The sequence below is a fragment of the Aythya fuligula genome, chromosome 2 (assembly GCF_009819795.1).
Source record: "Aythya fuligula isolate bAytFul2 chromosome 2, bAytFul2.pri, whole genome shotgun sequence".
NCBI lineage: Eukaryota > Metazoa > Chordata > Aves > Anseriformes > Anatidae > Aythya > Aythya fuligula.
Genome location: NC_045560.1, coordinates 25,542,449 through 25,686,627, shown reverse-complemented (window position 1 = coordinate 25,686,627; position 144,179 = coordinate 25,542,449). Strand labels below are relative to the sequence as shown.

At 40.0% G+C, this 144,179-nt stretch overlaps 4 protein-coding genes across 5 annotated transcripts; 2 read left to right on the top strand and 2 right to left on the bottom strand.

Annotated features, from left to right (window-relative positions):
* Positions 1 to 31,945: 31,945 nt before the first annotated feature.
* On the top strand, positions 31,946 to 37,925 carry BET1 (Bet1 golgi vesicular membrane trafficking protein). The gene is made up of 4 exons (XM_032183191.1): positions 31,946 to 32,095; positions 34,849 to 34,964; positions 35,923 to 35,979; positions 36,538 to 37,925. Exons 1-4 carry the CDS (start codon positions 32,077 to 32,079, stop codon positions 36,691 to 36,693), a joined length of 348 nt encoding a protein of 115 aa, XP_032039082.1. The 5' UTR covers positions 31,946 to 32,076; the 3' UTR covers positions 36,694 to 37,925.
* Positions 37,926 to 39,645: 1,720 nt separating this feature from the next.
* On the bottom strand, positions 39,646 to 126,145 carry LOC116486880 (probable acyl-CoA dehydrogenase 6). Its single transcript, XM_032183406.1, has 9 exons — positions 126,014 to 126,145; positions 110,111 to 110,231; positions 73,030 to 73,159; positions 64,830 to 64,936; positions 59,647 to 59,814; positions 54,389 to 54,562; positions 47,838 to 47,999; positions 47,542 to 47,692; positions 39,646 to 40,525 (listed from the first exon to the last, which is right to left on the bottom strand). The coding sequence occupies exons 1-9, from the start codon at positions 126,143 to 126,145 to the stop codon at positions 40,435 to 40,437; spliced, it is 1,236 nt and encodes a 411-aa protein (XP_032039297.1). The 3' UTR covers positions 39,646 to 40,434.
* A 254-nt stretch (positions 126,146 to 126,399) lies between these two features.
* On the bottom strand, positions 126,400 to 129,238 carry LOC116486268 (guanine nucleotide-binding protein G(I)/G(S)/G(O) subunit gamma-11). Of its 2 annotated transcripts, XM_032182357.1 has the most exons (3): positions 129,123 to 129,238; positions 128,857 to 128,960; positions 126,400 to 126,628 (listed from the first exon to the last, which is right to left on the bottom strand). In XM_032182357.1, the coding sequence occupies exons 2-3, from the start codon at positions 128,950 to 128,952 to the stop codon at positions 126,503 to 126,505; spliced, it is 222 nt and encodes a 73-aa protein (XP_032038248.1). In that variant the 5' UTR covers positions 128,953 to 128,960; positions 129,123 to 129,238; the 3' UTR covers positions 126,400 to 126,502. The 2 variants fall into 2 exon arrangements, with proteins under 2 accessions (XP_032038248.1, XP_032038247.1); XM_032182356.1 differs by lacking the exon at positions 129,123 to 129,238 and having other exon boundaries at positions 128,857 to 129,063.
* A 3,239-nt stretch (positions 129,239 to 132,477) lies between these two features.
* Positions 132,478 to 137,626, top strand: TFPI2 (tissue factor pathway inhibitor 2). The gene is made up of 5 exons (XM_032181887.1): positions 132,478 to 132,559; positions 132,652 to 132,831; positions 133,249 to 133,428; positions 134,661 to 134,834; positions 136,592 to 137,626. Exons 1-5 carry the CDS (start codon positions 132,478 to 132,480, stop codon positions 136,693 to 136,695), a joined length of 720 nt encoding a protein of 239 aa, XP_032037778.1. The 3' UTR covers positions 136,696 to 137,626.
* The last annotated feature ends 6,553 nt before the right edge of the window (positions 137,627 to 144,179 follow it).

Sequence of the window (144,179 nt, the reverse complement as noted above, 5' to 3'; positions counted from 1 at the left end):
TGGGAGCCCTAAGTTCATCATATCTCTAGGACAGTTTTTCTTTTTAAAAATTTGAATCTTCATGCACTTTTATACATAAATAATTTGTTTTTAAGAATACTACAGAAACAGACAGTTTTGTGCAAGACTATTGTCAAATTTCTCTCTAATCTGCTCTAGAGAACAGCAACAACAAATCAGTGGGCTCAAGGAGATGGAAAAAGTAACATTTCTCCTTGCTAAGGAAGCCAAATATTTTGTATGGGTGACATAAAGGTCTTTCCTAAGGATAAAAAAGTCTTCACAAGACAATCTGAGAATTCTACAAGGTATTTTATAAAGGCTTTTTACCTACTTTTTCGAACCTTTGCATGGTTGGCCTTTTTCTTTAATTAATCTCAGAATTTTTCATCCGTGTTTATTTAGTGTACTAAAGTTTATTTAGTGACAAAAGATAAATAAAAGATAGACAATGAGTCATCACGCAGAGGCAAAGATAAGTGATGACCACCTGTTCAAATTGCACTATGAACATTCAATAATGAGAGACTGCTGAATGATAGCATACTACATAAAAAAATAAAAAAATAAAAAAAAAATCAACAGTTTGTTTGGTCCTTACATTAAGGTAGCAAGTATGAGCTGTAAAATCAGTACCCCTCTGTGTTCAGTAAGTAGTAAAGACTACTGTCTCTGTCCTAGTGTTTTGTATTAGTGAGACTCAGATCTGCAAGGGCTTGCATGACCCCAGGTGTGTTATGGGAAAGGACACTTGCTAAGAAGACCTTTCAATAATAGGTATTGGCTATCAGTAAAGCCCTAGGTATTACCTGTAATTTTATTACCCATAACACATATAAATTACCTGTAATAGGTATTGTAAGTACGTGTAACACTGCACTGGACATGCATGAGACATGCATTCTCATCAGTAATTTACCATTAAAAAGTCAATGTGATGATCTGGACAAGGCTCTGGTAAGGCCACACCTCAAATGATGCACTCAGGTTTTGTCCCCTCATTACAAGAAGGACATCGAGGCCCTGGAATATGTCCAGAGAAGGGCTACGAAGCTGGTGAAGGGCCTGGAGCACAAGTCCTTTGAGGAGCAGCTGAGGGAACTGGGGTTGTTTAGTCTGGATTCTTCCACTGGGAGAATTCTTCCAGTCTTCTGTATTCTTCCAGTGTAGAGAACTGTAGAGTTGGGGACTAAGATGTATATTTACAACTGAACTTTGAAGAAACTGCAAAGGCTGCTACACTGCAAAACCTACACACACACACACAGAACAGAGCACTGTGTTAATGAATAATGGCTATCAAACTAAAAGGTAAATACTGATTCTCACAATCTCACCCCAAATGCTATTTTAGCTTGTTCTGAGCAGAGGCCTCTCAGCCAAAAAGGAGACAAACAGGAAGGCGACTGGGAAATATAAAATTAACTGCCCAGAAGCAGGCACTAGAGACCAGCTGCTCTTTATTATTCAAGGAAATTCAGGTTTGTTGTAGTAAGAAGTAAAGATACTGACCTGCCAGACTCCACTACTGAACTACTGAAGCTAGCTCTGGAGAAATGAGGGAATGAGATGCAGACAGCTATAGAGCTTCAGTCACAGCCAGAGTACAAAGGGGCATTCAGCTTTAAATCAGATATCAGAAAAAAATAAAGCAAGGAGGTACAACTTCAGAATGGAAAGACTTCCTAGAAAGCTGTAAGAGGAGATCCGGTTTGTCATTAACAGCTTTACTACAAAATTGTTAAAGTTGAGCTGCCTACAAGAGACACTTCACACATTCAAGTGATGCAGTCAGTGTGAAGAGTAATGTGTTATGTCACTATTTCTCACCTCTTGTGCTCCATCATAAAGATAGCAGTTTGATGGAGAAATTGCAGCATTTTCAGCATAAGATTTAATTATTTAAAAGGTGCAAGAAATTATTATTTTTTTTCTATAATAAACAGTGAACAGGTGGAGCAGCATTCAGGAAAACACAGATCTGCTATTGCTGGCAAATTGCCCTTTTAGAGTTCTTATATAGCATCAACTCTAGAATATGAGGCTATTTTCAAGTCACCCAGGATACAAATCCAAACCACAGGCAATCAAGAAAACACTAGTGATAAGCTATTTAAAAATTCACATCAGAAGATTAAACCAACAGGAAAGGAAACACAAGGGAAAAGACTAGTCAACACATTAGCAAGAGGAAAATTGCAAAGACCATCAATGAATATGGGCTTATATTTGAGAGAAGCGTGCTATTCAAGGTGGAATACATTAGACTTTTTTTTTCCTCTAGAGGAATAGAAGAATAATAAGAAGGAGACTAACATCAGGGCTCGCAGAGATGCAAAGAAATGGAAGAGAAAACAGACTGTACTTCCCAAGGCAACTCCAATTATCAGAACTGTTTATGAGGAGAGGAATTAGATCTCCAAGATGGAAAGTATACTTGTCTTGGACAGCAATATAATCAGTATTGACAGTGATGAATGAATACAAATGATGTGCTGTGGGAATTACCAAAGAGAAATCAAACTACTTTTAATACGACACAATAGAAACCAAGAGGCATTTGTCACTGCAGTCAAACAAGTTTACCTCCAGACTGCTAAGGTCCTTCATGAGTTTAAACTCCTTGATTAAACTTCAAAGTTAACCACGTAAAACTTTTGCCTTCAAAGTAGAGTTTATAGAACTAAAGGTGTGCTTCTCTCCAGCAACCGGAGAGTGAATAGGTGGTGATCTGAAGAGACATAACATATGCTTCACTGTTTACTTTGTCTTACAATTCAAACCTTTGCAGTAAACCTGCACACAGTTTCCCTACCCAGCAAGCACTGATACATGTAATTTAAATTCTTAAAATATGTTCTGCTTTTGATTACAGCATACTTTAAACTCACTGTTATTGATAACCCAGCAACTGTATTCTTCGAAGATGAGGAGCTGGGTTCTGACAGTCAATCTGACAGTTAAGTATGGCACATCTTTCTCTTAGCTTATCCCCAAAAAGTCTTTTGAAACAAATTTTTAAACATGTGGCATCTGCACATCCTCTAATTTTTTTGACATAAAGTAACCAGAATGGCATTGTCTTCCCATCCTTCCTTAATCCTTACAAGGGTTTTCTTCTTCAAGCAACAATATTTATCGCCATGGTAATCAAAACTATTATTTCTTCTACAATCCATATACATTCTTATGCTGCACTCGTATCAGTATTTAAGTACTGTGGCACTTATGTCCTTAAATCAGCCTGTATCAAATATTTGCCTTTTCATTATCTCTTCAAAGGGACAAGCATTCATTTTTCTTTTTTCTTCTCAGTTAATTATTCATGTTTTCTTATTTTGATAGAGAAGGGAATGAAAAGCCTGCAGTGGTCCCAAGATGTCTGGGAACAACATTCAATATTAAATCAGATCAATTCTGTTAGACGTTTTTCCAGAAGATATGCTAGTATAGTGAGGAGTTAATCCTGATTAAGTTCTACAGGTGAGGTTATACATAAAATTGTAGTGTTCTGCCATTATCTTACAATATAACAAACTATCAAAGTGACATAACAAGATTGCTGAACATATTTAACCCATCATATATCTCACCATGTTATATTCCAAGTTTTCTTCACTGTCTCAACAAATGCTGAATGCAATGAATATTTAAAACCAGTAAAAACTGTCCTCCTAAAGAAAAAGTAGGTGCAATAGAAGTCCTTAGCAGAAGAAGATAATGACAATGGAGTCATAAAAATACAGTTTAACACGCAGTACAGTAAAATAAAGCTGAATTAATAATCAAAGCATGTCAAAGCTCATAATGCCATGCTTGATGTACCGCAGAATATGGTTAGCCCTTTTGGCTGCCAGGGCACTCATATTCAACTTGTCAACCAAAACCCCCAGATCACTTTCCATGGGTGTCCTCCATATTCTTCTAGGACTTCTCATCAGACTGATACAAGCAGATCAGCTATTTTAATGACTTATTAATTAGAGCTTAAACATGGACTTGAGGACAGGTCTACCTGTTCTTGGTGACACTGAGGCTGTGAATCATCTGTTTGCACGTGAATGACCTGAATAGCCAAAAGACATCAGGAAAAAGAGTGCAGAGTGCAACCTCCTCACTTGAGTGGAAAGCTCAACTACTCCCATTTCACAGTGGAAGCCAGAAGAATTGTGTTGCAACATGGCTGCTATGCCTGACTCTCCTGACTATAAATTGAGTTTAAACCAACTGGTTCAGTGTTCAAGCACTATATCTAAAGTTAAGCAGACAAATACAACTGCTATTTTCAGAGCTCAAGTAGCCTGATAATAGATCATACTGTTTGTTCAATCCCACATGCCTTTCCCTTCTCTATAATTGTGTGCAGTTAGCATGATTTATTGAAAGGAGCTCTTCAGCTCTGTCTGAGCTCTCATACCCTGTAAACTAACTTTCTGAGAGGCACCCAAACCACTCTGGCTACCTTTCGTGATAAAAAAAAAAAAAAAAACAAACAAAATACAGGGTGGAAATTATGTTCTTAGCAGTTCAAGCAGCAGGAAAGAAAAAATACAAAACAAAACAACAACAAAAACAACCAACCAACTGAAAAAAAAAAAAAAAAAAGAATGGATCTAGCAGCTCAGATATGTGTTAAAAACAGAATAGACAAGGAAGTACTTTTGGTGTAAGAAAGCATGAATTTACAACTCTGCACATTATAGAATGATGTTACACCTATAGAATAAATTATTAAAGATTCTACAACTTGATAAAATAATATCTTCCAGACATCTAAGCTGAATATACTGATATCCAGAAAATTCCCTCCTGAACATTTGTCAGTGAATAAACTGCAATTTACTTTGTTATATTGTATAAGTGTCTCTTTGCATAAACTTCCATTTAAAATGACTGAGAATGTCATTCTAGCAATTTACTACTCATTCCTCTTATGTATATTGCTATTTAACAGCTAATCATTTTTTAAGTTCATTTCACCTTTAACTTATCAGTCTAATCCTAATATATTACAGTAGCAATGCTGCAGTCATTACTGCAAAGTATATTTTAATAAGAAAACCTGTTCACTGAACATTCATTGTGAAAGGTAATTAGGCTACTTCTTGGATCAGTGGACACAAGACTGCATGATGATATACTTCACCACATTTTTAAAATGATTTATACTATTAAGCATGCTTTGCACTTCTGAGCTCTTGAACAGTTTTCAGAGTTTTGTGGAAACGTGAAAAAAATGTATGTTCTTTATCCCTCGTGGTGGAGGACTTTAAATGTTCTGTGCCAGATAATGCTCAGAGGGGAAAGTTCTGCCACTGTTTTCTTTTCCATACCTGGTTAATGTAGTCATAATGTATTATGACTTCTTTTACAGTACAAACATTATGAAGAGGTTAAAAATTCCTTTGTTCATTCCAAGCTCACTCCATGTACCATATCCTGATCCAGTTAATGTAACTGCTTAAAATTCAGCATATATTTAAGAATGATTGCTACGTTCGGATGAGTTTTACTATTACCTCTATACTTCTGTATCGTAATTCCCACATTTGTAATTTTTTTTTTTCTTTTTGGTGAATCTTTTCTCAGATGCAAGGCTGAAGAAATTTTCTTATGATGGCATAAAAGCCTTTAAAGAAAATATGAGAAAAAGGATTCAGTCACAATTATTTTGGTTCCTAAGATACAAGTACAACAACAATGACAACAACAACAAAAGTATGTTGTCTGTTTTAAAGATTGTTTGGGCATCTTCTCTTTACAGAAGTAGCATTAAAAAAATATATATTTCCAAATATTAACTTCAGCTCAGCCATACATGGCACAATATAATCATGAATCTATCTTATTATTTCAGCAGCAAATTATGCTTCCATAGCTAATGTTAAAAGCATAAATTCTCAAAGTCATAATTCTTTATTATTCTGCTTTTATTTAGAATTGATGTCTATAAATAGAACTTATTGCTCTAGTTCCTTACAATTATTGGAGCTCCTCCCAGATACCTGCAAATAGTCAGCTATAGCTTTGGCTTGCTCTCAGTCTTACATAAAAATACAATGATTAGTATTTTTAAACTTAAGTGAGATTCTGATGTTGAAAAACATGAATATAGAGCATAGTTAATGCATGTCCAAGCACAGCAGTTTTCAAATGAATGAATGTTCTTTGCTTCTAGTAGAAATTAACGGGTTTACAAGTTGCTATTTCTATTAATGCTATTAGTTACAGCAGAGTAGCACAATACATTCTGAAGTCAAAAAGAAAAAAGAATATGTTAGAGTTGACATAAGGTCATGAGTGACTATTGAGGCCAAAGAAAGCTAGGATTATAGTGTCTCTTTGGAGAAGATTCTTTATACTTGAGCACCTCATGATTCTATACTCTTGGACTCTGGAGTTATAAAAAGTTGGGTTTTTAGTCACCTATTAACAAATTAAAAATCCCCTGTCCTACCACAAAGCCCAGTGGGAAAGAGTAAGTCATTTGTTACTCCAAAGACAATTCAGTTCAAGAATCATTACTGACTAATCTTATCCATTTACTAAAAGAAGTTTTCTAAGCACATCATGGAAGGGAGGTGGCCTTTTAAAAAAGAAACTGTCATGGGTTGTGTTCTCATCACAACAGAAATTAGTATCAGCTGATAGTTTTTGTTGCTGGCTATATCCTATGTTTCCCATGAGATTTTGGAAAAGTTAAAGACATTGGTGATGCTTCCATCCCTCTGTATATGAGAGGAGAGGAGGAGGGTAGCCTAGAATGATCAAATCCACAGCAACGGTAGTAGACACAGTAATTGGTAATGGTAGAACTCAGCTTATGCTGAAGAGTGGAAAGAAAAGTGATAAATTGGACGTTTCTAGAAAGTATTGCTTGGAAACTAACACTTACAGCACAAATGTGGAAATGACAACACCTACATGTTCTGCGGAGGTGCTTATTACCATGCATGCCTCCCGAAGACTTTTAAAATAATATTAAGGATTTCAATTAAAATAAACATCTGAATGCAGTAGAGAAAGACAGGCAGGAAGAAACAGTGAATTGGTAGTCAAAACAGGAAAACCAGCAACCAGACCAGAATATTAGCTGTATGGAGGGAAAGAAAAATTTCTCCATTTTAACTTGTGTTCGGTTCTTGCTGCCAGGTTAGGGGGTCATGCAGTACTATGGAGAGATGGGGAACAAAGCAACAGATGTAATGCTTGTTTTAAACCAGGTTCTTCCAGACCTACCTTAAAACACAGGACTCAGAATAGCCCTCTGTATTGATTTTGATTCTTTGGCTGAAGGCTTATGTAGCCTCTGGAGAAACACAGAGATTGCATTAAACATAATTAAATGAAACATAGCAGAGAAAGTACTGCAGGAAGGTCCTGATCCAGAACTATGATAAACTAATTAAACTAATTAAGGTTGGAAACAATATTCATAATCTGATTATTACATTTTAAACTTGAAAGGGAAGACTGCATCATGGTGAAGGGAATGTAGCACCAATATTAGATGCAATAAGGTTCAAGGAAAACCCACCATATAGTCACATTACATCCAAACTTACCACCTGAGAGGCCATGGTATGTACTGAATTGTCTTTGTTAACTCCATATGTGACATACATATTTTCAATAAAAACACATGGTAATATTTGACACAGTAGGCCAAGATCCAAGGGTTAGCTTTTGCAGGCAGCCTGAACACATTTAGATTAGGTATGTGGAAGAAATTCTTTACTGTGAGGGTGTTGAGGCAGTGGAACAGGTTCCCCAGAGAAGCTGTGGATGCCCCATCCCTGGAAGTGTTCAAGGCCAGGCTGGATGGGGCTTTGGGCAGCGTGGTGTAGTGGGAGGTGTCCCTGCCCATGGTAGGAGGCTTGGAACTGGGTGATCCTTAAGGTCCCTTCCAATGCAAACCATTCTGTGGTTCAATGATTTGCAACCATGTTTTTTTGTTTTTTTTTTTTCCAGTGTTGGAGGGGTGCTATTGTTTGGGGGTGGAGCATTTAATTCCCTGTGAGACCCGTCTGGTGGGTTCCACTCTTCGTCTGGCTGATTAGACTGACATAGGGTCTTAATTAACCACAAATTCATATTTTGCAAGTATACCCCAGAAGTTAGTCTGAAAACATGGATTTTCTAAGCAAAGTAAGAGACAATCTAATTCATTTTGCATGACCTGGTTCAAGGCTGAATTAAGTCCAGCTATTTATTCGTTTCGAGTCACAATCTCCTGTGTCAGTTACAATAAGAAATTGCTTTCTCTTACTCAGACTGACAATAGCAGGCAAAACTCTTCCAACACCTAAGTGCCTGTAAGATCAGAGAAAGCCAGGATGATGGTGAGATGCTGACTGTCTTGCTGGAGAACAAAAAGCAAAACTTCCATTCCAAGCTGTGCCCCAGCTGGTAAAAATAAAAAATAAAAAAATGAGTAGTGGGTAATCACTGAGCACAACCTTGCATCACATCTAACAAAAACTGGAGTCTTGCTCAGGTTTCACCACAGCAAATTGGCATTTAATAAGAATTAGATAACAAATAGCTATTGTAGCAGCTAGTATTCTAATTTTCATTGCAGAAAAATTTTTTCTATGTCATTTGCCTAGTCTAAAAGAGTTCTGAGATTAAACAGATGATTTGAACTTAAAGCATCCTCTGCCAGCTACTGGAAAAGTCAAAACTTTACTAGATAAAGACTAGACTAACACAGCTTGTGGTGCTATTAACAGAAAGGAAAAATCAGACACCACCTTCAATTTTCACTAGGAAGTAAATTGTTCTGTTCAGTTAAACTTTAAATAAATGCTGATGAAACAAGTCACACTTTCCAAAGGTCTAAGTGGGAGGTTTTGCTTGCAGTCAACGTTATCAGTATCAGATTTTCAATTAAAAAAAAAAAAAAGAAAAAAAGGAGTACTCAATTTCATTTTTCTGGAGGAGAAAAGACAATTAAAAATATTGGAAAACAAGCATAACTCTTCCTTGTTTATTTCATCAAGTAGCACAAGTTTAGATGTTGAGGAAACCAAATAATCTAAATCAGGTATAGGCAAATTGCTAAATTCAATTGTGTTCAAGTTACAGTTTTGAGTAGCAGATGTACCCCTGGCCAAAATCAGCAGCTGTACAGGCACAATATTATAATCAGACAAATTCATACACATTATCTGCTCCTAACAGGCAAGAGTAGGCCCAGCCACGCAGAAATGCACAGGACTGATTTACTTGAAACATGGATGGGTGAAAGTCATTCTTCCAGCAGGGCAAAGTCAATAGCAAGAGGTACATGGAGTAGTTTACATCATATTTTAGTCCCTTTCACCAGTTGTTAGTTGTTTGTCTGGCATGTTTCAATTCAACCCAAACCCAGGCAAATAAAGTAGGAGTCTAATATTCAAGCCACTATTTCACTATTATTATAACAAACTTATTTTAAGGCAGTATTTGGAAATTTTTCTTGAACTATAAAACTGAGTTTTTTGAAAGGTGTTGGTGTAATATATCAAAACTTTTTTGTTTTGTTTTGTTTTTGTTTTCCATCAAAACAGTGGCAACAGCAGCTACTTTTAAGGTTATCTCTGCATACATAAAACCCTTTTTTTTCCCCTATGTTGTAAGCAATGTCTACTTTTTATTGCACTGCTTACTGGTAGAAGTCAGGAAAATGAAATACCCAAATCAAGCACAGGAATACTATGACACACACACACACAAAAAAAAAAAAGAAAAAAAAAAGCACAACACAAACAAAAAAAACCACACACACAAGGAAAGCACTAATCTTCAGTATTTTAGTAGTATTAATATGATGCATTAAAGCCAAGTATTTGAAAGAGAGAGAGGGATTTCAGTTTTCCATTACTCTGTCTCAGGTACCCATCAATTTGCAAGCAAGTAATTCAGACTGCAAAACCAAGGTTTCCAGTGTGCCTGGGTCACACTGGATGCAAAGTGGGCTGTTGAGCAGCAGGCAACAGCTTCCCTGGCTCCTTATTCTTCCTCCATATGTTTAAGTATATGGAAGAAATGTTCACATTCCAGCTGTGCACTGATTTTAGGCTTGCTCTAATGATTTAGGATTTGATCTTCAATTGTTATAAACAAATGCTTTCCAGTGGAAGGTGACTTTCACCTGACAGCAATGAAACATTAACATAAAAGTTTTAAAAAATATATCATTACAATTTTTTGTGCTATTAACTTCATTTTAGGCAGAATAGATTTCACTGGCAATACAGACAACACCCAGGAAACATGTTTAAAATAAATCACGCTAAAAATCAAGTACAGTGTCTAAAATAAAGGTAAGTTCAACTCACATATTTTTCTCCATTAAATCCATGTTATTCCATCTTCCTAGTTTCTTAGTTTTACAACCAAGACATTCTTGGCATTGCAGAAAGGCCAGCATTTTTGTACTCCCTAGTGTTGCACAGAATCTGGCTGGGTACAGCAGAAGCAATATAGTTCAAAATTACACACTCATGCTTCCTAAGATTGAATTGTTTGATACCTCTGTGGGAGCATAAGCATTCATTTCTCTGAATTTATTGTAAGCCATCAGAAGTAGTATCTCAAGCACAAAAAACACCTTTCACATAGAATTAGTCCTTACACAAATAACTGCTACTAAGATCATATGGTAGTTTTATTATCATTGCAAATGGACAAAAATTGCATTTCAGAAATCCCAGTGTTTTAGAATCATTTAGCAAATCAGGCAAAAGAAGGATCTGTCCCATGGAAGGCAGTTATCTTCAAGTTATTTTGCTTCAGAGCAAAAAGGAGCCCTTTCAGAGTGCTTCTCTTGTCCCCCATACAATGCTGATGCTATGAAACACCTGTGCAGATAAAACATTGTGACAGAACCAGGTGAGTGGACCTTGGTTACCTTTCTCTTCAAATGGCTGCTGGAAGGAAATAGTTCCTGTAGTGGGAGCAGCCTTCCCCTACATGAAGAAGCATGTCTTGAAATACTCTAAGGGAGTAGAGAGCCAGCCTCCAAGATTTCGTTGTACTAATTAGTTTGTCTTCACTTTCACCTTTCTTCAAACAATCCAGTGGGAAGAAGAAGCCAGAGCAATTTCATACAGCTAAGGCCATTTTTTATACTTCATTGCTTTGCAACACATCTTGATGCACTGGCAACAAGCCACAGTCAGCATTCAAGTTACAGAGAATTTCTCTGCGAGAATGAAGAATCCCTTTTACACAGACTCATTTCCTTTAGTTCAGCTTCTACAGAAACACTGAGGTAAGTGTGGAAACATTAATACTCCAGTATCAATTCTACCTAAAAGATCTCACATACATGCTTTCTGATAATGTCTTCCTAGTGATTATGCTGAACCACAGGAAGCACTGTGATAACACAGTGATATGTGACCAGAAGACACGCTTGATTCAGAGTTTTCTCATGAAGTTTACAAGACTAATGGCCTGCATTTTATTTTCTGCAAGAGATATGCTGTGTGGACTACTAGTTTTCAGAGAAACTGAATTCATTTGTATTATAATGCTAGAACTCTTCAAGCAAAATGTATGTTGAAGCTTTCATTACCCAGAAAAAACAAGCTCCAGTAGGCTGGTGAAGGGTATTTAATAAAGTATGCCTGGGAGGGTAATGCAGTTCTGAGTGCAGACAAGTGGTCCTTACAGACAGACCAAACTCCTCAGTGCTTTGTAGAACCTGTTCCTGTGATTCTGCCTTCTCCATTTTTGCCAATGCCTAATAAAATTGGAAATTAACCTCTTTTAAAAAGCTACTACAGAAAGTATTAAAAATGGAAGCTTCATTATCTGATTCATAAAATGCTATTGAAAAATCTAGTCTTTAAAGAATAGGCAAATTCAACCAAGTGCGCAAAAGCTGCAGAGGGGCACACAGCACCCAAAGAAATGAGCTGAATTAACTTTCTCCCATGAGCTGAAAGAAGGTGGAGAAAAAGGCCCTAGGCAGAGATTACACAAATGTCTTCCTACACAAGAAACACTTAGGCATACAAGATGCATGATATGTATTATGTCAAACAAATTTCAACATTTGAAAAAGATGCTCTTTTAAAATGGCCTCTACTAGCCTAACTTACCTTCCTAACTTCCATATAAGGCAGTCTGTAGATTTAGACAGAAATGTTGTAATGTACAATTACAGAACCATTATAGTAAGACTTTCTTGGGTGGTGAATACGTACAGTTAAATATTTCAGTGAGGAAACTGAGGACTTTTTATACACAGAGATCTGCAGCATAAGTCCTCTTATTTCTGTGTGACTGCACTGATCTTCCCAATTGCCCAACCACTTTTCATCCCTAGATTGACTTACTAAGCTTGGAGTTTTTCAAACCTTTTTGAAGATTCAAGTTGTGTGATTACCGAGATCTTCTCCTCATGTCCCATACTTCGCAACCACAGTATAACATATTCATATCTATTTAATGGTTACTGAAAAAGTAGTTTGACTATGGAGTGGTGTTTGGTGACTCAAAGTAAACATTAATGTCTATACAGTTTTGATGGCCTTGACTTGCCAAGATTCTGAGCAGCCATTTTTTTAAAGCTATATTTGCAGTGCTTTGAAGGGGGGCGGGCAGGGGGAGGGGAGGATGGAATCAGCCCAGGTGTTAACTCTAAAAAGACAATAACAACTTTGTCAACAAAGAATCTCAAGAATATTTTAACATGACGTTACTGGATTTTCTTCAATTGACAGTAAAGTTGAAGACTTTCAGGGGTCTGAAAAAGAGACTTGGAGACTTGTTTCAAAAGCTCATTAAAACAGACAACCACAAAGGACTGTTTCCCAGAGACTTTCAAATTGCTTATCTGGAAGGTATGGAGGAAACTATTAACCTCAGTAGCTTTTTTACACTGCTGGCCATAGTGTGATTTTGAACTCTGGAAATAATCAGGTTTAATTGCATTTCAGAAATATGTTTTGACATCTGAGCTGCTTCATTGGTTCAAATTTTCTTTATTTCACAGCTGCTAGAATCAACTTGAGAGTAATCTCTGGGAAAGTACAGTTCATATGAAATAGCTGTGTTGAAAACACAATCAACCCAATGCTTCTGATCAAGGATTGCATGTATTAAAAAATAGTAAGAAGAAATGGAAAAAAAAATCCTTCATCTAAATTGTGAGCAATGCATCTTTAGAAAGCTAGACGATCCAGATGACTTGCAACTATCCATGCTTCAGAACTGAAGGGGAAGTGTAGGAAAAAAACATGTCACATGACAACCCATGATGACAAGCAAAGAAGTCACTTTCCCAAGCTGGGAGTTATGTCCGTTGGAGGTAATAAGGAGTAGACAAGAACAGATGAAGCTCTAGCTCTAACATGGACCTATTGGAACACCTGAATTAGGATTTATTGCTTGTTTCTTGATCTGTCCAATTTATATTCAGAAAGACACTATCGTTTGTGCCTGAAAAACATGCCTTCAGACAGCAGAGCAGTGCTGTTATTTCCCCACTGCTTTGAGCTGGTAGGGCATCTGAAAGAAGTTCTTCTGCCTGTTACTGAGCAGTCATTTCTGGCCCAGCACAAGTTTTCAGTAAGATGTACTGTTATGCAAGTTGGTTAAAAGATAATAGCTAGTATGAAAAAACGACACCTTTAACTTAGATCCATTTGTCTGCTTTGTTCATCGCACAGTCAACATGAAAGTATATATTAGCACTAAAAAAAACAACAAGCTGATAGCAGTCATGACTGCTTTGAAACAGCAAGAGGGCAGAAACAGTAATGATAGTTTAAGTCATAAAGCTATGCTGAGAAGGCCATTTCATTTAAATAAAGGCAGACTGGACAAATTTAGAGAAGTAAATGGATCTTTAACAGAGATGCAGAAGTACTAGAGAGACTGGACACCAATTTTAAACAAGATTAGACTGGAAATAATGCATGACGAACAGTATCAAAACCACATGAAAATATCTTACAGACAAGAGGATTCTCCGTTGCTTACAGATATTAAATGCAAATGGGTTCACTTTCTCAGAGATGGGATCAAGTTCAAAAAAAAGTCATAAACTTAACACATATATTGCTGAAGCATGTTCCAGAAACAACACCAGCCCAGGTCACCAGACCAGTCCCTGGCAGGGAAGCTATGGGAGAGCTTTGCTTGTGAGCACATTAGTGCTCACCCTGAAAGGGTTGTGCATCCTACAATTACATATAGCTTTCAGAACCTCACAGTGAAAAATCCTCTTTTCCCTCAAAGATAAAGATGTTCCTCTTCAGATTGTTTCTAGTGCAAGGAAAACATTCCTTTATACTGAGCAGGCTGTATATGCATCAGTATACCACTGAAATTTGATAACTAAAGATATTATTTATCTGATTCTGGCTGAACTGAATTGTAAATTACAAAGATAACCATCTTAATAGTAAAAGTCTTCATGGTGAGACTTTTCCATTTCCACAGAACCCAAAATATTATGAAAATTAACACCTTGCAGTAGGAAGTCTTATATTATAATTTTCAGTTCACTACTTGCAAGAAGAAATTACAACAGAAGAAACAAAGTCTTTTGCATTTACAATTAAGAGAAATACTAGTAAAGACTGACTGTGGAGACTCAAAAAATTGCCTTAATATGAGCACAGTAGGTTCATATATACCATTATTCCGTAAAATAAGCCATTCCAGTTATCGACTCTGCATGACCATACTGTCCAACACTGATACACATATCATCTTTGTAAGTACAAAAATATGTTGAGGATGCTAAAACACAGTTAATTCTCAGCAAAATAGGCAAGTCAGCTGATCTAAACACATTCTGCCTTCAAGGAGTATGATCTGAGCATTAGCATCTGTATATCACAACTTGATTTAAAAATAACATCTTTGTTGTTACTTCTATAGTAAAAAGACACATGGTCCTTCATACATGGAACATACTCTGACATGCTTAGAGACCTTTAAAAAATCCCAATTTATTTCTAATTTTAAGTTATTATTTTTCTAATGGAAAATGTACCCATCAAAGCTGATATATTTTGCAGAAAAAAATTGATTCCAGTAACATACATTGAATAAAAGTTTTTGAGATCAGATACATGAACTTTGACATTTCCAAAACCAAAAATCAAGCTCTTTTCCAAACAGTCATTTGATTATAAGTAATGTTATAATTACAGCTAATGTCTATGTCAAAACAAGCTAGAAAGGTCAAGTGTTACAACACGTACATAACAGTTGTTTGAGCCCAACGCATTCTTTTCCTCTGTTTCCTGTCTCTCTATTCTGAAAAGCCTGAAGCAACTCTGCTCCCCAAATGAAAAAGGCAGTCATAAAATCGTTCCTCTTCATGATCAAGTCTTCTCTGCTTTCTTGAACATTGCTATGGGAATATTTACCCTATACAGATCTGTATTCAAGGACTTCTTATGAACATGTCAGTCAGTGGTTCTTCTCCTCTAGAACACCCCTTCCTCAAACCTGGATTCCAGTCAACGTAAGATTTGCCACACATGTTGGGCTTCCGCTAGCTTTGTTACCTTTGACTTGGTTCCTTTTGCATAACAAAATTACCTGTTCATTATAATTGCTCCCTGCTTGAACAAGAGAGTGGAAGCTCTTGGTACTGAGTCAGAATCTATGCATTTGCTATCTCACAGCTGACTGTCAGGGTTAGCACAGAGGAGAAGTTGAAGATGAGGAGAAAGGTCAAAGAAAAATCACACTCTGCCAGGAACAGCAAACCAGTGTTGTAAGACCATGCTTATTGCTGTATCTCAGCTGGTGACAGAGGAAATCACTTTCCTCTTGAGTACTCCAGAATAATTCATCAGCTTCTTGCTTTGCTAATGGGTTTATCGATATTACATAAAGCTGAGTCAGTCTTGGTCCCACTGCTGATCTTGAGGATGAGTCATGCTTTTAAAAAAAATAAATAAATCAACAACAGAATTTTCTCTTACTAACTTTCCTCAACACATGAAGACATTAACAACCCCCCTATTGTGCCCCAAACCACAGGGGATTCACAAGTAGTGTTGATCAGAGCAAAGAAAATTTGTTCTCTTTAACTTGCTTGCTGAAGAGATGTCTGACCACAGGACACCTCTGCATACTTGAAATTTAATGCTGTGTATATTTCTAGGATATCTTATTTTTTGTTAATATTTACTCAAGAACATTAAAGGAAGTCTCTGAGCTAAGTAGTTAAAAACAAAACAAAATAAAACAAAACAAAACAAACAAACAACATTTAGTAAGACTTTAGGAAAAAACAGGTACCAGAATACTCCAAGTTAAGCCATATTAGCAAACTCTCAATTGAACTACTTCACCTTTACTATTTTTGCTGAGATCTTTTGTTTAAATCAAATAATGCTCAAGAAATTTGGAAAAACATTTGTTTTGAGAGTTTCCCAAATTTCTTTCCTTAATATGGACAATTCACTTTATTTGATAAATAATTGGACTTAGTATTTCTGGGTTGGATTCTATTTTTCCCTATGACATTTTAAATGGGTCTGAACAAGAAATTCAAGCATTACGTACCTTCATTTACCGTAACCATAGAACAAATACTAGATAATGCCAGTACTGTTCCACTAACACACTACTCAGACATGCAATAAACCTTCAGCATGTTATAAAGTCATAAACCAAACCCTCACTTCAGGGAAAAATATAACTTTGTGAATACTAAAAATGTGGGTACAGATTTCGTATCTTTGGTTACAGTGGTCTCTAAAGCCAAAACTGAGAGGAAATTGTAGTCAACTGAATATAGTCCAAAATACATTATAAAATTTGGCAATAACTCATTGGACCCATATTGTTTTCTGCTAGTATTAATGGAAGCTGTACATCCAGGAAGAAAAAAAATAAAAATAAAAATCTGTATTTGGTTTCCTCCTCAGCCCTGAAAATCCCCATCTAAAAACAGCTGTATCAGTGCTAGACACTAAGAAAAAACTCTGCAGACTAATCACTTAACTTTGCATACATCTGTGTTGCAAAAGGAACACAATCACAGTATAGTCATCAGATAATCACAGCATAGCTACCTATGATACATCACCATTCAGAGCTGTTGAGGAAACCCAACTAGAAGTTTGGCAATATAGCAAACTCCGTACTTCCAGCATTACACAAAGTGACATATTACCAGTGCTTCTTCAAGCCTTACAATTTTCCCCTGCAGAAATCCTATTCCAAGCTAACAAGAGAACATGTGGCTCTTTACATCTATTTAATTTATTTGCTGCTGCTCATAACGACTTGCTAATAGCCTCCATCTTGGAAGTGATTAGCACAATGATCAGGAAGTAAATAAACTCAGTAATAATAAACATGGGTTATAATACTCAAAGGAAAAGCACTGGCTACTTTATAGGTTCATAAAACACATACTCACCCACCCCACTCCAAGCTCCCAACAGCTAGAATATAGAATCATAGAATAGCCGGAGTTGGAATGGTCCTGTAAGGATCATCCAGTACAACTCCTGGCACCACATAGGTCTACCCAAAAATTCAGACCACGTGACTAAGTGCACAGTCCAAATGCTTCTTAAACTCTGACAGGCTTGGTGCAGTGACTGCTTCCCTGGGGAGCCTGTTCTAGTGTGTGACCACCCTCTCAGTGAAGAACCTCTTCCTGATGTCTAGCCTAAACCTCCCCTGCCTCAGCTTGACACCATTCCCGCAGGTCCTATCACTGGTGATTAAGGAGAATAGGTCAGTGCCTGCATCTCTACTCCTCCTCGTGAGGAAGCTGTAGACTGCAATGAAGTCTCCCCTCAGCCTCCTCTGTTCCAGGCTATAGTTTAATGGCTCTTCACTTGAATTACATGAAAGTATGTTTTTGTCCTTTAAGGATAAAAATCAGTTCCTTTTTCCAGATAGTGTTTCTACAGCAGTTAAATCTACAGGAGGATGTTTCTATACTAGTATCATCCATTTAGATGCAGTCATCTGACAGAAGACAAAAGTACTGCCTAAACAGTTTTCCGATACCTTTTATTCTGTGTCTGAAACTTAAAGACACTTGATCTGAAAGTGAATATATACCATATATCCATATGGTAGCCTAGTCAGCAGATATTTTTAATGTATAGCTACTGCAAATAGCCACGAGGAATGATTTTTTGTAGCTATTTTTCTTTCTTGTCCTTCATAAATATTATAGCTTCAGAGCTTGTCTTACCCAGAAATATAACCATTTATCATAGGAAAAAAATGTCAGAGTCAGACTTGACTTAAAATTCATCAACTGCCAACAAGTTTTTGACAAAATCATAATATAAAAGCTGTCAAATTTGAAACAAATTATTTGGTTAGAAGGAAGTGGGAAGAACTACAAAATGGGTGGATTTGGCCAAATTTGTGAAATATTACTGTCCTACAGTGTATGACAGAAATATGTGTTTTTGCTGAGTATAATACTTCTGATTTTGTAAGAAGATATCTTTTCCTTGATCTTTACTGGGAAAATATTTTAATTAAAACTTTGAGATTTGATAGTATACCTAGTAATTCTATATAGCTAGCTTTCTTGGTATCATTATACATACAATGCAGAGCATATATTTTAACAAAACCTGAGCTCTCAAGCCTTTAGACATCCAAGACAGAAAACCCAATCTTTGGTCATAAACATCTGTCTAGGTGTCAGGATAGAAAGTTATTGGTACATACCCCAAATTGTAATGAGGTCTATATATGAGGGTTTTCTATCTTATTTTATTTTTCATACCCAATTGGAAACCTCATGACAAGATAGATATTTGCAAATAACTGGGACACTGCAGTTTACTGACTGTCAGCTGAGCCATGGCTACTGGTTAGGAGTACACCTAAAGGAATGATGCTGGAGAAAGTAACCCTGCCCTTACTCACCCTAACTTTGTCCCAACTCTGCTATTTTGGTAAGCTATTAGCTATACCAACAGACTTCCCTTTCTCTGGTTTGGGTGTATGAGACAGCAGCTAAAGAAGACATTCTTAGAGTTGCAGTTTGGGATTTGAAGACTTAATGCTGCCTAAAGTCCTCTTTCTGAGATACACTTTTTTTTAAAAAAAAAAAAAAATCCTGAAATTCTGCTAATCAATTATTAAGTTTTCCAGCTGCAAAATAGAGATATCAATGTCATTTGTTTGACTTCCTCACTGTGTATGAGAATGTGAAGGACTGCAAGATGATTCAGACACAGTGCAACAGGGCCTCTGCAAGCACTTAGAGGAACTGATTCACCCCATAGCAGCTCCAACCTTACAAGTGTCTGAAGATTTGGACACTCACTTAATGTGTGATAAATAAGCAATCCTGTGTGTCTCCAGACAAATGAATTGCCCTTGAATTGGAAGACTGACACTAAGAAGCATAATGCAGTGGTTCTGGTCTCTACAGGAGAGAGACTTGCAACTTGGACCTTTACGCAGAAACAAGCGACAAGCTACGTGTTTTGAATCTATTGGAGAGACACTGAATGGACATTTAAAAGCCAGACAAAGGAAATGAACACAGAAAACCAATATAGCTGACTTTAATAATGCATCTGTTCATATCTCTGATATGTACAATATATTAAATGTTCACAAACAAAATCTTTGCTTTTTGAGCAAGTAGCAGTAAAAAAGTCTGTGTTCAGCAAATACAGAAAGATTAGCTTTTACTTTTGCCTGTCTAAGCTACTTCTTCCATCTAGGTTTCTACTTGCTTAGGTTTCTACTTGCTTGTCTGTAGGTTTGCAGCACTTTGTAGTTCTACCCCTTCTTAACTGTCTACTTTGGATTTGTCTCCATAGGCAAATGTACATTCTTCAAGGTGCTCATCTTCATAAACATAATTATTATTGCCTTGCTCTTATGCAATACTGCTCTCAAAAAGATTTTTTATAGTTTTTGTTAATTCTCCCAATTTATAAAACCAGAGCAGAATATGAACAACAGAACCTAATCACGTATGGAGCTGCCAGTTTAATTTTTCTACTCTCTTTAAATTGAATTGGAGAACTAAATTACATCCATTAGTTTGTGAGTGACCCAACAATATCAGAAATACTTTCAAATTGCTGGACATACAGCCATGTGTATGCCAGCTTACATATTGCTGAATGTGTAGGGCACAGGTACATATAACCAGTCTTATTATGAAATGTGCTGTGCACAGGAATTACTCCCAGAGCCTTGTTGTTGCACTCCCATTGATGATGATGGGTCCAGCACTGCTATGTTGAACTTCTATATGTCAGACTGTAGTGCTTAGCTAATAATTCCTAATTGTGGGTGATGGTAAAAGGGAATACAGCATTACACTTGTGCAAATTCAAAGACCTGCATACACGTAGCTCACTGTGAATGTATTCCTTACCAAGTGTGATTAAATGCTCAGTGCCAACACAGCTGCAGGATACTTTAGTTCATCCCTTGATCCTTGGTGTGGGGATATGCATCAGAGCTGCCAGTTTCTTTAACAGGAGACACATGAAAAAAATTGATTGTTAGTTTTCAGCATGTTTTTCATTAACACCTCCACTGACTACATAGATATTTGTAGTTAGCAAATGGGAATTGAACAATTGTTTACGTGAGGTATAAAAAGGCACATCCCTATGAGGATACTGTATCTGTTGTATAAAAAGTCCAGATTTGTCAACTGAAAGAAAAGGTGCTCTAATTTTGTGCTATATGACAAATGAACAGCGTTACACTCTGATTTGCTCTAATAACATGCCTGTATTCAGTGATAAACACAGCAGATATAGTTTAATAAACCCATACATTAGAATTGCCTATATTTGTTAGCACTTTATGTTAAGTATTATTCATTTACTCACTGCAAAGAAATCTGTCTTAAAACCAGTGTTGTTTCATGATGTTATAAGAATTTGCTGCTGAATACATTTTCAGTTTACAGATTTGTCTGGTGTAATAGTTGTGTGCAAGCTTGTTATTTGTCACCATATTGATTTATTAATATATACTCAGTACTAAGAAAGTTGCTTGGTATCTCAGATTAAACTTTTTTGTAAGACAGGGAAAGCATCCAGCAGAAACCAGGTGATAAGTGGAATGTTTGAACTGAAGCAGTGAATGCTGTCAGCAAACTGTCGTGTTTGATAAAGAGGCTAGATGGGAAATATAATTTGAAAACTCATAAAAAAGCTATAACTGCTTATGAAACTGTCCCCAACAGATTTCTCCCAGTGACACAAATGAAACACAATAGGAGGCAAATATTAAACTTAAGACATAACTGGACCATTCCAGTGTGTTCAGGAAAATACTAATCTCAACCCAGACTCTCAGGTAAATCCTCTATGTATAGCAGTGTAATAATTACTGTATATTTCACAGCTCCAAAGTAGTCAAAATTGTCTTGTAGGCTTCTCAAAAATGATTAGCCTGCTTTAGGATCTTTTCAAGAAACAGTAAGAGACATGAGGTGATTGATACACAGTCTTCATCCTTGGGGATACTGTAAGGCTGCTTTGAGGTGTTGTTGGAGCTTTCTCTTCTCCAGGCCGAACAACTCCAACTCCCTCAGCTTCTCATAGGAGAGGTGCTCCAGCCATCTGATCATCCTTATAACCCTTGTTTATACTCACTCCAACAATTCATTAGAATGACAAAGAGCTGAATGCTCTGTCCCCAGAGCTGAATGCAGTACTCCAGGTGGGGTCTTATGAGAGTGGAGTGGAGAGGGGAGAATCACCTTCCTCAGCCTGCTGGTCACAATTCTTTTGATGCTGCCCAGGATATGGTTGGCTTTCTGGGCTGCAAGTGCATACTGCTGGCTCATGTTGAGCTTCTCATCAACCAACACAGCCAACAAGTCACAAGGAAAAAAAAAAAAGCCAACTTTCCTCATACCTATACACCATGCAGTGTGTTAGCACTTTGCACCAGGCTCCTGTGCAGGCTACCTGTGCATGGCATATGGAGACTGTGAGGATATGGGACTTTGTAGGCACCATCTGAAACAGTACCTTGAGTTAAGACTAGCCCTGGATACGGAAAACAGCTGTCTCAGTAGCTTTTATTGATTGTTATTATTGAGGTATGCTTTGGCAGATCTTCAGGTATAAATACTCACCAATATTCTAGCACAACTGATTTCTTGGTTCCTCACTCTGTTTTCTTCTGTGTTTTTTTTTTTTTTTTTTTTTTTTTTTTTTTTTTTTTTTAATTGAGAGATGAGGCAACAAGATGAAGATTAAAGAAAAGAATATCTCCATGCTTATCACAGTATGTGTACCCCTGTTGCAGACCATAACTATTCTGCTTCGCACAGCTGTTAGAAGTCAAGATTCAAATCACAGAGTAGGGCATATCAAACCACATCACCTACACAAGCCTTAATCTACAAGGTAACTATGAAGATGATTTCTTCTGTGACACTATCAGTCTTACATTTTACTTTTTCAGAAAGTTGTCTGCATTTCAGTCGCACGGATTAGCCTTTATGTCTTTCAAATGGAAGATTTTAAATCAATTGTTAATAAAGAATTTTGATAATTACAGAAAATTTAAAACTAAAAGTAAATTTGGGCAATTGGTGTACTATCTTAGTTTATCTGAGAACTTTCAAGGCTGAAGATAAAGGATACCTCAACATGACCTACCTTTTTAACAGTGCACTAGCAAATTAATGAAAATACAAAGAATGAAGTCATAAAATAAACATATTCGTACAAATAATAATAATAGCTTAACTGGCATTGGCCTTACATTTTTGGGGAAGCTACTGTAATTGTCAACTTCTAGAATCACAATGGTTTGCTATTTTATCTCGACATAAAACAATTACAAAAATAAACAAACAACCGCCCCTCCCCCAATATATTTGAATCAATTGATTTAAAAGAATCAGTAGTACCCTCAGGAAAGCAGTTAGGACAGTATCTGTTTTTTAAGGAAGAAAATGATGGCTATTAGAATTGAGGAAGGTGTATATTTTAGTTATATAGGCGTATATTTCAGTCAGGCATTGGAACGGGTTGCCCAGGGAGGTTGTAGAGTCACCCTCCCCGGGGGTGTTCAAGGAAAGGTTGAATGTGGTGCTTGGGGACATGGTTTAGTGGGTGACATTGGTGGTAGGGGGATGGTTGGACCAGGTGATCTTGAAGGTCTTTTCCAACATTAATGATTCCATGATTTTAACCTATACTAATATATATGCACAAGCCAAAACTTAACACCTGAGTCCATTTCATATTAGATAGCTTTCTGGGCTTTCTGATCCTCTCTCAGCTTTTCATTCTGATTTCAGAATCGAGATTCTGCCTTGTTTAAGGTAAATATTGGCACTTGGCTAATATCTCTTGGCTAATTGGCTAATATCTCTTGGGTCAGGAATTCCACACGAGTTGTATAAACACAGATAAAATAAAGACTAAGGATCAGCATTTGCAGATTCTACTGAATTAAGCCTACTGAAGACATTGATCAATAATCTCCCACATGACAATATGTGAGACACCATTAATCAATGACTAAAGCAAAGTCAGAGCAGGAGCTCATGATGAGTCTTCAATATAATGGGCAAAATACCAAATATATTAGCAAATAATAGGGACTTGCGAAAGCATGAGATTTCTGTTTCTTTTTGTCAGGCTGCCAGCATTAAAATAATTCAAACTGAATGGTTTCAATGATACATCTATCTTTTTTTCCAAGCCCTTTTAAGAGCCACCTACCAATCCAGGGTACAAAATGCCAATCTTTATTTTAAGTCTATTTCCACTTTTAGTAGAGCTTTTCCAGGTGGTCAGCATATATTTAAATCATGGTTCTTTTTACACGAAAGGAAACAATCTAAGAAGGAAAAGTGACTTTTGCAAATGAGAGGGGCTAGCTGGATAGATGACCTCCACCTATTGTGTTACTTCTGAAAATGTTAGCTATGGCTCCTTTCCTCCCTCTGGTGGAACTTAGAGCTGATTCTCCAAGTGATGCTCTTCCCTTCAGGTGGAATCCAATGACGCTTCCTAACACCACTGAGTCTATTCCATCATTTCTTATACTTCTCATCTTGCAAACTGTGGCTCAGGTTAATTTGCATAAACCAATTCCATTTTCAGGACACATTTATAAAGTCATTTACATAGCTGACAACTGCATTACAGTGAAAGATTCATAGCGTGGCTTCTGGTCCCTTGCTAATTGAGGTTAGAAAGGCATTACTGATGTAAAAATAATAATGATATCCTGCAACTCAGTACAAACCTACTAATAATTCAGCTCTGGGAAGAAAACAGTCTTTTCATATTCCCTTCTTAAATGTCATTTACAATCCTCATTTGTATTCCATGAAATAAAACTGTATCCACTGGTGTGCTACAGTCTCCCAGTAAGTTTCAATTGTTTTGTTGACTGTTCACAGTACATGTAAACTTTTTTTTTTTTTTTTTTTTTTAATCTAGGTTTGTATTCTCCAGATTTCTATGAAAACTAAGTTCTTAAAAGACAGAAGATGAACTGTTATGCCATGTTTAGAAACTTGGCTAGAACTTAATGTTATCAAAGTTTGCATGATACTCCTGAAAACCTGTGCAGTTTTATATAAAACAGTTCATTGAAGAATCTTGAAGTTAGGCTGTACCAAACCATATAACAAACATCTTCCTGTTTTTCAGGTTTCCCTTGTCTCATAAAGATAATGACTCAGATCTGACAGTGGTAGATCCAGTCTGTCAAGTGCATGAGTATGTTGAACCTGAACACACACAGCACATGCCAGACACCTTAGACTTCTACCAGATCACCTGCACACCTACAGTATGTCCCGTGCCTCTGCAGTTGGAGCTTTGGCACAGGAAGAGCCGATCTGCAGGTGCCAAGCACATCCCAGGCACTAGCGCCAGGTGCTTCAGATCTGCCTTGATTGCTGTCTGTTCTTGCTGTCCTTTCCAGACTTTTTTCTGTCATTAACTTCTTATGAACTAGAATGTCTAGAAAAACACTGAAGCAATATGCAGTCATTCACACTGGTCATGAGTTGTCCAGACACAGGGAATTTCATTTCCTGAAACAGAATTGTGTCCAGAATCATCCTTGCCCTTACTGTTGTCAGTGATGATCCATGAAGGAGGAATATGGTCTGAAGTTTATATCACTGACTGGTCCACATTATAGACAGTGGTCTCCACTTTTCAGCAGGGAGCTATCAGAGGAACTCTTGAAATTAGATCCGTGACTGTGTATCCTGTTAAGAAATGGCCATGCTCTCTGAAGCATTAGGAGAATACCTCATTTATATGGAGGAGGATAATCCTGAGTACACCTGGCCATAGGCGTACTGACCTGTATTCTATGGTGTCCTTTCCTGGAAGACCACTACTCAATAGCACTTACCCCACCAAGCCTGTAATATTTCCACGTAATGCTGGCTTTGTGCATGCACCTGCATGCCTTATCAGAAGAAACACCTTAGGGAAAAAAGTACTCCCTGTCTTACCTGGGACTCTGCTCATGCCACCGATGCAGAGCCAGAAAGCCTGCCAGCAAGCCCGCTACTTCAAGTCATTTTTCTATAAAGCTAGTAGACATACAGGTGTATATACTCACCCAAGCACCTGAATCTGCTTCATCACTACGGATCTGGACAGAGATGCCTGGAAGACCCAGCACATGTAGAGGACCCCTCTTTCCCCACCTTCCTGGCTTGCAGAGAAAGCCTGCTCCCTGTCAGTGCTTAGAAATGACAGAATATGCATGTAACCACAGAAGCTGAGAGGTCTAATGCACATGATGCTCTTAGTGATGCAGCAAGTTGAGTTATGGAACTGGCATGAGGCAGTAAAAGAGAGAGGCAGAGGTTGTTGGATATATCCTTGGTTTGACCATTTAAAGAACCCGCAGTGTAAATGCATACAAAGTACTCCAGGCTGCAGCGTCCTAATCGAGAAAGCCTCTGGAGAACCCCAAAATGAAAGTGTACATACAACTTCTGAGATTACATACTATTATTTTATGCAGACATTTCCTGAGTTTCCATAACCAAACGCAGGATATTCTGATCTTCTTAGAATATCTTCCTCCAGGGAATGTCACCCATCCCGAAACATATTTTGCCATGAGAGGACATTAAGGTAGTCAAACTAAGCAGTAAAAAACAATAACAACATTTGTCTATACTGGAATATACTATTTAAATTCTGGCGTGAAATTATGTCTTTGACAGATGCTAAAACAGAGTGCTCTAGGGAAATATAATAAATGTCAGCAGAGGATCATGAAGACATAACATGATTACTAAAGCATAGCCTTTAAATATATACGTAATGCATCACTTTAATGACAACCTTATTGAACAACAGCTCTTATTTTTAATAAATGAGATTAGCCTAATAATCTTATTCAAAGAAACTGTTCCTTGTAAAAGAAGATTCATGAACATGAAATTCAGACATGCAAAGTGCCTACATTTCATTTTATACTGGTGGGGTATATGGACACTTAGTGTTCCTGTAATAAACTAACTTTAACTTTGAGTTAAAACATCTTAACTTTGAGTTTCCAAGTAAAGTATAATTAATTTGAATTATCATATAGCATATGAAGTCAACTCAAGAGCATCATTCTGGGGAGAGTTAACTTGTGTATCATGTTCCATCTTTCCCAAACCATTCTGGGGAAAGTTACTCTGTAGAAACCATCAACCTTAGCCTTTCCCCTCATTTGGGACATTTAATTCTAACTTGTATGTGACTTTTTTTTTTTTTCTTGTATAAGTGAACTAATGATTTTTCTTATCATTTTCAAGCAAATAAGATTTCTTCTGTTGGTGAATGTGCTGTGGGAGCTGAAATCTTTCTTCACGGTGTACCATAAAATATAGTCTAAGTTTGCTTTCAACTATATTTACAAGAAGCCATGAAAAGAACCTATAGCTTTTAATTCTGAAATATAATGATCCATTCTACCCTGTAATTAATGTTCCTTCCTGCACTGCAGTCTTTGATCCCATGCCATAAAAATTGAAGATTTTTTTTTTTTTTTGCTGACTTCATTAAGAGCTAGATCATGCCCTCAAATTTTCTATAAATTAGAAGAGCTTTTTCTTAGAAGTGGATAGATGCTTCTTTATGGATTACTATGTTAGACTTTCTTCCCAGTTGCTACACTGTATCTGAAAAATAATTGAAATATAGAAATAATTCAGCATATGTTCTTGTGGCATTAGATAATGCTATGCAGAAATACACAAGGAAACCCTGAAAGAGCCACCACAGTACAGGAAGCCACACAGTCCCGTTAGCACCATGCTCCAGTACATGTAAGCAGCCCTGCTATTGTGATCCATGCAACAATCTAAGAAAATGACCATTAAGAATGGGATTTGAATGGCTAATTTCTTTGTGACAGTCTTTCTGGAAAACAAGGGATTTACAAGAGCTTTTGCAGATTTATGTTCAGGCATTAATTCCTCTAATTAGTCACCAAACAAATTGTTTTGTGCATGATTTTTTGACCTATGGGGAAACTAAAGAGAATTGAGGGAGTACACAATGTTTTTATTTTTTTCAACTATCTCTCTAGTGGCCAAACACAAAGCAAGCACAAAGCTAGCTCAGAATCCATGAATCTTGATTCACATTCTTATTTTTGCCTTTCTGGACAAGGAAACAACTATGATGCCTACCTCATATTTCTTCAGAAGTGTGCTGTAGGAAAATGCCCTGTCTAGATACAGGTCTGCAAAATAGCTCTCCCCTCCCCAAAATTTATTGTGCTTAAACTCTCTGTTTTTATTGAATTCTCTATTTTGACTGGTGAAAGCCTTTCCCACATGTCTGAAAGGTCAAAACAAACAGAACTCTAATCATCAAATTACTGTTTAATTGCATCTTATGAAGCATTGGTACTGTATGCTCCAGTCATCCCATACATTTGTTTTACTGAAATGAAAAATTACTTTGACTTCCACTTTTTATTTTAAATGTATTAGTCCTCCTCTTTAGACATTACAGTTATTAATGTTCAGACTACTGCAATGGCTCTGAATTCTTATCACTCATTCAGCTGATATTATTACCCAGTCAAAGCTGACATCAGAAATGGTACCTTAATATGAAAGAAAAAAATCATGACTAGAATTATTCATAGATTACACAGCATATGCTACTTGGAAGACAAAGAATCAGTGGAGTTGTTATTTTAATAAAAATTTATAGCCCGATCCAAAGTCAATATAAAAATTCTCTATGACCTCAGTAAATTTTGATTCTTGCCCTCACTAATGAAATTCAGGAGGGAGACCAGCAGTTGGGTCCATGCCTTCCTTCTCTGTTCTGATGCAATTGAACAGCACTGACAAGAAATCTATAAAAATGCAGCAGAGATATGTGGGTGTGTTCCCTGCTGAATCAAAGAAGAGATCGAGCAGCTTATGCTACTAAGAATTAACTAAAGGAAAGAATAAACAGAATCACAGTATTTAGCAACAATTAAGTAAATGATCATATTTAAATGTTATTGTCCATGAGCAAAGATAAAGCTCAATACTTCCCAAACATAACATATATCAAAATGAGGAGAAAGAAGCCCTCACTGTTAGTCAAAAAAAAAAAAAAAAAAAAAAAGGTCGTAAAGAAGAAAAAGTCTACATTTTCTTCCTTTAAATATTTTCCTCAATCACAGATATTTTCTGCTGATGCTGCCCAGGAAGATGGATATTACTTCTCCTTCCCTCAGCTGGTGCTTTGCTGCTGAGCTGTGCCTGGCCAGCCTGAGGCTTCCCTGAGGATAACTATGAGTGGAAAAAATGAGACAATACCGAAATCATGAACAAAAAAATAATGTGATACACATTACAGCCACAAATATATATAAATACACATTGTAGATTTTGTTCTAAGCATGTTTAGAGAGTTGTAAAGTCTTATCATGAGTTTAGATGGCTTGTCAACATGTAATGATAAATATGTATATATAGACAGAAAGTACCATAAGATAGAAGTTCTTTAAAGGTACAAATTCTTAATAGTCTTTTGAACCTTTGTATGGAAAGGCCCAGGCATGGATGACTTCAGTTCCGTATGTTCAAGAAGCTCCCCTGATTCCCAGCAATGCAGTTTCATCGAAGACAACAGGAGTTCCCCAAGGCTAAATCTTGTCCTTTTAATATCTTGTAAAAGCAATAAAAGGCTATTTTGGCAGACACTTGGTAAAGGTTGTCATGTAAAGATCCTAGAACACAGTTTGAAAACACAATGAGAAAAGATGACTCCAGAGCTTAACCCAGAAAGAAGTTGCTGCCTTTGATGGAAGCTCATTAAGACCAGAAACAGACATCGTTTTCTTTGACAGCATTTAATAAAGTTTTGAATCATTGTGATGGGTGAAACTGAGAGGTTTGTCTGTATATGCAGTGATTTTCTCATGTACTCATCATTAAAGAACTTCAATAACAATTGAACGTACTATTCTACTTGTGATTTACATGAATAATTCCTTGCTTGACATTCTAGGCAGCAACAGCAACAGTTCTGATCAGCCTCCTGCAAACATTTAAGGTCTTAAGAAAGGTGTGGCTTCACCCGGCATCTTCTTTTTTCATGCTGGCAGTATTTGGAGAATACAACCAGGAAGAATACAGCTGATGATATCCCAAGTTCAATGTTGGTTTTACGGGAGGAGACATCTGACTGATTGAACAAAGTTTGTTTTAACAGAGGCATTTTGAGGGCTCTCAATTCCTAAACTCAGTTAGAATAAATCAGGATATTACGTGAAAAAGGATACTGATGAAAGATGCTCTTTACTGCTTTCTGAAGACACCAAATCCTAATTATTTTTATATCTAGTTTTGTTTATACATGGTTAATACAATAGTTTTATTCAGAAATGTCTCATCACCTATTACTTAATTGCACAACGGATCAAGCTCTAACTAGCAGATTTTTAAAAAATAATTGCAGCTTACAACTTAAGAAAACAGTGATTGAAATATTTGATACTAACATAATATAGTGCAATATCAGCTTTTCAACTCTCTAATGATGACTGTGACTTGTTAGGTTGATTTCACAGCCTGTAACTGTTGAAAGTAGTGTTAATCATGATGACTGTGCAAACCTGTTTATCAAACATGTAAGAACACTGACATTTTGGTTACTTATTTAATAATTCAATGATAACATTGTCATTATTATTATCATGTTAATAAGATTCCCAGCCTTTCTTCTGTGTATTGGAAGTTTGACTATACAAGATCTTTCAGATCGCTTCCTTCTTTTTTTTTTTTTTTTTTTTTTTTTTTTTTTTTTTTTTAATTGCTTTTGTGATAGAGTCATGGAGTAATCTACTAATAAATCATATGGGCTATTTGCTATGTAAATATGTGCATCTGGTTTAATGAGAGAGAGTAAAGAGAACCAACAAATGGGAGCACTAAGAAAAGGTTCCAGTTGATAGGACATGTGGGACACCCCACGCAGTTTGGGGTAACCCTCTGGTTCTGAATGATTACTGCAAACAATGTCACCATAACCATAAATCAATGATTGTGTTTGAAGAGGATATTGTTCTTAGGAGAGCCCTGGTTCAAATTTGTAGCATTAATGAAGAAACTCTTATCAGAATTTGCTCACTTTCCATAAATTTTACAACATCTCAATTTTGCTGTTTTAAACATTTAATTTTCCAAGAGATCTCTTTGTCCTGGCAAAGTTAGGAAATGAGCCCATTTGTGAACTTTAGGTGGTTTTATCATGAATAGCATCTTTAGTGACAGTACTTTTCCCTTTCTTCAGACAACTGATGTATTTGCATGAGCTGATGTAAACCGAGTCTCAAGTCATCAGTGACAGCAGTTTGCAAACTCCAGTAAGAACTGCTGAACTCCAGACAAAAATCAATAGATACTTGCTTCATGCTGTGGAACATGAAGGACAGATTTGCAGTTTGTTACTTCTCCTTTGCCTTTTCTTCAACTTTATACAAGCAACTAATGCCTTAGTTGAAGTTTTTGATAAACTATTTAGATTAACAAGTATTAACACTCATTTTACTCTTTACAGTGCTGTTTGAGATGTGGGCATCCAAATGTGCCTAAAGAGCAAATAAATGAACAACAGCTTCTCAACAATTATTTTTAAGTTGGGCTGATACAAGACTAACATCTTAATTCACATTGACAAGTGGTGAGAAAAGAAACAGTGTAATTAGCTCTGTTTCTGTGCTCTGCAAAAGGATGCATGGGCTGTCTTACAGCAATTACAAAGGCATCAGCAGAAAGGCATAGGGCTTTCATATGGCACATGTTATTTTATCCTTCCTTCTGCAGCTCTGCTCGCCTACAGACCCCTGTTACATTGCAATCTCATTGAGGCAGGAGCTTTGGGCTGAGTTTAGACAGCTTGTACAATGCAAGCAGGTCTTGGTCTGATACTGGGCTTCCCAAGTCCTAGGAGAACACAAACAGCATAAATAAATGTGTAAGCCGATGGTGTGGTAGCCTGTTGTAATTGGCACTGTAATTCAGTAATAACAGGATCTGCAGTTTCCCAGGTTGAGCTGCTGGGTGGCTGTACACTGCAGCAGCATGCCTGCGTGGTAAACAAAATTAACAAATAAATAAAACTCCGCTCAGCACTGAATTCTATTTTTGTGACTGTTTCACAAGGCCACCAGTACGTTATCATTTTATTGAAGATCACGACAGCGTTGTAGCAGGCAAAGGCCCCACACGTGTTTGTTTTTTGCTTCGAGTCCCAACGCCTGCTATTCGCAGGTGAATACATCCACAGCAGGCTACGTGCTTGCACGTTCGTTTTTTCCCTTCAACACCAAAGCATGTTTTGACAGCTGAGGCCCCGAGCACGTTCACGGCAGGCTGCATTTAACACGTTTCACTCTCTTAATACCGTGAGGGAGCCCGGGCTCTGCGGGCTGTGCCTCAGCGGCGCGGCGCGGACTCCATTTCCCAGCGGTCCCCGCAGCGCCCAGCGGGCCGCGCGGCGCCGGCCGCTGTCGTGGCGCTGCCCGGGTGAATGAGGCGGGCGGCGGCCACGGAGCCGCGACCCGGCTGCTCCTCGTCCTCCTCCTCCTCATCTTCATCTTCCTCATCCTCCCCCGGCAGCTCCAGGCGCAGCCATGAGGCGCGCGGGGCTGGGTAAGAGCGGCCGTTCCGGGCGGGGGGGGCGGCGGCCGAGCCCCCCGCGGGCCGCGATACCCCCCGACACGTCGCGACATACCGCGATATGGCACGGCACGCCGCTCGCCCCGGTCTGTCGCGGGGGGCACGGCTCGGGGGATGGGGCAGCGGGCCCGGTGGCGGTGTCTGGGGTGTTGTTGGGCCGGGTTTATTGCTCCTAACGCAGTTCTTTTACTTAATTTTAGTACTTCTCTGTGTTTTTTTTCCTATGTTTGGGTCAAAAAAAAACAAACAACCGAAAAAATGAGGTGAATTTACCCCAAAACCCAGCCAGGTGGGAAGGCGGGGGTCTGTTGGTGGGAGCTCAGGCCTCGTTGACCGGCCGGCAGCTGTGCCGGTGGCTGGAGGAGGCCTCGTTGGGCTCCTTGAGGGCCCTGCAGGTGCTGGGCCCGCAGTGTGAAGCTGAGGCCTGGCCCTAGGAAGCTGTGCCCCCAGTGGATATTTAGGGGCTGATACATGGCATATGGCTAAAGGAGGTGTGTCTATAATGGTACTCTAGATCTGCTTTCTGTTTCCTGTTTGCGTTGTGTGATAGTATTTTTTTTACGTAAAGCAAGTGTTAGATACGCTTCTTAACAGGTCAGGAGAGTGTTTGGGTGTTTATCACAAAAAGGTGGGTGTTTGCTAACACTCGGGCCTTCAGATCTTGCTGTGGTTAGACTAACAGCTCACTCCCAGGCGTGAACTGGGGCTGAAGGCCATCCAGCTTGCGAGGGTGTTTCTGAAAGAGGGAAGCGATGAAAGGTTTTGGAAAGAGCTTGGGGGAAAGAACACACCTTCTTGTAGCAGGTCTCTGGCAATCAGTGCCTTAAGGGACATCCCAAAAGTATTTCTTCAAAAATCTGTTGTAAGGTCAAGCAGAAGACTAAAATGTCTGTGCAGTGAGATTTGCTGCTTTGCCCTAACACTTCAGCTGTCAGTCTGCAATTACCTTTTATTTTTGTTAACGAGCTGGAAGTAGAAGTTGGGTACAAGTACTTCTGCCTTTGTCTCCAGCTACCTGCTACTTCTTTTTCAGCCTGAGAGCCTGAGATTATACTACAGTGCATGAACTATCAATGTGTGGTACTGCAGGACAGCCCATAGGGCTGCCATGTTGAAGTTTCTGTCTTTCCTTTAAGCAGTAATCGCCAGCCCTCTACGCAGTGTTTTGTATTCCGTATACAGAAGTAGTTGTTACTATTTGAATGCTTTGGACAAGTTGTTCACATCTGCTTATGTTGCCATCTATATCAGAACCATACAATTACAGTATTTTGGCCTGAAGCTACGTGGTATGTTAACTTACAGATGTATTCAGAATTGCTTACCACTTGGAAGTATTGTAGTTAGATGCAGTTGTAAAACAAAACAGTGGGAACAATCCTGGCCTTATTAATCTTATTATTAATTTTTCATTTTTAATTTATGTAATTTTAGCCAAATTCCTGTAATTGGCATCAGTACTTAGGGGGCAAAAGCCCTCAGCTCTTACTGTGATTGATGACGTGTAAACACATGTTTCACCCAGTCTTACTGTACATTTATCATTAGCCTAACTTACAGAATAAAACTTAAAAAACTCTTTACAAGTGCGAACTAAAAAAAATCTAATTACTTAGGAGCAGCTTTATGGCTTGATATAAAATTATATCTATTATCAATAATTCTTTCTTTTACAAATTTTAATATCATGTACGCAAAGCACGCAGTGAAACCAATTGAGACATAGCTTTATCTGTGAATGTCGTTGATGTGTCTCTTCTCTCCCATTTTTCTCTAAAAGAAAATCAATGTCCAAGTACAAAAAGTCCTTAAGGTGCATCGAAGAGGAATTAGCCATGGGTTTTCAGACACTTACTGTGGCTTTGTGTGTAAATACCAGTTAGTTATAACTGGACTGCTAGTGGAATTAATCTAGTAGGATCTTTATGATAAAGCTTTTAGTAGTTCTTTTTTGTTTGCCTGTCTGTTCTGTGGTTTCAGTTCTTAGATTTGGGCTGATTTTTGTCTGGCCTGGATGCAGCCTTTTTGCTGCTGTCCAGCTGCTGCCTGTCACAGACCTTCCGGAGAGGCTGGAGGAAGGGAGTATGTGGATCTCAGTTCCATTCTGCTCTGCTTTCTCTGCAGAGTCCGTTGTCTGGATAACAGTCCTGAAGCTCCAGAAAGCAAAGGCAGGAGTGAGAGAACTGTAGACTGCTGGCAGAAATGGCAGTGTGCTCCTCTGCTTAGAAGCTTGGCCTTTGGTCTAAGGTCTTGTTTGTAGAGAAACACGTGTAAGGTTCAGAGTATGCTCTGTCCTTCAGTGGCAGGTGTGATCAAATGTTATTTGTCTTTGTTATTCTTTGTTAGGGAATGATCTCAACTTTCTAATTGTGAATTAGGCTTACTGCTATATGTAGTGACCTCAATACTGCTTTTCACATCTCCATGTAATACCTAGATTGATTTCCATAAAAGCCATCTGAAAACATTTTCTCAGGAAAAAAATGATGGTACTAAAGTGCAGCAGTTCCCCAGGCTTCCCTAGTTTGATTTGCATATTGGAAAGATGACTTCTGTGCTTGAAAAAAGTTGAATCTATTTCTCAGGAGCATGCAGCGCCTCTTCCTAATTGCTTCATTTTGATTAAGGAAATGCATTATTAAATGCCAAGAGTGCTTTTTCACATGTGAAGAGCACTTGCTGCAGTGGTGTTTTCTGTCTGTAACTCCTGACGGTTGTGTTTGTAGGTGATGGAGCACCGTCGGGTAATTACGGCTATACCAACAGTGGATACAGCGTGTACGAAGAAGAAAATGAAAGGTTAACGGAAAGTCTGCGTAATAAAGTCAGTGCCATTAAATCAGTAAGTATTTAATTACAGTGATATTGTCACGCTGAATTAAATTAGGTGGACTGGTGACTTGATTATAGGTGGCAGTGAAAAGTGGCAGTAAGAAATCATGGGATTGAAGTTGTGCCACAAAAACACGTGGGTTTTGGCAAATCCAAGGCATTAGGGCCTGGGGAGGGTTTACTCCTGTTTCCCTGGGGAGCTGCTGCGAACTGCAGTTCTGCTGGCTGGCCCCCATCTTTGCTACAGCAACAGTTGTGCTGCAGTTCTGTCTGTGCCTGGTCCTGTACCTCCCTGATTCTGACCCTGACCTGCAGACTTCCTGGCTTGACCTTAGGCCTGCGTCACTGTTGGAAACTTGCTGGGTGATCACCAGACTTTGCTGACCCTGGTTACACTCTGTAGACAGACTGACTTGTTGCCTCCTTGTGCTGCTGTGCCATCGTTGCTTCATGGCACAAATGGAAAAGGAATAGACATTTCCATGGAATAAAACTGCAATTACAGTATAGCAGCTTATCAAAAGAGATGCATCAGCAAGTTACAGGTGTCAACTCCAGAAACACTGTTGAAGAGAGTGCTCTTGGTCCTCTGTGCCAAGAGTTGTAACAGTTGTTCCAGGATGTGGATAATTGCTACTCACTTGACTGGATCTTGAGTTCTTGCAATTCCATACAGTAGTTCTGATAAGGAATTCCCTGGTAAAGGAGAAAAGGGGAGGAGATACACTGAGTACTTCCTGTGACTCTCTAAACACAAGTAGTCAAATGATAAATATTTACTTTCCTGAGGATTGTTGACAGATTGCTGTACTTGTTATTTTTATAACTTGTTTGTTTTTCAAAAACACTGTGTATTTCTTTCACATTTTACCTGGGAAAACATTAGTGATGTCACCTATTTTAGAGTAGCTTCTCTAATTTATGTATAACTCATTGCTCATGTTTAACCCCCCCTTTTTTTTTAATAGCTTTCTATTGAAATTGGAACAGAAGTTAAAAACCAAAACAAAATGTTATCAGAAATGGTAAGTGTTTAGTTACTAACTTTCTTTAAAAATGGGGTGGGATTGAGAAGTTAGTAACATAGAATGTTCTTTTGTGTGATATGAACATTTGTATGAAAATGTTGACAGCTTATTGCTGGCTGTAAAAACATGACCAATTCAGCAGCGATATTGTTGTTCATACAGTTGCACGAGTGCATTATTTCCAAAGAACATCCAAGGTTTTCATTCTTCAGATACAGCTATTTGTTTTGAATCAGCAAACGTGCAGCATTATCAAAAAGGTAGTTCTGTGTTTAATTGTGTTTTAGAAAAAGGAAGCAAAAAATAAGTTAGAAATGCTTTGTTTTTTCCACATGTAAAACCAATCTTTAACAAAAATATATGTATCTCTGGATAAATTAACCAGCAGAAGTTTTTTTTCCTGGTTAATTTTCAGAAAATGCCTATGAAATTCAGTTTTGAAAGATTTGAGAGAAGAAAAAAATTATATATATACTTAAGCTTTGTGGTCAATCTGCTTTCTCAGAGTAACAATTTTTTTTTTCTTTCCTCTCTTTTTTTGTTGTTTAAATGTAGGATAATGATTTTGACTCTACAGGTGGGCTGCTGGGTGCAACTATGGGCAGACTGAGAACACTCTCCAGAGGGAGCCAGACAAAACTCTTATGCTACATGATGCTCTTTTCATTATTTGTTTTCTTTGTAATATACTGGATTATTAAACTGAGGTGATGCATGTTATCTTCAGTTTAAATTGTGTAATTTCAACCATAAAAGTCTTAATTGATGAAGACATTGATCTGAAGTGGCACACTCTGTTGATAAAACACAATGAAATTGTTGTAAACTGCATTAATACTTAATGCAATGTTATATATATGTTTTCTTAATGTATCAGAATTTCTCTCACTATCCCCTGTTTTTGGGGAATTATTTGTGAACACGCAGAAACTGCTAGCATTCTGTGTTGCTTTTTTAAGAAAGAAATTTTTAGAATTGATTTAAAAACAAAAAAATCAAAGAACCCCCCCAAACAAGGACTGTTCAGAAGTGAAGTATTTGCAGAATTACTATGCTTTCTTACATTTTGTTTTTAATTCTGGACCATGCTCTAAATTAGAGCTCCAGTTTCAGGCGTATAGTAATTTTTAGGTTTCAAAAGCATGAATGATACTTGGATCTCTCTGAATTGTTTTCATCTGTGTTTTTTTTTTTTTTTTTAAAGGTTGGCCTGAGATAACAGAAATAATAGTGATACACTACTCAAATTATTTTTGCAATGCCCAGATGGATAGGTCTAATAGTCTACATGTTTAAGTAGCTTAAACTTTTCATTTTGCAGAGAACTTACTTAAAACTGGATTTTTCATTTAAATGTGACCAATAATGCTTACACATCTGTTCTTTTAAGCAGATATGGACACAGTACAAGTGCTTCCTTTTATATTTAAAGTATCCAAAATGTAACGATTCCATTGAATCACTAGAACTCTTACCATTAGTTTCTTTTCAGTCAGTGATGAGTCCCAAATCTACCCTGCATGATGACTGAAATATGAGGTTGAGTATTTTTAATTTTGTATTGAAGTATATTATGATGCACCTGTTGGAGGTGCTGTCATATTATTTGTTTTTTTTTTGCTTTTAACACTTAGCTTTAGTTCACCACGTGGTTTCTAATAGTTGAAGCTATTACACTGCTGACTTCAAAGTTCAAAAAAATTTGTTTTCTAGATATTAAAACTGTATCTAATTTTTTTGAATGACTTTTATAGAAATACTGTATAACGTTGCCATTAATAACTTAATTATGTTCTAACAAATAAAATGTCCTGGAATATTCTCATTACTGTTGTTTGTATACATACTTTTCTGCTATAGAATACCAGTGTTTTTTGGAGATGGTGCTGCATTTAAGGGGCCAGACCTGTGTATTGTGTGCCATTAAAATAATGTGTATGCTATGTTTTTTTATGTTAATTTTCATATTGAACAGAAGTATTACATCTAAATTACACATAAAGAATCATATTTATATAAAAGTAACTAAAATGAAACTGTTCCTAGCCTATTTAATCTTTGACTGTTAAAAGGTCTACAAAACTGCTAAGAGCAATGAAATATTGATGCCCTTACAATGCATCTTTATATGAGAATTGCTAGGCTTGCTAAACAAATATAGTATTCCCCAAGACAGTCAATAGGATACAGTATGCCATCAAAGCCTGAAGCACTTGTATAGTTCTAATGAAAGAGTGGAGTGTAAGGTATCTAATGAGTAATAACTATTGACATAACCGTTTGACAACTGCATGCCTGTGATAGTTGGTCATCTTTTGGAAATACATTTAAGCATTGTCTCACATCAGCTTTTTTTCCTTCGTTTCTTTCTAGACTTTATTTTTCTTACTAATCAATCTGTCTTACCAATAAATTTAGTTTTTATCTACCTAGTATACAGTAGAAAATAGGTGGATGCAAGTAGTTACACAGCTGATAGATGTCCTGTGTTTGTTCTGAAGTCTATGCTATGATTTCCCTTGACAGAGCACACTGGTTTAAAACAAAACAAAAAAACTCTTATCTGTCTTTCAGTTCATGTATAAAACCAACAGGATTTTTGTTTTAAAAGTCAAACCAGATAAAAATGAAATTCATATAAAATGGAATCTCTTCCTCCTTTCCTTCCTCCCTTATTTCTTTCTTCAGTGGTGGGGTGGGGCTGAAGGAGGAATAGGAAAAATTGTAAACCTATGTCTTCCTTTCTTTGTTTATTCATTTAAAGACTCTGACACTTACATTGTTACATTATTTTACTTTGGGAGCAAGTTCATCTTGTAGTGTTCTTCCCTTCTCTTCCAGATAAGGTCAGTTTTCAGTTAAATCCGAACTGAAATCCTGCTTTGAGAGTACTTCATGAAGAGAAGAGGAATGGCAGTTGGGAACCAATGGCAGCCTTAGAATTTTCCTCTGGAGTTGCATTTTCTGGTACAAGAGTATTACGCTGAAAGTCTTTGGAATTAACAATAGTTGACAAAATTTCAGGATGCTATGGCACAGTCATATAGAATGAAATATACAGTGTATACAATAGAAAAATAGTAGTGTTGACTATGCTTGTTGTAGTTACTAATGTTTGAATGAGAATACTGCAATTATATTTACTGTTTTTGAGACTCTTTATATGAATTCTTACATAATACACATTGTTTCTCAATTTAATGGAACTTGGATTTTACCTAGCAGCTATATGGATTATTTCCAGGTAGAAGGAAATACAACACAATCTTCTGACTATCTATCTATTAATCTTACAGCGCCTTGGAGATTCCCTAGAAAATGCTTAAGCACGCCCACTTGGTTACAAGGACAATTCCACTGAAGCATTTTTTTTTTTTTCCTTAGTGAGACATGATGTCTCTTCTAACTTAAATGGGTGTTTTAGGAGAATTACTGATGTTTTTGAAGGTATGGCTGATAAGCAATCAAATGTAAAGAATGAGTTCTAAAGATCACATGAAGAACTGATGCTCATCATCGTAGATGTGTATTTCAGTGAGATTTTTGTGTAACAAATCACACAAATTTTGAAAATAGTTATTTTAATAGTGTTATATTCATTACACTTCAGATTATGGCATATAAATTTTACAATCTTATTTAAATAAGTACACATTTTTCACATTGTGTTTATTTTTAATATTTTTTCATTCATAACTGCACACAAAACAGGTCTCAGAAGTTTCTGATACAATTAAACAGTTGTTTGTAGAATTCTAAAACTAAAAATCAACCCCTACTCCCACCACTAAATGTGTATGCCAGGGAGTAGTACAAGTCAGTGTGAAGGTAATGAAGACAAATTTTGTGCCAACGTTGCATCAGGAGGCTTGTGATTTCTGACTTGCTCTTGCTGAAGGAACTCATTTTGATATTTATGTGCTAAAACTTAAATATATGGAAGGCAGTAGTAATTGAGAACAAAATCATTGTTCCAGTACTTGAATATGATTAGGAATAATTTTTGACTTAATTGATCTTTAAAGCAAAGTTACCGTGTAATTAGATTATGCTACTCCTGAAATTATAGCTGTATCCATATGGAGGTTATGTTTTTTAATTGGTGGCTTAGATGCTCAAATGTAGCTATACCTCGATTAAAGAAGACAAGATCCTATTATTCTGAGAAGATTTCTGGGCGCTTAGTGTGGATCACGAGAGGCTTCAAAGCTGCAATTCACTAAAACCAGAAAAAAATCTTACAGTAGGCTGCATGCTTTCAGATGTTATTCATCAGCATAAATGTTATATTGGAGAACAGGTATCGTGATATTGATACATAGAAGTATTTTGCTGGAAAAAGTACTGTTCTTTTTTTTTTTATTATTTATTTCACCCTTGAAAAGCGTTGCCTTCAGTATGCAGTAAAATCCATGCTCTTTCTTTAATTTTTTGAGGTAGAGTGAAGACGTGTTACTTTTTTGGAAGAGTTTCCATGAATTTGCATATAATAGAAAGCATGGTTTCATCAGTACCACCTCCTATTGACATTAATCTCAAGTCCCTGTAGAAATATAAAGAAAAAGATTAAAACATTTGCATCCTATACTGATGGAACAGGTGCAGAATTGTACATGCCCAGGTATTCCTCTGCATTTATTACAAAGTTGTTTTTATTACGTCAAAACCCCTTGTTTATAGAAGTACATACATGGTGTGGACAAATGTGTGTCAGCACCATAAATCCCTTCTGTGCATAAGGATGTTGCCAGTTCAAAATCCGTGCAGAAGGTGCCATCACTTTGGACTGGCATGTAAACCAGCACAGGCTCTTCCCAGTTAGGTACATACTACGTAGTTCTGCCAGTTGTTTGCAGAACACCTCATCCACTGCCTCCTCCTGGTAAGCTGGTCTGTGATACATCCTGCAACATCCCTGCTGGTCCTTTGCCAAACCTTCAACTGAATTTTAGTATGGGAGGGTTTTTCTTTTTGCAGGGAAAGCGAAACACATTGCAGAACTTAACTTTGCTCAACTCTGAGGTAAAAGAAGCATCCCTAAGGTATTGTAGAATTGTATGAAGATGGTACCTTTTTATACAGAAGGTTCTGCACCAAAAGAAACCACTCTGGTCTCCCTAATGGCTATGTGAGAGCCAGCACGCCTTTAGTTTAAAATCTTTGTTAGTATGATGCTTCTCTGTTTAAAAAATGAATAGCTGCTCTAAGCTTATTTACTTTTGATTTGATATTTCTAACTGGACTCATTTAAAAACCACCATTTACATTGCCAAGTCATCCCTGACAGTATTGCTTAAGCTCCCTTGGCTAGCCAGAATGCAAATTACTGCACTTCAAGCAATTGTCTTCACAAATTTCTGTTCCTCTTTAGGGAGAAGAAAACAAAGCATAACAAACAAAATTTTGTTAAACTACCTCTACTTATTAGTTCAATATCCTGAAAATTCCCCACCTTCCTATGGGTTTTGGTAAAGACAACAGAGCTGGAAAAACAGCAGGTTAGTTGTTCTTTGTGCTGTGGTGCTATCTGGTTTTTCAAGCTGTAGAAAGCCTCTGCCAGTGCTTTGCATCTTCACGGCATTGTTGCAACAGTAAGCAAGTAATCCTCAAACCTCTGTGATGCAGATAAAAATCCTCCATTTGCAGCAGGTATCTTGGACACATGTGGCTTGCTTATATGAAGTTATAAACAGGCAGTGGCAAGATCTGGCTTTGGTGTTGTGCAACAGATATTTCTTATTATCAGATAGTTATTATATAAACGTACTTTAAAAAGGAACCTTTCACATAATTGTGTGTGTGTGTTTATGTCTGTCTTTACGAAATTGCTAGTAATTACACTTTTGTCTCTGTGGGTGAGATGAGGAATATTTCCTCCAGAACCTCTTCCCCCATGGAGACAGGACAGAAGGTTTTACCTAGTTTAAGAGGACTGAGATGACAAAAGATTCAAATTATGTTAATCTAGCAGCCCTCTTCTGGGAAAAAAGACACATTCTCAGTGTAAGAAAACAAAACCAGAGCACTAATTATTCTGCCAGGAACCCGATGAGGAAGCTGGGGAAGGTGACTTGGTAAAGTAAGCTTGTATGTAAGCTATTTATTGTAAGTAAATGTTTTGATTGCTAATATTATATGAGTAATACACTATTAATACAGCATATAAATATTTCAATATATATAAATATTAGAACTGCATTGTTTCAGGCAGCCTTCCCCTCTAATGCTTTTGTTCTGGAACTGCTGCACTGCTTTCTGAGTCCTCTGCTGCCCTGTCATTACCCCCATGGCAGAACTGCATGCCCTGAACTACCTCCAACTCTGCAGAGGTGAGCACTGACCTCACCTCTTATCAAGGGTGATAGGGAACTAGCTCAAAACATACTCAGCAGTTACAAAAGGTGTAATTTTGAGGTATGCTGTTGAATGCTGTTTTCCTTGGAGAGCAGGAGTGGAGGGTCAGAAAGCCCAAAGCAGTTTGCCTGAGGAAAAGATAGCCATTGCATTCCGTGCCCCTCAATGTATCCCCTCAAAACAAACAAAAAAACAACACTCCCAGTAAGGAGATTCCTCTCAGTCAAGATATCTCCCACACCTGAGACATCAGCCATGGGAAAAAAATAATAATTACCTCAATGCTAACTAAAAAAACCTGTACCTAAGAGGGAGGGTGAGGAGCCCTTCCCACACACCAGCCTCAGTCCATGTTACCAGTAATTTCTAGTTAGGTAGCAAAGGGGACAAAAAGGGCTGTCCACATTGTCAAATGAAGTTTCCTGTCTCCGTAGTTACCTAACACAGAACCTCCTTCAGGAATGCATCCGTAAGGGAACCCTCTGACTTACAGCCTGAACGCGTGGCTGAGTTGTGTGTCTCAGTCCAATCTCAGTAGCAAAAGTCTTACAATAGTTGTTCAGTTTTAACTTCCCTCTTTTGGCTAGTGTTTATTCTGCAGACACAGATTCAGCTGTGGTTTTGCACTAGCCAAGCTGTGCCCATCACCTTGTTTATAAACCTTTTGGTGCCAGTAATCTTGGAATTCAGGGCTGGTTTTCAGGATACTAAAACGAAGTAGAGACAAGTACCGATCTCAGTGACCACAAATACTGCTTCTAAGGTAGTAATATGCTACGCAGGTGCTATGATCACAGCTAACACCACACACTAAGTCTGTCTCTAGCCCCAAGCCAGTAAAGCTGTAGAGTGTTTTGTAGTTGTGCATCCTACCACCATTTGCTGCCTACAACCAAGAAGCTCTGCCTGCCCAGGAAGCCACTCCGAGTTACATTCTCCTCTCAAAAGCCATATGACAGTAGGATCTAAAAAGCCCTTTCTGTTTGCAAACACCCTGAGAGGAAGCTGTTGCACTATCTTCAGTGCAGATGTCTTCACAGAATTTTAAAGCTCTGCAAAAATGAAATCTTCTTTTCTTCCCCTTTTCTGGTGGGCATCTTGGAGTTGCTGGTGCTGTTTTGACATGGGGAAGAAAGTGAGCACCTGTGGGAACGGGGGTTTTGGTTACTCCAGTTCTGTTTTTCACTATCAGCCTGACTTCATGGCAGCAGGTCTTCGGGGATGCTGCTCCCTGCTTTCTTGGCAAGGAGACCATTGGTACTGCACTTTGCTAAATCCTTGCCAAATCATTCTCCACATCTATGTGCTTCAAAGCATCACTGCTCCCAGGAAGGCTATTTGAATGCTGCCTCCTTTCAGCACAAATTCCACTTGATTACAGAAGGTTAACACTTCCCCCCCCCCCAATCACTGTGTTACAATCGTGTTACTAGCAAGACTTTTCTCCTCAAAATTTACTGATATATCTTCATATGTAATATTGTGTGATCTCTTCCATCTCCAGAGACAGCTAGATCTCTTACAAGACTGCTGCAGAAAAAGGCTGAAACTATTTGTTTTCACAGATCATTGAGAAAGTCATTAAGTCTTGTCCCAACAGTTAGCTACTAATTCCAAAGCAGATTTCTGTCAGTAGACCTTGATGGTTTTTTTTTGTGTTTTTTTTTTTGGTGCAACCATAAATTGTGATAATGACACAGACTGATTAAAAAACCCAGTGGTCTAAACTCATTCTAGTTTAGACATGCTTTATAAAGAATGAAAGACTATACAAAATGAAACCAATTAAGATATTTCAATTGTTTTTTTAAACACCTGAGGAATATAAAAAATGATTTATAAGGAAATACATTCCTTATTCAAAAGATACTCCACTTAAAAACTACAACAGAAGTTTGATTTTCAACTATTCTTAATTACAAATAAAACTTCATATTGCAGTGCTTAGGTGGCAGTTGGGGAAAAAAAAATCAGTTTTCTTCTGCAGCTATGTGTACTACATCTATTTCACATGAACAGTCAATCGAGATTTTTTTATTATTACTTTCTTCAGTCTTTCACGATGCACCAAGGAAAGAAAGCACAGTATTTTCCCCATCACCCCCCCCCCCCCCCCCCCCCGCAAGAGTAAAGCCTGTAAGCACTGGCAGCAGATAGACACAGTGTTTAGTACTTTAAAAAGATCTTAAATGGAACAAACAAACAACCCCCCCACACACACTTTTTTTTAAGATCTCCAGTCACCACACTCCTCCTATCTCAATAGAAGTGTATAAAATTATTATTCAAATATATAGATTACTGGCTGAAATTTAAAAAAAAAAAAAAAAAAAGTCATGTTATGAAGCCTGAAAAAAATGCAATATACTTGTTTCTGGAAGTTTTTCTCCCACTGGTCTCTCACTACCTGGGGCTTTCATATAGATGGTAGGTTTGTTCAATAACCGATTTTTCCCAAGTCATGATGTCTTTGAGGCATTTGATGTAGGGAAGGGAAAAACAAGTGCAGGTCTAGTCTGGTTCTCTCCTGCAGAACCAAGCTAGTAGGCTGAAGTGTGGAAAGTCCACTCTTACTGGTGTATATGTTTCTGTTAAACTCTTTGATATTTCAGCTCAAAACTTTTTTCAAACCCATTCTCTTCAGAATCCCTACAACTAAAAATAAAACATATAAGTATATAAAATCAGTCCAGTATAGGTACCTACATGAAGAAACAGTTATCTTCAACGACACATTCTAGAGAGCATTATACGTTAGAAAAAGTTGTTCTACAAGGTTTAAAAGGCTAATGATTAAAATGGACAGATGTGAATAAATCACAGAATCACAAAATCAGAAAAAATCATAAGAATAAAGTTTTTTGGCAGACAGTGTTGAGCTGGGTCTGTTTAGTATCTCCCCACTAACACCAGTAACTGAAAGTCGAAGACTTAATGCACTAACCATGCATTACGCCGTGTACTCTGAATAGAAACAGCCTGACGTGTCACAGACTAACATTTCCTTGGAATCTGGGTAAGTATTATGCTGCAAAAATCTTTGTACATTGTGACTGGATATCATGCTGTGCAGTTATTATAAGTCCAGCATGCTACTCTACAAACACCAGAGTGACGTGAATGGTTACTCAGACTGCCGTACAAAAAAAAAGAACAGCTTTAGGAAAGTCGCTGCTTTGCTTACTGTTCCAGATTAACAGGATTCTAAATCGAACCTGTAATTGTTTATTTAGGTAATACTCTACTTCTCCCTTCCTGGTGCTTATGGTTACTCAATGAGGGAATTTTACTGATTCACAGAAAAATTTAGACTATATATATCGCACCACTTTTAGCCTTATTTAAAACTGTTTGTTTTAGAGGCAGAAAGATATGTTTCTTCAGACAGCAGACACAGTTGATACCAATAGGAAATACTCTGGAGTTCTTCTCAGGGAAAATGTGACTGTACTGATGTGCTTAGAAACTGTTCTGGAATTCACGCAGAAAAACCCTGTCCACAATTAGCAATAATATACATGTACATACATGTACATGGCCTAATGTCTACACATTTCTACATTGATAGCAAATGCTTCAAGACAAGTATTCGTTTTATCCAAAGTGCCTACTGCAATAGCTTTCAGCACCTCCATCACTGAGGACCATTAACTGCTAATAAACAGGTGGTGAAAAAGGTAACTAAGAAAAAACATCCTATTGACAGCTGGCTTAAAACCACCACCACACAGCAGTCCTTACTTTTTGGGTATCCACAAGTCAGAAAAGGTTAACAATCTCTCTGATTTACCACAATGGCAATCTTGCTCATAAAATGCCATGAGACAGAGAGCTGAGTTACTCCATTTGCTGGAAGGAAAAGTGTCTGTGTTACCTATAGTGTTACACCCTATAAACTATATTATATGGGTTGGGCACCAAGGCCTGACTTGGGCGTTTGATGTACATCTCCCCCACCCCTATCCCACTGACCAGTAAAGGACAGGAGTCAAACATCAGAAGGTATCTCTCTCTCTTCCTCTGCTGTACTGGATAGAGAAGTACAGAAGAGACCTGCCATGAAATCACTGATAGGTTTACATTCCACTCTTTAACACTCTGTTTCTACTTTTTTTTGGGGGAGAAACTCTCATTACTCCAAACAAATCAACCTATTATAAAGAAATAAGTTTTTTTTCAATGTCTTCTGTTCTCACTTTACCCAGATACATTTACTAAAGCTTTGAACTAACTGAACCACTACTTTTTCCAACCATTAATTAGGTATTGTATTATGAGGGCTGAAATGAAATCTGCTGTTAGGAGAAAATACAAGTTCCATCTTGATCTTCCAACACATTATAAGACATGAGGCCAGCACAGCTGCCAGGAAAACTGTTTGCTTAGAAGGAATTTCACTGTAGAAGTAGATACACTGCAAAATTTCAAGGCCCTGGCATGGGGCTTATTGAATTTGCAAAAAAGGCTGTTTTAATGATCTAAAAACTTGCAGGAAGCAGCTACTTCTCTCAGATGTTTCACAAGGTACCTAGTATGACTAATCGCATGGAGACTGCTATCAGAGACTGCTGCAGGTCCGTGGGCAGGACCAGTGCCTCTGTCTGCAGTGAAGTAGGAGCTCACCACAGGAGCCCAGTGTTGAACTCCAATTTCAGACACGTTTGGGGTGGAAATATGGGAAAAAAAAAGATGAAGCTTGATTTTCAATGGTCCCTCAGAGTCAGGAGAAAAGCTACTGCTTTGTTTTAGTTCTGATCCTGTAATCAAGATTATAAGCAGAAAGCAAAGGAAAAAAATCACTTGTTGGTAGACCTCACCTCTTTTCATTGTCATACTGCCTAGCACATTTCCGAAGACCATCAGGAAAAATACAGAGTTTGCTTTCTTTACCTGAAATTCAGGCTAACCTGTGGGTAGTTCAAACCCCATAGTTGTAGTTTGGCCCACTGTTGGCAAAGGAAGAGCCAGCCTACTTCCCGACACCAGTCACCCCACGTCAGTGGGACAGGGGAGACCATTTCATGGCATGGTCAAGGACTGCAGTGCGAGCTCTAACCTAAATCAGTGACAGGCTGTTCAGTGGGATGGTATCTTTCACATCAGCCAGGAGCTGGTGGCCTTTCCAGCGTGTGATCTTTCAGCAGGGCATTTAAGAGGGAAAATTGCAGTAAACAAACCTCCTACGTTCACCACTCACTTGCTTACCTGTAAAACCTGCTCACCAGCACCTCACTGGTGAATCCCATTCCTCCCCAAAACTGCAGACAGCTGTCAGTCACTTCACGGGCCAGACGACCTGCCTTTAGCTTAGCCATGGAAGCAAACTTGGTCACATCATTGCCTTCCACATAGAGAGCTAAAAAAAATGATGAAAAAAAGCACGGTTACACACAGACACTTACTGACCACAGCCTGGCAACCACCTCCCCATATTCCCTCAGCCTGACAATGCTCTTTGCATTAAAAAAAACACATCTGGGAGGGCAGATGTGGGCACTCACCAACAGTGCGGTACAGCAGCGAGCGCAGCAGCTCCAGCTCAGTGGCCAGCTCCGCCAGGCGGAAATGCACGACTTGGTTGTGCAGCACGGACTGGTCAAACACCTTTCGCTGGCGAGTGTACTCAATGGTTTCTTGTATGATAGTTTCCAGCGGTGTCAGGACTTCACGAAGCAAAGCACAGAACAAGACATAGCTTTACCCAGATCTCTTTTTTTTCCTTCTTATTGAAAACATTTTTTTCCCAATACAAACAATACGTTTTTACAAACAATACATTAGGTTTCCTAAAGTAAATTATTCCATATGCTCACAGTTTGAAGTGCAGAATTTCAACTCCTAAAAAAGTCTGGCATTCCCTTGTACCTTTGAAAACAAATCCCTTATCCTCATTCCACCTGAGTCCCAAATTGCCAAACTCAGAGGATAATGAAGGGGAGTGGGAGGAATGCAGCAAAGTCACCGAGAGCAGTACACAATAACAAGCATGTGACCCTTACCCTTAATACACCATTTGGGGCTCTATCACAAGCTTGTGGAACTGCTGGTTTCCAAGCTACCTGTGTCCTGAACAGCAGAAATAATCCCAAAATAAAATCTTAAGGCAGGCAGTGTGCACACTGAGCAATGCTGTAGAAATGCAAATTCAAGGAAGCTTTCAGGGAAGAAGGCAGAAATGTATTCAGAGATCAAGGGAAGTGAGCAGACTGATTACATTCCATGATCCAATCCCAATAAAGAAAGGAAGGAGAAAATATGAAGCTTCACAGCCACTCCTGAACTGTGCTTCTAATGGAAACACAATCAAAATAAGACACAGCTGGAAAACAGGTGAGAGAGATGGGAGAGACTGCTTTGAATTAAGTGAACTACTTTGCTGCATTTTTTCTTTTCTGAGCAACCTCAGAGCAACCCTGTTTCAAACAAGAAAAAGAAGAGTATTTTCTTGCCAAGACACATGCAAAATCCTCACAGGAGCCTGGTGTGCTTCCATTCTTCTTTTTTGCATCGATATTGAGACCACCTCTACTTAAATTTCATCCCTATACTGCTCTCATATATCCTCATATACATCCATATACTGTTCTCATATGCAGACTTTGCTTCCCACCATGATCATGTACTAGCTCTTCCACAGAGCACTGCTGTTTGCATCCTGTCCCCACCATATCCTGTAAGGTTTGGCTTTTCTCATTCCCTTAATACTTCCCCCCCCTTCTCAAACAACTATCCACATTGCCTATTTTGAAAAACAAACTAACAAACAAAAAAACATATATAGTAAAGTCTTGTTTTCTTCTGTGTAAATTCTGTGCTGCCACTCTAATGTTTGTTTTCTGGACAGGAAAATAAATTGCTCTCTCCAGCTACATTTCTTTTACAAAAGGAACATCCCTGTTTTCCCAAAAGACCATGTAACACAATGCTGTAAGATGTATGATGCTAACAGCTTTTTGGCTTGTACACCTATGGTCTCCAGCTTGGAGAGATGCTACAGAAAAAAGAAGAAGTGCCTAGGCACCTCTTGCTCCGTACCCCAAACTGGGAAGCATGGAGCTGAGTCTGTGCTGCTGGGAGGGAAACCAAACAGTATGTGCCAGTGCTAGGACAGCAGAAGAGAGGTGGGAGGGATAATGGCATGGGATTAGGCTTGAATAGGTCTGTCAGGGCAAGGTGCTCCAGCATGGCCCATTTGGTTGCCAATATCCAGATGGGAAATGGTAGGACTTGGTGGGAAGGAGCAGAACGGCACTTGTGTCAGCCCTGGCTGCAAAAGGGCTGAAGATCACTATGGGGTTTTGGTCCGTCTTTGCTCAGGCTGTCACCATGCATCAGGTCTAGGAGCAGGGAGCACAGGAGGTTTGTTCTCACCGTGCTTACTTCCCTGCTTCCCTGCCTCCTTCCTGCCCCACGTCTCAGCTACCCCATCCTCCCTTGTTTCCTTGGCTGTCATCACTGCCCTTCTGCTTATTCCAGGAACACAAAAATAGAGAGGAGATTTTCTCAGGACAGGTATTTAGAGCTAGAAGCATAGCTCTGAAATGACAAAGCTCGACTGTGAAGCAAACAGCAATGAAACACAGCATGTCTGAATACCACGACTGCCAGCAGCCCTTTACAACAACAGCACACAACACCTTGCCAGTTGTATGATAAATGTAGGGAAATGACATTATCACCAGTGAAATTCATTTTCTCTCTAAACTTTCATCTTTTTACTGTACTGGTGTGTTTGTTTCCTCATTTGTTATACAATGTTCTTCCCATCCTCAGGCAAACTTGGCCTCAGACTGTCTGACTGACAGCACACGCAGGAAATGTCACTGGGGGCAGGATAGGGACCATGCCGTCTACCAGATAGCAGAGCATTGTGAAAGCACTTGCAGTTTTCAGATGCAGAACAATCTTTTCTTCATACTTCCATCCAACTTATGTTTTCCCACTTGAAACTTCTGCTCACTGTAAACACACTTTGCCTTGCTATTTCTCCACCCAACACAAAAGGAAACTAAAACATTTTTCTGAAGCGGTCACTGATCCCTCTCTACTGAGATGTACAGCAAGCTCTGAGCTAAACAATCTGTCTTACAGACGTGGGTTGCCCATGCTAAAGGATCTGTCATCCTGCCGTGACTCAATGGTGCTCATAAAACTGAGGCTACAGGAACAGATAGAAGTCATTAGAGAAGTGCCATTCTGCTCTCTCACACACATGCTGAACTCCCTCTTGGCCTCCAAGTGAAGCAATTCACAGGAAAACTGTTTGCTTTTTGCCATAGTAACATTCCCTTCCTGTGGTCGGGGTAACAGGTCCTCAAAGTGATGGTGTTTGCTGAGTGTCACAACATGGGAAAGGTTTGTGGCAGCTCTTCCCCTTTAATGAAGCAGGAAAGGCAATGACTTCTACCAACAGCTTTGGTAACATGCCACTTGGAAGAAAAGAGCACACCTGTGACCAAATTTTGCAAAGTAAAATTCTTGAAAAACATAGGCTTGCTAAAAATAAAAAGCCTTCCAGGTAATTCATTTTCCATCTGTCCTTTCACTGAAAAACATATTTTAAAAGGAAATAAGAAAGAAAAAAAAAAAAAAGAGAGAGGAGAGAGAGAGAGAGAGAGAGAGGGAGAAAGAAAGAAAGAAAGAAAGAAAGAAAGAAAGAAAGAAAGAAAGAAAGAAAGAAAGAAAGAAAGAAAGAAAGAAAGAAAGAAAGAAAGAAAGAAAGAAAGAAAGAAAGAGAGAAAGAAAGAAAGAAAGAGAAGGAAGAAAACTCCCCACACACGTTCTAATACTTGGTCACAATGAAGATAACCAGTAAACAAAGAGAAGGCTGAACCATATTATATTTCATACTAAAAAAAAATATAAAAAGAAAAAACGAAAAAAAAAAAAACATCACTGCCCAAAAAGAATTGCAGTGGCAGTGAACTGCCTCTGTCAAGTTTTAGGAAGCAGTTGAAGCAAGCAAGCTAAGAGCAGTCCTTGAAGTGTTCAGAAAAAAACAAACATGATTTTCAGTGTCACATGAATGGTCATGAATTGGGAAGGCACAGGAATGTCCTTCTGAGGGCCAGAAACAAGGACTAGGATGAACATATGCAGACCTAATCATGAAACTACTGAAAGCAAAACTATTTGTAGGACTGGAAGCGAGCAGTGCCTGTAACATTGTGGTGTAACAAACCACATCCATCAGGCAAACAGCTCTCTGCTGAACATCAGTTACTCTGACAAACTCTCTCATTTACTACAACTGGTAACTTGTGAACTTTGTAATGTGACACAAGACCTAAGCCTTGTTCCTGCTTCCAGTGCTCTTCATACATCTTACATCAGATTGTCAGTGGCTAAAAGCAAAAATGACCCAGAGGGCACAGCATGGTTCCTTTCTAGCGAAGACGCTGTAGGACAGAGCTGCATCTCCCTTGGTGGCAGCAGGGGCCAAAGATGTCCTTCCCAGATTGCTCATTGTCTTTCTGGCAACAAGGCAAATTGAAACCTGGTGTCCCGCTTCCTGAACGAGTGCATGGGCTGCCAGGGTGTTGTGCAAAGCTGGAGAGCACCAAGCCGCCAGTGGTTTTGAATACAAGTGATCTCACCTGCTGGGCTTTGTGTTTTGATGCTGTCACCACGCATCACTCTCACCCAGGGCATGACTAACACGACTCTGCTGCCTGGGGAATGTCACTGCAACCTGGCGTTTATGGTCGTTTTGTTTAACAGAGACTCAAAACTGAGCATAAGAATGCTTAATTGAGCCCTTACGGTCTGCGTAAACTTTGGTTAAGTTTCAGAAATGCCTTTTTGCTTTGAGGAGGAGGGGACTCTCACTCGTTTGCTGCAGCAGGGCTCGTGGTGACCAGCCACGCATATGAGGAGAGGTGAAATACAGCTCTGCCCTGAAGGTAATTAGCATGAGGCACAGTAGATTTACATAAATTAAAACAAATCCCGCAAAGATTTCAGTGGGGCAAATTCTTCTGTTCTGTTCATAAGCTCTCCTAAGGTGACACGGTAACTGTTTGATAGCACCGTCAGTAATTAGCAAAAGACTTCTTTTTATGTTGATGAAGCTCATAGAAAAATGAGATGGTAAAATATATCTGCAGGAAAACAGCCTCCTGCCAAACTGCTTGATTTTCTGACTCCTTTAGATTAATCCCAAGCTTTGGAACATACATGTTTGTGATAAGCAAAGAAATCTGAGGTCAGGTACTTGAGGGACTTCTAATGGTGGGCACCAGAAATACAGGGGAGTCACCTTTGAGGTATAAACACAGCTCTACACCAAGGCTACTGCTGTACTATCTACCCTCAAGGATAGAAAACTGCTTTAAATTATTCTCTTCGCTGGATCTGTCACATTTCTGCCTAGGCAGGAATATTCTTTTCCTCAGGATTTTCAAAACTTGTTTGTTCGAGACCATGAACAAAGTGATCAAGCTTTGAAATCACCCTGCTTTCACCAGGAGGCATGGTGCGGGGACCTCCAGAGACCCCTTCAGACTGGCATCATGTGGCTCTCCATGACTGCCACCTGAACATGCACTGTGCCTGCAGTGTACGCCAGCATCCATGGCTTGAATAGTGATGGCTTTGTGCAAGCAGCTCTCCAGCACAGGCTCCAGGCCTCCAGCATAGTGCTGCCGGCAGACCTGAGGCCACCCGGCCTGTGGAGGCCATCGCGGGGAGGCACCAGAGAGCTGCTCTGTGCACCTGCAATGGCAGCTCGCAGGCAATTACACCCAAACTGCCTGGTGCTTGGGGCCTTTGTGTAGATGAGGAGGCCAGGCACAGGCTCATGGGACTTCTCAGCTTTTAAAAACAAGGAGAGTAGAGAGGACAACTGCTCTCAAAACCTGGAGCCCCTGGTTACAGCACTGTCCTTGCTATGGCAATTCCCAGTTCGTGCTTTTAGTATTAGGCTTAGAGACTTCATGTGGAATGATCTGAACTCATTTCATCTCCATCCCATGAATGTTGTGAACTCTGTGCAAAAGCAGGAGCAGTACAGGGCATCTGATCCTTGCCAGAGTCTGCAGCGTCATCCTGTGCAAGCCTGGCCTCCCACTCTTTGCTACAACAGCCCTCACGTTTACCATTTATCTCAGACTGAACTAAAAACACTGGCTCAAACCAAAGGTGTTTTAAGCATTTGAACTCCAAAATATTTGCTGTGGGATCAAACCATAACAGGGAGTGATTTTTTAAAAAATTTGGTCACTGAATCAGAAAATCACTTTGTACAGTTCCCGATTCTCCAGCCACGCAAAGAGAGTTAACAGACAGTGTACGAACAGAAGTACATGTATGAGGAGACTATTTACACAAACCAGAAATTTAAAGAGGACCAATCTTCAATCTTCTTATAGTGAACCACATTACATCTAAGTTAAAGAATCAAATGGTATGGTGCAAGGGGAAGGTTGGAAGGCTGAAGATGGACAGTCCAGACTTGGATCTGGTTATCTGGAATATCCAGAATCTGTCTATCTCAAACATGTGGACTTGGGTATGGCCTGAGTTGAGAGTAAAACAAACTCTATAGCAGCAGATCTTCAGGGAAAGGAATTTGGTGTTGTATCATGTACGTCCAATGTGTATTGAGATAAAACAGATCTGTAAAAACAAAGCTATTAAATCCTGTATTTACACAGCCACTAAATTACTTTTCTAAAATCTAAGATAAAGATAAACATCACAGGTTACTGCACTACAGGAAAAGTCACCATTCTTCTATTTCATGACAGTATTTTTATACCCTTTTACTACATCTGTAGCCAGCATAACATGATGCTGTTTTTTCTTATCAGCAGAACAGACTGAGAAAAAGAAGAAAATCAAAAACAGCCTCTGTGATACCTCACAAAATATTTTCTTTCTGTTTCAAGCTTTCCTACTAAAAGGGAAGGTTGTCTGTATCCAGGCTATGAGAGATTTCAAAAACAGATTGTAAGAGGTCACAATTTACAGTGAAAGGAAAGTGCTATTAGTCATGCAGTAAGGGTGACCCCTGTGTTCCTGCCAGGCCCCAGCAGCACGAACGATGACTTACCAGTGGCTACTCCCCACAGTCGCTCTTCTTGGAATTGCAACATCTGGTATGTAAAACCCATTCCTTCCTCACCGATGAGGTTTTTGCAAGGGACTCTTACGTCTTCAAAAAAGATCTGAGCTGTGTCCGATGACCTCATGCCCAGTTTGTCTATCTTTTTAGCAATGTGAATACCTAAAGAAAAACATTATATTAATCTGGAATTTAAGAATAAAGTTGGTACATCCCATTTTTAAGATTTTTCTCTGCTTTATTTGACTAGAAAATCAGAAATTGCAATTCTAAAGGTCTTAATTTTCATTATGTTCCTAAATAATAATTGTTAACTAGTAGTAATAATCTTACTTCATGTACATCTGGAAACCACATATTTATTTGCTTATGTTTGGTTTTTAGTGCACTATAATAAAGTGTTGGAATTCAATTTAGCAGTATTTGCTGAGTGTCTGCACTACAGTGAAACAGTAAAGAAATGTTTAATAATGGCAGAAAACAGAATTTTATGTTAAGCTGCAACTAGAGAATTTCTACTCATGGAAATTCTCTTTCTTCCACATTTATCCTTCCCTTTCTATCCCATTCTGATCTCTCCTGGTACCTGTAGAAGAAACATTTTATAATCAAATCATATCACTCTCTCCTAGCAATAAAAAGGTTACACTCAAATTTACAAATACAAGTATCCAACAATTCTGTATCAACTCAAAATTTTGTTAAAGCTATGTATTTTATGATGGCCTATGAATACTATTTAGTGCATTTAAACAGTCGCAGAAGGCTTTATAAGGATTGTGATTCATTCCTTGCAGTTTTTATGTTGACATCCTTATGAAGAGGGTATGCTTCCTCACTGACTTCCCTATACAGCATAGACTCTGACCCAATGTGCAGCTGTCTGTTGGAGATGAACCTGATTCCTGTAGGAAAATCCTGTTGCAATCTCTATCCAGATCTCAAAATTGCTTCAGGTTTGGCCACTTCAGCTATGTAATCACTCCAGGAAGGAATCCTTCCTGTTTTTTTTCCCAGCAATTTTTTTTTTTTCCCCACAAGTTCTTCCTTGCCATTGTTTAGATGCTAGCATGGCTTACCGCTGTGCCATACAAATTAGACAGACATCAGTGATTTTTGTGTTATTTCCCTTTAAGTCTTCAGCCTTTATCTCCTTGTTTTTCTGGGTTTAACACATGAAAATTCTGCATGGAAATCAAGAATGCTTCAGAGGTAAACTGAGGCCAACAGGTAGATATGAGGATTTGTGCAAAACATGCCAATTACATCTGCCAAGTCAACATGAAGCGTCCTCCAAATCAGTTTCTATGGGTTGGACAGAAAAGCAAACATTTTGCTATCCACAGACATGGTATACTAACCAATTTTGTGATACAGTGAGATTCTGGTATTTTTTTTCCTCTTCATTCTATTTTTTACTATCCTATACTAGTCTGTAACACAGCTTAATAAGACTTGGTCACTGCACAAAATGTTGTGGTCCCTCTCTGTACTTCCTTGGCTTCCACACCTCTTTCTGAATTAAAACAGGCCTCTCAAGCTCCTAGTGACAGGAGGCCTTCAGCCATGTGAAAATTACTTTGGTTTTGCAGGCATAAGGAGTTTGCAGTCATTTCCTTCAAATTCATCCTCTTTGGCAGCACTGAATAAGATTATGGAAAATTTCATTTCTCAGCAAAGCAGAGATGAAATACTGACACTATTTCCAAATGCCAAGTCTGCTCTCAGAAGAATATCCACATCAACTTCCAGACCTTCCACTCAAAACTACTCCATCGGCCAATCTATAAACAGATAATGTGTTATGAATATTTCCTTTGATAGTTGTTCAATAGAGGAAGAAAACTGGAACATCTGTATAAAAATCCTTGACTCTTGGATTGAAAACTATCCAGCAATTTGCACCCAGTCATGCCAAAAAAGCATTTGTGGTTTGTTTCTGTATTAAAATCAGAGCTAAACAAACACACATTGAAACTACCTACAGGCCCAAATGATTTCTGGAACATCTTTTCCTGTTGGAATATCACTGCTTGGTTTCTTTGAGAGTTTCAGAGATCATGTCTTTGGTCTGCTTCCAGCTGCCTTTTATGTAATCATTGCTCCTTGCCCATGTGAAGATGCACTTTCTGCTTTTGTTATTGGGATGTTAACTAAGGACTCTGCTAGACAAAGTCCAACTGCTGCAGTTCTTTGTATTGCCAGATCAGTCCTACTGAGTGCTTCCCCAGAATCACATAAGGTAACAACTGCTGAAGAAGCTCTTACAGGTCTGGTTAGAGTTGCTAAACGTGTTAAAGACTTCCATCCATACTTCTTACAGATTGGGTGGTGTGTTCAAGTTTCCTGAATCTAGCAGCATTCCTCCTTTGTTGAGCCTTACCAGTTTCACTTGCTCTGAGATTAATTCTTTTTTCTCATTCAGAAAGAGGCCAATCTCCATCAGTCTCACGTAGTGTCTGTTGCTAGCACATGCTATGCTTTTCGTTCTCTTTTAAAGACACTGATACATAATCGCATCTCTAAGATACAGACATCAAAATCTTCCTTTGCTTCATTTAATTATTTTAATTCTCTTCAGAAGGTGCACTATATACTGAAAATTATCAGCAGCAGTAGAAATCATTTGCCCAAATAATTCCCAGAGTTTGTCTGTATTAAATAAATGACAAGCTATCTAATAACACACATATCTCAATCTAGCAAGGCCAAGTGCCTGTCTTACTAAAATCACTCTAGCAGAGCCATTTGTGCTACTTGTGCCAATACTATTGAGATGGATTGCTCTATCTCTTCCTGGGCAGTTCTTCCCAGGTGTCTTTGATTTTTCATTTTCTCCCACTCCTCCAGAACTTCTGACAATCTCTTTTTAGTTCCTTTATTCTATCTTGTGAGAAAGGGAGTCGCTCTCTCCTGCCACCATTTAGTGCCATTACAAGTGGAAAGAGACACATTTTAAATTGCAACTAGAGAAACATGCTCTTTCCCCTTCCCTGGATGCTCTCCTCTTTATTATCTCCTCTTTGCAATTTATCCAAGTGCTATCTCATGACTCACAGGACAAAACAGTGCACAACTATGTCCCAGATTGGGGCTGCAGGCCATTTGTCTATATATCTTACACACAGACACTTTATACTCTGCCAGATTCTCTTTCATCACATGAGAAATTGACTTTTCTTTTTTTTAAGACATCATTAATACAAGGAATCTACACCTACCTAGCCACAGTTATCAAAACTCCCCTTATGAGAGAGGTATTCAGAAACATTTGTCAAATCAAGGCCATGATTTTCTTCAACCAAGAATAGACACTGCACAAACCTAAAATTAGAAGAAGCAAATCCCACTTTATATCTCTAATAATTACTGGTTGTTGAAGCTAATAATTTGTTTCATACTTGTCATTTTTTTCCTTACCTCACCTTATGCGTGTATGAAACAATTAGGTTTTTGTGAAAAACGCTGGACTCCCAACTCCTCCCAGCTGCTAGCAAGGAATGAGCTAGCGTTGCGCTGCGGATCTCTTCCATGCCCTGCCACACAGCCTGGCAACTGCAGCAGTTAGTCAGACATAACACATGCCTTCTCCACTGCACTTGTTCTTGAGTTTTGACATACCTACACCTATCGATGCTTGATAGTGCATCCTTCTGTGATGTCCTCTCGACACTTCCTGTACAGCCCTAGTCTGCTGCCCTGTAAGGAGCGTGATCTTTGGCAGGTACACATCCTTAGGATATAACTCAGCAGCTGGAGCTTCCTGCTCACATCTGTGTAAAATGGCAGCCTTTGTCATATTTTTCCTCTTTGTTTTCCTGAAAAATTTCATTTCTGATGTGAAATTCCACCCACTGAGCACAATCAGCCATCTCAATACTTCAGAAGGCCACCAGTCGGGGTAAAATGACCCTCCCGCAGGTCCATATCTGTACTGATCACACAGAAGAATCAAAGCATGTACACTTGGAAGACTGCAATTTATATTTCTATGAAGACTTCTTTATCTCTGTACATCAATTTCAGGTGACTCAGGGAATTTTTCTCCTCAAAATATGTCTACCACAGGTAAAGCAGGCTTTTGTATAGGTTGTGTGGCCTAACGATAACCCCCCACAAAGCTACAATGATTCACATGTCTTTCTGGAATTAGCAAAGTACCTGTAAAACCTCTGAGTCAACTTGTGAATATTTGATCCACCTGTAATAGTGGGTTGGCTGCTTTGGTATTTCTGGAAAACTGGCTTCAGAGAAGCAGTATTGCATTTGCACTCTGACCTTTTCATGACAAAAACACACGGAAAACTTTATGCAGATGACTGATAAGTAAGATCATCTGGAAATTCTGGGAGATTCTGGCTCTAAGTTACCACATTCATTCATCACTTATTGGCCAAAGTCAACAGGTGAATCAGCTCACAGTCTTCTGTGAGCTTCCATTCAAAGCCGGTTTTGCATGAGCAGTTGTTTAGAACCTCACAACCCACTAGCTTTATTCCCAAAGCAACTTGCTTCCTTCCTTGACTTACTCCACATTCAAATTCATTTGTAAGAAATTCTAAGGTGCTCTCATCACTCTTTTGCAACACTGGAGACCTGAGATTTTGTTCTCAGTCTGATCCCTGAAGTAAAGAATATAGACATTCACTTGACTGCCATGGTGACTTCCCTACATATTAAATGCTGATAACAACATGTATTTCATGCAAAATATACCCCAAATTGAATGAACAAAAATGCCATAGGTTTTAATATTTTCTTGTCACCCATCATCATAGTTATCATGCCACTTTAAATATTAGAACTTCCTTAGAATTGATAGATCTTTTTAAAAGAGAAGATTATTTGCTAGAAATTAAAAAACTCACTTAATTAATGCAGATAGGGATACCCTCATTTATTTTGTGTCTTTCAAGAATGTTGGAAACCAAAAAGGTTTAAAATCTTTAAAAGGTGTTAAAGCTATTCAAAATTAAATTTCAATAGCAGAAAATTGAAAAGTCTGGCGATTGTCAAGTCTGAAATGTTTGATTTCCTTCTCATTTGATTTTTTCCCCAACTTTTTTTTTCATGGAAGTTTGTACAATGCATTTCAGAATCAACTCTGTATGACAATGAAACATTTAATTCAGAAGAGCATCTATGGGTGTAGTCCTTTATTTTAAACACCTTACCTTCTTGTATCATGCACACACAAAAACACCAACAAAACTGAATTAGAAGAAAAAAATGTTCTTTGTTATTACCATGTAGATTCATTGGCAGACATATGAGAGATTTATTTCGATGAGGAGGTCCTTCACTCGTGTTTGCCAGCAGGCACATCCAGTCTGCTTGGCACCCAGATGTCGTCCACATCTTACCACCATTTATGACATATTCATCGCCTTTCTTCACAGCTGTTGTCTTGATATCTATTTCAAAACATAGGAAATGAAGGGTTATTCTTGTGAAGGAAGGATAAGCTGGTCCCTGCATGACTGGCTGAGTCACTCCCTTACTCTCAGACAGACGGTCAACACACCCTTCACTTCGTGCCCTCCAAGCCCTCTAAGCCTTCCAGGCTGGAAAAGGCAGACTCACCTGGACAACTCTCTTTGAAGACAAGCCAAGGAAAGCAGATCGCTTCTCTCACCCTCCTTTAGGTGGAGTCTTCATCCCAGTGGATGAAAGCAGAAAGCTCTCTAAGTAAATCTGGTCGCCAAAAACTCAGGCCAGAAATATTTCAGTCTGAGGTGATCTATTACGCATTTCTGTCACTGTGTACGTTAGTCACTGAGAAGGCCATTAATTTCAGAGACCCAACTTAAACAAACACAAGCCTCAATATCTGTGTATGCATAAGGATATATATACATGCACTTCCTGCATGCTGTAGGTCAGAATGGCGTAATAAATTCAAAGATAGTAAGCTTTTAGAAGGCAAAGTTTAAATCTTAAGGTTGTCTGTACATGGAGTTCTAAACACCTGCTACTTCTACTCCACGGCATAAAAAAAAACAATGCTATTTTCATTCATAAGCGTTCACATCACTGCAAGCAGCCCTGGATGCAACAGACAGCAGGAGTGAATCATTAGTTAGTACTTACACTCCAGCAGAATTTCCAAAGAGCTGGCTTCTCTCCCCTGAAATTGAATTTCTTCCACTGAAAACCCAGCTAAGAAGACACTCCAACAGATATCTAGCTTTAAGTTGGTGATGGTATGAAAGAACCCAAGCACACCCCCAATAGCACTTACAAATCTAATGAGACTATAAAGTGCATAACAGCCCACCTACTGAGGGAGGCAGCAGACTTGAAGGGTAGAAGTCAGACACAAAGTGGAGTGGGCAACCAAAATTAAGTCACCTTCATACACACCCACCTCAATCTGCATATGAACTTTCTTCCCAAAGGCTGTAAACTCAAAACAAATCAAAACCATGCCCCTCTGAACCCACCTTCATTTGCAGGATAAACCTAATGGCTACCTGTGGATGAGGTCTGCATGGCTGAAAGATTTGTTAGTGAAGAAATGGGAAACATGGTGGGAGAAAATTGTGTGATAGTGTAAGAGAAGGAATTTGCAGATATAGCTATAGATAAATGAACTTACAAGAGTGTAATGATGAACAGCAAGAGATAGTACCAACGTGAATAAAACCAGCAGAAATCTTGCTATTCATTTAATGAAAGGACTATGCCAAATCTGTCCAAAGGACTTGACGTGGAATCTGAATGATAATGAAGGTCAATAAAGTGAAGGAATCCAAAGTACTGATGCAGTTAATACATGACACAGACTCTGGACAGTCATATACATGGAGACTAAACAATATGCGAAGGACACAAAAGAGCAGGAATAAGAAACATGGTACGACTAGCGTAAAAGGATGGTAGCACACATAATGATTTACATCACACATCCCTTTGTTATGGTACAGCTACTAAAAAGATTAAATTGAGGTCGCCTGGAAGGTCTGCAGAAGAACGCTGAGTACTACAATGCAATCACAAATATAAACAGTATTTGCAAGCATGGCGTCACAAGAGACTAACTTCCCAAATACAGATTAAAGAACAAATGCCTTACTAATGGGAGTGTTCAAGTATTCTCAAGTGTGATGGTTGACAGTTTGCTTCAAGTACTTGAAAAATGGCTATTTAAAATCAACTTATGAAGAAGTTAGTATCTTCAACCTTAATTAAGGAAAGATGACCAAGTCAATAAGTAAGTTTTAAATATAAAATATGACAGGCTTTGAAAACTTATTTAACTATTTACTAAAGTCAAGTGGACTTAGTCTCAGTGATACGGCTGTTAAGATCCTTTGTCATATTTGACTATAATTATTCTCCCTGATAGAGAATGGCCCCAGAAAGAGGCTACATTTCCCAGAGTGGGTGCTTTGTAACTCATTTTTGGCAGGCCCACATAGTGGTCTTGTGGTGTCTATATCTCAACAGCTTACAAAGTATACTGTGGGGGTCCCTTCTAGGAAAGACAACGAGGTACTTGACATCACTGAAAGGCATCTGAAGCAGCTAGTGCCAAATAGGCAACCAGAGCTGGTTTTTCACCATTCAAATCATACCATATTTGAGAATCAAGTTTTCTTCTCCAGTGTGCTGTTGACTCTAGCCATGTATCTAAATATATTTGACAAAAGACAAAGTTGGCTTCAACTCTGAAGGTCAAACTTGTGATCACAGATAGGCAACACGTATCCTTTATGTCAAAAATTAAAACATATATCTGGAATTTACATCATCAACACAGAAAAAAAAAAAAAAAGGAAAAAAATGCACGAAATAGCTTCAAGTCTAACTGAATGAATAATTGCTTCAAAAAACAGGGAAGTAAGGAGATTAATCATCAAAGTAAGCTACAGTTTGGAGGTCAGAAGGTAAGAACTGCCATAGGTCAAACTGTGATAAATCTTGCAGATGAAAAACAACAAAATCCAAAAAGATTAAGGCAGTAAACAAAGAAGTTTCAGCTACAGAAAGAAAAAGAGAATGAGAAGTAGCATGAGGCATGTTAGGATGCCTCAAAACTAAAGAAATATTTCGCATGCAATTACAAAAAGATAGCTGACAAAGGAAGACATCTACAGGAAGGACTGTACAAAATTAAAATTAGTGAAAACAGATGTTGTTGGTCATAGTAATCTTCACAGTCTCAGAATACATTTGGAAACAAAACAGAATTCAATTTACAGGTGATACCTTATTTCAAACCTACCTGATACAATTATTATGAAAGTGGATTTTCTAGAGAAAATTTGAAAAGAAAATAGGTCCTGTTGGACCCAAGCAAACTAAAATATTATGTTATTAGGCAACTATGAGTTACATTTTATGTAAAGCTGAAAATTAGGACAAAAGTGGAAATGTAGGTAAGGAAATAGGCAAAGGGGAAATTACATCAGGTTGCATTAAAGGAGGAAGTGCTGACGTGCAGGGAGGGCATTACTGGACCTTGGATATCAGCCTTTGGATGAAACCTATTACATATTCCTTTAATGATCTTTAGAAGAATAGCAGGAATATACCAACAAAATTTGTTGGTATCACAAACCTGGGAGACTTCACCAACACATAAACTGAGGTATCAGGCAGAAAGAAAGGAACGATTATGAGTTTTCAAAGGCAACATGGCAAGTACAAGCACTTAGGCACAAGTAATAAGAATTACTGCTGCATCTTAAAATATCTCTAGTTTAAAGTCTAGTTTAAAGCTAGGCTACCTGGAGATGATGATCCTTGAGACATGCAAAGCAGTGCTAGTGAGAAGATAAGCTAGTGCTCCTCAGACCTAAATGGCCCCTTTAGTGGCACTTTAGAAGCACTGCATGCTGGTTTCTGGATTTATACCAATGATCAGATGTTCTATGACAGCTAAAAAGCATCATATTTTCATCCTGCTGTCTGTATCACTGTGGCACTGACAGTCTGGGTTCATCATATAAATCCTAGTCCATTCCAAATTTTTCTTTAACTGTATTAATCCAAGTGTTTCAAGCCAATTAAGCTAGATGATAAGCAACATGCAACTGAAATAATATTTATGTTACTTATTATCTGGAACACTACATCCAAACATTACAATCATATTTGGAAAGTTTTGATAATCAGGTAATTAAACTAGAGAGACATTAGCTCAAATAAATGATGTTGTGTTTCCTACATCAGAAAACCTCAAACTTCAGATTACTTTAATTGAAAACAAGTCTATAAAAATGAGGGAATTTTCTTATGAACAAAATCAGTTAACTAGAAAGAAGAACGATACTGAATTGTGCAAGAAGATTTAGTCCCTGTATTTCATTATCCCTGTTAACTCCCTTGAAAAGTGCTTGCTGCACCTTTGGTGAATAATACTGAATAATTATCTATTTGTCTTGAGAAAGAAACATGAATTTGATCGAGGAAATGGACATAGGAATCAGTTTTGTTGATCACTCAGTGATTTTGTCTGCAGGAAAAAGACGTGTCTACAATTTGTAAGCACATGGTGTGTTCAGCTTAGCCATCCTGCTTCCAAACAACAAAATCTCTAAAATGGTTTCATGTCATTTTACCTCAGCACCCACAGTCCACAGATAGATGAGACATCTTCTACTACAAAATCTGTTGTAATTCAGCTGTTCAAATTAACTACTGCCTCAGGCACTTCAGAATGGTAGTTTCTTTTGCTCATGTTTTTAAACATTCTTGTACTGAAACAAGAAAAATAATTTCATGCAAAGTATCTAAATAACTAAACTCATACATTTGACGTGGCAAATTCTTCATTAGCTCTAAATAAAATAATTGCCAATTCAGAGACATTTTCACTGCACAGAAATGACTGAAGGGGCTGAGGTGAGGTAAGAATGAGCAGGAGGAACTTATTGCAAAAGTGTGATGCCATCATTTTCAGAAGGGACTTGCTCTGCAATTTGTCTACGTTCATTGACATCTGTTTTAAGGAAGTGCAAGTTCTGTACATTTGAACAGGCCACACACCATACCACATACGTTTACAGGTTTGCACAACTGATGGTGGCTGTGCAACTACAGGAGGTGCAGGAGTGTGCCCTGCCAGGTGGTGAGCTCAGTCAGAACAGGGGAGGTAACAAAAGCAGAATGATGAAAACATTAGGAGAAATCTAGGGTCAGCTTGACAGCTGCACATTAATCTGCTGTGCTCAGCCCTTATCTATTTACTCACTGACATTATGTCTGTGTATTCACTGAAAAACACATTCAATTTGATTGCTTTTGGAGGCATCAGATGTATGTGTTATTGCTCCTGAAATATTACTTCTTTGCCTTCATGATGCCAGACTGCCCTTTGTATTTCTTATGTGCACTAGTGGCAAGGGGAAGGGTCAGTGAAACCAGATTCTTTCCATTAAAATATCAGAGTGTGTAAAATTGGCAATTTGCTAGGTTAACTTACTTGCAACATCTGACCCAGCTCCAGCTTCACTGATTCCCAAGCAAGCCACAAAATCTCCAGCTATAGTTGGTGCGAGGAACTGTTTTCTCAACTCATCAGAACCAAACCTGCAGCAATATAATGAAAAGATAGAATATTAAAAGCTTTTGAAGATAAATTTTACTTACAAGATACTTATGAGTTTTGTTCTACCCAGACAGTGATCAATTTGTCCATGACTAGGTGAAATCTACCCTGAAACCAAAGACAGAAGAGACTTTGTCTAAAGCCAGGAATCACAGTCGTCACTGGAAGTGCAGCCTCAGTCATTTTAAACAGTATTTCCAAGTATTCCATCATCTTACTTCCAGAGAAATGTGTGGTTCAGATGTCCTCAATTAGATTTTTACGACTGCTGCTTAATGAGCTATCAAATCTAAACAAACATAGGCCCTACAGGAACCACAATGCTCCCGTGCTGGCCTGCAGCCAGCCAGGATGGAGGATCTCCTCTCTGCATATCTTCTGACTTTTACACCATCTTTTTCATTGGTTTTAGTGGTGGCTGAAAAGTTCTGACACATAATAGCTACCCTCTGCAAATATCTGTACATACTATATATTTACATCCCACATCTGCATTTAAATAATACAGTCAAATGCATTATTGCTTCTTCACAGCCATTCTTGTAGTCCCCACCAAAATACAAAGGGAAACAGCAATCTGTTGATGACACTTTAACACCAAAAGAAGACACTTGTACATATTATTAATTAATATGTGCTATGCACATTTTATTTAGGCTATGATTCCAGTCAGTTTCAAAGGGAGTGAGAAATTCTAAACTACAGTGTTTCTTCTCAAAGCAGCGGCCTTTACTAGCCAAATCTGTCAGCAGATGGAAAAGAAATGCTAGGTGTATTTGATAAAACCTTTACGCACAGGAACCTAATCTAATTATCACTAATGAACACCCGCTTTTAAAACACCTAAAGCCAAAGCTGAGGGCAACCAGCTGATTGCCAGGCACATGCAGGCCACGGCAGTCCCCAGACAAGGAGGACTAAACATCTCTTCAACATGCCACGGGCCTCAGAAAAGCAGCACTTGGCAAGAGGACTGCTATTTCTTTGATGAGATGCCAAGGGCACCAAAAGCTCCCCTGGGGACGGGAAGGAGCTGCTGAGTCCCATTCCCTGGGAGGAAGGAGGAGGCACCCTCAGACAGGGAGGAAGAGCAAGGGTAAACTGTCTGCTAAAAGACAGTTGTATCACACCACTAGGGAAGCAATGCCTGTCTCCCCTTTGTCCTTTCCCCTCCAAAAGGTAGAAAAGACTGCTTAGGATCAGCCTGCTCTCCCCCAGGGATGTCTCTCCTCCCCAGAGGCATGCCAGCAAAGGAGCTCAAGGGTTACTGTGTAACAGGTCTTTATCTATTAAAAAGGCTCCCAGCAACAGTGATTCCTCCCACAAACAAGATTTTTTTCCTAAAGTTTAGCTGCCTGTGCCCATTCAAAGTGTGCTCCATCTTGTTTCGTGGTTGTTTTTGTTTCTTAATCAACTTCTACCGGTTTGGTCTTGCAGCTTGAATGGTGAGTTCATGGTCTTGTTCTTGAACCTCTCCTGTCCCAGCAAGAAGTCCTTGGGTCAGGAGACCTCTTTTCTACGAGCAGAAATCCATTAAAGTAATGTTTCTCCTCAGTCCCCTCTAAGAAGCTTCTCAGGTCAGCATTTCCACTAATCTCCTTAGGCTCACCAGCTGCCTGAGCAGGCTGCAGTTAGCTGGGCTCTCTTGCTAAAATATTGTCACCCTACTTCCAAAGGAGCAATGACACTTTACCTAAGGCTGACCCTTTCTCTCTGCCACAAAACAGCCAAAGAACATGAGAAGGCCAGAGCTCGGCATGGGAACTGTCAAACACGTTCACTTTGTGCACATGAGGAACCCAGCTCCTCGTCCTGTCCCTGCTGATAACAATCAGAGCTGCAATCCCAAATAAATATAATAAGTGAGACTGGAGTGTTTACTCCTCCAAGCATACTGGAAAAAGTGCCCTGGTCTGTTACGCAGTGTATTTTTTTTTTCCTTAGGACATGATCAAGTACAGCCAGCTGAACGCTCTTTAGACCACACACATTAAAAAAAAAAAAAAGCACAACAATAAAAAAACTTAGATTCTGAGAGGAGCCAGCAGCATTGCCTATTAGGGATTTCTGGCAATGCTTACAGATAACTAAAGCTTGGCAAAGTTTTAGGCATTTCAACAGAGGATTTTCATGACAAGAACTTTCCTCAGAATAATGTTTTGCGTTTGATATCTTTGTTTGCTTGTTTTAAGTTCCAGAAAACAGTCCAGCTCTTCCCAAAAATGAGGCTGGAGAACTTATTTTTCAATTAAAAAAAAATAATAATCTGGCAATGCTATTTTCAGAAGCTCACGCTTTTCATGAAGGATGTGCAGCCCAGCAAATGGCTAGCTTTTGCATTAGGAATACATGTATGTTGTTTCTGTACAATTCTACCCATCTTAAAAAACATCCCAGAAAGATATCAGGTTTGCATAAATGCAATTCTAACTTCTTTCCAGTTTAATAGCTCCAGCTGTTTGCAATGAGACCTTGCTGTGGCTGAAGACAGACCAGATGATGTCTGCTTTATGTTCTGGGGCCATACCCCAAAGCATAGTTTCCCATGTCATTAACTCTGCAGCCTTAGCATCCCTCTAAAATACATGTTCATGAATGTGCATGCCCATAGATAAGCACACACAGAATCTATAGTCAGAGTCTACAGTCAATAAACTAGAGCTCCTTGCAGACATTGGGTAAAAGAAGTCCCACATGTGAAATTCTAACACATTAAGAGCTGCATGGGAGTGGTCCATCTTTTCTTGCTCCACACTTGGTAAATAATATTGGTGGAATATCATGAATACAGACAAAAAATGACAACAATATACAACCTTAGAAATTGTGGGTAAAAGGTTAAAGAATTATAATGAAATACAGATGCAAGAACATTTCCTTGATCCACATAGTTTTGTTTATGTGCTCTGTCAATTAGAAAATGGCAGTCAGTTCTATTAGTCTCAAATCCATACAAAAATATGGTTTCTGACAGGTTATATTGCTACATTGAATGAAAATATGTCTACTGCACATCACTGTTCTGACATAATTGGGCTGATAATCATCTTGTTAGAACTACAGATCTTACTCACTTTTGTTTCCCATGCTTCTGGGAGAAAAATGCTGAGCTGAAGTGAATTAATTAAATTGGTAAGGGAGGGTCTGAGTGGAACTGACTTTATATGATACACTATTAAGTGATAATTGAAATTTTGCATATGAACAACTGCAGGCAGTTCTAATATGGCTCTTGACATTTGATCAACTCAGGCTTTCTTGCACTGGAGCTAACAGCTTCAAGAAATACAGCCTACTACTCCTAAATCTCATCTGGGCCTCTGGACCACTTAAAAGGGAATATAATACTATCCCTAAAGCCTAGAGGTTTTCTAAGTGGTCATTTCAAGAACGGCTGTGAGAGAAAACACTGATCCTGATGCGCATCAGTGCAAAAGGGCTGAAGCCAGACCTTAACAGTGCAGCAACTTTAGAGCAAAACAAACAAAACAGTTTTCAGATGATCTATGCAACGTTCTACAGTATGTCAAAGACAACACAGCAATTTGCTCATGGACTTCCCAGGAATATAAAGATGATTTCCTTTACCCAAAGAAGAGGTTCACTCTTGCCTACCATCTCTTTCCTTCTTACATACTAGCAAGAGGTGAATTTTTCCCAGTTCCCCTTCTATTCTGCCCCCAGATTCACACTATTAATAATGCAGTAGACATGAACCATGTGGAATGCTTTTGCTTCAGGGTAATCCTGCACGGGCATCCTACCATTTGAGGTCTAGTCCCAGCTTAGCAGCACTCTGGATCCTCAGTGTACATGAAAAAAATAAATAAAGAGAGAAAACAAAAGGGAAGAAATTCTTCTTACAGGCATGGCAAAAAACGCATCATGAACAGCAGCAAGCACCCTTGGGTAGCATGGACGCTTCCTTACGATGACTAATTTGCATAACCTAGCTTTAAAAGAATCCACACTGCAATCAGCTTTCTCTCTGTGAGTCCCTACTTCCGTCAAGATAAGAAGACACACAAGTTTTAAAATACCACGTTTAAAAAACTTATTTACTTTTTGTGAAAGACATGAGAAGAAAATAAAAGGCAATAAGAAAAGTGTTCTGGCTCCCCGTTTTTATTAAGCCTTTTAAACTTCAGTTATTTGAAGATTTCATGAAATAAATTGCTCAGTTTGAAGCACAACAACATTCTGCAAAGAATACTGATGAGAAGTCCCTCTTGACTACCTGAAGGGTTCTGGTTAAGAACAATTACGTCAATCTTCTATTTATTTTGGAACGCATTTTGCACTGAGCTGCAGGTACTGTAAAATGGGAGTCAAATTAAAGATTATCCTTTTCAGACAATACTGTTTTTAAGGGCTACCACGTGATGCCTTCACACCAGCTCTGAAGACCTGAAGGCTGCCCACCAGACAGCACAGCCAGGCCGTCACCAGGAGCTGGAGAACCCTCAGAGGTACAGTACCAGCATGAAGCTGTTTTGAGAACAATTAGTTCAGAAGCAGCTGCTTGATACTGCCCCACTGTACCCTTATTGATCTGGCCAGGCTAGACCCCGAAGCTCTTTCACCACATTTGTGCCCAAGTGTGGACAACCTCTGATTTTCCACCAGGCTTATCAGCACAGGCATGACTGTGGGCATGCAGCTTCTGGCCTGTGCCAGCTCCACAGGCGGAAGGAATTTGCTTACAGTGCTGCACCCAGAAGGACACTTATCTGGAAAAAAAAAAGACCTGGAAAAACAGAGGACAGCAAGCATGGGTGGTACAAATAATTCAGATCTACTCTTTCAGACTCCTCAGCTAACCACACCTTTATTTGTTTCTACTCAATTCACCTGAAACAGTCTTCATTATAGCTCAGGGCAAGAAGTGGCATGCTGACAGATCAAGTACCAAATCAGAGACAGGTGACACCATTTCTGAAGGAGCACAAAACCAAGTTTCCTTTACGCTATGTTGATGGCTCTTAAATTACCTCTTCTGATTTTCACTATTTTCCCAGCTGATTAAGTGGATGATCCTGCTTTTCAAAGCTGCTGGTCTGATCACCAGCTGTAACTTGTCTCCCTTACAGCAAACAGGAAAAGAGGCAGTAAAATATATATAAATATATATGAAAATTCTCAGATATGACACTGTTCAGCATGGAGAAAGAATCTCCAATGAATAAGCCGACGAAATAGAAAAGCACTCCTTCAAAGTACAATTGCTATTCTTAGTGTCTTCCTATAAATATAAAGAAAGAAAAATCAAGCAAAGTGTAATGCCAACTGGTGAGATAAAAGGTCTTTATGCTGATCTGGTATCACTACAGGTCTGTTTAAAAGCACAGGAAAATGTATTTCATTCACTGCCTGAGCTGAGAGCTGCTTTTTCCACTCTACTTGTAAGCATGACAGCAAGCAAGGTATTATATCTGGAATGCATTTCAAAGATCTGACAGAGAGTTATGCTCAGAAGCAGACACAACATAGGTCAGGTCACTGTTGACAGAACATTTTGCATTTTGTTCTCAAATTTACAAGTGCTACTGCTTCACTTTGGGGAATCTGGAAAAAAAATGGAGCAGTCTGGGCATCTCTCAGCAAAGCACGACTATTTTCTACTGTATTTGTCTGCACAATAGAAGTGCATATAAATCAAAATCTTCAGGGTTGCTTCCAAGTATGACCATGCATTTAACTTTCTGAAGGTTGTCAGAAAAAAAAACACATGAAGAATGAAGTGAAAGGGGGCATGACCACGAACAGGCAGACATGGGCAACATTTTCTAAACAACTATGTTCTTTGTAGTTTATATAATTAAAACTGTTACTATAATGTACTTCTCATTTAAATGAATATCTCAAAGATCTTTGCAATCTAAGCTTTGCAACAGCCTCTCATTGGAGCAAGAAACCCCTGGAAGTAGAAGAAACAGCATCAGGAAGCATCCTGACTTTTTATATGTTAAGACTTTATTTTTCTGAAGTTTGAAAATGTAAAGAGCTGTATGTGTGAGTGCATATGCATATGAGCATCCATCCATTGAAACTACTGCACTGTCTGTATATCTAATTGAGGAAACACCTGTAATTTATGTCAGCAGTGTATCTTCCTGACACATCACATTCACTGAGTCAGCTCCCACGTGCACTCATACATACTTGATGAAAGCTGAATAAAACCCAAATTTAGGAAAGCCACCAAAGGGCTTCAGACTTCGTTTGAAAGCTTTGTAGGGGATGACGTTTGATTCCTGTATTACTGTTTACTTGATGCATCATTGATGCATCAGGTATCACAATGCTTAGTTAAGATGCAAAATTTGGATTAACTCTTCAAACTTGTTTGGCACCACCAAAGTACAGAGATAACTTTAAAGAAACCATCCAGGCAATGAATGCAATTTGAATGCATCACCCAGGGAAAGCAGTTAGCCCTCTCCCTGTACTGCCTGAAGTGAAGCTGCACCAGTGCAAAACTTCCTGTAGCAGCCAGCATTCTCTTTTTAATACCAAGTTTCAGTTTTACATCTTACAGTGGGACTTAACAGTGGAGGAAATGGTGAGTTCACTACTACAGATGGCAATTCAATTACAAATTTCATCACATTAATGACATTTTCACATTCACTTTCTGAGAGCATCCTCTTTAGTATTTCACTAGCACAACTGTATGTAGGTTCATTGCTTTACTGAAGCAGAACAGAGCAACATAAAGCCAAAAAATCCTGCAATGGAACAAAATTCTGTCTTTGTTTACCCACAGATTTTTTTAAAACCCTGGGAATAAAAGGCTATCATGGGGGCAAGATAGTATTCTCAGAGGTCCTTAAAAATACTAGTTTTATTCTCTGTTGGACTATAAATAAGCTACTGTTGCAACAGACAAAACTATCTCCATGCTTTCAGTGAGATTTTAGTGCATTACACAAAGGAAAATAAAACTATTAGAAAGATTTCCCATGGCTGAGACCTCCAAAGTCACACATAGCCAGAACAAGAATGGATGGACGGATGGATGTAATGGTGATGGAGTCCAAATTCCAGGTTCTACAGTTGGATTTACAAACATTTTCATTCAGAATGATAACAAACAAACAAAACCAACAAACACCAAAATGCTCTTCTGTGTAAATACTCCCCTCTTGTATACCTGTTTTGTGCATAAAAAATTCTGACTTAATCTCCGTGATCTGAATTTAATCCCCATCACAACCTTCCAGAGATTTTAGGCATACCCATGTCCCAGGGACAAACTGCTGGACTAGTGTGTCACCTCCCTCTAGTTTTGCAAGCTGCTGTTCTGATGCAGAACGTCTGTGAAGCTACTAGATGAAGACGGAGAAGCTGTTAACTGCCACTTTTATTGAGGGAAGGAAGAAAAAAATGGAAAAAAAAAAAAAAAAAAAGAAAAATCAGCTTCAAAAGGTGTAGGAGCCTGAGTGATAGCAAGTCATAAAAGGTGAACACTGACGCAAGCAAATGAGAAAAAGAAAGATGAGTAATTGCTTGGAATGTGAGCACTTAAGCAGCATGATACATGTGACAAAATTTTAGCAGGTCTTACACCAATCCTGATCATTATTTCTGAAAAGGCAGAGTCAGCAAGGAGCACCTTGAGAAGCTGCAAAAAAGCCAATAAATTACAAAACAGAATTAGACTCATCCTAATTATTACAACTAAATGCAGCCTTAGAGGATGACTGCACTGGGATATCTGTCTTAGAAAAAAAAAAAAAAAAAAAAACATGAACAGTGGGATTCTGGAATTAAGATTGTTTTTTAATTGGTTCTGGCATTGCAGTTCTATGTTTGGAAATGACTTAATATTAAGCACGGCTTTTTTTTTTATTACATAATGTTCTAATATTAAAAATGTGCATTCTCTCCCTTAAATCAACCTGTTTGAAACTGGTAGATAGTACATCTCTTTCTCAAGCACTACTGATTAGCAACTAGAATGTAAATCTGTCTAGTAACGTTTTTCCTACTCTAAAACACGTGGCAGGACAAGTTTTAGACTTAGACACACACAGTGTGGGTTTTAGGCTAAACTAAACAATCTGGAAATTACCTTGTTAGAGCAGGAGTAGCCATGCCAGCTTGCACGCCGATAGCCATAGGAATACCTCCACAGCGGATACTTCCCAGCTCTTCTGCCACTGCAATGTTATACGAGAAGTCCAAGCCCATGCCGCCATATTCTGGAAAAAAACACGTCTGTCACTTGGATATTATATATTCAGTGGATAAAACAGATGAGCACACTAATGTTATAAGCTGGTATAAATGAGAAGAAAAAAAAAAAAAGGATTGCTACTGCAAGGATTTGCCAATTGCAATTTTACTGCTAACTTTTAAATATTTGATTTTATCAGCTTTCATTTCAGAAAAGTGATGTCATGCTACTCTTTACAAAACCTGAATTTAAAATTACATTTGCTCTAATTACCCATGTGCACATCAGGTCACCCCTGGATACGTTAAGCAGCATCATTACTTTTACCAGAAACAGCAAGAAAAGCAAAGTGCTGCTCAAAATGGCATCAGTAGGAAACGTCACTCTTTCTAACAGCAAGGACACATGAACAAATCACAAAGTACGATGTGCTTCTGTTTCTCCATGATAACCCCTCTCTGTGTGTTCCCATCCTTCACTGCACTCAAGTGGAACTCATCTTTCTCACACTGAGCAGTCAAGTCAGCGCCAAACAAGACCGCATGCACATGGTGTCCATATGTGAAGTTGCCCCTGTAGCTCAAAAATCAACATTAGGCAGAAGCACAATACCAAATATGCATACTTCATATCCTGGCACCTGGTCGTCGCAGTCATTAACGCATTTTTCATTAACACAAAGTTGATGGCCCAGGGCCCTGGGCGTTCTTCCTCCCTACATTCCATTCCACAAATTCAATTAAAGAGGATATTATTCTTCACCTCCTTCCTAAGCCCAGCACTGATAAACCCCCACACAGTGAAACACAGAAAAGCGCTGTGTTTCTATGATGGATGAGGTAATTTCTAACTCTATTAAATAGTTTTTATTCCAGAGGAAATATGGTAAGAAATAGCCTCCTGCTTGACATCGTTAGTTGGCTGAGTAGTTGTGATTAGATAACGTTAGATAAGGAAGCGTTTTCATCTTTTTACTCATTTGAAGACCAGCTAAGAAAATGTCAAATAAATAGATATAATCTCTCTACCCCCACACCCAATACGGGGAAGATGACCATCTTCCGTCCTCGCTTGCTGACATCAAGCACTATCTGAGCTCACCCCTCTGGTGACCTTTGACATTTTCCAAAAACACCATTAATTATAAATCAAAACACCACAGTGCATAAAAACAGGGTTTTGTATTCCATCATCTTTTTCCTAAACTCACAGATACTGTCTTTGTGCTTTTTTTTTTTTTTTTTTTTTTTTTTTCTACAGAGAGAAGGGAAAGCACAATTAGAATAGACTAAGCATGAAATCTAGTTTTTAAGTAACATTTCTCCTTAGGTCTGTCCAAATGGTCTGGATTGTCAGAATTACAAAATGGCTACTTTTCAACAATTTTACTTGAAAATAAAACACGTTACTTAGAGACATAGACAACATCTAAATTCGTACTGGGAGCTGAAGCAGTACAGTGAAACGACAGTAATCTGGGAACATCCTTAGCAAAATATATAATCCCAATATAGTTTCCTCCTGAAACTACATGAAAATTTGTAGCTGTGCATAACCCTCAGCACCGGGAAATGAGGGGTGGACTGGAAAACCTGGTGTTATAAAGTACATTTTAGATATGAAAACATTCAGCAAACAGGAAAAGCATCAGAGTAATAACAGATAACCTTGGTTTTGTTACTGCATAAATGCTTTCCACTTGTCTATCTCTTTATTGCCAAACTGCAGCTGTTATTAATTTTGTCTTTTGTTTTGCCTACCAAACATTTGCATTCCTTTCTGTTAGTTACATTCACAAACCAAAACTTTAGTTTCATGGTTTACCCAGAACAGCTTCACCTGTGTTACACACATGACCGACCCTAAGGAGGACCATTTTGTGCAAATGTGCACCCTACATACATTCCTTGTTTGTACCATAATTCATTATAAATAATGATATAATAGACTGACATTGCTCTCATTTAAGAGCAGTTACTAAATGGTATGTTTTCAAAACAAAATGCTGTAAAAAAGCAGTTCTCAAAGTCACGATATCCAAGGAAATTTCCTACCAGAGAGAAGAAACAGAACAAAGCCTCAGATGCTGAGAAGCTGAAGGGGGAAGCCCTAGCAAAGAGATGGTGTATGCTCCAAATACTTTTTAACCTGGGGATAGATAACATAAGAGACAACCACAGCTGCAGACAGGCAGGAAAGCAGAAGCAAACTGTAGGAACCCTGTGCAGGAGGCAACACCGAACTTTGCATCAGTTCTGCTCCAGAAGCCAAGCAGAAAAAGGTTTCATGGAGAAATGCAAGTGGTTTGATGGATGATTATGGGGAACCCTACTTTTGAAGGTGCCATGGAAGGAAGGTTATTCCCTGAGCACTGGCATATATCATAACTGTGCCATAATCACCAGCCCTGAGATGCCCAGCAGCACCCAGCTTCCTCCAGCACAAATTCACCAAGACAAAACCAACAGACGGTTCTCATTTCCACCTCCTGAAGCAATGCCAGTGAACATATCACAGAAAGAGTGCTTCATTCTGTAAGCATAATTTGTACTGTTGGTGGGCATGAAGGTTGTGTTCGCCACTTCCATCAACAAAACAACACCTCCTGCAAATACCTGCCCAATGGTGTAATGCTACTAGGCTGATCTAACTTTCATTCGGAAAAGCAAACAGCATGCCCAACATAATTTTTGGTGAAAAAACAATTAAAGGAACCAAGCCAATTTCAGATGTGATTGTTTTTGTTATATGCAAATATTCACAGGTAAAACATTTCTATGGTAAATATTTTATTTAGCTTTAAATTGAGATGATTGACATTGAGCGAATTGTTTGGTTACATTTCCATTTTTATTTTGTGAGAAATATTGAAAGAACAAAGCAAAGCAAAACCAAGCACAAAGTCTAATGGCACTGACATATTTATAATTCAAAACAGGTAGAAAAAGGCATCTCTGCTACATTCAAATTGTTGCTGTTCTGCTGACAATAGTGCAACTTCCAGCTATTGAACGGATTCATCTGCTATCTTGTCCATTGTTGATTTCAGGTTCTAATGCAAAGAAATTGAATTATAAAACCCAATGCATGTGAACACACAAATAAATAAAAATTCTGCACTGCAGCCCGTGGGAGGGAGCCGCATTGGAGCAGGGGAGAAGTATAGTGAGGAAGGAGCAGCAGACTGGGACTGGAGAGGACATAGAGGAGCTGGGATGAAGGAGTGAAGCTGAGCTAGGGAAAAAGGGAGTGATGGGGGGCAGGGGGAAGGTGTTCTTTTTCCTCATGAGACAAAATCTTTGTTAGTCAGCAATTAATTGGATTAATCTTCCCCAAGCCAGGTCTGCTTCACCCATGATGGCAAGTGGCGAGCGATCTCCCTGTCCTTCTGTCAACACGTGAGCCTTTCCTTTGGGTTTCCTCCCCTGTCCTGTTGAGGAGGGAAAAGGAGCCAGTGGCTGGGTGGGGGTCTGGCTGCTGGCCAAAGTGTTCTGTGTATTATTACCTTGTGCTCTTCTGCTAACCATCACCACGTGTTACTTTAACCTGAGGAAAAAAGCTCCTTATTTTATATCAAGCAATTTATTTCTACACCGTGAAGATTTTGACACTTACTGTGTCACAGCGGGAGCCCCCAAAATAGTGAGTTTAAATAAATCTGTTTTTTAAATGATATAGATATATATTCTTCCAGTAAATCTGATAATTTAGACTATCAGGACCTTTATGTATGAATGTAGGCAGACAACAAAGATAATGTCCAAAACTACAAATAAAAAAGCAGTACCTGATCTTTGGCTGCACCACATGAAAACAGAAACACTGATGAGAAAATCAGTGGGGAAAATAGTAAAAGGTGAAGACAGGTGTCTAAGGTGTCTAAGAAAAAGGACTTACAAAAGAAAAGGAGATGCTGAGAACTTCCACATGATCATTTTATTTTTGTGAAGACCAAAAGGTTTCTTGTCCCTCGTTCAGCTACAAGCTCCCTGTTCATATATGACTCCATGCAATGATGAAACAGACTTGAAGCCTCTAGTCCAAATTTTTAAGAGCTTACTAGTGCTTTTATTCAGAAATTGCTTCTGAACACTACCTAGTAGCTATCAGTTAGATTCTATCTGAGGTGAAAAGGATCTATAAGTGAGTTGAAGCAAGGAAATGGGGGGGGGGGGAAATCTTCAGAGTGTTTTAAGAATGTTCACAAGCCTGAAAAAGCAAGGATGAAAACACAATACAGTCATATGAGTAGCTGGATCTTCAAAGCCAATATAATTTGCTTGCTTACACAGCTTCCAAAGTTCACACAGGGTGTACCTATATCAAAGTAGATCATGCAGTATTATTTCTACTATTGCCACCTACCTCAGTGTAAACAACCACCACCAACAAAAAAAACACAACATATGCCCTTATTTCTAGTGACTAGAAAGACAAACAAAACGTGAATCACCTCCCATCTTGGAGACAGGTCTGAGAGAATCCTACATCTGACACCAAGGCGACAGAGTTAATTGCCAGTTTTCATCATAGCCTATGATTTTGAATCAACAGAAGAAAAATGTAAGTGTTCAAACCTTACTCACACGTCACAAATATCATTCAAAAATTTCAGCTCCAGAATACTACAAAGAGCCCTGAGGTTACACAAGTGCAAATATAATCAGACAGGTCAGTATATAAATCCTACCGTAATTCCCTTCCTCTTCTTTACATAAAAGTAATTTAAAGAATTGCCAAAGGTGTGCTCTCAGTGGTGTTCAATTTCCCACCAACCCGTGCTGAAAAGTCTAGGCTGATAAAATTGGAAGATACTTTTTGATCCTTATTTGCTTCTGCTGGGTGTAGTGAATAAAACCTCCTATTTCATGTAACAGAAACACTGTGAATGCATTTCAGCTTTGTTGAGATCAACACACATATTTTTTGGATATTTCAGCTGGATTAATCCATGGGGAAAAAATAAAAAGTAAAGAGAAAGAAACAAATAAAAAGCCTTGTATCAGAGGCAAAGTTCCCCTTGTCAGAGTAGCTTAGTCATATGGGTCAAACTCCCTCAGTTTGACCAAAAAATTGTCCTAAACGAAGACAGATTATGGTGGTTTACAATTTTGTTTGGTGATCTACCACAAAGAGTACTTGACCTTTCACAGATGCTCACTAGTTTATCCAAAAAATCCAAGGCAGATAAGGACCTGGGAGCTAAAGTTTTAGTTGGTAATGCTAGTCTTATGATCCAGTATTGCTTGGAAAAGAAAAAAGAAAAAAAGAAAAAAGAAAAAAGAAAAAAAAAAAAAGATATGGACTGGCTGCTCATTCCTTTTCAAACACACATGGTTAGCAGCATCAGAACAACCCCTGTGTCACTGACAATGCAAATTGTGTATTCCCACAACACTCATTAATGTGCAAGTCATCCTTGCTGCCACTTTAGAAACCAAATTTACTGAGATGGATAAGGTGATCATATCTGTCTACTGCTGTTTTAGATAAGACAAAGCTACACTGGAAAATACAGTAGAAGAATTTCTCAGAGTGTAAAGATAAGGAACCACTTATATAAACAAGCAAATGAAGAACAAGCCACTGAGCAGGTGTGTGCCTAGCTGGGGGGTGTGAACACATTTAAAGAGGGTACAAAGCTGTCTAGGACATTGCTTTGGAAAGCCAGAGCAATAGATTTTAAATCACTACTTGACAGCTGCTGCACTAGCTAACAAGGATCTCTCTCACAAATTTATAAGCTTGGTTTATTTTCTAAATGGACATGCAGCAAGACTAACTGCTCTGTGAGCCAGCAATCACATCTGCCTGCATCTTTAAACTCAGAAGGATACCAGAGTTCTCCAGAAATCACAAAAATCCACCCCAAATTGTATATAAACAACATTACGAGGAAGGGAAGGCTAAGCTGCAAAATACTGATGATATAAAACATGGCAACACAAGAACACCAACAGAGAGAGACAAAAAAAGAAAATCCAGGATTGCATACTTTCCTAAACAACAGCTGTTGCACCAACTCTAACTCGGAGATAAACTTGATGCAATCACTGCTCATAGATTCTGCAGTCTTCCTCTGCCAATTTATAAACTGATTATTTTTCCCTCTCAGCTCCGACCCAACACCAATTTCTCAAAAGCCTATTTAAACCATCCTACATTTTTTTTTAAGATTAAAAAGTACAGATCTCAGCTATTATGTGTTTGAAAATGTTAGTCCAACTAAACACCATAGCATGAAGAAAATAAGAAATAAATACATGGAGGAATGAAATCAAGAGGGTATCGGTTGAATACCACACTTCCTAAGCTTTGATGGCAAAGTCATGCTACTTCTCATTGGGTTTCTATTTTGGCAAGCTCATAAACAAACCATAGCCTTGGTTTCAAGAATATATCACCTGCTGCTTGGGTCAGACAATCAGCAAGAGCTGCCAAGCTCCTTGCACATGCTGAGCACATACACTGCTGTGACATGCTGTGTGTTCACCTAGTTTAAGCTGTGCTTGTGGATGCGAAGTTTAATTCTCTGAGTCAGGCTCATCCAGCAAGGAATATTGCTCCTCTCCAACTTGAAGGTTGCCACCCTTCTGACAAACAGGCAGATGTTGCATCAACATCCTTTGACACGGTGTGCGTCCACTCCAGGCTGACTGACGCCACCATGAATCAGCCCTCAGAGTCACTGCGATGTGCCTTCAGACTCGGCAACATACAGCAACGTACAGAAATTCAACATCCTGTAGGTGAATGGGTCAAAGAAATGGGAACAGATTTAACAACAGACAGCACACAGACCCCAAAGAACTCCAGTTCAAACCCAAAGGAGAGACAAGGGGAGTGACAGGAGTGAATACATATGTTTGTAAGGAGTTTTTAGGTGCTTGATGAAAAGCTGTCAAGATCTGAAATCAGAAGAAATTGTACTCAGTTTCATAGCAAACGTCTGACCAGAAAAGCAGACTAATTTACTTTCACCTCTTCAAGGCAGCAGGACACACAGCCAATATTCTAAAGATCCAGAGCTCATTCTGTATTCTACATAAATAATTAAAATAAAAAGCAATAATATATGAGCCAGGGATTAAATGGATTTACTAAATTTACTTCTTATTAAAATTTCTATGCCAAGACTTAATACCAAGGTTGACTATTTAGCAGCTGAAAACTGTGTTTAACGTTCCTTCCTACAAAAGCTTTTATTCAAGTTCAAGCTGATAAACAGCTTGTTGGAAAGCTGCATTGGAAAACTTTAGCCAGCTACCTCACAATGTCACATCCAAAGATTTTACTAGATCACAAGTTCCAAAACTTGCAGTCTCCACAGGGGGTTATAAACTGAGAATTACAAGGAGGGCGGAGAAAAATTTGATAAATGCTTTTTTTTAAAAAAAAAAAAAAAAAAAATCTTTAGCAAAACAAGGCTTTAGAAATGTGTGTGCTAATACAATGAAGTTCAGACATCCTCTGGAGCCAGACTAGTAAGCAAAAGTTCAGCAGCTCAGGTCTCAAAACAGAAGTACACTGCAGAGACTGCCACAGGACTCCAATCAGCACCAAGTGGTTTTCCAGTGGCTGTCCCCTAAAGTCCTCAAGAAGCTCGGCCCATTACTGAAAAAAAAAAAAAGTCCCCTGCCATCCCAAAACATGTCACATTGTAGATCAACATACTTCTAGCACTGTCACTGTGAACAAATTATTAAAGAGCCATCTACAAACTATTGCGACAGGTATAAGTGTGCTTCACTGTCATCAAGTAATTTCCTCATTTGCGAGTATTAACAGCCAAAATTCTCTTCAGTTGGCAACATCTGCATCCACAGGGGCGACACAAATGCGGCAGAGAGCAATGGAGAACCTGTTCCCTGTTTTGTTGAGTTTGTGAAATCTGATTGCATTTAAAATTGCTTTGAGCTAGCAAAAACAAAACAACACAAGACCATCCCTATTTCTGGGCAATAGGCTATGGTTTGCTGTCTAAGACAAAAAGCCTGTCTTCATTTTATGAGGAAACATCATGAGTTTGACCTCAAACTGGAAAAAAAAAAAAAGAAAAAAAAAAAAAAAGCTCAAAGAAAAATAACAAAGTTCAGAGGTTTTTTTTTTTGTTTTTTGTTTTTTTTTTTTAATAATATGATGTTGCATTCTTATTCCCACCCCCCAGTTTAGTTCTCATTTCTGCATCTGACTTTGTGTACATCTTTTCTCTTACAATGTCAGACATGTTATATCATAACATGGATCATCCCTCTCTGTAAAAATGCTAACACAAGAGGATTCTAACCTGAACTGCAATCTCCAACATGAAAAATGCTACAGCACAATTTCCTATTATTTACCTTGAAATTGGAGGGTGTGTATTTTATGGGATACTGGGCATGAGTGCAAGGACTGCCAGTATAGTGCAGAGCATGCCAGAAATCAAGGTCTCCATCCAAGACTGTTTTCTTCAGAACTTTCTACTCAAAATATTTTATTATTTCTATGAGTATTCCATAGTCCTCTGTGCTATGCTCCAAAAAATAACATTTATTCAGATTATTGATCTCTTCTTTTATTTTTTATTTTTTACAATGGGAATAGAAAACAGGTTTAGCCTGAGGTAATTAAAGACTATAGGAAAGTGCATTTATGCTGCTGAATGTATAAACTCTTACAGTGAAAGTCAAACCTCTCCTAATCATCAATACAATCTTTAAGCTTACACATCACTCAGGAACTTGAACAGGGATGTTCATGCACTCAGCTGCCACTCAGGAGCTCCAAGAATGTCAGAGGATGGCTATTCACCTCTATCGTTTTCTTTTTTAAGAAGTAGCTACACAACAAATCATATCTTAAATCCGCATTCTTAAAATATCACAGTAGAGTAGCAAAGCAATAAATGTTTTCTTCAGGAAAATAATACCTTAAATATGTGGTCACATGGTAAACTTGCAAAGAAATTTGCAATTTTATTTTATTGCATATGCTGAATGATTCTGCTGAAATATATTAAAATCAAAACTTATATTTCATTGTATATACTCATAGGATGACTAAAACTGAGATTTAAAGTATTCACATTCTAAAATAAAAGCAGCAAAGAGTTTACAAGCATGAAAAAAGTCCTTTTTCACAGAAATTAGGAAATTATTGCAAGAGATATTTGAAAAACAGTCTCAGAAGTGATGTCAAATAACTCAGTTATCTTCATGGCTCAATGATCTTGGCAACAACATGCTTTCCTTTCACATCAGAAGACAATTACCACTGAGGCTGCAGCCTTCTTCTCCTCCTGAGGAGACAAATGCTCCAGAGCCATCCCTCAGCTCTCCCACACATCCACAAGCAGATGGAAACTGGGGTGGATGGAGCAGGGAAAGGTAGCTTTTCATGAAGGAAAATGCACTTGTCAAGACTACAAATTATTATTATTATTTAAAGTTTGTGTTGTACCATGCACTTTCCATTAGATCCATCTAATTGCAAACAATTTTAAAAACATGATAGGTTTGGCAACCATCCATCAGATACCAAGAATTGATTACAGTGTTGTTTGCACTGTTTCTAAATGAGTCAGTGAAATATCTGAAATCAAAAACTCCACTCAATTTATCAGTACATAGGTGTAAGCATCTCCAGAAACAGAACATGCAATCATAAAATTATGTTAATATATTAACATACGTCTTTTATTAATGTACATCTCTTTCCATCTTGGAAGCTCTCCATGCCAAAACTTTTGGAGGTGCTATTTTAGAAACATATCCAATGGTCTCACAAATATTTATCAGATTTTTCAGATGTCTCCAGCCAGCCAGCTGTAACACAACAGGCTTCTGTAGCCTGGAGACCCCACTGAGCAGAACAGGGTTGCAACAGAGTGAGCCAAACGGGATTTTATTACCCCATTTTTATTGCCACATTTTAGCACGGTTGCACAGCTCACTGTGTAGCCACTGAGGTTGCTGGTGAAGCCTTTGCTTTCCATGCCCATGGCCTCCTAGCCACTATTTCTGTCCAAAAAAAAATTAAAAAAAAAAAAAAAAAAGTATTTTCCTCGTAAGCCAGATCTCCAAAAAGTTGGTGATAAGCTTTCACATATTTCAGAGATGCTGTAGTTACGTGCTGGGCTGAACTGATGAAGCTTCACAATATTGAGCAAACTGCACCAGTATGGTGTTTTCTCTCCTTTTACAGACTCCAGCTATTTGTTAATTCATTATGCTTAACAAAAAGCCAGTTTACAGCTTTTCTCAGCATTAGGTACTCTCAAATTGAGCAACTCTAAGTTAAACAGGGAGCAAAGAAGCAGTGGTTGTGCCTCCTTCCTCACAACTACATCGTTACACCAAACCACGAAGAATGAGAAAGCCCACACCAAAACCATCAATTTACACTCAGCTCTCACTCCACATTTAAAATAGTTGAGGAAAGAACAAAAACACTGCTCTTTGAATACTGAATAGCCTCAAAATTAGCAGTTAGGTTTGAGACCATGCTATACTTCAGTGAAACAATAAAAAAGTTACACAAACTATTCCTCAAATGTAAAGCCTAAACTCTCTTTCCATTCAAAAATAAAATAAAATAAAATAAAATAAAATAAAATAAAAAAATAAAATAAAATAAAATAAAATAAAATAAAATAAAATAAAATAAAATAAAAAGAATTTTTTTTTCCTTTCTCAAAAAGATCAAAGTAACCCCTAGGCTACAGCCTCAGCACTTCAAGACAGGGGACATAAAACAAGTCACACAAGAATTAACGCCTATCTTCTTACTTCAGAAAATCAAGATTAAAAAAAAAAAAAAAGTGGCTCATTTATTTTGTTCACGTTTATGCAAACATGGTAACTGTAATGACTAAGCTACAGATTTGCTCAGCTTTTCTTACAACATCAAGTATCAGGGAAGAGTCTTTTACTTCTTGTTTGAAATCCCTCTCACATTGTGTCTGTATCTAATTTTAGAGTAGCTCTAAATTTCAGCGTACCGTTGATAAAGGATGGACTAAACCGAGAAGTAATTAAAGCAAGACATGAAAAATGCACCAAATACAAACTTACCTAAAGAGCAGGCGAAAACACAGACCTTAGCAATTACACTTTCAAACCAAACAAAGCCACTATCCTCTGTGTTTTAGGGAGGTTTACACAAAAGAATTAGATCCACTTCCTTATTGTGCAGATTCTTCTTATGTGTTAGGAATATTGCCATAAAGAGAAAAACTAGCAAAGCAAAACAAAACCAATAAAATAAATAAATCCTAAACTGTTACCATTTTAGGGAAATTCCTATGTTTTGGAGCTCTGCTGCTGCAGACTGAGGGTACCCTGTCTAATGTTTTACCCCTAGAAAATGTCTCCCATTTGTAATTTAATTTGCAATTCACTCTGCGAGGTTTGGTTTGCTCTGATTTTGTGTTGGAGTGGTTGGTACAGTTGGGGTCCTGCTTAATCCAGCCCTGCAACTTGAAAGGCTGTGTGCAGCCTCTCAAGCTTCCAGAAAAAATAGTCTTAAGGCATAATAACTTAGAGTAAATAATCACTAAAAACTGTATTATATAGGAATTAAGAGCTTTAAGAAGCTGGTTAATCATATTAGAGATCAAGTATGGATAAATCCAACATCACATTTTGACATAATTTTTATTTTTCTTCCAGTTGTTTTCCATCTCTCAGTGTGTCCTTCTACGCTGACTTTCCAGAGGTAGGATCAATCTTCAGACAAATCCTAGCCTCTGGATTGTGTTCCCCATACTGACCTGGAATGGAACCTCTCCCTAATTTTTCCCTTGTCAACAGGTTCCCCTCAGTGTAAACTCAGCTCGGGGCACTGTGTACCACCAACCCTGTTCCTTACGCAAGTGAACATTTCTCTTTATTTTATTTTTAATCACACTTGGGATGCTTTTTGAATGCCCTACCAAGATGAATGGACATTGCTGATCTCATTGTTTTGATTATCAACACAGAAAAGATGGGGGAACAAAACCACACCAAACAAATTCATCCAGATTTTACAGCTGGATCATGAGCCCCCTCTTTTCATCCTGCCAGCAATGAAGAATGTGCAACAACAAGGTTATATAAAAACTAATCATACCGGAATTTTGTTATCCCTAATGTTTCCCTGTTGACTTTTTTTTTTTTTTTTTTAATTTATTTTTTCTTTTAATCTTGTCTCTAGCAGTTTCTCAGCTGAGGCCAACAAGAGCCCAGCACCATGCTCTGCTGAGCAAGAAGCCCTTGGCTCCCCACTCTGCCTTGCTGCTGACGGTCAGGCTCCACCTTGGAAATGCAGGGTGCTACCTGTTATCAGGTCACTCCTGCTGAGAAAACCACGTTTGAACAAAAGGGACCAAACACCCATAGCTCTTTTCCCTCATTTACACAATCATCTACCTTCATTTTTTCATCTCCTTGCATAAGAAGAGCAGCATTTTGTGTGCCTTTTAAATAAATGGCCCGTGAGGCAATAAAGCCTTTGAAAGGTAATATACCATTGACTTTCTTTTAAAACATCTTACTACTTAGGAAAAAAAAAGGGGGGGGGAAATAAACACACAAAAAAAAAGCCCTTAGTGATGATAGCATGATCCACAAAACTGATAAAAGGCATGGAAGTGGATGGCAAGGAAGGAGAAAGTAATTTAGAAAAAGGTACTTTTGCCTGCCATTTAAATTTTTGTGCAGGTTATGGTCTCAGTGGCAAAGTAGATGATGCAAATCCAACAGGAGTGTAATAGGTAAGTCTCTCGGTATAAAAATGACAGCATTTTGCCACAATATTGAAAAAGTCGCATGCTCAAAAAAAAACACAACTAACTAAAAAAAAAAAACAAATAAACTCTGACCTGAGCCTGGGAAGAATGTCATTAATTAAGGAAAACAATGGAGGATTCATTTCAGGGAAGTGCATGGGGAAGGAAAGCAGACAGATGGGTGGAGTGATGCTCACCATCACAGAAAACAACAGAGAAGGAAGTGTCCTGCTTGTTGTATTTTATTTTTAAACCTAATTCAAAGAAGCAAGGGGTGGAAGGAAATATGAATCCTCATGGCTGATTTGATATATGCTCTAACTGGAGATCCTTCTTGGTAAATAAAACCTTAAGGCATGTATAAGCCTGCAAGCAGAAGACAGCAGGCAGACAGATTCAGGCTCCTGGAGCAATGGTGCCTGTCACACCATTCTGCTTTCAGCAGTGCTGCCGCTACTTCAGCCTAAGCATAACTTAACCCCCGTTATTTCCACATTCCTCACAGAATCACAACTCCCCAGATGCAACTGGACAAGTTAGGAAATAACTGCTACTAAAAAGTGGCAAATGACCCTACTCGGGTCTTTTAGATGAGAGAATAGCAAAAGGCATGAGCAAAATCATACCAATGTTTAGAACTTTTGGTGTTTGTTCCATAAAGAGTACTTTTAAAGTCTTCCCATCCCATATACTAACTTAATTGTGTCTGAACAAGCTGTCATAGAGGAGTTACGAGAAGACTGATGTTTCCTTCTTTATGTTTTTTTGCTTACAGTTGAGATTACTTTCTCACTAATGTTGTGATAAATGACTTCATATTTTCCGCTATTTTCAACAATACCCAGAGACAGGTTTCTCTTACACAGAAACAGAACAAATTAAATTAAAAAAAAAATAAAAATAAAAAAAAAATAAAAAAGGAAAAAAATGAAAGAAAAAAAGAGAAAAAAAAAGAGGACAGAGAAAAAGAGAAAAATATTTTAAAGAAATTCACAAGAGATTTAACTGAGTATTTACACCTGAAGTTATATAAACTTATATGAAGTTATATATGTGATTGAAATACTTATCACAAATAATTCAGTCATAAATTGACTTTCTGCCTGCATGCTAATTGAGAACAGACTTCTAAATATGTATTTGAAATACATATTTATGGTGAACATATGTATGTTCACCTTCTCTGAACAAATTTATGGAGATTCTGAAGGTAAACTGTCTGTTATTAATAACAACCTAACATTCACTTTTCATTACTTACACTGTGACACTGTTCACTGAAAAAAGAATTTTATTTGTATCTGTATGTATCAATAAAAAAGATGGTTTTGCTGATGATTAAACAAAAACAGAGTTGAGGATGTGCAAATAAAGCCAAGGAACTCTACAGATATATTAAATGCAAAAGTAGTTAGTATATATTTAAGAATATTCATTTATTGAATTTTTACTTACACACTTATAGTTATACTTCATATATCAATAGTTATATCAATATAGTTATAGTTAATACTTCATATGTAAGTATTAACTATAGAACTGCCTGCTTTTAAAGTTTCTCCCTGCCTTTCCTACACTAACTTATGAAAACTGTATTTGAAATGACTCATTGCATTGTTATTTCGTTGTTATAACAAAGGCAGAACTTTTACAGTAATTTCTGAGCTTCATGGAAAAAATATGTAGAGCATTAAATTAAATGTCATATAAAAAAAAAAAAAGGAAAGAAAAAATTATAAAAGATTATAGAGCATCATAATCTAGAAAGCATCGCAGATAGTAGCACTACTGAGGACAAGCAGTCCTAGCAGAAGCCAGGACTCCGCAGTCACAAATTCAGCCCATATCAGGCATGAACACACACATTTCTGTCACTCTAGCCAGAGCACACATTGGGAAGTTAGTGCTCCAGACCAGCCCCAAAAATGAATGGTGCTACCTACCTGATCTGGCCTGATACTTGCTGGTGGTGTCACTTCCTTGAACACTTGCCAACAAATGCATATCAGTATGTTACTTTCTGGTATCAGTACGGTAGTCCTTGGTCATTCCTATCTAACCCCATGACCAATAAAAATGATTCTGAAGAAGGTAGATAATACATGATCCTGAAAAAAGAAAAACTACACCTTGAAATAAGACCCAGATTTTCCTCAGTGAGAGTAATTAACCATTACAACAATCTTGCCACATAGCATGCCAACCATTCTAACTATATAAACTCCAATCTGGTGTCTTCTAAAGCATATGCAAATATATACTACATCTCAACTGTCTTCCATTGCTTTTTACTCCTTCCTTCAGGGATGTAACGTTTTCCAATGACTATCCAAGCATACAGAAAAATTTCCTGTCCTCACCAACTTTCTGCATTCATCTTGGAAGTGACCTACAGAGATCCAAAGGTCACAGGACAAATCTACTTCTCTAATTTATTCACAAGTATGGGATTTGATTATTGGATTACTGCACGGAACTTAATTACCCATATTAACATGAAGTTGGATGACACACTTAAGCAACTCCCTAGTTGCCACTAAATTTGAATTAAAGAATCTAAGAAATTAAAGAATCCCATAAGCTCTAGAAGAGTGAGTCCCAACTGCCTATTTAATCTCCTGCCATTTAATACAGCTGGTATGTCACCAGCAGTTACAATTTTTGGCCAGTAAGTGACAATCTCACAGCTTACACTGCTGGCAGTTTTTCTTCCTCTGTCCTAAATGGCTCCCCCTTCCCCTGTTTATGCCTGACACACACATAGTAATCACAAGCCTCTTATCACTCCCTACCTCAGCTCTGTAATTGCTCCTACAAATCAGCCCTTTGATCTTTCTTCCTTTCTTCCCTGAACTCAATTATAGTTTGCCATAAACTTTCAGGCCAAGACATGCCCAAACAAGAGCTGCTATCCCAAATCCCTCTCAGTGTTGGTAAAATAGGATCCAGTTAATAGAGTTGATTTTGGATTTGTGTCCAGAGCTGCAGATGAAAATTCTCTGAAACTCACGAAAGGTCGATTTCCTCTTTTTTGAATTTTCACTACTAATTATGGTGATGACTCTTGCAGTATGAGTAGTAAAGAGCTGCAGACAGCAGCCTTATAGCATAGAGAAAAATTAAAATAAAGAAGGGATGAAATACTGCTCTCACTTGCATAAAAGCTGATGCTACTTATTGAACTTAGAGGTCTTTTGCTGGCAGAAACAGTTCAGCACCACAGCAAAGTTATCCCAACGGTCAAAGAAGAACAGCTTTTGAAAATGTATCTTTTTCTGATGGAAAGATGGTTTATAAAAACAAAAAAAAGTTTGAAATCAAGGTCACAAGGTACACAAGAGTATTGAAAAATGAACTTGGCTCTGGCAATGTGTAAAAAAAAATTTTATTTTTTTTTGTGAACAACTAAAGCATAAGAAATTAAGCTGACTAAGTTAAATTGAAATCAGACCTAGGTTCTTTTTTTTTTTTTTTTTTTTTTGCCACTAGAACGTAGCACGTGCCAGGAAAAGCACTCTTTTGTTTCTGTGCTCTTAATCACATGAAACACAGCCTTCTTAGTCAGTAATTTATATTATATTAACTACAGATAATAAACTACCAGACACCTCACTTAGGAGTATCCTCAATTGCTACTTAGCAATTGGAGCAGCTGATGCACGAAGATTCAATAACTGATTTTACTGCAAATAAACAATCTTGCTGTTTCTTCTTCTTGAAGACTCAAGTCCTTCAGCCTCCAGCTCCTGCAAGAAAAATGACAATAGCCACCCTTGCTCTCGTACTTATTTCTGGAGACAGTTCTGCTTCCTCTGTTCCTTCTTGAGGTGGGGAAAACGTTTTGCTCTCCAGCAATGCCCCAGGGAAGAGGGGGGGAACGGGGAGCCAGGTGGGAGTTGCATACCATGCTGCAGCAGCACCTCCCATGCCCACAAATCCCACATTGACAAATGACCTCTGACTGCTCACTAAAGAGTAAGACTTCAGACTAACACCACATGTGAGAAACAACTATGTAGGGAAAAAAACAAAAACAAAAACAAAAACAAAAACAAAAACAACAACAACAACAACAACAAAACAGCTTTAGAAAACATTTTTAAAAAATCATGATTTTACTTTTTATTCTTCTAAAAGTGAGAGATCTGAGCCTCCCCTTCACATCTTTTCCTGAGCCCACAAAGAGATTCAGGTGTATGCTCTTAATATAATGCTCTTTGAGACTGCATAGGAAATGCTTGCACAAAACTGCACGAATGACGGAGCACGAGTAAACTTCCTCACTGTAACCAAGCTGGCAAGTTCTCAATTTTCAATATGACACATTTATTGAAAATTTACCATAATGTCCAGCTGCCCAGCAGAGAGAATGCAAAATTCAAGAGTCTGTAATGCTTCACTGCAATTTCATGAGCTGATTAACTTCTTGAAGACAAATTTCTCCAACCAGCAGTATCTTCACTACTCCAAGAAAAAGTACCCTGCTCCTGCAAGAAATAAGGCCTCCCCCACAGATCACCCCCACATGTAAAACCTATCAGGAAAGGGCACCGGGTAAAAAAGCTGATGTTCCACATGCAACGTGATTGTCTTCCCATTTCAAATTTACATTAAAATTAAAAATGTCCAATAATGCTTATTTAAAGCTTGGAAAACATACGTACATGTATCTTAACATAACATTGATATATATATATATATACACACATACACACATACATAAACCCATCTTGCCACCATGGCTCACATTACAGAGAACATGACTGAGCACCACCACTGAGGCCTACCTCAGGCAGGACAAGCGCCAAGCCCAGCACCGAGGCTGTCATGGCACCCACCACTTCCCCTGTTGCAGATGCCAGCAAAGGGGTTCATAGGAAGGTGGAGAGATTTGCCTGACTTTACTCAGCCACAATTCAGCTTCGGCCCTGACCTGCAATGTCTCCACAAAGACTGGCTTCCCACCGTTCCTCCATCTGCAGGCCTGCGTAATTAATGGTCGGTGCATTAGTCCAATTAGTTTCAAATTAAGGCTTTCAAAAACTCACTGAGAATTACAGCAACTAAGCCGTGATAATTAAATATTGAAGCAATAAGTGGAAATAAGTATCAGGAGAGGTTTTCTGTGCCCCGTTCCCACTGCACAGAGGGTTTAAGGGCACTTACTGGAACACATTAATTAGATCTGAGGGCTCCTGCTTGACCCTTAATTTTATTTTAACATATTTGGGCTGTATAAAATATGTATAAATGTATGAATAATATGTAAAGCACAACTACTGAAAATATCTTCATAAAGATTTCCTTAGGGGAAAAAACAAACAAACAAAAAAAAACACTAACCAGTGAAACCTTTTCTAAAATATCAAAAAAGCATTGCTGCTGTGGAACCAACACAGAAAAAGCACATTTGACGATAATAACATACCATCCCAAAGTAATATAGAAACACTGTATTAACAATGTGCACAATATACAGTAAAAAGCACTCCTCCAAAAATAACACAATAATTCCTCTCCCAATAACCTGAATATATGCAATATTAGAGTAGCCCACAAGCACAGAGTGGTGAGTATATATGATGAAAAATGAATCAAACGGGTGATTTGACAGTGAGCAGTGAAACAATGAGGATAAACACTATCACTGAAAGTGGAAGAGGGGATGAAAATTTTTTCCATAAATATTTATGGCATCGGTGATGATTATTACTATGCCTGGCAACACAGCAAAAGAGAAAGAATTAGATTGCAGCATCTCCTGCCATCATGACAAGGGAAACCCTGTCCAAAATGCAGAGATCCAGGTGCTGTGTTCCCACCAACCTGTGGGTATCCATCCACATACACTCAGATGCACACCAATATGCTTGAGGAAGCAGCTAAGACAGGTATCTGGCCAAGGCAGCAGGCAACTTCAGCTCACAACATCATGTTTCTCTTACTGGGGCATTTGTTCTTGTCTTGCTCCTTTCAATCATTAAGGACTTCTTCGGACATTCAGGATATGGTTATCCCTGGGACCTTGAATTAATCTGGTTAAGCTTGATAACATCCAAAAGTATTAAAGGAAACTGAGCACTTAATAACATAAGAGCGTTTCTTAGGAAACCAAGCTAAAACATATCACAGCTTCCCAACAGCATTTTTTGGTGACCCTTCCAAAGACCTTCTCCAGAGACGGCACATGCAGAGACAGCTCCCTCAGCTACACAAGACATGCTTCCTGCTTTTTAACCCAGGGCTCCTTGAAGCCAATGAGGATGCTGCCTTTAAAACCACAGTGAGTAGGATTTGCCACCTGTCTTGTCCTTCCCTTACTCTGCATTGCAGCCAGTGTGACTGTTCAGGGAGAAAGACCCCCAGCAGCTAAGCACTTAGGGCAGTCCAACTAATTTAGTTACTTGCTTTAAGGCCTTTTGAAGTAGCTGAAGCCTTTGGTAGCCGCCAGCAAAGAAAGATGTGCTAAGGAAGTCACCACAGAGGAAGCACAATGTTTATCACATTGCTTCCTTCTTGCAATCACAAAGTCAATTTTCAAGAAATTAAAATTGAAAATACATGCCCAACTCTCATTAATGTTTAACAGGAAAATGACAATACCCTGCACGCAGGCCTCTGAGAGTTTATCTTGCCCAGAGATTATTTAAACAAAGGTGATATTAACCCCTAAGCAGATAAAAAGGTACAGGCAAGCAATAGGGAAGCTATCTTCCATTATCAGAGTCTCAGCCAGCAGCCTGAGCACTTAAAGCACTGCTGTAAGGACAAGATATGATGCTGACATAAGGTCTTCCCAGAGTACCGTATTGAAAACAAGCTTAGCAACAATCCCTCGAGTCCGTGTACTTTGTAGAGCAGGTTGTACACACGTCTCACCCATGAAAACTCAACACTTTGATTCTGCTTTCCTATGTCGAACATGGATATTTTCATCTAGCCCTGCACTTCAGAATGACTTCATATTGTTGAGTTGTTTTCTACCCCAAATGAAGCTCCGATCAGTTACAATTCATTACTTAAAAATAAAATTGCAGCTAATCATTAAAAATGCATTTGTGGTCTCCTTCAGATTCCCCAGGGTCAGATGAAATAAAAACACCACTGCCAAGTGATTTCACAGCCTGATGCCTCAGCAGTAAGAACATTTTTTAATATGTTTTGAGAACATGCCCCATCTCACTGAAATCAACCCCTCTCCCAACAACAAAATGTGACTGAAAAGCACCACAGACAAAAATGGGGAGGGAGAGGAAAAGCTGAGGAGGCACACAGTGGGATTCTGGGGGTAAGCACTTCTCTGCATGGTTCGTCTGCTGGCATCTTTCACATCTTGGACTACAGTAATTCCCCCAAGTTGTTCTGATCACAAACCATCCCGATCAGGAATTTTTTCTCTCCTTCCCATTCATCACAGCTCCGCAGACTCCTAATACCAGGGTCCAGCTGCCTTTGCCACCTCTGCATTTCAGCTCCCCATCTCCCTGCCTCCTCCCACGGCTGGCTTGGCCCAACAACCAGCTGCAGGGGGGAATCTCCTGCCTGCCAGCACCACAAGCTGTGCTCTTAGTGGCAGCCTCCAGACATACGCAAAAATAATCATGACCATATGAAAGTTTCCATCCCACTTTAATAACTCTCTAAGTGTAGCTCTTGGATTGTTTTTATTTATTTATTTATTTCCTTTTAAAATAAGCCAGTATTTCCCTGGCATTGATTTGTGATAAAAAAAGGAACCCTGTAAGGGCTTGTACATCTCAAAAGTCAGTGATAATTGCAAAACACGAGCCTTACCCCACCAGTGCTTGATTTACTGCATGTGTTTTGCAACCACGGCCTCTGAGAAATTGGTGTCTGCTATCTACATTAAGTTTTGATTTCTCTTATTTTCTATATTTTCTTCTTTCTTTTTAAACACTGTACCAACTAAATGTCAACCTGTCTTTTTCAAACTTTTATGTTTGCATTCATATGTCCAAAACATTAACTACTTCACAGCTAGTAGATACTTGGGACTGAGAAGAATCCAGGTATTATTCCATTTCACCTTTTCTTACTGAGCTATGTTATGACTAAAAATTACTGATTTCAATTAAGCCCTTCATTATTATTATTCACTAGACCTTAGACTTTAAATCCTTTCCCCAAAAAAACATTAGTATGCTTTAATAACTAACTTTAAGGATATTCCCTTGTCAGAAATTAAACTGCAGAGATTTGTGGTTATTTTTGAGTGTTGTCAGATTAAACTTAATATTAAATTAAAAACTGTTTCACAATGTCAAAAAGAATGTTCTGTATAATAATCTGCCTTCTGATGGTAATTTTGTATAATTAATGCCACCTTTCCTTGTAATCTTTTGTGTTCTGAAGTTTATTCTGTACTCCCACATGGAAAATGAGATCATTCAGCATGTGGAGGCATTTACAGAACATAGCTCACTACAACCCATTGAATCCATAAAATACTGAAAGGAAGGGGGAATTTTATTTAAATATGAACTCATTTTCTCCTTTAAGCACTATTAGCATTTTCATTCAAAAGACAGCAAAGGGGATGATGTTTGAGAGTGTCAGAGACCACTTTCATGTGTGCTGCTCCAGCTACAAACCAGGACCCAGCAAGTTTCCACCTTTGGTTTTCTCCATCTGGCCTCAGGGATGCTTGATGGAGTAGCAGGCAAAAGGGCAGTGGTTGCTCTCCAGAATGACCAGCTATGTCAATATACCCACTCTCTATCTAGCTTCTCCTCAATAAATCCAAGTGTGGAAGAAGATCCATACTAAAACAAGCAACAGAAATCTACCCCAAATCCAGGCAAGACATTTTAAAGCCATGCAGGGCAGCTGCATTCAGGACAAAAGATGGGATGCTGTCTCCTGATGCCACATCGTGCAGTAACCACATAGCATAGAGCTAGGCAGTAGTCACTGCAAAGGTAAAAATATCCAAGTTTAATCATCTCATGGGTTTAGTTTTGGAATCTTAGATTGTTTTCAAGTCACTTGATCAGATCACAAGATCAGACACAAAAGATTCTGGAATTCTATAAATTTATATGTATTACACGGCAGACACCTGCTTCAAAATTATCCCTGGAGGAAGTCTGATTCACACCATTCCATTCTGTGCCATCCTCTCCTCTAACTGAAAGATTTTCCCTCCTCTCCCTAATTGAGAGGGCAGCACCATACAAACCACACAAAGGCCCAAATTCTGGCTTATCACAGACAGGTGCCGCTCTGAAATCCCTGGAGTTGCTTGGAGGTTACACAGTGCAGCGAGCCTACGCGTCAAGTCAGTTCTCCTGCACATCAGTTTGCATGGACATGTTCAGTGGGCATCTCTAACACTGAGGGTTTCTTCAGTTTTAAAAGAAGTAGCCTGCAGAACTCAAAACACAAAACATGCAGGCGATTTGTAATTGCATACAAAGTTTTCAAAGACCAAAATATATACCTCTCTGACAGTATTCTGGGAAAGAAGAAACTGGATTCTCAGTAGCAAGGAATAAAGTCAGAAACAAAGATATTAGCATCATGAGTATAGTTCCAAAGTAAGCTTGCTGGACGGAACAGGATATTTCCTGTTGAGATGACTTCTTAAAGGTATTTTCCTCCTGGTATTTGTTTCATCCTGCATTCTTCTTGTTTCACATCCTCTGCTGGGATTATGCAACCTGATGATATCCAACTACAGCTTGGACAGAGACAGGGGACAGGATTCTCAAAACTGTGTTTGGAAGAAGATAAGGAGAGGGCACAGACAACTGCTTTTCCTTTTGAGAGTTTATCTGGTTTATCCTGACATCTCATCAGCGTGGTGACTGGAAGCCCAGGAGAGACCTGCTGAAATGTAGCGAACGCATCCTGGTTTCTTTTACAGGTCCAAGTGTCCACAAGCACGAGGTTTTACAAGCACAAAACAGGATGTCCAGGTCGTACAACTACAAAATGCAATCCACAAAGTGCTCAGAGGATGTACCAGGGTCAGCTCAAATCCAACACAGAATGTGAAGATACCAATATTTACCACCCCCCCTTGAATGCTGCACTGCTATAAGCCTCAGCTGCTTTATCTATCTTTTTTGCAATGCAGGAGACATACAGAAAAGGAGATTAAAAAAAAAAAAAAAGGCTATCAACAACTAGACATGATCACATTTTATGTAGCTCCTTTCCGTTCTTCAAAACAACCCCATGCACAGCAACACTGGCCAACCAGCAAGGCCTCCACAGTGCCAGGACTGGGTTATATATACACAAAATAAAAAGCAGTCTGAGTGTGACTTTATTTATTTTTAACCACGTGCCAAGTATGACACTAGCGCTGTGTGCAGGAAGCATCTGGACACACTGGAAAGAATTTCCTGACTTGCCACGGGCAACAGCTCAGCTAATGGCTTCTTGCTGTCCGCCACAGAAGAGCAAACTGCTCCCATGCTGCCTTCATCTGCCTTCCTTTAAAATAAAAGGGGAAAAAAGTCAGTATTCTACCTAAAACAAACAAACAAGAATCAAATAAAATGGAATCAGAGGCTTTTTGTTTTCTGTTGTAAACATGGACTTCCATGATGGCAGGATTTAGCCTGAACTGCTCGGCTATGAGAAGAGAGACCTGGAAAGCAAATCGCTATTAGAATGCTGAATGAGTAAGATATTCTATTTATCTTCCAAAATAAAACTTCTGAAAAGGTTACTGAGCAAGAACAAACAAAAGAACAGGTAAAAGAAACACAGCGCGTTACTAGCTTGAGGAGAAAATATGCAATTTAATCTTTAATAAGCTTTCCTGATGAAGCAAAGTCCATCTGTCTAAATTTCTCTGAAATGGCACTGGCTTTGCAGAGTAAATCCATACCAAGTAGATGACAAAAAAAAGATTCAATTTCCTCAGCCTTCAGGACCTTAACATTTTTAGCAATGCCAAGAATATCTGATCATAAAAAAAAAAAAAAAAAAAAAAAAAAACAACTTTTTTCCTCCACTTATGCCCAGAAATTCATCAGTTTATCATGAACAAAAAAGAAAATTACCCTTACTCCTACCAAAGGAAGTTAAAAAAGGAGAAATAGCAAATTGCAATTGTTAGAGAAGTAACACGTGAACCTACCTGAGTCCTCTTAAGAGGGGAAAACACAGCAAGAAAGAGAGGAGAGACTCAATGGAAAAACACAAATAGACAGAGATGACTGAAAACTGCTGGTAGGATTTAGAAAACACATGAATGACAATGACCTGTCAAAAATATGATCATAGTAATCCAAATATAAGAAAAAGGAGGGAAGCACAAAAATTAATCTTGGGCTGAGGGATGATTCTGAGAAGCTGGAACATCCACTGATTATTGGTAGTACTTTAAGTACCTGAACTTTTCATTCCTGGCAAAACTGAGGCTGGAGTGGATCTCATCCTTCTAGCAGTTCCCCAGAAGCTATTTCTCTTTCCACAAGAGCCCTGACCACACCACAATCTGGTGGATGACCTGACTCCCCAGAGGCTCTGGACCAGCTTGGTGCCAACATGCCCTTCACCTTCCCCCATGAACCTTCCTCCCCAGCCACACAGCGATACCCATGCTGTCCAAGCAAAGCATCAGGGATGCACCTTGCATCTCAGCCAAGTAACATCGTGAGATAAAGTCCAGATCTCTGGCATAAGACTACAATATTGCTGCTGGGACCAAAGCTCTGGTCTGCCCAGTAGACAGAGAGTGTAGGAAGCTATGAAACAGCGCTGGCACCAGCTGAGTGAGGAGCCGATGATCAGAAATACAATTGAAATACAATAAGGTAGCCATGGATGGTCTCACCACCTATAAAGTGCGTAATAGCTTCTGGATTCCTATTAAACTTTGCTCTCTGCGATTCTGTGGGATGAGTTTCACTGGTTATTCATCATATAAAAAGGGGAAAAAAAAAAAGAAGAAAAAAACACTAATTCTTTCCAGTAGTCTTATTACTCACGGAACTTCCACTCCACCAAAGGACCCCAGCTCCTGAATGATAAAGGGAGGGTGAAAGTAACAGGCTCATTCATTTCCTCTGACTAGGGAGCAGAAAAAATTCTGACTAAAGTCACCTTCAGAGATTTTTAAACCATTTAATGATGCTATAAAAAAAAAATCAATTATCTGCCCCTGTTATACTCACTCAAGGAAATTTTCCATTAATTCTGCCCTTTGTTTCCCTATTCAGATGAAGCAAGCAAAGTGAATTTGTAAAAGCCGGAGGTTTTGGGGGAGTGCACATTTTCTGCTGGCTTCACATGCCAAAGGAAAGTGCACATAGACAGGTCATAGTGTTTCAAAGGTCCCATGCCAAAAAAGTTCTACCAAAAACATGTCTTCCACCACTGGCACTGAAATGAATATTGATGCACTGTCAGCTGACAACAGAGTTCATCTAGTCCACCATGAAGGAACCTGAAAGACATCTGCAATAGGCTCTGAAACAATTTTCTTGTATGCTGCCCAAGGTGTTTTCCTACAGTTCTGGGTTTGTTTCCATTGGACAACGTGTAACACGGGCTCTGACACAAACAGAAGTAGTGGTTAAGAACACTAAGGAGAAAAAGCCCTTTAACAGTCACTGAAACCAGAAAGCCCTCGTACCTTGTTGCTTCAGTTCCCTGCTGTCCCACCACCCTACCAGCTGTCACCCTACCAGGAAGGTTTTCTACTTGACCTCCACCTAGCAGAGCCATGCAAAAGATGTGCCGGGCAGTGCACGGCTGTGCTCACGGCAGCGTCCCAGGGAAAACCCCTGTCCTTCTCCTTCATCATCACGGCTGCTGCTTCCCAGCTCTGGAGACATTTCCCAGCTCAGACAAGACCACAGAGCAGCTTTATGGTCTTACGGGAAACAATAGTTATTGTTTAGAGACTTCTAAAGTCTCTAATCAATCTTCTCTGAAGAAGTCTCATTAGAGATTTCTCTAATAAGAGAATAATAATAAGAGAAGTCTCTAATGAGACTTCTTCAGAAGCAGCTCTTCCAGGCTGGAAGAAAGGCAGAAAGGTACCAGCCAAGCACAGCCTCCAGCCAGTATTTCTGTCCAGCAAGAAGTACTGTCTTTCCTAACTAGGCTCCCATGTATCTGCTGGAGAGACAACACAGAAGAGACATTAGCAACAAAAGCAGAAAACATTGCAAGATAATAACCTCTGCAAAACAGCTAACCCCAGGGAAGGGCAGAAACAATCCCGGTGTTTATAAGAACATTTCCCTAGTCCCTGTGTCCTTCCCAGTTGGCCAACAACTCCAGCACTTAAGCAGACACTTTTTAGCAATTCTACTCATTTGAAAACTGTTCTTTTATGTTACTGAAAAAAAAAAAAGAAAAAAAAAAAAAAAAAGAAGATGAAGATATCTCAAGGGTTTCTTGAGTGGACAGCTGGAAAATTTAAAATAAAAGTTTTAATTCAGCCTTATTTTTCATTTTTTAAATCAATAAACACTTTTCTGTTTTTCAAACAGGGTGAAGCTGCATTGCCTCCAGATGACTGTGGCTTTGAAACAGCAACATAAAACCAAATGAGCCTAGAATAAAAATAATAAAAAAAAAATGTTAAACAAATCTTCGCACCCTCTTGTGGCCTCTTCCCTTTGTTTTGTCCTAACAACCATTTATCTCTGCCCACTCCTCAACCTCTGCCCCAATAAACTTCTGATGAGTCTCCTCCCAAGGTCTCCAATGAAGTCAGCTGCAAAATAACTGAAATAGCTACTCAGATTTCACAGGCACCACGAGGCAGGGGCAAGGCTGTAATAAACTCTGTCCTGCCCTGCACACATAACCCAGAAGTCCTGCTCAGTGTTCCTTTCACCCCTTAAACATTTATATTGTTCCGCCGAGTCCTGGGATTATGATATTTTCCCATCTTTAGTTTTTATTGTGCACCAGTCTCCTGGGGGGGCGGGGGTTGCAATGACACTTGATCCAGTTTGCCCTGAAAGTTTGCTGTGTGCATTTCCATTTAGAGATCACTCTCTTGTAAAATAAGTAGGAGACCAGATAAACACAACCTGCTAATACTATTACACTGAGCTTCTGGCTTAACATATATACAGCATCTGTCCTAATCAGGACTTAAACTATCAAACAGACAAACAGAAACAAGAAAAAAGTTTCAAAAAAGCACATTTGCTTATATTTGTTTTTTGTCCTGTGATGTGCACCAAAAATAAAATGTGACAAACTCAACAACAAATCAAATCATTTCCTTTTGCCGTTATTCAGGCTTCTGAGAAGAATAGCTATCAGCTTATCATATCTTATCACTGTCCTCTTTATATTGGATTACAGTTTGCAGGAAACATTTGTTATTGTTTTCCTTGGACGTTATAGATTATAGTAGGAAAAACAGCTAAAGTGTGAATACCTTACACCAAGTGCAACTAGTTCACAAACGTGTCCCTCAGGAACCCAAGCAGTGAGACCAGACAATGCATTTAAGCACGTACTTAAACAAGATAGCTCTTGTGCTGCACGATCAAAGGTTTGAGAAGTAGCTGGCAGGCCAAGGACATGGTCAGCCCTGAGGCACTGCCAACCCCTCAGTTCCTGGGAAATGTTACTGAGTTAAATTCTGGCACTTACAGCAAATTTCAGCACAATGCTAGGGAATGGGACACCACTTCTTGCAGGGGTGATGCAGGAGAAGCAGAGTCCATGCTACCCATCTGCTGTACCTATGCAGTCCCAAAGCCACAGACAACATCTACACACTGCTCTCAGGTGCTACAGGGAGATGGTGAGGGTAACAATCACACCGGGGTGGTTTTGAACGCTCATCTGCATCTCATTCTTCATTCAACAGAGGTATAATGTGGCACAATTCCTCTGGAGAGGATAAAAAATGATTAAAAAAAAAATAATCTAGGGCAGAAAAGTCAACCAGAACTGGTGAGAACTCACTACTAAGCCCACACACTCCTGAGCACTTAAAACACCACATTGATCACTTTGTTTATAGCCCTGAATGAAACAGCAACAGTCCCAGATAAAACCAAACTGCCTGAACCGACTTAATTAATATTTCTTTCTTTGAAGTTTTTAGAGGGTTTAAAACAACAGAAAAGGTAAAAAGATTCTTCTCTCTAGATAAAAAATCAATGTATAAAATGTAACAAACTTTACCGCAACAAATAATATAAATGTATAACAGATACACAATCATGCTTGTCACTACAAAGTACAATTCAGGATGGAGTATTACTTTTCCGTACCAGGTACAGGTTATAGCCAAACAGAGCATTCACTCACACATGCCTGAGCCTCCTGCTGTTTCCCCACCCTACTTATCAACTCAAACAATCCTCAAATTGAGAAGCACACAGGAGATAATGAGACGCAAGTTCCGATGGCATGAAATCCCTGCTTGCCTCTCCATAAATGAACCAAGCAGTTGTCTTGCACTGGTCAGACTGTCCAGTCAAAAGAACTGGTTTTAAAGTTTCACTCATTCCCGTTGCCAATGTATCTCCACTTCAAAAACAATTCGTGTATTTTTTATAATGTAATAAATCAATTGAGAATATGAAGTTAAATGGATTGGTTCTTTGGACCAACCACAAATCTACATATCAGTGTATTACTAAGGCTAAGCTTATAAAAGAACTTCAACATGGTTGTGCCAATACACCAGGGTATAGGTTACAAATATTTTTCAGGCCAATGTAATAGATTTTAGAAGTACTTCAGAAAAACAAACAAACAAACATTTTTCATTTCCCACTTCACTTGCTAGAGGGTATCATGCACCCTCTGATGTGCCTGTCAGTACTACGTGAGGGCAAACAATGAAATCCAAACAGTGTTACATGAGGGTAAACAGTGAAATCAAAACAGACCTCACAGCAGAACAAACATGAGCCCCATGTCACATAACTAGGTATGGTTAACTTCCAGGTTCACTGTGAAATGGTGATATCTATTCCACACAACATCACATGATTACAAACTACTGCAGTCTCAGTTCTCTGCATCTTTACCTCAAAATTTGCTTGTTCCATTCCATCAAATTAGGAAGCTGAAAACAAACAGCTTTAACCTTATCCATGTAGTAAGCACAAAGGAAATAAATTCTTTATATCAGTATCCTTTTCTGAAATCTTTTGATTACCGTGTAGCATATGGCATTATGAAGTGCTGTGTGCATTACTTCTCCTGTATGCAGACTGGTAGTCACACGCAGATTCAGATAGACTGTGTCTGCATCTTGGTCCATCCTCCTTGCTGGGATGAATGTCAAAAAGGATTAGCACTGTCCCCAGCAGTCCAGTTTACAGCAGGGAAGCCCAACAGCTGTCTTGCAAGGGTAAGGACAAAATTCACAAAGGTGGATGCAATGTTAGCCATCTGTCAGAAAGGGAGAAAGATAATGCCAAGTCCCGTTTTTCACTTATAGGAAAATAAAGTTTACTGGCTTGGGGACCTCTAAACTTCCTTACCAATGTCAGGAGTGACTAAGAGCTTATGCAATATCTCCATGGATTAGATTATTAATGATGCCTCTGTAATAATGTAATGATGATTTTGCATCACCCGGGTCACTATGGATTAGAAAAACTAGATCAGAATAGGAGAACTAGAACTAAAGAGATATCTGGGCTTTTTGTTGGTGGTATGTGTTGTTGTTTTTTTTCTTATTTTTTCTTCTATTCAGCTACACGTGTTCTGGTTTGTGCAGGCTGGACACCAGCTAATCTTGCTCAAATATTGAGCATAAAAAGCACCTACCTCGGAACAATGCAATCTTTCCACAGTCTTGTTAATGTTCTCAAGCCAGCTGTCATTCAAAGTTTGTCATCTGTTTATTGACCTATGGGATCTGAAAGCATTGACAAGTCAACAGTTCTTCAGAGATTTTCCATGTCAACCTCCGAATGACTTCATTCAAAATATTCACAATATTTTCCCCCCTTTCAGTCCCAGGAAAGAAACCAACCTTCGCTTCCAGCAGTTAATAATGCAAAAGCAAGTGGATAAAAGTGAATCAAGCCTACATTTCACAATGATAATTTTCCCCACTCAGTGTAGTGATGTGTCTTGATGCATTAAGGGTATATTCAAACCTTTCAGAAAGCATTCTGGCTATTCCATCTCGGTACATGAACAGATGCCAAGAATCTAGTGTCAAATTTCTGAGACTGGGAAAAGACAGTTACATGTAAATTAAAGAAACTTCCAAGATGAAGGTTATTTTAATGTAAGCACATTCACTGTTTGTTAAGCTTTGTTAAGCTTTGACAGTCTTACCATTTGATCCACAGAAATACAAGGATAAACTTAATTATTTTAATGGAAACTCCCAAACAGCATCTCTTACTCGATATTGTCTCAATCCTTATATTCTTTTCAGATTTTGTAGTATTTCATATGTCTTTAATCTATTCAGCTTCTCTCCTTGATGTACACTCTTTTGCTATTCACAATCATAAAATCAATAAAAACAGATTTTTAGCAGATTTGCCTGCCTGCTCAAAAACACCCGAGCACAGCAATTCTCTACAGAACTCTACAAATTCAAACCAAAGTTATATACAGAGGCCTTGAGAAGCACAGCAACAGGAGGAAATAGCTCACAAAGATAAAAAAAGTTACAAAATTTAACTGAAGCGCTGAACATAATTTAGAGTGTGTTTGGCCCACAGCTTCTGAAACAGGTCCATCTCCAAATAAACGATCACAAGTTACTACCAGGAATCTCAATTGCTTCTTCCACTGTTTTGTCATGATGCTAGGCTGAGAAATGCCATCTGGCTTTTGGTTCCATTCAGTGCCAATTAGACCAATTAATTATGTTCCACAGGTTAGACTGGGTTCCTGATTTAGCACCTAGACCATGGAGCAGTACACAGGTCTTCTTACTTCTTCATTGAAATAAGAAAACTGTTATTGCTACAACTTTTGCATTAGGGAGTAGAGAATTAGATAGAGAAGAATCCTCTCTGCTGAAGCTTGAAACATCAGCATGTAAAAAAAGGGCAAAACCTGTTAGGTAGTAAGTAAGGCCACAGCTTCTGGAAATAAATTCTTCATAGATGCTGGAAATCAAGGTTCCCACTTCCTTTTCATTGTGACCTTCCAACAATGTCACAGCTTTAGCTTTTAAATCTGTGTTTCTGGACCACACTCCCCCAAATACACATACTTGGTATTTTAGTATTTATAGTTCCGTGCAACCTTGAAACCTCATTAACAAGCCTCATTTTCATACAATGCACTCGAGCTGGTGCACACTTAATGTAAAGTTAATTAGAAGGGAGAAGGACAGATTCTGCTGCAGGTACAGCCTGGCACACCCTGGAGCACAGCCCAGCATGTTATGCAGAGCGGGGGCTGCGTGCTGATGGCCCCTTCTCGGCTGGGAGGTGGAGAAGCGTACCCACAGGGAGGGCTGCTTCTCACTGCTTCTCACACAAACGGAGACTAAGTGCTGTGAGTCAGCTTCCAGACACCACGGGGATCTGTCAGCTTGTGTGAAGCCTGTGAGACCCAGAAGCAAATCTGGCTTGCCATGGGGGAATGGAGCACTGAGAGTTCAAGCACTTAATTGCAGGGGCATAGCTGAGCATTTGATCACAGTTAGACACTTCTGGCTTCTTCCAGGAAAGAGACATTTTTTGTGTCCCCTGATACCATTTTGACATAGCCTGTAACCCCTTGGGTACATGTACCAGATTTCAAAAAATCCTAGTCTGCCCCTAAGGCACGTTCGTACCTGAATTGGACAAGGTACTGCTTTGTCCTGCATTCAAGCCATAAGTGTGAGGATTTGCTTTATCTCAAGTACAAAAGTAGAAGCCCAGGAACTAATCTGATCTCTCTATCAACAACACATTTAAAGGAAGATTATCTCTTCCAGAAAGACTTGCTGTCCTTCAGTAAATCTGTTCTCTGCTGGGTGTTTCTGCAAAACTGCTCTTAATAGCTGAACAAGCTATTCCCAGAGGTTCTGGTGTACTCCCTAACCAGCCACAAAGAATGAGGCACTCAGGCTTCCAAATCATGTGGAGAATCAGCACCTCTAACCACCACAAAAACAACAGATAAAGAAAAAAAAAAAAAAAAGAAGAAAAAAAAAGGAGTTCAGGTACCCATTCCCTTGTCTGACCAGGAACAGAGCTCAGGTAGATGCTGGTCCATGATGTGCAGCAAACAAACTGTCTCCCTGCTACCATTTTCCTACACTTTTCCATTTCACAAGAAAGGGAAAATAAATAAAAGGATCACCCATGTAGAATGTGTATGTATACATATAACGATGTTTTCCTTAAAATAAGGAAGGCCAGATAAGCACCTGAGATTTCTTACACTTATCTGAAAGGTCTCCACACCACTTCCATCCATCACTAATTTTGTCAGCAATTCAATTCAAATAAAGCAGTGACTCATTTTAAACTATTGTTTTTCAAAGGCTATTTCAAGGCTCTTTTCTGATTGCAAAACAGGTGTACCTTGTAACTGATAAGTATTTCAGAGCTCTCATTTACTGGTTCACGGGCATCTTAACACGTAGCACAATGCCCTCATGCTCCCAAACCTCCACAGCACGACTATTATTAACATCCAGCTGCATTTGTTTGTAGGTACGAAAAAGATTAGTGAGTTCAGCCGGCTATGCAGAAACCCACAAGCACTGTAGCTGCTCCACTCCTGACAAACATAACTTGCAGGGGGGCAGGCAAAGACTTCTCTTCTGGCATCTCTGTCCCCTTTTAGCTTCTATCCATCGATACACCTCAGAAGTTTCTTACATTTACTCTCTGTGAAATCATAAAACCCCATTTAATCAGAACTGCTAAATCCCTTTCCAGTGACAGAATTCACTGTTCCTCCAAGGTCCTTCTTTTGCTAATTCCGAATAATAATAAGGCTTAGTGTTATAGGCAGGAGAAAGAAAGAGTGAACTCCCCCACGTGCTTTGAAGGTGACTTTCCACTACCAAACTCTCGTAAGGTCTCCTCTTACAAGAGAAATGTAAACTTGTGAAGAAAAGAACAGAATTAAATTCAGAGGATAGCATAGATCTATATTTCCTCCATTTAACACACAAACGTGCAATAAACAGGCTTTCGTACAGCAAGATATTGCATCATTTTCCAGCTGCAAAGCTATCAGTCATTCGAAATGTGGTTTGTTCCATCAGATTCTTATCTGTCTCAGGTGACAAGAACATACTGCTTATTACTTTATCCAGTCCCAGATCTGGCATATATCCCAGCAGTATGAAGAGGAGACAGTGTAAAACTCTCCCCTCTGTGTGAAGTCTTACACCGTTCTCTCCTGATTTTCCTGATATGTTTAAGAATGCATTTCTGCAAGCGCACTGCTAATTGTTTGACAGGAATAAATGAAAACTACTATTTGGACATACTGTCATAACCATTTGTGCATACAAACACATTCTACTCAATATTCCTACAGGACTGCTGGTGAAATACCCACAACAGGCATCATGATTGCTCACATCTCAATGTGATGCTATATGTAGAAGCAGGACAGAAGGACACTGCCCTGTTGCAAACCTTTCTCCTTCCTCTTTGCTTTCACTGAGCCTTCACAGGAGGATTCCTGCACTTTTGCATCAGCTGATAAAAAAAAACACTTTCAGTCATCTGCATGGACATGTAGAGTTATGCAAGCACATAACAGCAAATTTTGAGCCTGTCTTTGGCAATGCATCCTAAAATTTAGTAACAGCCAAGGCGTTGATTCATAAACCATAAGATTACAAAGGACTGTGTGGATGTTTTCAGCTTTTACTCCAACATTTCATCTGATCTGCACACAAAATACTCCAAAAATACGTCTTGCCCGCTTCCCTTAGCACAGTCACCAATGGCCAATTACCAAGACTGTTTAAAACATTTTTGCTCCTTACCCTAATATTTTCTGTCTTGAGTTTTGGGACTGTCAGTACCTCGATAGCCCAGACACTTTATAACTTGAGGAGAAACACACAGTAAGCATAAATGAACAGTAAAAAGTATATGGAGATGGTGTTTTTTTTTCCCCCTCAAACTAAATGCTTCAGGCTGAACTGAGCAATTCTGTAAAATGATTTTTGCACAGATGAAAAAGACACTTTTTATTAAAAATAACATTCACTTTTTTGCCATTTATTTCACAAGTAGGAAGAATTTCCTAATGTAGCAGAATAACACACATTTTCCAAGGGAAAAAGAAAAGTTGTATGCCCTATTTTTGAGTCATGTAAATAATAGCGGAGCAGAGAAATGATTCAAATAAAATAATCTTCCTCTGGCAGAGGACTGACCAGACAGAAAGTTAAATGCACTGTTCATCCTCAGGGCTCTCCAATTATATATGTACAGTTTGGCCTTGCCTGGTGTTTACATAACCCCTGCAACTAACATCTTGAACTATTGTACTACAGCAAATATTACTCCAAGTATTAACAACTGCGAAGAGGCATACAGGAAAAACACTGACAAGTTTGTAGCCCACAACCGCATCTGGTGGGAACTGATGCAGCCCTTGCAATGCAAACCGTGCCCCAAATCAGTTCTCCACACAGAGAAAGTTTCCAACGATAAGGGACACATGTAAGGCATGTTCTTTTAAAAACCTGCCTCCCGCTCAGCAGCTCATTGTTTGCGAATGGAATGGTGTTTACACAGGAACCAGTCCAGTTTCAGCAATCCGGAAGTCCCGCAGATGTTTCCTTCTATCTAAGCAAAACAAGTTTGTGAACCGTTCCTGCCCAATCAGAAAGCTTCAAAATTCGTTCTACAGAAAATAAAAATAAAAAATTCACTTGACAGAAGAACCTTGGGAAATAAATTCAGAAAAAATGTTATTTCGAAAGTGCAGCTGCTACTAAATTTATTCATTTGAAAAAGTTAGCCTTCGTCACCAGTGCATAAGATCTGGGTTTGGAGGGATGCAGCAGGAAAATGGTAATTTTGGTTGTGCTGGAAAGGGAAGAGGGCAGGTTGGCTCAAATGCTCACATGGCTCAAATGCTCTCCTCCAACCAATTAATCCCCCTTCTCCAGATCTCACCTGACATCCCACCCAAACTCTCAGCTACGCTTTGCTTCCTCAAATCTCTTAAGATCTCTTAAATGACAGAAGTGGCTGGGAAGGGTATAAAAGATCTTTTTCTTACTTTTTTCTTTTTTTCCTTTTTTAAATTACTGCTACTAGTACACACCAGTCATACAGCAAGCGTAAGCACTTCAAAAAACAATGAAGAATTTCATGCTTTGCCACAGTAAGTTACACTGAGACTGTGTTGTTACCCATCTGACTGTTTCACTTATCTTCCCAAGAGCTTCAGGACTTTCAGGATGTGCCCAATGTTATTGTACTATTACAGAGCAAAGCTGGATCTGGGGTCATCCTGTTGCACAGCTGAACACTGCAAAGGCAGCAACTCGCAGGAGCTGGTGCATTTTTTTGTTCATAACAGTATCTTGCTCCAGAAGATGAACTGAGATGGACCAAATGTCGATGAGAAATGTATTCGGTTTTTCAAAAGTTTTGTTAAAATGCAGCTGCAGAGACCCAACAAATTCAATTAACACCTACTGTCAAAACCAAGGATAAAATATTCCAAACCACAAGTATAACAAGTGTAGTCAGTGCAGTCAGCCTTCTGTGCCCATCTTTGCATTTGCACACCCTTTCTTCACTAGATTTTATTCAATTTATTCCTTGTTCTAGTTATTTTGTGAGTATTATACAAAGTTCCTACCTCTACAATGTTTTATGCACAGCATGCTTGGCAGCTGAGGTTCCTTACCCCAGAGGAGGCCTGTGCATGTCCTGAGATGCATGTAAGAACAAAGACAGAGCTATGATCTGTCAGCAGTGCAAGGCAGCACTATTGCAATCAACATGGATATTAGCAGTCTGAAGCAGACCCCACTGAGATATATTTCAGATCTGCCTATCAAACAATTATAGCAGAAGGTGGAGGTGTTATTTTTCTCCTTCCTCCAATAATCCTATTTGTCCTTTAAATAAATCTTAAATGTAATCTCAAACTGTCAGCATTTTTGTAAAGAAGTACCAGCTCAGACCTAATTGGATTTGTCAGACAATCACAGTTAACCAGTTCTGTGAGCTCCAGCGGCTGAACAGCTAGAGAAAAATCTTCCAAGTTGGAACATATAAAAATATGAAAGTTCATTTCAAGAAGAAAAATTTCCTCTGAAAGTAACTGGTAAAAAGGCATAATATGTTCCACAGTTCAAACCCTGTCCCTTAGCAACATAATGATGTGGTGTGGCATAGCTAAGGTTGTGTGAGCTGCTCTGTATAGAAGATCAAGGCCAAGTTGGACGGGGCCTTGGCCAACCTGATCTAGTGGTTGACATCCCTGCAGGGGGGTTGGAACTAGATGGTCTTTAAGGACCCTTCCAACCCAAGCCATTCTATGATTATTTGCAGTTAACTGTTCAAACAGTGCCACTTCAGGATGCAAACTTGTTTTTGTTTTAGACTTCTAAACCATGAATAAAAAAAAAGGGGGGGGGGAGGAAACAGAGAATTCTGACAGGAACATTTATCAGTAGTACTTGAAAAAAAATATATATTGCATTGCTTGCAAATGAAAAAACTTGCAACCTTGCAACATCTATTTTAGCTGAGGAGTTGAAATAGCTACTATGCCTCTGGACTTCTTGACTTTTTTGTCACAATTATAGGAACAGCAATGTGAACCTTGTTCTTTGACAGATTATCATCAGCTTCTTGTTCTGTACATGCTGCTGTCTGGAATAGTGCACTTCAAGGACAGTTTAGGATATAATAGTCTAAAACCCAAACAAACCTCATCTTCATGGTGAGACATAATACATTACAATGATGTAGATGTTACAAGTAAAATTTATGTAATAGGCCAAATCTTACAGCACTTCCAGACTGATTTGTTTCATGAAGACTGAGATTATTCCATGTATTCTGATCCAGAAGAAAGTAAAGTCACTAGACAGCTTGTACGTTGAGAATTGAAGTGACATTTATTTCACTGGCTTTAAATAACAATTACTCATTTTTTTAAACACTTATATTTAGGAGAATATCAACTTGAGCACTTAGCAACATCATTTTCTGTATCTGCGTAGCTGGTAAGCAGCATTCCTGTGACTTGGGAATAAAAGTAAATTCTGGGGCAAAAGCTATCTGAGATGGTGTAATGAGTCTATCGCTGTCTTCATCAATACTCAGGAGCTGTACACTCTCCTACCTGTTGGCTTATCCACACCAAGGAATCCAGCCTGTCCCAGGGTTTTAAACACTTTGTGTGCTGGGAACTGTCCTTCTTCTTCCCATTTGTCCACAAAGGGATTGATCTCCCTGTCGATGATCTAGATTTGAAAAATAAATTAAAAGTTATTAACACAAACATTCCTGTTGAGACACCTTTGACTACTTTTGTCTAAATAATTTAAAAAGCAAAAAAATGTACAGAGAACATTTTGAAAGCACATCAATTTGTTTACTTTCCGTTGGATGCCCTTGTTCTCCACCCACTCACAACAATTACCACAGATGCAATGGGGTAAATATAAGTAGTTCTTTTAGCAATTGGAACTATTACAACAGGAAGTCATCAGGGCTGGTTTAAGCCTATCCAAGCCCTATGAAAATGACAATTCCCTCTCAACATTCGTTACCTCTTTCAGTACTGCTTCTAGAATGTGACAGGAATAGAAACCTTGATTGTCCTCAGAGAGTCCCTGACAAAGAGGGTTGATAGCCTGTTCATGATGGCCACACAGGGCACACAAGACAAGCAAGTACAAAGGGCTTCAGCTCCTTTCCCTTTGCCTGAAATACTCTCAAGGACACTGGAGTTCTTCAAAGCACTTGTGTCCAATCTGAAAGTGCCTGACAACACATACACTGGAAAAATCTGGCCTTCTTCCAAATTTTATGGCATTCTCAAGACTGGAAATTGGACAACTCTCAACATCAAGACTAGCAACTCTCAGCTGGGCTACTGCTGCACACCTTCCATATGTCAATACTCTAAGCTGTTGGGTGACTGCGCTTTCTCTACTCAGGCCGCTCTTTCCTTCCAGCTGTTGCCAACAAAACACATCTTGAGCATGGCCAGGACGTTCACTTTGGAGGTTTCAGAGCACAAGGGTTGGATGTCTTGTCCCATAAAGACATGGATTTTCATGGTCTTGAAAAGGGAGACAAATGTGCAACCTGCACTTTTGCAGCTGAGCTCTAAGGCCTGAAGAACTGTTCCAAAGAGCTCTGTGCCTCATAGCCCCCTACGGCACAGCATGGCTCCCCTTGTCCTTCAACCAGTCACCAGGCAGATGTGTTTCCAATAATTCTCAAAAAGTGTTAGAGGCATGGGGCCCACCTCTGCCAAGGCCAAGCTGGGGGTTGGCACGTGCTTCTGCTGGGCCTCCAAGTGCTCCACACACCTGGGTCAGCATGCACAAGGGTGTCCAAAAGCAAAACCAGTCAACCCTAATCCCCAAACCAAACCATACCCAAACAAACACCAATCCCCAATACGATGTCTCTAGTCCATGAACACAATTTTACTGCTATGCTGTTTTACAAAGAGAGAATTTATTATTTTAAGAATTTTTTGTCTTTTCCCCACACTAAATAAACAAGTCCTGTGGTGCTAACTATTCCTTAAGCTGGAAATAGATCCCTCTCCCTGTTGAAGTGCTGTGCTTATGAGACCCTGTGGAGTGTTCTTCTCAGCTGCCTATTTATTGCACATTCTTCAGAGAATTTCAGCCCTTATATGGCTGCTTTCTGCTTCCCAGTTGGCCGCAGAAATAAGGATACTTCACTGTTGGTAACATGAAATTACTTTTTCACTTTTCTTACCAAATTCTGAGAAACACATACACTGAATGTACAACTCATTCAGTAATTACAACCTCTCTCTCCCTCTTTTACATTGAATAACATAGGCCTCATGACCAACACTAACAAAATACTCAGCAGGACACTACCTAGGACAGCCCACGTTTAGCCTTCTGTATTGCCATATCCTAAATGCTCAGATTTTAGTGTGTGGACCCTTCACATTGAGTCACAGGCTGTGAAGCAGCTTTTGGCTGTACTCTGTTTGTAATAACATCCCAGTAACACTGATTTGATAACGTCCAGGGAAGTCCCTGAAAGTGGTTATGAAGCCTGTACAGAAAGTTATCCCCGTGTTTTGATGGAACTTGGCAAAAGTCTGCAGTGAATATACTAACATCATTTTGTATTTGTTATGGCTGGTACTGGGCCAAGCGTTTCACAGCCTGCATACAAAGCTACCTTTGAAGTTCAATGGAGTCAGAAGAATGACTAAGGCATTAAAGAAGTTCTTTTACATCATTCCTGCAGATTATAAACTGCTCGCTTCTGTGCCTTTGAGCAGAACTCAAGTTGTCTGACAGAGCCAGAGTTTAATTATTACCAGGTAAGTTTGCCACATCTAGTAAAACAAGATCTACCTCGCATGACACAACACAAAGATGAAGACAGCCTTGCTGCACAAATTGTAAATGGTTTGGGTCCCCTAGTTCAAGAAAAAATGAACATCACAGTCCAAATACCAATATTCACAGTCATTTCTTAGCCATTCGACCATCCACTTTAATTGCATTTCTGAAAAGCAGTTAATCAGGTTCTGTCAAAAGCTTTTATACTTAGGACACAAATTGCTTGCAAAAATCACACGTGCTATTTACAATCACAAATAAGACTTTAAACAAACTAACCTATTTTCAGGCAAGAAAACTCATTCCTTTAAAAGTATTATTTATTAAAATAAGGCTTCAGAAAACACACATCCTCAGATGATTTACACTGAATCTGAGGGAAAGAGGAGGCTGTTGGGCAATCAGAGGGCAGACAGTGTGGATGGGATTTGGGGAACCTCTCCCGTTGTGCTACCACATACGAACATAAGCCACATCGCTGGAGAACTGCAGTGCCGGTCAGCTGGTTGATGATTTAGTACTGATTATTGGATATTAGTGCCCCTTCATATACTGAAACAGAGAGAGGTTTTCAAAGGGCCAAGTCAGCAATGACCGGAGGAACGCATGCACTCACAGAATGTGCTAAAAACATTGTTACAAATGGCTGTATTTGGATGCAGGTCAAACACGCTGCATACCTAGCCATTTGACTTGCCCCTTCCTTTGGATTTTGCCAAAATGTCATAACTATGCCCTCAGAGAAATATTTCAGGCTTTAATCAATTTAAATGTTAAGCAATTAATTTTGAATTAACTTACATTTTTTAAGTGCAGACAGCCTTCAGAAGCAAGCAGTAACTGCTGCAGGCACCTTGAACTAAATCATAAGTTATACATGGCATGTTTGACAAATACATAGAAACAAACTTTCAGCAGAAGCCAAGCAGCAGTTCTGTTTAATTTTATATGCTTTATCAGGAGAAATGTGGAAACCATGGGTGGTAACATTCAGACATGCATCACTTGGATACTGACTACAGTAAGATCTAAAACTCCTCTCTGTAGAAATATCTTAACACTGTATGCCTTAAATGTTATCCACCAGATATTACCAACCACAAAGGAAATCTTTTTACTTAATCTAGCTGGCCAAATCTTAGTGGCATTTGGGATTTAACATCTATTTAGGAGCCATGTATTTTTTTTTAGCCTGCTGATAAAGTAGAGTAAACTCAACAGAAATTTTGTTCTTTTCCTGACAGTAAAGACATGGTAAGTCTCATGTACAGGACTGGTGTTTTTTCAGGCTGCTTCATCCCACCCATAAAGACGTAAAACTAAAGAATTCAGACTTGGTTTAGTTTACATCACTACTATGATCACTACTGTGGGTGGAATCAACCATGACTTATTAAAAAAAAAAACACTGGATAATTGCCCAGTTGGAAACTGATCAAGACAACAGGTTCATTTCATGTTGAATGACAGTAAGAAAAATAAAAGTGTTTTTTATTTAATGTAGCCTTTACAAAGCTTTGTGAAAACAACACCTGTAGCTTTCTGCTCAGGAAAAGGGAAATGGAGCTGGGAGAGCTGAGGGGGAAGAAACAGAAATTCTCATTTTCTGTTCTGGATTATTCTGCTCTGTTTAAAACAGAGTAATGAAAATACCTTTCCAGAATACTGCCAGATAGTTGCATGCTTTCATTATTTACCCCTGGAAGTTACTGTCCTATTTAAATGAGAAACGAAACAAAACTACACATCTGGGGATTTTCCTTCATGTAGTACTCAGTATTTTGTGCCGATACTGTACCAGCAGAAACATTAGCGATTGTCACGTAATTCTCAATGTGTTCTAGAACATGCTATTTCTACAAAGGTGGAAACTGTAGTTTAATTAATTTGGATACTAAGAGTGTATACAGATGTCCTTTACAGCAACTGAAGATTTCTTTCCATTATTCACCAGCGAGTTTACCTTCTATCAAGCAATTCAAATTAGTAATTAAAGACTATAATATTTCAATACATAGTTTCTCATATCTGTCTCTTACAATACTGTACAGTGCTAGTACAATATTTCAGCACACAGTAAACAGGATGATATATGGCCTTAATCTTGAAAAAAAAAAAAAAAAAAAAAAAAAACCAACAAACATTTATCTGAATTCTTACAAAGGGACAGAAATTTTTACTAAAGCTTCATGTGATTCATACCTAAGCTGAAATTAGACTGTCTTACTAGCAAAGCACAAATTTGAGAAAAAATACTTTTCTATCACAAAAATTAAATGGATGTAAGGGTGCCATATCATACCACGTTAAGGTTTTTCCTTTTAAATCAAGCTATAGTAATTGAACTGTGCTCTATTAATATAACAACTAAAGATAACACTATTAATAGGATCTTTAAAGCAACAAAAACAACAACAAAAAAAAACAAATAAACAAGAAACCACTAATGATGTTTCTTCCTTGATTATATCAGGACAATTAGCAAAACACTGACTTGAAAGAAAGGAGGTAACAGACTAGAGAGACCTTTGCCTTTGACACCAGCAATAATTAATGAAAATAATGAACAGCACACGATACAACATTTCTCCTGGTAATTTTATTCATAACCTCTGGCAGCAATGACTGCACTGCGAGACAACGCAGCACAGTACAGAAACCGGTGCTGAGGACAGGCAGTGTCTTCCCAGAACAAAGAACTCAAAGAGTTGAGGCAGCCAAATCCACTGCAGTGCCCATATGTGCTACCAGGGCAAGCCCACATAAATCAACCACAGGATGCAACAGCAGCACCAGAATGTGCTTTCCAGCTTAGTATCTCGTTTGTCTTCTTCCTGAACACAGCAGGAGCTATGAGCTGCCAGGGGGCCTGGATCACCCAACCTGGACGTGATGGGCCTGGGTCTGTGGCGGTCGGTGCCCAGAAGGAAGAGGCCATCACTTGGTCTCCGATGAGATCAGATGCAGAAGCAGAGGCAGGATGGGATGTAGCAGAGCACAGGAGATTACAAATAACCCCATCACACAACAGACGATTGAACCGCACAGCGGGCAGAAATCATTCCCTGTGATGTGAACCTTGCCTGCTCACACCAACCTATTTAGCGCACTTTCTTTTGGCAAACAAAATCCAATATTACGAGTCTGTCTGAGGTCTGAAGTAATCTCAACAGCAAGGCTGCAACCTACCGCTTCCTCTTTCGGGATACACAACCAGCACAGGCTGATTCACTGAAGATTTCCAGGAAGTTTTGCAGGACCTTTATCTGGGGAATTTTTATTTATTTATTTTTAAACCACTACTTGAAATAATGGGGCTAGCCACCCAAAACTATGGGATTTCTCTCTCAGCCTCTGGCCCACACTCCCTGTCTTTTAAAAATATACATGTTTTTTCTTGGTGTATCTCAGTACTCACCTAAGAGACCTATCTAAAAAGTAACCTACCACGATATAAGTGGTCCTGTCAAGGTGGTACTTGTCCTAGAGGCTGCCAAAATACTTCCCCCTCCTTGCATGTGGAAGAAGGCCAGGCTCCCTTGTGCTCACATCATGGGAGACCTGGCATTCAAATACAATTTGCAGATCTCACTCTGTATTCACACTGGGCTATTCAGCTAAATGTACAATTTAACATCCAAGCGAATGACTGCCTATAGAGTTGTCACTGATGAATTTGCCCTATTCCAGTATGGGATTTGAGACAGGTCCTCAACAGCAATATGGAAATTTCTGTACTCGGAGTTGTCATCAGACTCTTGCTCGGAACAAACCAAGAAAATGTTTTCCACAATGATACAGGGTTGAACTGGAAAAGTTCAATTTAAATGCTTCCATCTGTATCATGACCCTGCGAAAAACATTTGGATTAAAAAAAAAAAAAAAAAAAAAAAAAAAGTCCTAGAAGCAGAATATCTAGATAATTAAAATAAAGAACAAAAATGAAGCAATTCTGACTTCAGCTTTTTTAAGCAGCATGACTCATTTTACAAACCTCAAACCAACAAGTTCTAAAATTATAATTTAGAAGGCAGTTACTTTTAAAGTCTTTCAGAACACTTCCAAGCCATCATCAAGATATTAAATCATGACATAAGTGTAGCACAGAGTATAGGAGAAAGAGCAGGAAAAAACACTGTAATTAAGTATCCATCTAACTCAAAACCTTACAAGCACTAGCAATGAATCTAGAGGGAGTGGTTTAAACATTCACATAAATGTTTAAAAAAGAATGCTTTGATTTCTTTCCGTATTTTTCTCTGTAATTCCTAAAAACATTTTTTCAGGACATTTAATTTTTTACTTAGAATTTTCAATCTTGTTTTCCCCTTGTCAAAACGAAAAATAAATGAGGAATTACCAAACATCTCCAAATCCTTTTAAAAAAGCCTTTATTGAGTTTAAAGGAAAGAAATTAAGAAATTCCCCCAAGTTTTATCATTGTTTTATTTTCCATTTCTTTTTGTTACATCTTCTCCCCCATTATAGTCGAGGACTTACAGGTCTAATATGAAATGTGACTGCTTTAATCATTTATTTAAAAAATAAATTAGCCCTTGTAAACAAGCTCACTGCTATAACAACAAGCACATTCAATAAAGGAGAGATGCATAGACTGAAATTCATGGACTAAAAAGTAATCAAACAGAAACCCTAAAAAAATAAACTATTAAACGGCAGGATGGGCTGTCCTTATCAGCAGCTTTTTGAACACTAAATGAACACTTCTGAGCAAGGAATGAGTGGCTGAAGGACTCCTTTGAAAGGGAAGGCAGGAAAGTTGCTCTCAAAACTTTGTACTTTATCCACGAACTTTGAAGAACGTGCCAGATATTCATACACTAGGCAGGACGTCCGCCAACAGCCACCCCCTGAAAACATCCAGACCTGGGAGGGTCTAAAGGACCATATTGTGATGCCTTGGCCTTTCAGTTCAGTTTGGTCTACCCAGCCTTCTGCGTGTTTCATATGCAGAACCAGCCACCCTGCAGGACAAGATGTGATCAGCCAGGCGAGAAAAAAAAAGCTGGATGAAAACGACACTTGAAACCAGCCAGAAGATACCATCGAGAAGGATAAAGAAAGCCAAGACATATAGACTGTGTGCATATATATATTTAATTCCATATCTAAAAAGCCTTCCACAGATGTTTAAACACTTCACTGGTTTGACCCCTGCTAGTGAAACCACCCGACTTGGTGTCAGTGCACAGAGCCATGGTTAGGCCCACACCGCAGCCCCTGCACTGGGCCTGCACTTCTGCTCATCGTGCTGTCTGCGGCCTGTGTGGCTTAGCTTGTATTCTGCCTGACAATGTACCAAGTGCTTGACAGAATAAAACAGCACATCAATCATGCTCATCAGGCACATTATATATACCCCCTCCTGTGCACGTGGGTTCATTTAAACATAAGTACACACATTTCAGATCATTCAGCTTTCCTCTTTTCCCTTCCCCAATGGGCAGCATTTGAGCACGAGACATTAAAAGTTAAGGACAAAAAGTCACTCCAGTGCATTGCTGTGAAGGTGGTTGAAAAGGGCATATAACAAGTCATTGTTAGCACCTTGGGTATGTTAGGAAACTTTTATTTTTGGTCCGTTACGGCACAGTGAGGGTGAACAGGCCTGGCTCATGTCCGCCTTTCTCCTCTGCCTTTAGACATAGCTGTGGCCAGAGCTCAGCTTCCCAGTGGGTTCAAAACCAATACTCAGTAGACTCAGAGAAAAGGAAAGCAGAAAAATTTCCCGAGTGCTCGAAAATATAAGACAGAAATGGGAAGACGTGTTTAAACTTGATTAATTATAGCACCGTAATTCCTTTTTGTACCTTCAATTAAGCCATGCCACAGGCAACAAGGAATCATACAATCTGCTACAGCACTGGGTACTAAAGACTGCAGAGATCAGCCAATACAGGAACAAATTGCTACTAAATTAAATTTTCCCTTTCCCAAAGGGAAAAAAATCAGCAGAGGGAAAAGCCCTATAATGTAAGACTTGGCAACATCTCATTATATAATAAAACATACCTGTCCCCATCTATTTTATTTCCAGCAAAAAAAGCATGCACATTATGAGTATAATGCAATTTCTTCTGCTCTATTCATTTGGCTGTAATTGGACACACTTCTGTTTAAATCATTGCATTTCTTCGCTTTCACTGTGATACAATTCCCTGCAGCATACATAATACATAAAGTAAAGCTGATTATTGTTTCAAAAATTCAAATACTGCAGATCTTTTGGTTCCACACAGCTGGCTAGTTTTTAGTTCAGGAGGCAAATAAATAAATAAATAAATAAATCAACAATGGAAATCAACCCTGAATCAACCACAAAGCTTTTGCCACTGCTTACCTAAAACTTAAAAGCCTACAAGTCCTCCAGGGAATGCAGTGCTAAGCAGGGATACACATAAGGACAAACCCCTCCTGCATACACCTGGGAGTTTCTGCAGTCCCTTGCACAGTCCCAACCACAACACCTTCAACAACCCTATTCAGGAACATGGTAGAAAATGGGTGGTTCTCAAAATTGCCTCCCTTTCTGGACTCCAAGAACTGCAACTACCATGCTGAATCCTACCCTCCAGCAAAATCAGGAAAGGAATACAGCTGCAAAGCCTCCTGAGATCAGGAAATTGACTATGTTTGTATGTTCCAGGGAAATTTCTCAACTTTTTTCTTTTGAACCCATTCAGGTTTTATTTTATTTATTCCTCTGTCTTGTTTGTAGCATCTGGCGTATCCTCCATTCAACCACACCAGAATGAGCAATGTAATATGCCAGCAAAAAGAGCATTTCTTAACTCTGATTCTCAGCATCATGGGGTTTAAGCCACGAGGAGCTCTGTGTTCTTGGACAATAAATTCTGTTCCTTTTACCATGACCTTTTTGCAAAAACTATAAATTCTCCCAGGGATCTAGAAAATATACATGTACATTGTATATGTATAATATACATTGTATACAATGTATAATATACATTGTATATGTATAATATACATATGTATATATACATGTATATACCCTGTATAAACATAATCATGTATAGCATCCAAGGAGTGGCATATAAAAATATAATTTCTACCTGGGCAGAGAATAATGCTTTTTCCTCATTGCTGCCACAGTATTTCCCTCATGTCCATCTACAGCCAGAGACAAGTCAGGCTTCTCTAAATCTCTGAGTTTTGAAAATGGAACTCTTCTTAGCAGAAACAGAGTTTCTTGGTTATGAAACAAAAAGATTCGAGAAGAATACTTAAAATATCAGAACTTTCATCCATACAGCTACTTGTTCCAAACCCACTGCTGTGCTATCCCTGTGACTTACATAGTTATTAATGTGAATGCGTAAAGCTCATATTCTTTCCCTCTATTTTGGTCAGAGGGACTTTTTGTGCACATGTGGTATCATTATGGGGAAAAACTAGATCAAAGAAACTCCCTTTTCCACCTCCAAACAGCCAGCACTTGACTAGATTCAGACTCAGCCACAGTGACCACAAATGCTATTCCTAAGAACCGTGATTATTCGTATTTGGCTCTGGATTACACCCCTACATGAACAAAACATATTATCAGGCCACCTCTCTGCTGAAAAGCATTAGGACATCATGAAAATATACAATGGGTTCCAACCTGAAAGGCATGTACCCCTGGATTTTATCCATCTGTGCCACCCACACACTGCTCAGGGCTCAACACTTAACCCTGTACCTAAGTAGAAATGCAACGTGAAAACTGGGTAACTCTTGGTGAGATTGGTTGTTTTGAGCAACATTACATGAAGTGCTGGCTGGGCTATACAGTTTGTCCAGACTGACAGACTTCCTTCTTCAGGAGACCTCCATTAGTAGACCTTCCAGGTGTTCACTGTGCTTTTTCACCAATTAGGACCAGAAGTGGCAAGCAACATCTCCTTCTACAACTTCCTAGCGCATCACTGGGCCACGTTCAGGCAAGAGTATCTGTGCTGTTACACCTGCACCCAGAGAAACAGTCCTGGGCATAACACAAGGTTTACTGACTACATCCAGGTGACTCACATCATGAATCCTTAGATAAAACAAAATATATTCAGAACTGATACTAACTCCCCTTTTGCCTTTACCTTTTCTTAATCTTGCATCAAAGAAGAAAAGTGTTCTGTGGAGCTATTCAAAGCATGGCTCTGCACATGCCAAATTGCAGACAGAAATAATGGAAACCCACCAGAGACTCACAACTTACACCATTTTATAAATGCGCTGGCACTTAAACGATGTTCGTTACTGTATCAGCTGAGCTGGGGTATCCTCACAGATTAAAACAGCTGACCCCACTGAAGGACTGCTAGTTCTTAAAACTGATTCATCAACAAGAGATTTGGACTGTCGTCTCAACCACAAGAAGCTTACACAGAATCTACTTACCACATTGCTCCAGCATCATGGGAAACATTTTTACTCAGCATGTGCCTGTTCCATCTACTTTCCATTTATCGTTTTCTTTGTGGCTGGGATAAAGCTAAATTGAAATAAAACATTCCACATTTCTCTCCATATGAGGTGATCTACAGCTTACCCTTGGAAAGTCTGGTTTCTTCTCAAGAATAAGGGAGATGTTCCTAATTTCCACTTCTGTCTTTGAAAATTCAATCATGACGTACATCCTCGTTCTTATCCCACTGTAAACTTCTACCAGCAACACTTGTGACCTCACCAGATCTGCCTGAGGAGAAGCTCCCCTCTCAAACACAGTAGCAGTGCTCCAATCCAGCCTCCTGCCCACAGCCAGTTTTGGAGATGCTGGCAGAGGAGGAAGAGGACTCCTGACAAAATCCTGCTGGTTCTGGAGTGTGACGGAGGCCAAGGACCAGCAGGTGTGGTCACAGGCACATGAAGTCACCTCTCCTCCCACACTCCAGCCTTTCAGTCCTTTAGCTTTCATTAAGCTCATGCTCCCCAGGTTCTCAGGACCCGACACCAACAAGCACAGCTTCAAGTTGAACAGTTTGGCTTCCCCATTGATCCCTTCTCCTCAAAGCCCAGCACAACTGTCTGCACCTTGCCGTATCAAATGTTTCTGGCACTTTCAGGAATACAGCTTGCCACCCATACTAGTTTGCCCAACCTCAAGTTTACAGGGCATATTTTGAAGCCTGCAGTACATAAAGTGGCAGACTGCAGATAAAATGGTATTTCTGGAAGTACCTAAAATCATTAAGCTTGTCCTGACTTACTCTTACAGAGAAACTAAGGCTCTATTTTTTTATGAGAAGTTGGAAATTAAACATTGAAACCCATTTGAGGAAACACAAACCTCAGGTGATGGCATCACCAAGTGACCCAGGATCTTTTGTTCTTAAAGTAGGTTGGTAATACAACAATTCTTGACTAGATGCACAAGCCTGGCTGTAGGACAGAAAATAATTTTAAGCAGCACACCAAGTATCTTGGAAGTGTCCTTGCATAATCCATCAGTGCTCACCTATCAAACTTGATCTTCAGGGACTGGAGCCAGAGGTCGGTTTTCATGCTCCCTTACAGCCTTAACAGGAAAAAAAAAAATCTGCCAGAAAGTCAAAGTCCAGAACAACGCAAGCTGAAAGAACAGCTATCAGAGCACTAGGACACCTGGCTGGGAGCTGCTATGTTCATCAGTGTGCCCACTGGCCAGGGGGAGAGATTTAATCACACATTTCCATACAAATGGGACCCAAAATGATTTAAACAAGGTTACATTTTCTGAACCGTCATGGCATAACCTATGTAAAACACAGACATTTGCTCAGTCATAAACTGCTTATTTGGGCAGGGTTTTAGTTGTCTGAAGTGCATACCTGCATTGCCTACTCCATTCTGGTGTGACAACAACACAGGAAAATAGCAGCTGGAGTTGAACCACAAAAATATCCCTCAGGCACAGTTCTCCTGCTAGAAGATACTCACTGAGGACTAAGGATATAGAGTGGAAACTTGTTCTCACATGAATAATGTTGAGGGGGGCAATGCAACTGCAGTCTCACATGCACGCACTGCTCTGGCACTGTGCAACAAGTAAACATGCTGCTTATTATACTGCCTTTACTGCATTTTTGCTACACAGCAAAGTAGTTGTGTATTAAATGACATTCTTCTGGTGATCGGAAAAAGCTTTCTTCAGGATCTGCTCGACTGTGCTGAAGCTCATGTTTTCCTTCTCTTATTCTCCCAAACTCTGATTTAAAAGCAACTCTTTGGCATGGCACTCCTGAATGTGTCAGTGGTACCTCTTATCGCACTGGTATATCCCAGCTGCCCCTTCCGATAACGACAAAAATCAATTACGAAAATTTCCTCTCTGTTAAATTTCAGCCAGAAATTCTTGGCAGGAGCGAGTGGCATTTCTGTATTTATTCATACCAGCAAGGGATCTATCCCCAAAATGTTTACAACATGTTTCTGTCAGGCACAAGATGACACAGGCTACTGCAAATACCCCAGAACTGGGGGCACCATGTTGTTTGCCTTGGATAGAAGGGCACTCAGTGCAAAAGCTGTGAGGCTTACAAATGTCACATTATTAACTGTCTCCTTGTCTAAACTTCTACCTCAAATGCATGATAAATAGTGTTTTAAAATTAGAGGTCCCTGTCGGGTATTTTGCGGCTTCTTTTGTGTCCTCCCTCTCTCCTTTTCTCTCTCTCAACTTAGTGAGAAAGTAATTTTAAGTGATTTATTTGTAATACCAGCAGTCAACTACTTGGCTGTTCTGTTGCTGTATTTTTGCGATTTGCTATAAAAGATGAACAAGCCAACTCTATCCAATACCTTTCACTATTTTGTAGAATGTCAGAAATAGATATATAATTTTACAAAAATTACAAAGTTTACAGCATTTTTACTAGAAAGTTAGAGTGAAAATCAATATCTAATTCAGCTTTTGCATGCTCTAATATGAAGAGGCTTTAATTCTTGAAAAAATATCTATTGTAATGGAGAGAAACTCTTGACACTGTTAATAACTTGGGCCAGACATACAATCCAAGTGTGGCAAATAAGGCCAGTGGTGTCCTTTGGTGAAGTCTCACTTTCACATGAACCCCTCTTATCCTACAGAGATGTAACACAGCATAAATAGACCAAGCCAGCACCAGATGCAAAATGAAATCTCATTTATATTAGATGCATTTGAAGTATATGCCAATCCTTTTCAAACCTATTTCCCAAAGCTTCTTACTACTAATGCCAGAGGAAAACAAAAATGGATATGTGCATGCACATATCATATACATATACGCACAGTTATGCATACACCTAAAATAGCTTAAACCTTTTTACTTCAAGCCAGTTACACTATAATTACTGCACTAAACTGTAGGATACCAGTGCATTGTAAGCATTGTTCAACAAGGTAAGGAAAAGTTACGTTTTCAATTTCCAAGAGGAAGGGTGGTGACCTATAAAGTAGTAAAGGAAACCACTCACAAGGTTATTTCAATACCCTTGCTAAAAACAGCTCCCTGGAATTACAGGAGTCTCTTCCTCATCCTGCTCAGAACAATTGGAAAAGTACAGATCATTTAAAATACATTAATTCAACAGATTAAAAAATAAAATAAAATAAATTGAGACAAAAAAATAACAGTTTTCACTAATGGAATTGCACTGCTCATTTCTTTAATTTCTCAGGTAGTTGCATCTGGATTTGTCTAGTGGAAAGAGTGGCCCAAATTAAATAACCATTAAATTTAAAATGCGTTACAGATCCTGAGTGGTCATCCTCTCCCAAAGACTTTACTTTTCAGTTTATCTTAAATTCACTGGGGACAGGTTTAACTTAAGCCAAAATAAACACCGATTGCTAGAAGCTTTGGGGTAAACAACATCAGACTGGATTTGACATAAACTAGCGTGTGTTTTTTTTTCCCTATATGATCAGACAAAAACTAAAATAAGGGTTATATAACCACTTCGTAAAATACAGGACAAGGATGAAACAGGTTTTGTGGTGCTTAGTGTAATTTTTTTTCCAATACATTCATCACGGTCACGCATGCAGCAATCCTTCCCTGCCAAAACAGGTCTTCCAAACCCCCCAGATCCATACGACTGCCTTCACTAAAGCCTTGGCCTCATTCTATTTCGGAATGCCACGGATCTGAGATAAGGCAAAGTGCAACGATGAGCAGTATTTGCTGTCCTCCCTGCATGTGCAGGAAGACTGCTGCAAAAGAAGAGCTACAGCTGAGTGACACTGGGCAGAGGAAGGCAGGTGACTGCTGACAGACAGACAGACAGATGGCCTCAGCACAAGCCTGACACTGCAGTATTTGCAACACAATCCTGTACTTGGCATCCAGGTGAGAGAAGAGGATTCACTTGCAGCATTTTTACTGATTCTTTCCCTGCCAGCTTATTCCTGCTTTGAACCAGGTCCAGGAATTTAGATTAATGAAACTAATTTGTTAGGAAGCAGACTGGTTGTGCACCAGGTTTCTTTGTATTATACAGAAAACGAACACACAACTGCAAAAGTTCAAGGCCAAGAGGCCTACTTTTAGTCACAGAAAGCTTTATGAATTAAATGGCCTTTGCAATATCCTGTTTCGACACTGGAAGTATGAAAGTCAGTTCAAAAAAAAAGAGAAATCTGAAGTTAAGAATTGCATGAATCAGAAGTAGCCGCACTATCTTTTCTCCACAGTGCACTGGGAAAGAGGAGAAAGTTGAAAAAGGATGAATTTATCCTAAGATTGTAAGATTCTTCGTGTCATTTTTAAAAGCTTCCATCAAATGTGTAACAGCACAGCTCCCAAGTCACAGGGAGCTAACATCAGGCAATCCAGGGTGCCCTGTTTTTAAAAAGCTACGGTGCAGGACCCGGCAGGAGCTGAAAGTTTATCTCCAGGGACATCAGGGACAACCCCTTACACTTCATCACGCCCACCTCTGAGTGCACATCAGGCTTGCTTGTGTATGGCTGCCGTTAGGATAATGCTGCTTACTCCTTGTGCTCGGTACTGAACTTCAGCACTTCACTCACTATAGTCCACAGGGAGGTTTCTCATATACATGCAGCTCATCCCATCCCATCCCATCCTGTCTCATCCCGTCCCATGCCATCTGACTTCCACCTGGCAGGCGCCCTCAGTGTGCCCCAACGCAGGACTTTCTACCAACTGAATGAATGAATGAATAAATAAATGCACCTAATTATCTAACTTTGACTGGCATGTTTCATTATACTTCAGCCTTCCTGCAGGTGCCAGTGACCTCACTGTTGGGCACAGAGTTCACCAGTTTCACCACCACTTGCAGAGCGGCATTTGGCGTTCAACTCGCACTCCCCCTTACCCGATGTGCCTCCTTTCCCCTCGATCCATGCCTCAGTCCCACAACAAAACTAACTTTCACTCCCCTTAGCACCCTTCTAAAAACACCGCCCTGGCGCTCGGCATTCCCAAACACAGCAGCGGGGGCACGGAGCCCCCATGTCCCGTCCCGGGCTGCTGCTCCGTGCCCCGGTCGCCCTTCCCTTCCCTTCCCGTCCCTTCTCCCTTCCCTCCTCCCTTCCCCCCGTCCCTCCGGCGGGCGGCAGCCGAGCCCCCGGCTGCTCAGCCGGGGAAGCCTCCGCCCGCCCCGGGGAAGGGGGAAGCTCTGTCCGGAGGTGGCCTCGGCCCCTGCCGTCCCCCCGCCGCCCCCGGTACCTTCCTGAGGGCCGCCCGCAAGGCGCCGTGCTGCGGCTTGTCGGGGCCGTGCCCGCGGTGCCGCCGCCCGCAGCCGCCGCCGCTCAGGGCCGAGCCCCGCAGCGCCCAGCGCCCGCAGCCCCGCAGCGCCATGGCCGCCGCCTGCCCCGCTCCGCCCCGCCGGGGGCCGGGGCCTGCTTTGGGGGCCCTGCACCGCCCCGACACGGCTTGGCAGGGCCCGGCACGGCTCGGCTCGGCTCCCAGCAGGTTCCCCTGCCCGGCCGAGGCAGGCCGTCGAGGGGCAGGGAGGTTTTTTGAGTGCCAACCAGTGTCCCCCCTAAACAGGTGGTGAAAGCGAAGGGACCCGGCCGTGCGGAGGGAGCGAGGCGGGCTAGGCTGCTTTGGGATTTATTTATTTTTTGTACGAAAAAGGAAAAAAAAAATAAAGGAGAAGATGATCTGCTCCTGAGCGTGTAGGACAAGGAGCGGCGGAGCTGGGGACCGGCAGCCTCAGGCGATGACACAGCCTCCCTTCTCCTTGAAGGGGTTCTTGTCCTCCGGGACGCCCTTCACCAGCGGGTCCTCGCCCGACCTCTCCTCGATGTAGTTCTTGATCTCCTCGGAGCACTTGGACACCTGGAGAGGGAACAAACACATGGCAGTGCTACGGCCAGAGCTGGCGGGGCGCATCTCAGCCGCGCCGCGGTGAATTCGCATCTTTCCCTGTTCACCTGCCCACTGAACTGTCTGATAGCCAATGTGTTCAGGAACAGCAAAATCTCAGATCCACAACGTGGTGGGATCTGTTTTCCAATCATACGTAACTTTACATGCTTTTCCCAAATCAAACATCCCACAAAGATTTTTCGGTGGCAACACAAGCCCCCACCCTGCAGCTCTACAGGAGCAACCACACATCTTAAATCATGGTCAAGAACTAACTAGGAAAGCATGTACTTACAGGTGACCTGGGGTTAATTGAAACAGCGGTTCATAAAATACCCTACCGCATTAAGAAAGGGCATAACACACGTGACAGCTTGCATGCCATTCACAGCAAGGCAGCACCCAGTGGGGCAGGCCTGCACAGACGCCTGCCCGTGAAGAAGGAATGGGTTTATTTTTGCTCTCTGAAGGCAGTGCATGCAGCAGGTGCAGCCACAGCGGGTGTGGAGCCTGAGGGCACGCAAGCAAGTCCCACCAGCTCCAGAGGATCCCTGACCACACGCTCCTGTCATTTCCCTTCCCTGTGGCAGCAGAAACTGTCCTCAGGTGCCTAAATATGGGACACTTCTAAGGACACGCTCCCAGCTGTGCCCTGCTTCTGCCCACAATCCCTGTGCAGACAGCAGTCAGTCAGCACTTAATTTAATTAGAATTCATTAAATTCTAATTTAAGGCCCGTTTGTCGCCTTCCTTGTAAATTGTATATTACTGCAAAGGCAAAATGATGGCAAGAGAAACAGTGAATTTACTTGCAGTATCACTGGCTCTAAGCCATCAGAAATAACTCACGGTTAATTCCACACCAAACCGTGCATGGAATAAGACCTAACTATCTCTAGCTGTTTTAGGGCAGAGAAGAATGTGGACCTGCAAATCCCATTACACTTGTGCCTTGCTCTGCCGTGCCTTGCAAACCCATTCCTTCGAGTCGGGGCACCTTACGCCATGGCGTAGCTGTAAAGGTAGAGGAAGGGGTCAAGAAGAATTTTGGTAAACATCTGTACTTTTGGCAACTGTGGGTTCTGCACTTCCATGTCCCTGTAACACCTGTAATGGAACTACCAGGAGACTGAGACAACTACAACGCAAATTCTCACGGTGAAACTTTGTATAGCGCATTGGTAAAATTGAGGACATCGCCTGTGCTTTACTACAGATGGTTTGAAAATACCTATTTCCCTAAAGTCTTTTGGGTTATTTGGAATATTTAGATAGGGTTTTACATTTTTGTTATGAAAATCGTAATCTATACATCCATTTCAGTTGCTTGGGAACTCTGAGGGACAATCTAGGTGTCTGTAGTACTTGCACGTGTGGCCCGCAGCACTGCTGGAGCTGGCGCCCATACCACACCTAACGCGTACACCCACTGATAGCTAACTGGCACCTAAAATGTATTTGTGGCTTTCTTGTTTTCTGGGCTAAGTACCTAGAGCTAATTCGCATGAATAATTCCACTGGTCCCCTAACATAAATGCGCTTTAGTCCTAAATAGAAGTGTTTACTTTGATGAGTTTGCTTCTGCTGGAATGCAAAATAAGAAGAAAAAAAAAAAGTTTTATCATGGAGCGAGATCAGTTCTGCTCTTCCACTTATAGAAACTGTGCAGAAATACAGCAATAACCACCAAGATCACTGGAAAACCACTTCACCCGTGGGAAGAAGCGTCGATGACGGAGAAGAGTGCAGTGTTTTCCGCCGGGCACGGCCCTGCAGCAGCACCCCTCTGGCCTCTGCCCCTCGCTCGGGCAGGGCGAGGACGGGCTCAGCTTCTCCCTCTCCCCCCACACAGCTGGGGGCCGTGCCGGGCCGTGCCGTGCCGCACCCAAGGCCACGGGAACGGCGGGTGCCGGTCCCTCGGGGCCTCCCCCTCTCCCCGCAGCCTCCCCCTGCGGACTGGGGGCGGCGGGAGCCCGGTGCCAGCCTCACGTCGGGGCGGCGGCCGCCTGCCGACGGCCGGGGGTCCCTGAGGGCGACACGGGGGCAGAGCGGCCCCCAGCGCCCCTGCCCCTCGCAGGACCGGGCTGTCCCGCTCCGCCCCGCCCGGCTTCGCCCGATCCTGCCCCGGGCACCGCTCCCGGGGAGTGCCGGGCTCCTCGTCCCCCCGGTCCCGGGGCGCCCCGCGGCCGCTGCCTCACCGGCTGCCTCTCCAGCTTGACTTCTTTCCGCAGCTGCTCCACTTCCATTTTCAGTTTGTCCTTCTCGCTCAGGTCCTCGATGTTGATGGCCGGCATGGTTTACACTGCCGAAGCCCGGAGGGAGGCAAAGAGGGAGGACAAAAGGTTACCGCTGGGCAGCGAGGCCGGCCGGGGCCGGAGCCCCCGGGCGGGCTGCGGGGCGGCGAGGCTGTGGAGCGGCGGGGCTATGGGGCGGCCGCCCCCGGCCCGCCCCCGGGCTCACTCACAGGGTGCCGCCGGGCTGTCCCGGCCCGTCCCGCTGCTCCGCGGCCGCCGCTTCCTCCCCGAGCCGCTCCTCGCACCCCTTCCCCGAGCCGCTCCGGCCTTTAAACCGCCGGGCTAATCCCCCTATAACCGGATTAGGGCCAGCCGTCCGGCCCGGCCCCGCTCCCGGGGCGCCGGGGCGTTCACACCGGGGCTGCGTGCACAGGGAGGGCTCCGGGAAGGGTGTCCCCCCCCGGCCGGGGGCTCATGCGGCTGGATGCCCAGTCCCAGCGCTGAGCTGCCTTCCCTCCGCTCCTGCCGTCCCGCAGGGTGATGCCACCGCATCCCTGGGCTCCTGCATCTCCTGGTCCGGGAGGTGAGGCAGCAGCAGGTGTTTAGCTTGGGTGCATTCCCCACCATTCGCGCATTAAAACTGAAAGTGGAGGGGACTAAAAGGCTGAGAAGGGAAGGAACCGCTCTCGGGTCAAGTGTCCAGGCTGGTAGGTTTGTCTGCAAGGCAGGGCTGCAGTGAGAGGGCTGCCATGCCTGGCCTGCACTGCATATTTCAGGTCGTGCAGCTGTGATGGATGCTGAGGACTGGGGATGCTCTGTGTGAGAACTGATGGGTTCAGAAAGCACAAAACACCCCAAACAGGCTGGTCCTTCCACCCTGTTTGTACAGGACCTGGCATCTCGGATCCTAGCAGCCTCTTTCCTATGAAACCAGCAGAGGCTGAATCCACACAGCCACAGCCCTTCACACTGAACAAAGCTGCAGGCCTGGATGCAGCCCTTAAAATGGGCCTGTATGAATCCTTCTGGGTTTGGGGCACTACAAGACCCCTGCAGGTAGTTCTTCCTCTTTCTTTCCACCTCTGACTATAGCCATAGAGACGCTCCTTTGTCCTCTCCCCACCCACCAGGGGTAAGCAGCTGCCAGCAGTGCAACATTTACCTCCTCCTCCTCCATTGCTGCTCCTATAGTGCTCCTGGGGTTTGTATCTGTTTTATTTTATCCAGTCTATTAAATCAGCTCCTCTGCCCATCCATCCCTCTGGCTGTTATCTCCAGCTGCTGGTATGCAACTTCCACACCCCTACAACCTGCACTGGCAGCTGCATCCCCAAAGCCCACCAGCTGCTGGTCCTCGTGCAAGCCAAAACAGCTGGAAGGAGCAGGCTGGCCTTACACAGCACAGCCTTTGCCCACGCTGTGGGGTGGCTGTACAGGGTGGTGGGCTGCGGGGGGCTGAGGGGAACAGGGGCTGTCACTGGGAACAGTTGCAGCTTGGCATCAATAACCCTGTGGTGGAAAGACTACAGCGAGCTGTCTGCTGGCTCTGTCTACTAACTGCTAACTACAGTTAGTAAAGGGCTTTTTTGCCACTCGCTACATAAACTGTTTCTCTAGTTCATATATTTTTACAAATATTTTCCTAATCTAAAAGAACCTGATTGCTGCTACAGCAAAGGAGCAGCTGAGTAAATGCTACACTGTGCTGTGGTGTTGATGGATAGGTGGGTTTAGTTCAAACTTTGATTTGTGTGTGTGCATTCACTGAGGAAATGGAAAATGGTATTAGCATGACAGCATTCATTTTGCTGCTATTGTTTAAAGTGGTATTTTAATGGCTTCTTTTGAAATTCCAACAAAATCCGATGAAAGCCAAAGGACGTTAGTCTAGTCATATTAAAATCACTTGAGAGTTCCCTAATATTAGAAAGATGCCCTTTTGAATTTCTCTGGAAATCGGAAACACGTACTTTGATTATTTATTTATTTAATTTCCTACTGGAGGCACCTAAGCTTTATTATAGTCACTGTGCATAATAAGCTTAACACACACATACACACATACAAAAAAAAAAAAAAAAGAGGACATGTTATAACATATATATGTATGCTATATACATAAAATATGGCAGATGTGTCCCATGGTGATACCTCCAAGCACACTAGAGTTTTGTTTGTTTGTTTGTTGTGCTTCTTTGTGTTTCTTTTTGTTTTTGAGCTAAAACAAGCACTTATCCTTTGGCAATTGGAGATTTTTGAGAAAAGGAACGTTTCTGAAAGAGTACTGAGAGAGGTGCCATTCATACCTTCCCCTTAGGTTTGGGGGGTTGAGTTTGCTCCTCTTTCTTGCCTTTATGGAAAATAAAACCTTGTCCAAAAACTAGGCGGTAACCCTGCATGATATAAGGAAAACACTGAGAGAAAGTGAATTCCTGAGATAAGCCAGGTGCGGTGAAGCCCTCCTCCTCACACTCCAAAGGACTGTGCCTTTGTCCCCGCAGGCCACAGATTTCGAGGGCCCCATATTGCAACCTTGGCCACAGCAGAGCCTGCCTGGAGGTCCAGCACTGTGGCTGTGCAGGGAGAGGAGAATAACAGGAGATCAGATTAGCTTCTCGCTATCCACGGAGAGCACGGTGACTAATTTGCAGGCACTCTTATCTCTGATACTGTATTAAATCTGGAGTAAGCACTAATTAATGTAATGGCTCTCATAGATTAGTGAAGGAACGCATGCTGCTCGCTGCTCACCCCTTCCTCTGCCACATCGCTCTGGGTTGCCTGCTGGGGTTAAAAATCTTCAGATAACCCCAGCTGCGATATTTCCTGAAATCCAGCTCTCTCTGACCTACCCAGGGGTTTCACCCGCTTAGCACCGCAGGTTTTCCAGGACAGTGCCTCGTTTTTTGGGGGTCCACGAGTTAACGCAGTGTTAAAAGAGTGGCACCCGTGGGTGCTGTGTCCGGTGGCACCCCCGGGGTCCTGCCGCCCTCCACCGGGAGCCTCCACGGCCGGACTTTGGCTGCGAGCCCCGTCCCGGATTCCGTGATTAACAGGAAATCCTCTTCCCGCATCATCCCGTAACGTGCGGGGCAGGGCAGGGGGGGGGAAATCGGGTCACAGCCGTGGACCCCGGCCAGCTCCCCACAGCCCCCCGACGGCGGCTGGAGCAGCCCGGGGACGGGTCCCCCCCCGCTGCCCCCTTGCTCCCCACCCGAGCCTTCCCCGACGGCGGGTCGGGGGGCGTCCCTGGGCGCTGGGGCCGGGGCAGGGGCGCATCCCGCCGCGCCCGGTGACGGCCGGGTGATCGGGGCCCCGCTGCCCCGCTGAATCAGCCCTTCCCCTCCCACCACACGCGCAAGGAGGGAGGAGGCGGCCCGGGGAAGCCGTCTGGGCGCATATAAAGCGCTGCCGTCGGGCCGGGCAGTGCCGACCGCTCGGGGGACCCCGCCGCCCTGTGTCTGTCTGTCTCTGTCTGTCTGTCTGTCTGTCTGTCTGTCCGTCCGTCCGTCCGTCCGTCCCTCCGTCCGCCTGTCTCTCTCTCTGTCTGTCTGTCCGTCTCTCTCCGCCGCCCGCTGTCGCGACATGGCCGCCGGCCGCCGCCTCCCGCTGCCCGCGCTGCTGCTGCCGCTGGCCTGCGCCGCCCTGGCGCCTCGCAGCCTCACAGGTAGGGCTAGGAGCGGGCCCCGGGGGCGGCTGCCGAGGGGTCGGGGTCGCCTCCGAAGTGGCCTCAGCCCCGGGTGCTCGTGTCTCCCGCAGAGAAGCAGCGAGCCTGCCTGCTGCCCCCCGACGACGGCCCCTGCCGCGCCCTGGTGCCGCGCTGGTACTACGACAGGCACACGCAGAGCTGCCAGGAGTTCACCTACGGGGGCTGCCACGGCAACGCCAACAACTTCCTCACCCTCGACGACTGCGAGAAGAGCTGCTGGACCATCAAGAGTGAGTCCCGGGGACGGCCCGACGGCACCCCGGGGGGCTGCGGGGGGCTCCGGGGCAGCGCCGGGGTGGTCGGGGGCCGGAGGGAGCGGAGCCTTCCTCCCCACACATCCTCCCCTCCCGAGCCGAGTGACTGCTGCTGCTGCTGCTGAGGGGCCAGAGGGAGTTGTGTCAGAGGAGGCACGAGGGATTTGCATATTATTATTTTTTAATATAATTTGGTTTTATAACTAGCCACTGATGAACGCGGCCGATTCCTCCTGCAAAGCTGGTCCCGCTTTATTAAAGTCTGAGGTTTGGGGACTTGCCCACAACCAGGATAGCAGCGTCTCATCTCGTGTCAACCTCCACCCACGGCTGCTCGGGATGGGGAGTGCAAAGGGTCGGCTTTCACTGAAGGTGAAACTGTTTTCGTTGCAGAAGTGCCCAAATGGTGCCGGATGGAGGCTGATGGAGGACCTTGCAGAGGTCATATAAAAAGATACGCCTTTAACTTAAGCTCGATGAGGTGTGAGGAGTTCATCTATGGTGGCTGTTACGGGAACGACAACAACTTCAAAGATTTGCAGTCATGTGTGGACCACTGTCTGCCAGAGAAAAGTAATGGTTGTTCCAAGTTTTTAATAAACTAGATGCTTTGAAAGCGATACGAAGATGATACTTTATTTGGTATTTTCCTCTGGATACCCGTACAGCAGTATTTTTGAAGACTTCTGGGAAACAGATGCTTATAATTTTCTGCAGGCTTTTGTGTGTCACTGGTCTCGGCTGCCTGCTACTGAGAGAACAAAAATGCTGTGTTAGTTTAGTCTTGTGACCTTAAATTTGCCCACAGCAACACCCAGCGGGTCTCTTGCCTTCCAGAGAGCTGTGCCTGTGTAACCTGAAGGGCAGCAAGGTCGGAGATCAGTGTTGGGCAGGTGTCTGGGACACTGCGGCTGCCACGGGCCGGGAATTGATATCCCAATGTAAGGGAGCAGTGCCTTTATATATTCAAGCCTGAGAGATGCTGTTAGGTGGCTTGCAATTTTTGGCACTTGCCAGCTCCAGAAGTTTTTTGCCTCGTCTGACCACCGTCTCTCTGTAATTAGCAGCAGGTGACTATAGGCAAGTGTTTTCCTAATCACCAGGTTAACATCTGGTCTATCTTTGACAGTATCTTTGAAGAAGAGAGAGCTACCAGAACGGATCAAAACTGTTGCTGCCTGTGCTTCATTAGTGCTTGATGAGAAAGTTATTTTTGGCTGGTGACAGATTGTCACCATTTTCTTAGGTGAATGCTGACTTATTTTTAATTTCTCTGTTCAGCATATAATAAATTGGTAAAAGGACTCCAGCAACAGAAGGAAGACTTTGCTGAGGCGTTATGAAACATAATTCTTGTGAGAAAGATGGTGTGTTTTTGTACTTTTTGCAGCAAGTGGGCAGGATTTGCTGGCAAAAGCATAGCAAGGGTAGACAAAATAGTGCCTATCTCATCTACAGAGGTAATTCCACTGGAATCGTTATTTTCCTGTATGTAGATGTGGAATCAGCCTGCTGTCTAGACTATGTGAACATCACAACTCTCCCATGTGTAGCACCGCATGTGAGGAAAGCTGATGAATTTCACTTGTGGATTAGTAAACCTATTTTCTGGGATTGTCTGGTGCTTTCTCAAACTCACAACTCACAGGAATAAGATGCAGTAAGTCTCTGAAGTCATTGGTAATGCTTGTGTCACTTCAATGGGAGTAATAGGTGTTTAGCCAACAAATTCATTGTAGGGTAAATTTGAATATGCCAGTCATAAAAATACATAATTTTATTTATTTTTTTTCCCCTTTTTCAAGCTGGTCCCTTGCTATGCTATAGCCCCAAGGATGAAGGATTGTGTTCTTCTTCTGTGCCTCGCTATTACTATGACACCAAGAGTAAATCATGTAAGGAGTTCAAATACACTGGCTGTGGTGGAAATAACAATAACTTTGTTACTGAAACAGATTGCTACAATGTCTGTGGAAAAGGTAAGATTATTGTTATTATTATTATTTTGTATTTTATCAGATGAAAGCAGATAAACCAATCCAGATATCAGTAATAGGTGTACAGAGTGTTCTTTTAATCACCTTTTTTTTTTTTTTTTTTTTTAATAAATCTATGCTTTTTGGAATTTGGAACTCAGTATTTTCAAAGGAAGGGAAAAGTGGGATGCAACACTAAATCATTCTGACAAGAAAAGTGTCATGTGAGGTTGTTACACCATTGTTGAATGAAATATGGAGAAAGGCACTCAAATAGACTAATTAATTTACTAGAGCACACAAGGAACCAGTCTTTAAACTGGTCAGTACCAGTGAGAAAACTAATTAAGGTCTCACTTTCTTCTGGATATTTTAAAGTAGGATTAAAGTGAGATGTGAAATCAATTTCCTTTTTTTTTTTTTTTTATTCCTTAGCATTTTCATCAGTTCCCATCCTCTCTTGATTCCCTGCTGCCTGTTCCCATTTCCCATTCCCATTACTAAAGATTTCTGCTTCATCGCTTTTGCTGAATCAACTGTTCCTGTGGCTGTGGGGGGAAGGGTTGGGAAAGATGATTGATTTTTTTTTTTTTTTTTCATAATGGTTTTATTCAGATTAGCTACTGGTTGTGCTTATAAGTCAAAACAGTTGTGCTTTTACCTGCAGTAATATGTTCATACCAGCTATTACAAGTCTTAATACACTAGTTTAATTAATTTGATATGTAAATCAACAACAGAGAGAAAAGCATAATTATATGTTGCTTCCCAGAGCAGTCAAGAAGCAGACAGAGTGCAACATTAAAAAAATTATATAAGTGGGGAAAAAAAATAAGGCTGTATCTAGCACATATCTAGCCTTAGAAAAAAAAAATAAAACACCAAACCCAGCTCTTTTTTAAAGATATTTACAGTGTCCAAGTATTGCCGTATTTAAGGTGTGTAGAAGGCTTAAGTCAGGAGAATATTCTCTGGTTTGGGCTTTGAACTCCATGGGTGTTGAAGCTGGTGGCCAAGGAGCTCCAGCAGGGCAGGGGTTTTACCCTGAGAACAGTCCTCAGAACTGAAAAGACTGCCTGCCAGTTACTCATGGCAGTAGTATTTCTGTGGTTGACAAGTCTGAGTGTGTCTCTGCCATTCTGGCGTTACAAGGCAGGCTTTAATAGCGTGCTAGGTCTATCAGAGATGCCAGCGATTACCTAATTTGCACCTATTACTACCTGGGGAATGGCAGGGCCAGGCTCCAGCTTAAGCGTGCAAAGAGAGAGGAGGCAGGAAACTGCCTCTTCAGCATCCTGCACACACCCAGCCAGGTCTGCTCTGGGGGTTCTCCCTCGCTCCCTCTCCTTATGGAGGAAAGACATTAAAAAAATACTATCCACCTCATTCCTGGTGCAACAGATTGCAAAGCCCAGAGGATCGGTTATAAGCTTTTTCACTAACTTGTGTATTTCAAAATTGAGGAAGGCGTGGTCACCCAAAGGTCATAGTTGAGGGCATAATTAGTACTAATTAATGCTGAGCTATACATATTAATTTTTATAGCTTGGGAGTGTACAGCAACATTAACCAAATCTTTCAGGCAACTTTATCCACTTCTCTGCCTCTCCTATAGTTCACAGTTTCTGACATGGCTGTTATTATCAGGTGAACAGGTTTAACAGCACAATACAAAATATATATATATATATATCCAAACAATGAACAGTAGTAACAATTTTGTCACACTGCTTCACTAACTACTTTCTTTATTTTCTTAGCAGGGAGTCAGAAACCAGCCATGAAAAAGCCAACAGATGTATTCCGCAGAAAGATGATGAGAAAACTGATTAAAAAGCCTCAGATGCGTAACCTGAAGTCTTAAACCTAAATGTGCACTTGAATGTTTGAAACACTTTCTTGACTCCACTTTCCTCTTTTGTAACATAGTTTCCACGCAGTTTTATACGTTGACATGTAGTTCTGTCTTTCAGAACTGCATTTTTTTCCAACTTACTTTTTATAAAGGACTGCATTTAATAGAAGCAGAATGAACCTAGGTTTGGTTCTTCTACTCTGTTGTATTCACAGTAATACTTTGGTAAAGCCACGTATTTAGATTTCCATGTTTTTATGGGGGAATGTTACTACTGCCTTGGGAGAATATTTCAGCAGTTACAAATTAATTAAGATTTGAAAAAATCGATTGTCTCTTAGTATAACTAAGGAGAATGCAAAGCTAAATCTCTGTAGTGGATTTTTTTGGCATATTCTGCATGCTAAAGAAAAGGATTTTTTCACAAGAGTATTCAGAGGCTCGTAGCCCTGCCATTTTACATACTTTGGCACTATCATTTCAGTAAACTACCCTTTGCAGTCACTTTGGTAGTCAAAGCTTTCAGGAGCTTTCATAACGGTGGAAGTATAAACTTTAAGTCTGTTCATCCTATGAAAAAAATTCTGACAAAGGCAATGAAGAAGCTACTCGGTTATTAAAATGAAAAAGTAGCCATTGCTTTTCATGACATATGAAATTTCAACTATGTTGTGCTCCAGATCCTCTTAGGGAATAAATCAGCATATTTATATTGATTTTTTTAAATGGAGCTACATTGCCTATGTTATGAGGGTCTTATTATTTGTGTTTATGTGGTGGCTGTTAAAACAGAAAAACAGAAGCTTCTGCAAATCTCACACAATCCCTATTTTGAGGCACTATTGCATTTATTTTGTTAGGTTATGCCTGTGGTGATATTATTGCACCTTCTTGTATGTTTTATATTTGAGCCATGTCTGAATTTTGATTAATTTCACCTACAGTGTTTTTCTAATATGAATACATAAGTATTGTTAATAAAATCTTTTTTTTTTTTTTGAAAAAGAAGAGCTTGTTCTGTTGCATAATTCTTTTAATTACTGTGAATTAGTTGCATACACCAATAAGTGTAATGGAACCTACTAATTACTAATTATGATTGGCAGAGTTTAGTTGTCTCTGAAATCATTTCCTTATGCCGAGGTTTTCATCTGAAGGAAGCCTGCAAGTTGCACTGATGTCATTGATCCGCAGCAGTTTTTATGGCTCGGTTGGCTGCATAAGGAGTCACTGTCAAAAGCGTGTCTAGCTGAGACAATTTGCTGCTGGGTGTCCTTTAAGGCGTTGTGCTACCTGAACAGCTTTTGTGAGGGTAGTGGGCTATTTGCCTGAAATTACATCAGCATTCAGTTAGAAAGTCTCAGTTGTGTGTTTATCCCCATTTCAGTGAGGGAACATGCTGGCAAAATTAGTCAAGATTTGGTTTTCTCGATGATTTTTCTCTCCACCCTGGACTTGTGATGGAAGCAGTTTGCTGTAGTGCTCCTATCCCTCTGTTTCTGGTTCTTGACCTCAGAAGCAAACCCCACCTTATTTCAATGAATCCCTCAGCTTAACCCTGTCCTGTGACTCAGCCCTGAGCAGAGGCAAGGCCAGGGGAATGCTGGCCTAACACCGTCAGGATTTTGACTAGGGCTAGGGCTGCTTGCTGAGCCCCAGGAGACTGTTTTGGCTTTGGTGCTGATTAAACCTCCCTGGGGAACACAAGGCATGCCACCTGCAGATGCTGCCCCTGTTCCTTCCCTTGGGCTGTGAATTTCAGCAGTGCTGATTAGAGCAGCAACCCAGAGTGTCCCTCTGAATATTTTTAGATGCCTGGCACTGTCATTTGGGAGACACTGGCTGCATTTATTGCAGGTTGTGGACTGGATTAGAAGCAGAAGCCCTTTTCAGGAGTTGCAGTTCTGTTATAAACTTTTTAGCTGAAGAGGATGATTGTCCTTTAACAGCATGACTCTGGGATACGTGTTTAAGAAATGGACTAATCCTCTTTATCACTTGGAAATATCTTAAGGTCAGATGCAAAAATGGACCTGGGATATAAAGAAGTTGTTGAGGAAAATGTGGTAACTGAAGCCCCCAAGTTGAGAACTGCTCCATCTCACCTTACTTCTTGATCTCGGTGCTTGGTCACATACAACATGTCCTGGACAAGGTGACACCCAGGTAGTGTCTCGTCCTGGCAGGGATCCAAGAGGCTGATATTTTTCTGCTCATGGCCAAATAAAGGGCTCAGCAAGAGCTGACTTGACAGGCTGGGCTCCTTTCCCATGGCAGCAGAGCCTGCTACGGTCTTCTGTAGAGCAGCTGCTGCACATGCTCTTTGTTTTCTTGCATAAAAACATAATTCAAAGTCCAACGCCCTATTAGGATACTCAGTGACATATCAGAAGCTTGGGTTTGAATCCCTTATCCAACCAGTATCAGACAGAAATTTAACCTAAAACCTAAAGTTTTATTCTTGCAGGGTTTCCTGATGGGCAGGCTGTAGAGCATTCTGGAGGACTTGGGGAGAAGACCAGGGCAGAGGCCATGGAAGCTCCTTTCAGTCTCTTAGGGATGCTATTGCACCTTGTATAAATTGCATCTTCTTTCGAGATAACTGCCTTAATCTTTCTCTCTCTCTCTCTTTTTTTTTTTTTTTTTTTTTTTTTTTTCCCCAGCCACAGAGAATTTCAGCTGCCACTTTGCTGCTTTGCTTAATGTTCTTAGGTTACTCTGATATCCCGCCAGACTTCTGAGTCTGCTTTGACTAACCTAAATAATTCTCTATTATCTATGGCCTTTTATGTGACTCATGACTTACTTCCTTTTTCAGCTTCCTGATGAAACAACAATAGCCCAAGGTTGGGTCAACTGTTAACATTTTGCCACGTTGAAAATTAATGCAGCCCAAACCATCCTGCAAATTAACTTTTATTATAGTAGCCAGTGTCCAGCAGCTACAGTGTGTCACAACGCAAATTTCTACTGCAGAGGAGGGAAGCAGTGATTACAATCAGTTGGGTTCATCTTGTCTTGCATAGGCAAACTTCCACTGAAACTCATGACTAGTGATTTGCATCATACCTGCCACTCAGCAGCAGCTGCTGAAATAAGCAGATTTGACTAAATGCCATGGCAAATAAGGTCACTGATCTTTAACTTTCCATTGCAACCCAGGATTCCAGTTCTTCTCTTAGTGATATCTTGTGAAGAACTATAGCAGAGACTATAAAAATGAAAATTTGCACCAATTCTTTATCCTTACCCTTTTGCAACACTCAGGGAAAGGCTTTGCAAAGTATTCCAGGAGGAGGAGAGTGCCTTCATCTTTGTATTTCACTGGAATTTCAAATGTCAAAAAGAGAAAAGAAAATAATCCATGTGGAAACACAATTCTTTTAATGGTAGGTTAAATAATGGCAAGGAAGATTTCACCAAGTCTCATTTTAACAGTGACTAGCCCTAATAAATGACCTTTTCACAATTACATGCTTCAGGAGCAAAATGACAATCAGTTTGGGTGGAATTCCTGGAGTCTCACTTCCAAGTGCCAGGAATGTTTCCATTTCTGTATTGGTCCTCATCAGCTGACGAGGTGGTGGAAAACATGTAATGTTTTAATGAACGACGACTCATTGGACACAATGGACCACAAAACAAACAAACAAAAAAAAAAACAAAAACCCACAAAAACCAGTGAATTTGTGTCTCAGTCACAGGTGATAGACCTAAAAGTCAGCTATATGCTGAGGGCAACTCTTCATCATCTTGTACAACATAAATTTACTCCAGCTATGGCTGTGAACACCTGGAAGAACTGCAATGTGGATGTGCCAGAATTAATAAGCATTTACATTGATATTATTGAAAGCAAAATCTACCTCATTATCTATCTAGAAAGCTTTATATTATTGTGCATAACTATCACTGTTGATAATTAGCAAAGAGATACTCACTTCTGTTGAAGCAAGCCCAATTTTTCAGTGTATGGTGGTCCTGTAATGTCTATCATCTGGTAAATTACTTAATTGTGGAAGAGAGGGAGTATTAATCATAATCTATGAAGACTAATGAACAGCAATGATGTTAAAAATTCGATGTAAACAAGAAATACAAAAGCATGTTGTTTGAGGTATTAGGCAACTGATGTGGTCATGAGCTGTGATTTCCACTCCGATGCCAGAGAAGTCACCATCCTTGTTAAGTCTGAACTATATTTGAAAAAAAGAGGGGTGGTTCAGAAAAGTTAAAGACCAGTTTATGAAATATAAAACATTGTGTCTATTGTGTGGGACAAAATACATCCCTTCTAATGAAGATTGCTTTTGTACTAACAGGACTGGCTGTAATTTCAGGTGACTGGACACTCTTCCAGGCATGGCTGGTTCACTTTTTTGTGCAGGGTTTCAAAGACAGTTTGAACTCAAAGCACATCAGATCATCTCCCTTGGTGGGGCCCAACTTCAAGCTGGTGAGCAATATTAAGCCTTATTTTTGCTCATGCTAGATCCTCAACAAAGGCCTTATTATATTAACTACAGGTTAAATTCTCTTATATATCTGCTGGCTGAATTGCAGCTTTTTTTCTCTGTGAACTTTCTTGGAGGTGAGTTAATGCTCACTTAGCAAATGTGCAGGATCTTTTCTAAGAGGGCAATGCAAGATGAATTTTTTTGAAGGTTAGTATGAAATGCAGTACTAGAATTCACAGTAACTAATAAATGCATATGAACAATATTCTCCATGGAATATTTTTCTCTGTGTGTGGGAAGCCAGAAAAAAATGGATAAATTATACTAATAAAAGCTACTTAAAGAGTCAAGAGAGTAAAGTGTGAAAAATACACCTCATTATCAAGCAAGGATCAAGCATTCCATCATCACAGTAGTTTTCAACAAAGAGAAATCTTGATTTTTATTGATGTTAAAAAAGAATATTCTATAAAAAATGCCTCCAGGAGAAAGTCTAGCAAGGCTTTTTCCTTTTTCTTTCTTTTCCTTTCTTTTTCTTCCTTTTTCATTATTTCTTTTTCTTTTTCTTTCCTTTTTTCCTTTTTTTTTTTTTTTTTTTTTTTACCCACAAGGCCAGCAAGACTTTTTTTCCCCCCCTGTTTTTGCTCTGTAAAAGTGGGAGGGAAGTTAGATGAGAAAAACAGTGATGACAAATGGTATTTACTGCTCTCCCAGGGACACGGGCTGCTACGCTGGAGTACAAGGAGTCAGTGCAGCTCCCGCTGTGCCAGCCAGAGGGACTCTCCCATGATTTCAACAAAACCTGGAGCAAGTCCAAACACTCCAACGACTGCCTCTAACCAAAGGAAAGTGTCTTGCACAGAGCAGTGTTCTTCTGCAGCAGCACATATATCTGGCTTTCCTGTGTTGTCAATTCCTATCCCTGGGTGCAAGCCAATGAACAAAAATCTCAGTGAAATTATTCCCTACTTTTATTTGAGTGTCCACACAACCACTGGGTGTTTTCTGGTGGAGCAATAGGTTCCTCTCAGCTGGGAAATGATCCACTAATTCATTTCTTTACACTGATACGTCTACATATAGGATCAGTACCAAAAATACTATGAAGCCTATTATAGAAAAACATTGGAAAATATCTGTCTTAGTATTAAAGGCATTTACTTGATTAGTTTTTATCAGGAATTGTTCCTTGCAACTGTAAAAAGAACTGTAGCTTTTACATCATTTTCAACACAATCTTCTATTAAAATATAAAGTAATATTGAGATAAACTGGTAAATATATATTAAAGGAGGAATTTTTAAATCTCTTTAGTTTGGTTTAAAGTCATTAGATAGCTTGGATGTTCTTCCTTCTGATATATTAAATGTTATTGGACTCCTCAGTTAAGTGTCTTCTACTGGCAATTGAAATGGGTTCCTTAGCTGATCTCCTAACAGCATTTTGCATCCTTTTATTGTGAATTAATCTAAGCTGTGATACGAGAAAATTGTACAGTTTGAATCTTAATAAATTCTGATTTTCACAGAACTGTTTAAAGCTGCAAACAGCCAGAAAAAGGTAAGTGCATTGGTGAAGTAAAACTCACTTTTTTTTTTTTTTTTCAATTTTGTATTTTCTTTTTAAAACTGATACTGAAAAAAGATTATAGACTGCACTTTGTAGTTATGCTGGTGGAAAGCTTCTCTTGATCTCCAGACATACAACAAAAGAGATCTATCCAAACCTGCTGAAATGGAGCTGACAGAGAATCATCAAACTCTTACTGCCTCGATTTTGAGCAGACACCTGTAGTTAATACTCCTATCTCCAGCAGACAGAATTACACCTTTGAATGTGATAGCAAGCACTTAATGGCATTTAGGATTGAAGTTTTCTCTTTCAAGAAGCTCTTTTTGTTCTATTTTCCTCACCAAAGCATGCTGAAGGCTTTCTCATTTCACCTGCTGCCACTGCAGAGGTTGTCTCTGGACCCTGGGGCAGGAAAACACCCTGGGAGAGTGTGTCACTGAAACCCTTGGCCCTGTGAAGAAACTTCCATGAAATAGCTCAGAGGGTTCCAAAAATAGGAAAGGCGTGTTTTCAACACTTGCGAAAGGTAAATTGTTGGAAAATAAAAGTCATATCTCCTGCAGGCTCGAGAGGCCACAAGAGGTATTTTTTCAAGCTGTGTGGTGATTCTTGTTCCTTTGCTAGGAAATCCTTGGCTGGAAGGAGGAGGGAGAGCCTGGACTGACTCACCTGGCTTGCCCCTGCTTTGCCCACTGCCACAGTCTCTGCCCACACGGTGCTTGTGCAGCAGCCGTGAAATGCAGTGCCTGGCATCTTGCTCAGCATGTGTTTGCCAGGGTTGGACCAGATGACATGTGAAGATACACTCCTCTCAGCCCACATTTTCCTAAGAGTATGAGTATATCTTCAGTGAAGAGCAACACAGTCCTGGAAATGCAAATCAGTTTTCTGAGGACACAGCTGGAAAACAAAGGGCCCATATGAGTCCACACTACTGGGTACTCGGAGTGGTTCCTGTAACCATTTCTGGGGGAAATCCCAGTTCCCAGCATGAGGCACAGCCCTCAGGCTTGGTTTTGATGTCAGAGCCAGTGCTGTGCACAGCTATGGGCAGCTCAAAGTTGGGCAGGGTGATGTGGGGGCACACAGGTTGCAGAGCAGGAGAAGCAGGGCATGGGGAGGGAGGCAGTGCTGGTGCATCCGCTCCTGGTGGGGATGGGAACATGGCTGTGGGTGAGGGAGCCTCCAAGCAACAAGATGGATTTATGTCCTTTGAGCACTGCAATGAGAAACACATTGGCCACATGGCAATATTACAGCACTATCGTACACCAGCTAATGTACAAACAGCAAAAAGAAACAAGAAAGAGCTATTTGGCCTCTCATGTGGAAGCACACACTATTCATAGACCTTTGAAATGCATCACTGTAGTCAGCAGCAGCTTGAAGGTAATATTTTTCAGAATATTTTTTTCAGCAGACATCCAAAAACATAAAATAAGGAATATTTTGTTTTCCAGCTGA

Bases quoted from the DNA above. Each gene is read 5' to 3' on its own strand.
- TFPI2 (XM_032181887.1), top strand. From the start codon at position 132,478: ATGGCCGCCGGCCGCCGCCTCCCGCTGCCCGCGCTGCTGCTGCCGCTG. The intron at 132,560-132,651 runs GTAGGGCTAGGA...TGTCTCCCGCAG, and splicing joins GGCGCCTCGCAGCCTCACAG to AGAAGCAGCGAGCCTGCCTG. The intron at 133,429-134,660 runs GTAATGGTTGTT...CCCTTTTTCAAG, and splicing joins CCACTGTCTGCCAGAGAAAA to CTGGTCCCTTGCTATGCTAT.
- BET1 (XM_032183191.1), top strand. The intron at 34,965-35,922 runs GTAAGTATTTAA...TTTTTTTAATAG, and splicing joins AAGTCAGTGCCATTAAATCA to CTTTCTATTGAAATTGGAAC. The intron at 35,980-36,537 runs GTAAGTGTTTAG...GTTTAAATGTAG, and splicing joins ACAAAATGTTATCAGAAATG to GATAATGATTTTGACTCTAC.
- LOC116486880 (XM_032183406.1), bottom strand. From the start codon at position 126,145: ATGGCGCTGCGGGGCTGCGGGCGCTGGGCGCTGCGGGGCTCGGCCCTG. The intron at 64,937-73,029 runs GTAATTTCCAGA...ATATTGCTGCAG, and splicing joins GCTACTCCTGCTCTAACAAG to GTTTGGTTCTGATGAGTTGA. The intron at 48,000-54,388 runs GTAAGTCATCGT...TGCTTCGTGAAG, and splicing joins ACTGTGGGGAGTAGCCACTG to TCCTGACACCGCTGGAAACT.
- LOC116486268 (XM_032182357.1), bottom strand. From the start codon at position 128,952: ATGCCGGCCATCAACATCGAGGACCTGAGCGAGAAGGACAAACTGAAA. The intron at 126,629-128,856 runs GTGAGGCAGCGG...TTCCCTCTCCAG, and splicing joins TCAAGCTGGAGAGGCAGCCG to GTGTCCAAGTGCTCCGAGGA.